Raw genomic sequence first — 119573 nt, 5'->3', positions numbered from 1 at the left:
AGTTTTCCCAGGACAATCACAGTTTCTATCTATTGGCCTAGTGTAATTATTAATAACCCCTCCACCTCTCATTCTAATGTCACAATTTGGATGGTAAATTATATATAGTTACCCGACTTATGGGGCCCTACTCTATGTGCCTCCACCCTTTAGTTCTCTGACTTTGTCTCCTCTTACTCTCTCTATTGCTTTCTTCATTCAGGCTACCCAGACTTTGTTCTTCTTTGAACATACTAGACATGCTTCTGCATGTTCCCTCTTCCAGGGAATGCTCTTCCCAGGTATCTGCATGCCTTGCTCCCTTACTTACTTTTTCTTTGCTCAACTGTCACCTGCTTAATAAATCCTTACCTGACCACACTATCTTAAATTTCATCCTGTTCTCTCTCTGTCCTAACTTACCTGTCCTTGCTTCATTTTTCTCCATAGTCCTTATCACACTCTGACATCCTAACTAATTTACCTCTTAATTTTCTTTATTGTCCTCCTTCCTCATAGGGCTTACATTCCATGAGGAGTGCTTCTGTATCCCCAGCAGTTAGAACAGTGCTTGGCACATAGTAGTGCTCAATAAATATTTGTTGAAAAAATGAATGAATGCATTATTATTATCGTTATTATAGTTAAATGGGAAAAAGTAATTATTAGTTTTCAAATAAGAAAACATTGGCTACCAACCCAATTAAAAAATGGGCAAAAGACCTGAACAGACATTTCTCCAAAGAAGATATACAGATGGCCAACAGACACATGAAAAGATGTTCAAAATCACTAACTATCAGGGAAATGCAAATCAAAACTACAATGAGATATCACCTCACGCCCGTCAGAATGGCTATAATTAACAAGACAGGAAACAACATGTGTTGGAGAGGTTGTGGAGAGAAGGGAACTCTCATACACTGCTGGTGGGAGTGCAAACTGGTGCAGCCACTATGGAAAACAGTATGGAGATTCCTCAAAAAATCAACGATAGAACTACCATATGATCCAGCTATTCCACTGTTGGGTATTTATCCAAAGAACTTGAAAACACCAATTTGCAAAGGTACATGCACCCCTGTGTTCATTGCAGCCTTATTCACGATAGCCAAGACTTGGAAGCAACCTAAGTGCCCATCAAGGGACGAATGGATAAAAAAGCTGTGGTATATATACACAATGGAATACTACTCAGCCATAAGAAACGATGAAATCCAGCCATTTGTGACAACATGGATGGACATTGAGGGCATGATGCAAAGTGAAATAAGTCAGAGGGAGAAGGTCAAATACCGTATGATTTCCTTCATTAAGTAGTAGTTAATAACAACAATAAACAAACACATAGGGACAGAGATTGGATTGGTGGTTACCAGAGGGGAAGGGGGGAGGGAGGAGGGTGAAAGGGATAATTGGGTACATGTGTGTGGTGATGGGTTGTAATTAGTATTTTGGTGGTGAACATGATGTAATCTATGCAGAAATAGAAGTACAATGATGTACACCTGAAATTTTTACAATGTTATAAACCAATGTTACTGCAATAAACAAAAAATTAAAAAAAAAAAAAAAAGAAAAAAAAAAAAAAGAAAACATTGGCCAATAAACATACAAAAAAAGTGTTCTGCTTCACAAGTAATCAAAAGAATACTAATTGAAGTGACAATGTGACCCCACTTTCCAACTAACATTAGCAAAGATTACAAAATGACAGTATTCAATATTGATGAGAGTATGATGAGATGCAGCCTCATATTCTTCTGGTGGGAATGTATATTGGTTTATTTTTTCTGGAAAACAACTTGGCAAAATGTTTCCAGAGTCTTAAAATGCTTGGATTTTTTTTTTAATGTATTAACTCCACAGCTAGGAAATAATCAGTTATATGAAATAATTATGCACATAGATGTTTATCACAGCATTATTTGCGATCTTAAAAAACTAAATATTAGCTAACAAAAGAGGTGAAAGACTTTTACATTGAAAATACAAAACATTGCTAAAAGAAATCAAATAAGACACAAATAAATGGAAAGACATCCCATGCTCATGGATTGAAAGACTCAAATATCATTAAAATGTCCATATTAACCAAAGCGATCTACAGATTCAATGCAATTCCTATTAAAATCCCAATGGCATTTTTGCAGAACTAGGAAAAAAATCATCCTAAAATTTATATGGAATCTCAAGGGACCCTGAATAACCAAAACAATCTTGAAAAAGAAGAACAGAGTTGAAGGCCTCACACTTCTAGTTTCAAAAAATACTACAGAGCAACAGTAATCACAAAAGTGTGGAACTGGCATAAAGACAGATATACAGACCAATGGAACAAAATAGAGAGCCCAGAAATAAACCCTTACATATATGGTCAAATGATTTTCCACAAGAGTGCTAAGACTAAACAATGGGGAAAGGACAGTCTCTTCAACAAATGGTTCTGTTAAAACTGAATATTCACATGCACAAGAATGAAGCTGGACCTATACTTTACACCATATACAAAAATTAACCCAAAATATGGGCCAGCCCCGTGGCTTAGCGGTTAAGTGCGCGCGCTCCGCTGCTGGCGGCCTGGGTTCGGATCCCGGGTGCGCGCCAACGCACCACTTCTCCGGCCATGCTGAGGCCGTGTCCCACATACAGCAACTAGAAGGAAATGCAGCTATGACATACAACTATCTACTGGGGCTTTGGGGGAAAAAAATAAATAAATAAAATTTAAAAAAAAAATTAACCCAAAATAGATTAAAGATCTAAATGTAAGACCTACAACTATAAAACTCCTAGAAGAAAAGCTTCAGGACATTGAATTTGGCAATGATTTCTTGGATATGACACCAAAAGCATTGGCAACAAAAGCAAAAATAGACAAATGGGACTACATCAAACTTAAAAACTTCTGAGTGTCAAATGAAAAAAAAGAGTAAAAAGGTAACCTATGGAATGAGAGAAAATATTTGCAAATCATATATCTGATAAAGGGTTAATATCCAGAATGTACAAGGAACTTCTACAACTCAACAACAAAAAAATAATCTGGTTAAAAAATGGGCAAAGGATTTGAATAGACATTTCTCCAAAGAAGATATACAAATAGCCAGCAAGCATATGAAACCATGTTCAACATCACTAATCATTAGGGAAATGCAAATCAAAACCAAGTGAGATACCACCTCACACCCATTAGGATGGCTGCTATCAAAAGAACAGAACACAGGCCGACCTTGGTGGTCCAGTGGTTAAGTTTGGCGCACTCTGCTTTGGCAGCCTGGGTTCAGTTCCCAGGAGCAGACCTACACCACTCATCTATCAGTGGCCATGCTGTGATGGCAGCTCACATACAAAATAGAGGAAGATTGGCAACAGATGTTAGCTCAGGGTGAATCTTCCAACAACTACAAAAAACAAAATAGAAAACAATTGTTGGCAAGGATGTGGAGAAATTGGAATCCTTGTGCACTATTGGTGGGAATGTAAAATGGTGCAGCCACTATGGAAAACAGTATGGAGGTTCCTCAAAAAACTGAAAATAGAATTACTATATGATCCAGCCATCCCACTTCTGGGAATATGTCCAAAATAATTCACAGTAGGATCTCAAAGAGCTATTTGCATACCCATGTTCATCACAGCATTATTCACAATAGCCAAAGCTAGAAGTGAGCCAAGTGTCTATCAACAGATGAACTGATAAAGAAAATGTAGTATATACATACGATGGAATATTATTCAGCCTTAAAAAAAAAAGAAGGAAATCCTACCACATGTTATAACATGGATGAACCTCAAGGACATCATGCTAAGCTAAATAAGCTGGTCAGAAAAGGACAAATACTGTATGATTCCATTCATATGAAGTATCTAAAATAGTCAAAATCATAGAAACAGAAAGTAGACAGATGATTACCAAAGGTGGGGGGTGGGAGGAAGAGGAGGGGGAATTAGTGTTTAGTGGATTTCAGTTTTGCAAGATGAAAAAGTTCTGGAGATCTGTGTACAACAATGTAAATATACTTAATACTACTGAACTGTACACTTAAAAATGGTTAAGATGGTGCGGCCGGCCTGGTGGCATAGTGATTAAGTTCATGCACTCTGCTTCCGCAGCCTGGGGTTTGTGGGTTTGGATCCTGGGCACGGACCTACGCACTGCTCATCAAGCTGTGCTGTGGCGGCATCCCACATACAAAAGGGAGGAAGATAGGCACAGATGTTAGCTCAGGGTTAATCTTCCTCTGCAAAAAGAGGAAGATTGGCAAAAGATGTTAGCTCTGGGCCAATCTTCCTCACCAAAAAAAAAAAAAAAAGGTTAAGATGGTAAAATTTAATGTTATGTGTTTTTTTACCACAATAAAAAAAAATACTAAGTACGGAAATAGTTAAATAAATAATGGTGTATCCTTATGAAAGAATATTATTTAGCCCTTAAAAACAGTGTTTAAGAATTATTTTTAGTAACATGATAAAATGCTTGTGATATAATGCTAATATTAGAAAACACTATACAATAGTATTAACCAAATAATGAATGCATACATGAATAACCTATGTTTAAAAGGCATGAAAAAAAACTAGAAGGAAGTATTTCAAGGTATTAACAGTAGGTGTGTTTAGATGGGGGATATAGATGACTTCTGTTTTAGTTTCTTTTCTGTAATTTTCCATACTTTATAAATGTTTCACAAATAACATATATGACTTTTATAAAGAAGTTAAAAAATAAAAACTTTTAAGAGTGTCAACTAAGTGCAAAGTTTTGGGAAGCAAAATTCTTGCTCTCAGTGGGCTCAATCTAGCCAGCTTATAAACCCCTACCTTTGTGGCCTCAGCAACTAGCCCAGTGCCCCGACCTGGCACTGACTCTATGGCACATCATTTTACATTCCCACCAATGGTGCACAAGGATTCCAATTTCTCCACATCCTTGCCAACAATTGTTTTCTGTTCTTTTTTTTTCTTTTTTTTTGTGCTGAGGAAGATTCGCCCTAAGCTAACATCTATTACAAACCCAGGACAAAGTCATTTTTTCCCATCCAGACCTGGGCATTTTCATCTCTCTCCTCTTACTCTGCTTGAGCAGCAGTCACCTCTACCCTGATTTAGACCAAGCTAAACTTGCTGTGCTGAGGCAAATTACCTTATCACCAAAGTTATATTTAACAGACGGCTGAATGGGTTGTAAAAATTATGAGGATTTGAACTATGACCCAGTGCCTCTGTGTTGGCACAGAAAAGTCTGAAACCTGATTTTGAGAACCTTGAGACCTCTTCCTCCAACACTGCAAATTTAATCCTTCTTGTCAAGTACTCTCATCCTAATTCCCCTCTGTGCTCCCTGTCCCTGCATAGCCTACCATCTCACCCTCCCACTGTTGCCTTCCGTGCTACTGTGTCCTCTGAAACCCCCATTCCATTGGGGACAAACAACTCTCCTCCTTCAAGTATGTCACTGGTCACTCTCTCCATGTCCTCACCTTGACATAGACCTGCCTTCCCCCTGTGCGCTCCACTTCCCTTGTGGTCCTGTCTCTCAAATGGAGGCTGTTCATTTTCCACTTCCTATGAACTTCAGAGCCACGTAAGATCTCAGCATTTTCCTCATTCCCCATTGCCGTTTCCAAACCGTAACTCCTTCACCTTCACATATATAAAATGCCTCCTTTGAGCTTTGTGCTGTGTATTTCTGGTTGCTGTTACCAACAATTTGTCCGGGTGCTTACCCACATTCTGTGAGCTCTCTGGAAAGGGAGTACCAGCCTGAGGCACTGATGACTTTTGTGGTTGGCCGGATGAGTAATCCTACACCTCAGCCTCACAGTACTGGACCTTTACCTGTACGTCAGTCCCTCCCTGCCAAGGACATGCCCTGGACCGCGTCATCAGACACAATAACTCCACCTCATTCCAGGACCTTTTGTTTTCCTCACAACCCTTCAGCTCTGACCTTGACATCATTTCCTTTCTCTTCCAGTTTATACCTCATGATCCCCTAATTCACTCATGCCACTACCGTCTTTCTTTTCTTATCTTGCAAGACCTAAGCCCAAGTTTTGTCAAACCATTTTACTCTTCACTCTCTCTCCAAGCTGCTGAATTAAGATACAAGAGAGAAGGGGGATCATTGATTGGTTGGAGGAACATGTGGATTGGGAGAGTGACAAGTGAGTCCAGCTGGGATTGGAAATGTAAATTTGTAGAGACAATTCACATGGTTGTGTAATCTTCTCCAGTGTGCCAAGGTAGGAGTGAAATGCACAAATGGTTGGATTTGGGGCTTTGCAGTACAGGTGAGCAGAATGACAAGACAATGGAGGAACTGAGATTGACCGAAGCAAAGGACTGTAGTATCTAGACTGAAGAGGAAAGGGAATAAAAACAATAACAACAACTTCTGTTGGTCCTAGTATGCTATGTCCATCTACCTTCTTTTTCTTTATTTGGGGTGTATAAGAACCTAGCACAGTGTTAAGATCCAGAGCGTTCAAAAGAAGAGACTGCAGGTCAGCCTAACTAAGGTGGCAGGATCAGCACCATCTCTCTTGGACCGTTCACCACCACAAAGACGTGACTGTGGTGATATGAAACCTAAGGAGACTGAATGCAGTCAATTGGTAAGGGCTGAGGGCTAGATTTCATTTTTCAGGATAATGAGAGGTAGCATTAATAATTAAGAATGTAAGCTTGGAGGCAGATCCACCAGTGTTCTAATTTGGACCTGCCACATACTAACTTTAACAACTGGGTAAATTACTTAACTTCTCTTCAGTTTCTCTGTAAAGTGAGGACAATAAAAATACCTATCTCATAGAGCTGTTGTGAGGACTAAATGATGTCATGAGTTATTGTTAGTATTATTATTGAGAGAGGTTGAAACTTGGCCAGGACTTTCTAATTTCCACCCTAACCTGGCATCTAGCTCAGAAAATTAAGATCGTCAATAACTTATATTATCCAAATTTAGTTCAGTCAAAGCCTCCTGATATCTTCCTATGGAATCTTGTTCCAATATGACTGTATCTCATAAGGAGATCTGTGTGTTTCTATGTATCTTCTCTCTTGCATGATCTTGTCCAGACCTGTAGCTTTAAATACCATCCATATGTGGACAGCTCCCTGATTTATATGTCATTCTGACCTCTCCTATGACCTTCAGACTCACATATCCAACTGTCTCCAAACTTATATTTAAATAGTTTAAAATATTAATATATTTAAGTATAAGTTTAATTTTTATGTTTAACATAAAACTCTCATACAGGCAAAAAAAAAAGAAAAATAGATATATTGGACTACATCAAAACTTAAAACCTGGGTCCGGGCCCGTGGCTTAGCGGTTAAGTGCCCACGTTCCGCTACTGGCAGCCTGGGTTCAGATCCCAGGCGCACACCAACTCACCGCTTCTCCGGCCATGCTGAGGCCGTGTCCCACATACAGCAACTAGAAGGATGTGCAACTATGACATACAACTATCTACTGGGGCTTTGTGGCGGGGGGGGTGGGAAGGAGGAGGATTGGCAATCGAGGTTAGCTCAGAGCCGGTCTTCCGCAGCAAAAAGAGGAGGATTAGCATGGATATTAGCTCAGGGATGATCTTCCTCACAAAAAAAAAAAAAAAAAAAAACTTCTGTGCATAAAAGGACACGATCAACAGAGTAAAAAGGTAACCAATGGAATGGGAGAAAATATTTCAAAATTATTTATCTGATAAGAGGTTAATATCTAGAATATATAAAGAACTCCTACAACTCAACAACAACAAAAAACAAACAATTTAAAAATGGACAAAGGACTTGAATAGATGTCTCTCCAAAGAAAATATACAAATGGCCAATAAGCACATGAAATGATGCTCAACATTGCTAATCATCAGGGAAATACAAATCAAAACCACAATGAGATATCACCTCACACCCATTAGGATGGCTACTATAAAAAAAAACAAATAGAAAATAACAAGTGTTGAAGATGCAGAGAAATTGGAACCCTTGGGCACTGTTGGTGGGAATGTAAATTGGTGTAGTCTCTATGGAAAAACAGTATGGTGGTTCCTCAAAAAATTAAAAATAGAATTACCATATGATCCAGCAGTCCCACTTCTGGGTATATGCCCAAGAGAATTGAAAGCAGGGACTTGAAGAGATATTTATACACCCATGTTCATAGCAACATTATTCACAATAGCCAAAAGATGGAAGCAACCCAAGTGTCCATTGACAGATGAATGGGAAAACAAACTGTAGTATATACTGGTGATGCAAATAAACAATAACAAATCTGTAGATTAGAAAGATAGGTGAGATTTATCTGAGCCAAACTAAGGAGTAGCCCAGAAGTGCAAAGAACAAAGAACATACATAAAGCATGACAGGAATACAATTTTTTTTCCTCAAAGTCACAAGGAGATGTTTTGCTGCAGTTTAGCACGTTCACAGCAGGTACTTGACCCTGGAAGAAAAGCTTATCTTCAAAAAGTACTGATATTAGCATCAGAGAAAGGGAGACATGCATCGCTATCTTTAAAGAGTGCATTCTTTGCTTTGGGATAATGTTCAAAGCAGATGTACAATGCATGTGTGGTGGGCCATAAGTCAGACTGCTCTGGGAAAAAATGTTTTAGGCCGAATCAAGTTTAAACCAGAATGGCTTCTACGTATACCTCAATATGTGAAAACGTTTTATTATTCTTATTATTTTCATCAATATATACAGTGGAATATTATTCAGCCTTAAAAAGGAAGAAGAGGGGCCGGCCCCATGGCTTAGCGGTTAAGTGCGCGCTCCGCTGCTGGTGGCCCGGGTTCGGATCCCGGGCGCGCACCGACGCACCGCTTGTCCGGCCATGCTGAGGCCGCGTCCCACATGCAGCGACTGGAAGGATGTGCAGCTATGACACACAACTATCTACTGGGGCTTTGGGGGAAAAAATAAATTTAAAAAAAAAAAAAAAAAGGAAGAAGAACCTGACACATGCTATACAGATGAACCTTGAGGACTTTATGGTTAGTGAAATAAGCCAGTCACAAAAGGACAAATACTGTATGATTCCAATGATATGAGGAAGCTAGAGTGGTCAAATTCATAGAGAAAGAAAGTAGAAGGGTGGTTGCTGGGGCCTGGGAGGAGGAGGGAATGGGGAGTTATTGTTTAATGGGTACAGAGTTTCAGTTTTGCGAGATGAAAAGAGTTCTAGGGATGGATGTGGTGCTGGTTGTACAACGAGAATGTACTTAATGCCACTGAACTGTACACTTAAACAATGGTTAAGATGATAAATTTTGTGTTATGTGTATTTTACCACAATAAAATTTTTTAAAAGTAAAACTCTTAAGTTCCCAAACTCCCACCCCACCCAATTTCCCCATTCCAAAAACTGGCACCAAGTTGCTTAGGCCAAAAATCCAGGAGTCATCCTTAATTTCCCTCATGCTCATATCCAGTAGGAAGTCATATTACCTTTTGCTTCTCTTGGGGCCCAGGGCAGGCCACCCTAAAATATCCTACAATAGCATATTGATTACTTGAAATTACAGTTACTTGAGAAGCAAAGAGGGCTTTCTGACCTTTCTGTCTCTGTTCCCCGTGAAAGCAGGAAATAAATCTCCCACATGAAAGGTGCTCTCCCTGCAGCCTTATCACCAGAGAGCTAGGGGATTCAGGGCTGAGGAGCCTGCATAAACAAACCGTGCTAATTTACTACCTCAAGGCTAAACTCTGCTTAAATTCCTCACTAATTAGGTACCTTAAATCTAAGTGTCTTTGTCCTGTCATTCCTCACAAATTTATTGTTTCTTTGCATAAAAGATATATATACTGCCTGCTTTGTTCACTCTCTGAGCATCGTTACTCTATGATCTCCGATACATATGTATTAAACTGGGTTTTTCTCCCATTGATCTGGTCTTATGTGAATTTTATTATTAGTCCAGCCATAAGAACACAAAAAGGATAGAAAGGGGATTTTCCTCACCGACACTTCCAAAATATATTCTGAATTCACCCATTCCTTTTATCTCTTCCACAGATACTAGTCTACTTCAGGCCATCATATGCTCTTACCTGTGATGCTACAAAAGCTTCCTAATCAGTCGCCCTGTTTTCATTCTTGTCTTCTACGGTCAGTTCTCCACAGAGCAGCCAGAGTGCTCTTTTTATGATAGAACTCACACCTTACCCTTTCTCTGCTTAAAAATACTCGTAGTTTCTCATTGTACCTAGAATAAAATTCAAACTCCTTGCCACTGTCTACAAGGCTCTAGATGATCTGGTTTCCATATATAAACAGACCTCCTGCCAACATCTCGGAGCTTATGTCCCACGACTATCCTCTTTGATCACTACGTTCCAGTTACGCTGATCTTCCCTCTGTTGCTCAAACACGCCAAGCACATGCTCCTACCTCACAACCTTTGCACTTGCTGCTCCTCTGCTTGGCACACTCCCTCCTCAGATCTTCACATGACAGGTTCCTTCTCATTCCTTGCATGTCAGCTGAGATATCACCTTCTCAGAAAAGTATTCACTCACCATTCAATCTAGAGAAACCACTCACTGACTGTCACTCTTTATACCATCATCCTCTTTTATCTCTTCTTGGCACTTACCACTATTTGAAATTCATATTTATTTTCACAAGGTTATGGTCAGCTTCACCATCCCCCAACTAAAAGGTGAGCTCAGTGAGAACAAGTATCTTGTTTCTTTCCTCAATTTGCAGAACCCAGAACACTTTTGGGCACATAACGGCCATTTCAAATATTTGTTGAATGAATGAAGAAATAATATTAATGACCCAATTTTCCTTCTATGTCACATATATACAAAAAAAAAGCCTTTTGGGAAAACTTGTATTTCTAACATTAGCCATCACCAATGTCTTTTCCACCTATTCCAGAATGTGATAACTAGTTTTTAAAAAGCAAGCAGTGTATTTCACATCTCATTTTATGTAGGAATACCCTGAAGGGAATGAGTTTACATTCCTACTGCCACTCAAGTTTGTGGCAGTGCATAATTATTTATTGGAATTTTAAAACTGTCCTATATCTCTGGAAGCCAAATTGTGGGTTTTCACATTAGAAATTACACTCATTCAGAGTATGGACATCTAAGTCATTAAAAAAATTGTTCAAAGGATTTGATTATATAATTTTTCTAGTCTGCGGAATGTTTCAAGGCCTGTTCTCTTCATGGTTAGTTACCTATCTGTCCAGACCAAAATAGACTGGGGTTAAAATGCGGGATCATATAACAGTACAATGTGATTTCTCTGGCCCTACTATTTGTGCAGCCCCAATCTCCTTCAAAGTTAAAACTCCAACCACAGCTGGGCTCATGAGTATAGACTTCTCTGTCATTTTTTTTGAGATGTGTCTGCAGTGGACACCTGGAGAACAGCATAAAAGTGCTGCATACCCACTGACAACTGAAGTCCTGCTATGCCAAGCTCAGCTGCAGCTCTTCCACTGGGCCCGAAATGCTGATACACGTGGGTGATGACATGGCACTTGGGATGTTGTCTGATGAGGTAGATAGACTCCTGTTCCTCCGCTCTTGCGTCATGCTCTGATGTTCTGAGGCCAAGGCAAATATTGTCTCACAGAGATCTTGGCAAAACTAGCTATTTCAGATTTTACTCAAAGTGCCTTTCCATAAAATCTGTACACAATCTGTGGGAATCAACAGTAGAGGCTGGACAGACCCTCTGAATCATCCCCCACTCTGACACTGAAGCTATCATATTGGACTCAGCCTGGACCCTCTACTCTCTTTTTCCAAAGGAGGAGTTCTTTCTTTGGAGGTTTCCCCTTCCTCAGGCAAGGAAGTGCTGACTGCTCCAGCCCACATAACCTACAGACATGTCCAAATCTATGGAGAACACAGTTCTTCAGATGCTTCCTTTGCATCAATAATCAAAATACAACTAATAATTATAGCTAATATTTATTTTACACTTAATGTGTGCTAGGCACTGAGCTAAGCATGACCATCTGGGAAATTGAGGCTTGAAAAGCTTTAAAAAACTTGCGCAGGGGCCGGCCCGGTGGCGCAAGCGGTTAAGTGTGTGCGCTCCGCTGCGGTGGCCTGGGGTTTGCTGGTTCGGATCCCAGGCGCACACCGACACACCGCTTTGCAAGCCATGCTGTGGCAACATCCCATATAAAGTGGAGGAAGGTGGGCATGGATGTTAGCCCAGGGCCAGTCTTCCTCAGCAAAAAAAAAGAGGAGGATTGGCAGATGTTAGCACAGGGCTGATCTTCCTCGCCAAAAAAAAAAAAAAAACTTGCCCAAGCTCACAAGCTAGGACTTGAAGGAGTCAGCAGTTGAATAGCAGTCTTTCTACTATATCCAGAGGCTATGCCCTTAACCAATACACTATACTGTCTCTTAGGATGGAAGTAACTGTAAAGAGTATCTGTAAAATTCTATTCTGTTGAGTAGAGGTAAAATAAATCAAGGAGTTATAGATGTTTATTCTTCTATATTTTAATTCAACATGTTTAGTAATATATGTATTAGTTATTTATTGCTGCATAACAAATTACTCCAATTTTTAGCAGCTTAAAACGATAAACATTTACACTTTCACAATTTCTGAGGGTCAGGAATCTGGGAGCCACTTAGCTGGGTGGTTCTGTCTTAAGGTCTTAAGGTCTGTCTGCAGTTAAGCTGTTGGCTGGGGCTGCAGTCATTTAAACACTCCACTGATGCTAAGTTGCCGCTAACAAGTTCACTCATGTGATGGTCAGAGGGCCTCAGTTTCTCATTGGCTGTTGGCAGGAGTCTTCATTCCTTGCCACCTGGGCCTCTCAAAGGGCTGCTTTCAACATGGCAGCTTGCTTCCCCCAAAGAAAGAGAGAGAGAGGGAGAATATCCAAGATGGAAATCTTTTAAAATGTAATCATTGAGGTGATGAAACTTCACTTCTGCTATATGCTATTGGTCACATAGACCAATCTCTGTACAGAGCGAGAGGGGCCTGCACAAGGATGTGAATACCGGAGGCGGGGATCATTGGGCACTATCTTGGATACCAGCTACCACATCTGCTAGCATTTTAACCCATTTAATCTAGGATTCTAACCCTGAATCTGCTATCTGCCATATAAATCAGTTTTATTTTCTCTTATTTATAAAATAAGAACATCCTAATTCAGAATCTTGAGGGTTAAAGGGCCTCAGGTAACTGATTCTCCCAGATTCCGAGTTCAAGCACTCTTTTTTTTTTTAAAGATTTTATTTATTTATTTTTCCCCCCAAAGCCCCAGTAGATAGTTGTATGTCATAGCTGCACATCCTTCTAGTTGCTGTATGTGGGACTCGGCCTCAGGATGGACGGAGAAGTGGTGCCTCGGTGCGCACCCGGGATCCGAACCCCTGGCCACCAGCATCGCAACACCACGCACTTCACCGCCAAGCCACAGGGCCGGCCCTAAGCACTCTTTTAAATGGTGCAATTTAAATAACATTCAGATAGTAAACAATGCCTCACCTACAACTGGAAGGCACTGCCCCAGGTTGCTCTTTGCCTTGTGCACATGGACAAGCCATCTATGACAAATGGTTTGTTTTCTTCTTAAGATCTACAACTTCTATAGAAGTATAATGATGTACACCTGAAATTTATACATTATAAACCAATGTTACCGCAATAAAACTTAAAAAAATTAAAAAGATTTGCAACTTCTTTAGTAGTCTATTCAAACCCTTTCAGGAGTGTTATCTGATGCCCAACTGATATTTCTTAAAATAAGACTTTTTCACCTTGTTTGGTCTGGACACAGGTCAGCATTCTTCTCAAAGAAGCTTTCATTTATTTTGAAATATTAAAACAATTTTTTCAATACAAGAAAGAATCAATACGAGAAACAAGTTTATTTTCAAGAAGCTTGATTTTCCTTTTCAGCTAGTTCCAGAAAAGGACTGTTACTTGAGATACAATGTTAGAAAGGATTAAGTACCTTTCTGAAGGCATAGCCAGCCATCTTCAGGGAGCAGGAATATTAAACAGTAAGTATAAACAAAATGAATAATACCTGTATTAACATTTTTATCCTAATTTTTTAAAAATTTACTATGCTTTATGGAAATGTTTATATTTCCTTGTGTAAAACATGCTGGCAAGGTTAGCTTCCCCTTCTCTATTTTTATTTCCAATTTAGAATATAATCACCCTCAAATAGTGTTTATCCAACAGATTACATTTAAAAATGTCAATTTAGTTCTCTTTCTATCACTAAGCCACTATTATTATAAAAAGGAATATGCAATGTTAAATTTAGCAGCCCTAATTCTTAAAGGCCTTAGAACAGCGCTGTCCAATAACATAGCCACCAGCTACATGTGGCTACTGTGTGCTCAAAGTGTGGCTAATCTGAATTGAAATGTGCTATAAAATACACACCGATTCTTAAGATTTAGTATGAAAATTTTAAAAATGTAAGATCAATGATTCTTTATATAATAATTAAAATATCTCAATAATTTCTATATTGATTACATGATGAAATGATGATTTGGATATATGGGATTAACTAAGTATATTATTAAAATTAATTTCACCCATTTCTTTTTTCTTTTTTAATATGTAGTCTTGCCAGATAAAATACAGGACGCCCAGTTATATTTGAATTTCATATGTCCCTGCATATATTTTAATACTATAAAATTATTCATTGTTTATCTGAAATTCACATTTTAACTGGGTGTCCTATATTTTTGTTTGCTGTATTTTTATTTTAAAATAGAAAATTTTAAATTACAAATGTAGCTACTTATTCTATTGGACAGTGAAGCTTTAGAATCACCTAGTTGCTTTTTTTTTTTTTTAACCCAGTCAACTCTTGAGCTAACTCTGAGCAGAAATAACTAATCTGAGGGGAATATTTAATCCTAGGCTGGGATCGTCAATAATCTTGAAGTTAAATTTTTACATTTGTTTGAACAAGTTAAACGACAACAAAAGGGCTTGTTAGAGACCAAAATATGGAAAGGGCATTTGGACTAGAATCAAAAATCATTGCTTTCTTGGGCCGGCCCAGTGGCTTAGCGGTTAAGTGCGCGCGCTCGGCTGCTGGCGGCCCAGGTTGGGATCCTGGGCGCCCACCTAGGCACTGCTTCTCTGGCCATGCTGAGGCCGTGTCCCACATACAGCAACTAGAAGGATGTACAGCTACGACATACAACTATCTACTGGGGCTTTGGGGGGGGGGAAATAAATAAATAAAATCTTTAAAAAAAAAAATCATTGCTTTCAGCCTCTCCATTAGGGTAGTTAACGGGTTCCGGTTACAAAATAATCCCTGCCACTCTTATAAGGATGGGCTTGTCAAGGGCATCTAACTAGCAGTGAGACCCTGGGCCAGTCCCTGTCCACCTGCAGGCCTCCGCAAAAAGTTAGGCGGCGGTATTTTTAATACTTGAGCCTCGCTTCCCGCTTGCCCACCAGTCCTGTCCCCTCCCCCGGCTCCGCGCTGGGGCAGCGAGCTCGGTCTCAGACGCCGGGGCCACGAGTCTCGCCGCCTTCCCAAGCCACGCCAGGGCTACCTCGGCTGCAACCTCCGCGCTGGGCCCGGCAAGGCCGGGTCCCGGGGTAAGCGGCCCCGCCGTGGCCCCAGGTGCGCCCAGCGGCCCGAGCCCGCCATGACGCGCGGCCCCAGCTCCGCCCCCGTCCGCGCCGCACAGCAGGCCGGCGGGGCGGGCCTTGCGGCTCGGCCAGAGCCCGCCCCGGCCTCGCGCCCTATGTAACGCCGGTTGAGCGGCAGCAGGAGGTCGCGAGCCTGCTCGGTCGGCGGGCGTCCTCCAGTCCTTCCCTCGCTGGGTCACTCGGCAGGGGCCCGCGCGCACGCGCACACGCCCTTCGCGCGCCGCCCCCGCGCGCCGCCGCGTCCTCTGACCCCCGGCCACGAGCCTCTGACAGCTGAGGGCGGCATGCGGGACTACGACGAGGTGACCGCCTTCCTGGGCGAGTGGGGGCCCTTCCAGCGCCTCATCTTCTTCCTGCTCAGCGCCAGCATCATCCCCAACGGCTTCAACGGCCTGTCGGCCGTGTTCCTGACGGCGGCCCCGGAGCACCGCTGCCGGGTGCCGGACACCGCGAACCTGAGCAGCGCGTGGCGCAACCACAGTATCCCGCTGCGGCTGCAGGACGGCCTCGAGGTGCCGCACAGCTGCCGCCGCTACCGGCTCGAGACGATCGCCAACTTCTCGGCGCTCGGGCTGGAGCCGGGGCGCGACGTGGACCTGGAGCAGCTGGAGCAGGAGAGCTGCCTGGATGGCTGGGAGTTCAGCCAGGACATCTACCTGTCCACCATCGTGACCGAGGTGGGTACCAGCCCCGCGCCGGGGCCGAGGACCGGGTCATGGAGAGGACCTTTGCAGTCTTGGAGCTCGGGCGCTAACTCCATCCTGCCCCAAGGTGCGCGCTGGATGTTGTCACTCCCTCTCCCCCATCACACTACACACTGGTGATGGGCATCCTCCAGCCAGGTGGCTCGGGAACAGTTTGCGACGTGACTTCCAGCCTGATCATGCCCCTCACAGCAGGGGTGTCAGGCTGGCCACCTATCCTGTGGCCACCTTGGAGAGGGAGCCAAGAAGGCCCTAGTGGCCTCTGGTAGATGCTCTAAGGGCCTGAGTGGTCAAAGACTTCCACTAGATGAGGGTGGGAGTGTTGAGGAGCAGAGCAAGAGCTTGGGGCAAGGAGCTGTCATCCTTTTTTCCTGTAGCCTCTTGTCTGTTCAGAGAGAGAGGAAACACTCCTCTTCTTTCCTGAATTTTTAAAGTTAAAGGAATCATGTGTGTAAAACCGTCTCTTGCTCCTTCCTCCAGTTACTCCTTCCCCACCCACCCATGACAGTCTGGTCATGCCCTACAGGGAATCATTTACCTTTGCTCATGGTCAGTTGTCAGCCTTTTAGGATCGGTGCAGCTGAAGATCTGTTCAGGGTGACTTGTTGACCTGGAATGTTTTAGAGTAATCTGAGGCAATGTCGTTGGCCAGATTTAGTTAAAGCATACAACTTTAGTTCATGGGGAGTAGAGGGAAACCTTTCTCATTCCCCAGGCGCTTGGATTTTCCTTTTGGGTAGCTTTGTCTGTCCCCTGGTGACTCCGCAGTCTGGTTGTGTGACTTGATGTTAACGGATCCCTGCGGATGTGCTTTGCATCTTACTCAGACGCTAGCACTCTTAATACCCTGGAGTCGTAGCAGAACTGAGCAAGCAGTGCGGTGAAAAGAGCCCTCCTTGATAGGCACTAGTGCACCCAGGTTTACCGAGTGTCAGGATCAGGGATTCGAAGATTAGGGAAGGCTTCCTGGAGGAGAAGGCCTCTCAGTGAGTCTGGGGTGTTCAGCTCAGCAGAATAGTGAGCTGAAGGCCCAGATACAAAGTTGGAAGAGCAAGAATCAACGTGGCAGGAGGCCAGAGTTCACAGGGAGGGGGCTGAAAGGGAGGGTGCACAGGTCCAGGTGTGGCATCAAACCCAGCTGAAGCCTAAAAGGGACTTCCAGGGGGTCTTGAGGCCCCTGTGAAGGTTGTCACCCTTCAGGGGAGTCTGAGAGCTGCCCCGAGAGACTCACGTGTGTGTGTGTCCTTGTATGTTTGTACATTTGATGTCCCCAACATCTGTGCCTGTGCTCCGCATTTATGTACGAGTGTGACCTGAGCCCCACCAGCGTCTCTCAGCTAGTGACATCATTCCAGTGTCCTGAGGCGTTGTTACTTGACAAAAGAGGCCCTCAATGGAGGTAGCTGACTGTGCTTTGTCGCCCAAGAGTCCATGGAGAACCAAAACTTTTAGTCATCACAAATCCTCGGTCCTAGCCTCACAAGCAAGTCTGCCACCCTCCTGGAAGCCAGCGAGAGCTGTGAAAACAGAGGCTGCCCTCAGGTTGCAGTCAAAGGCCACAGAGGGGAAGTCATACTCCATGACACAGGAGTCCCTGCAAATTCTGCTTCTGGCTGCCCACAGAAGGGGGAAGCAGTGAAGGCAGAAGAAGCTCATGGCATCTCTTTGGATTTTACCTTGACCCCTAGGGTCCCTCGGCTTACTGTACTCTTTCGCTCGTGCTTCACTGCCCCCATCCTGCCTTCGGCTGAGAGTGGTGGCAGCACTGATGAGCTGCCAAAGGCCGGCAGTGCCAGAAGGGTCCTTGAGCTTCGTTGCTGCCAGTGTCAGCCTTTACTTTTTTATAGTTAGCCTATTTATTGAGCTGGTTCAGCAGTTTTGTAAGAGCTGTGTGCCCTTTCACCTACTTACAGGTTGTCAGTCTTTGCCAGGAGGCAAGATTAATAGGTACTTAGCCCTTTGTTTTGGGATGTTGGAATGCTTGACTTTAAACATTCAAGGCTGCTTATTCCTCTCAGACGAACAGTCTCTGTTGGAAGCTGTTGCATTAACATTCTGATGGCCCCATTATTCTAAGGCCCGTTTTCTTTCAACCTAGACTTGGCCTGCTGACTACTGCAGCTAGTCCTATGCCTGCTAAATGTCTCCAAGCCTGCCTTGTGTCCCAAATCTTACATAGAGGTGTTTGTAAGTACACTGGTATTGAATTCTTATTCATGTTTTTCAACAGAAGATGAAAACCTCAGGTCTCCTGTTTGATTTTTTCTTCGATGAAGTTAGAGTATGTACATGCAGTACTAAACTTTGTGGTGGATTTACATCTTTGCATCTCCCTCAAGTCCTGACATGATGCTGGATATAGAGAGGGTGCTCAGGAAAACTTTTGTTGAATGGATTAACGGATAATGTAAGAAATCTTCCCTAAAGTTTGAGAACTAAAGAAGAAAAGGACAGTTTAATTCATAGAAGGGAAACTTGGAAGTGGTCAAAAAGCATTGACTGAAATATTTTAAAGGAAATGTAATCCCCCACCCCATGGACTGGGGCTTCCCCTTGTAGATCTGCAACAAGGCATTGGGGTTGGCAGAAAGAAGGGGACACTACAAGGTGAAAGAGGTTGTTTTCCCATGTTTCAGCAACAGTTGGTGGTCCATGTGCTTCTAGGCGGCCCCTTCTTTGGAAACCTGGGTGATTTCTCAGGCTTCTGGGGCCACCTGCTTTTTAGTGTCTCCATAGCCCAGCCTGCAGCCAGAAAGTTTCCTTTAGAAATTCCTGGCTCTTCTGACACCCATGAGTTGGGGTCTCTTCAGCTAAGACCTGGCAGTCCTCTGCGTCCCTTTGTTCCCTGCCTGTTTCTGCTTCCCAGAAGCTTCTTGCCTCAGCCCTTGGCAGTTCTAACTCACTCCCTATTGTTCTGGAAAGCTTCTCTCTCTGGACTAGCTTTTCTATCAGCCTTATCTCACACATAGATAGTCTTGGAAGATAGGAGAGCCCCCACTGTTATCCATGAGGCCGCCTGAAGGACAAGCCACATCAACCTGGGAGATGGGGCCCAGGCTGACTCTGGAGTGGAGAGACCAGACGGACCTGGAGCTTGTGCCTCACTGCTATGCCTTTATTGACTTCTCGCACTAAAGGGAAGCTCAGACCCTCATCCCTGCCTTTGCAGCTCACGGCAAGCCAGAGAAGCCACTTGCTGGGTCTCTGAGGGCCCCTGTGCATGCGTAGTCATAGCAGACCCATCTGGCTATGAGTGGTCAGGTTAAGCCTCTCTCTAGCTAGCTGAGAACCAACACCTTGGGTCAAAGTTCTGACAGTTGACACAGGGAAGGGGGTGAGAAAGCGAAGAAAATTGTCTGTTCTAGAGATTGAAGTTCAGGGTTCATCTGGGCTTTGGGCAGCCAGGCCTGGGGACCAAGCCCCTAGGATACTGTGGTGTTCAAGGTGAACAGCCCTTTCATTCATCTACTCACTCACTCACCTGTGTACCCAACAGCTGCTGAGCCTCTCTTCTGCAAGGCACTGCCATGCATCTTAGAGGATATGGCAGCAAATACTTCTTCTCCTCCTTGCCCTGACAGCCTTGGGGCAAAGATCTGCCAGTAATTGCAGCAGGAGACAGGATGAACCGTGTGTAGGAATACATGGCATTCAGTAACAGGTTGTGCTTACCTGTCTGTTTGACCGTTGATGTGCTCAGGCTAGGTACATCTCGGGGAAGAGCTCCTGCCCTAAGGGCACAGACCCTATCTCTTTTCCTTTCCAGCCAACTGGCAGGTAAGAACATTTAGTGCCACATCATCTTTCTACTTCCTGTGATTGAGAAGCAGCACCAATTACGTACTACATACAAAAGACACAATTCTCTCTCTTTAAAAATTTTTAACAGCTTTATTGGGTATAAATGACACAAAATAAACTGCACGTAACTAAAGTGTGCAATTTGAAAAGCTTTGATGGATACGTGTGTGTGTGTATATATATATCTCCATGAAACCATCACCACTAGAGAGGCACCCTTCTGACCAGGAAGGATGGCAAGTCTAGGCCCCTTGCCAGAGTTGCTCCCAGAGTTTTTCAGGTTGTACCTGCTTTCATAGCTCACCTAGCTGAGGGATAATGATGCTAGACTCATGACCTGAATCTTAAACCCACATATTTAGTTCTAACATTGATACCTGTTATCGTCAGCCAGTATAGCCCATCCCACGTACCAAGTGGAGGCATCAGTGAGCTGGTCTGTAGCTGCTTTAGTCATGGCTGGGGAGCCAGGAGCTCAGTATAGGAACACTAGATTGCTTTGTAAACACAACAAGCCTGGGGTACATAGCCTGGACTCTGTGGGCTTCTCATCCCTCTCTTCCTAAGGAGGATTCAGGCCAAGTCCTGGAGCCCACTGCCATCCATCTGGTGGTTGACAGGAAAGTGGATGGGTTGGGTGAGTGAGATCTAGTCCATGGCTGCCCTTGTCTTCATTTTTTGAGACCTATTACCTTTCCTGACCATACTCACAGGGCCCTGTGGCCAGTAGGAAGGAAGTGTTAACCCATATTTGCTTTTGGAGGACCCAGAGCCAGGCCCTGAGAATTGTTAAGAACTGTCAGTGGTGGATAGAGAGCCTAATTACGCAGGGGAGATATACACTTGCCCAGAATAAGGACAGGCTGGACCAAGTGGAGGAGTGAGGCAGTGGGAGCCAGAGAGATGCTCTGGGGACCCAAGATGAGTATTACAGTTGCAGAGCATACTCTGACCTGGTTTCAAGTAGCACCCAGCCTTGCCAGCCTAGAATTCTCTAGAGGCTTATATTAGGAGAACTAATAGGGGGCAGGGGAGCTACATTCCCAGAACTCACTGTAGACCCCCCATGGATTTCTGGTCTAGCCCAGCTATGTCAGTGCCCAACCCTCATGAGAGACCTGTTGAGATATAGCTGCTAACTCTTTATTCATTTTTTCATCTCTGTTGTTACGAAAGTAATGCATGCTAGCTGGGAATAGATCCCATCGTATTCAAGAGCAGCAATAGCCATAGTCTGGCCCCTGAAGCTCTGCCTAACACCCTACCCTAACGCCCAGAAGCCAGAATGCCATCACTGAGTCCCTCAGCTCTGACTCCCCTGCTGCTCCCATGCTGACTTTAGGAGCCATGAGGGCTACCCTAGGAGCACTCACCCTCCTAAAAGAGAGATGGTATCTGGGAGCTGGCACCACTGAAGCTGTGAAGGTAGGAAGGCTGCTGTAGCCTAAGCTCAGTTTCTCCCATATTCTTGCCTCCTGCTAATCTGGACTTCTTCTAGACTTAGGAGTTAGAGACCCCCAACTCTTCCTTGGAGTGGGGATCACCACCCTGTTCTCAGCCCATCCAAGGTGCGGGCTTATTCCAGAGTGGAGAACCACCTGTGCGGCTGAGTGATCCTTATCAGCTGCGGGGGCAGGAGGACAGGGGTGTTCTTCATGTCCACCCTGAGGGCTGCCCTCTGACCCCTCTGAGGTGCCTGGAGGCTGTGTGCACACACTGCCCAGAAGGGCAGAGAGGCAGACTTGTTTTTCCCTGTGTCACTGGCCTGGAAGAGATGCTTTGTTCATGCCCCCCCTGCCTCTGTTTGTTACTGGGGAGCCAGCAGGGCAGGCCAGCAGCCTCATGCCATGGAGGGCAGCCCAGCAGCCTGGTGCCATGGAGGGCAGACCAGCAGCCTGGTACCAGGCAAGCAAGGGTCTAAATTCCCTGGAGGGTGGCCTTCTTGGTTACTACTGAGCACCATCTCTCTGTTCTGGGAAACGTTTTTCTGGGAACCATCAAACTTCCTGTTTTGGCTTTTCTTCCTTCTTTTGGCTCCTTGTTAGGCTGGGGCAACCTCATGTCTGAGTGTTCAGCTGCTTCCCCATGCCCGCAGACCTCTTTTCACGGTAACTGTAGATGGAACTACACACTGGGTGTTGGGAAACTCAAGCAGTGCAGCCTGTTCCCTACCCAAACCACTGTTTTACAAATGGGGAAATTAAGGCATAATGACAGGGAAAAATCTTGTCTGAGGTTGGATAACCAGTTAACAGTAGAGTTAGAAGCTAAAATACAGTTTCTTGACTCCCAGATCAGAGCTCTTATCTATAATTGGGCCTAGTATTGTTGGCACAGCATCAGGGATCCCAGCTGTAAATGTCACCAGAGGGGCCCAAGGGTCATTGCCCCAGGGTGGGGGCTTGAGCAGAGCTGAAGGAACAGATCCAGATGGTGCATCCCAGGCCCTCTAGCCACAGTCCCTTGCTGGATGCCTTAACCCTTAGAGCCCCAGAGCTCTGCTTCAGAACCACTCCTCTGCCATTCCTGCCAGTGGCCTGAACCCCACTGAAAGGGCGCCCTGCCCGTCCACAGCCCTGGGCTCTGCCCAAATTCTCAGAAGCGTCCACGAGAGGCCTCGCCTTCTGGGTTGGCACATGGGCAGAGTACTTGCTACCTGCCTGTCTCCCCTTCTCAAATTGGTAGCAAAACAATAGAGCTGAGATCTATGAAAAACAGGATGGGGAAGGAGCCCACTCTCCTTGTGAGGGGAACCTGCTCTCTGCCTTGCTGCCCAGATGAGCTGGTGTCTACCTAAATGAGCTCACACACCCATGCAGTAAGGTAACAGCTTGCAGGGTTGCAGGATGTTCTGATTTCATTTTCCAAGAAGCCTAAATATAAAACATTTAAAAAAAGAAGTGAGTGATACATCCCTTTGTTTCTCTTACAGTGGAACCTGGTGTGTGAGGATGACTGGAAGGCCCCACTCACGATCTCCTTGTTTTTCGTGGGTGTGCTGGTGGGCTCCTTCATTTCAGGACAGCTTTCAGACAGGTAAGGTGGGTGTTTATCTCCTGCAGCTTCAGGGCACCCCAGCACTGAGCTAGGAGCATGTACGTTCCTGGTCTTTGACTTCAGATGGCAGTGTTCTCTCAGCCCAGGGTCTTGTGTTTTAAAAGAAGGGGAAGCCACATCTATAATATAGACTCCATACCAAGTAAAGAGAGCCAACAACCTCCTCTCCCTAATTCTTGCTGAGCACAACACCCTGAGCTGAGTATATCCATGATCCAGTTGACCAGGAAATAGCCAGGATTCACTCCTGCATCAGCCTGGCTGGCTTTCCCGGGTGAGTGTGACTCTTTCATGTCCCTGAGTGTGGAAGAGGTAGACACCACACACGTACGTAAACTGTATACGTACATAGCACACTACATCTTTAGGCGGTACCATGGATGGCTGCCACTCTATTACCAAAACCATCGCCCTCTTGGCAAGGTGAGGAGATCTCACTAGCCAGTAGTGGCATGATGGACAGAACTCCTGTATCCACAGGGCTGATAACCCTTAGCTAAGAAGTCTATGGTTATGGTGCTTACTTCACAACAAGCAGGAAGTTTGTTGTTTTGACCCATAAGCAGGTTATTTGTGTAATTCCAAGGCTTTTGACTCAAGTCATCTCGAGTTCGTCTACTCTTGATGGAAATTATATGCAAAGTTTTACAGATTGTATGTGAGCATTTTTCTAGAGAAAGGTCCATAGTTCCGTGATGTTCTCAGAGCAGTCCATTATATTGTATCTCTTTGAGCTTCAGGGTCTATGGAGAAGCACATGGGGAGAAGAGTGGCCTTGGCCACACTGGGTCACCCAGTGGAGAGAAGGCCCACCATCCTCCCAGCTGGTTGGGATCTCTAAGAGAGAATTTCAGGATGAGAATGTCATCCTACGTTAAGAACAAAGCCATTTCATCCTGTGGCACAAACTCAGGGTGATATTTTGGCATGTTTACATCTATGGATTATTGTCTTTACCTAACAAGTCTTTCCTCATGAGAAATACATGCATTTCTCACTAGATTTCTCTTTTCCTGAGCGTCATCTAGTGATTTAAAAAAAGGATAAATTCCTACACAGTCACCAGTGAGCATTAGAGAGTTAAGTAGGCCATGACCACTGATTGACGATGCTACATGAGCCTAAGACACTTGCCCCTTGGGGAAAAGGCCTTTGCTTCCCCAGATCCTTAATCTAGCTGAAGGCATCAGTTGACTACTTGTATTTATTTAACAAACACATAGAACCTAATATGTGCCAGACACTCTTATAAGCACTGTACAAATTTTTAAAAATAATAATAATAATAACAATTTAATCTTCATAACCCTGTGAAGTAGTAAGTATTATTCTCATTTTACAGATGGGGAAAATGAAACCTGGAGGAGTTAAATGACTTGCCCAGAGTCACACAGCTGGCAAGTGGCAGAGCTAGGAATTGGGCCCAGAGAGTCTTGACCCTCTGTTTTGTGTGGACTATTGTTCTAGGGCCCCGCTCTTCTAGAACTTCCCTTCTAACAAGGCAGATGTATTAAACAACTAATTGAGGGAAGTACTTGTTATCTTTTATGGTGATATGTGATACAGAGGAGAAGTACAGGATGCTGAGAGAGAGTTTGACAGAGGGGGCCAGGCAAGGCTGCCCTGAGAAGTTGAAAGATGAGTAAAAATTAGCCAGCTAATGGAGTGGAGAGAGGAAAGAGCATTCTGGGCAGAGAGAGCAGCATGTACTTAAGCCTAGACTCAAGAAGAGGCATAGCACACTTCAGGAACTGGAAAAAAGGCCTCTGTGGTGGAGGTGCGGAGAGTGGTATAGAGATGAAGTGGTGAGGCAGGCAGAGGCCCGAGCAGAAGAGCAGGCCGGGCTTAGCAGATGACAGTTAGGCGTTTGGGCTTTAGTCACAGAGCAGTGGGGAGCTATTGTGAGCTTTTTAAAGCAAGAGTGTGACATAATCAGATTTGCATTTTTTAAGAGATTATTTGATAACTTTGTAGAGAAAGGATTGAAAGGAAGCAAGAGGGGCTGCGGAGAGACCAATTTAGAGGTTATCACAAATGATGGTGGCTTGGACTAGGCTGAGGATGGTAGAAATGGGGGGGAGTAGTAGGAGGTAAAACCAACAAGTCTTGGCTGTGGGTTTGAAGTTGGAAGTAAGGCGGGGAAGATTTCTGGCCTCCACAACCAGGTAGAGGACAACACCCTTCTCTAAGACAAAGAACTCTGGAAGAGGACCGTGTTTGTAGGAGAAGATGTTGAGTTCAATTTGAACATTCTGAATTTGGGGAGACTATGAGATTCCTAAGTGGAGAAATTGAGTATGGAGTTGGATATATGGATATGGTGCTCCATGAGAGATTTGGGTTGGAGAAACACGTTTGGAAATTGTCAGCTCATAGAACCCTTATGAAAGCCCCGAATGTGGATGAGACTGCCTAGGGAGAGTGTAGAGTAAGAAGAAGCAGTGCCCAGGACTGAGCTTAGAGGCCCTGCAGGTGGTATGGTGGGAAATCTCCTCTCACAGGGTTGAGTGGCAGCTGAGACTCAGAGCAGTTACCTTGATGTGAAGAACAAGGCGGAGGTACACCAAGTTTAGAGTTGAAACTCAATGCATTTTTCTGGGTCAACTGTGTCATGGGTTACGTAGATCTTTGTGGGCTAGCCTAAGAACCTGATTACCATGTAACTCCATGATTACCTGAGGAAAGTGTTTAAGTTCCAAAAGATCTGCTTGTAAGGAAGCAGAAAAAACAAAATTAATGCATATGTTGAGGACTACCTGAGTCTTCAGAAGGGCACGTACAGTGTTTTTCAAACTTTTGAAAAAAATGTTGTCAGCAGATTTCTTTTAAGTAGGATCGTTTAAGTCCAGTAAATGAAATAGCTCAAAGTGTGGCTGTTCTGACTGTAGCCCCTGCCTTCAGCTCCCAACGCCACCCCTCAAGCTTGTCTGCACCCCCATGGGAGGCCCAGGGCTCTGTGGGATGGAGTTTCTGATCTCATTACTACTTCCAAGTAAGCCAGTTCAAAAACCTAAGCCAAACAAATGACCTAAGAGCAATAAATTCATGCCCTCAACTTGTCTAGGATATTAACAGTCATTTTTTATATAGAACAGAGGTTTATTAGCCTTCTTTCTGGCGTATGAATAAGCCTGAAATTCAAGAGCAATTAATATAATCCTGGATTGTCAAAGCATTTTATCTGTCATTATTGAGTTACTTTTATGTGCGTGAATTACAAGAGAGGCACAACCCTGGGAAGAAGTAGACTGATATTTCCTGTTTTTGTAGGCATGTGTGTGTTTGATGTTTTGTTGACAAAAGTGAGTGTTGAAAAGTGAGCGTTTCTGGCCCCCGACCCCGGACTGCCAAGGACTGGTGCTATGTAAGAGTTTCTGGGTTTTTCTCTTCCCTGCCATCCCAGGGAGCCCTTGAGAAGGGAAAGCTGGGGTAGAGGTCACACCTGTCTGCCTGTAGTAAGGGACTGGCCGTTGCTTGGCATGTAGGGTGCTCTTGTTACAGAACAATGCAGGGGGCGTCAGAGTCTCCTTCTAGACCAGGGTTTCTCAACCTTGCCACTATTGACATTTTGAGCCAGAGAATTATTTGTTGTAGGGGCCTATCTTGGGTATTTTAGGATGCTTAGAACATCTCTGGCCTCTACCAACTAGATGCCAGTAGCACCAAAAAACAAAGCCTGTGGCAGTGAGGAGAAGCACCAGACTCTAATATGGCTGCAAGGACTTGTGAGTTTGGCTCCAGCCCACCTCTGCAGTCTTCTATTGAACAGCTGATGCCAGCCACCTGGCCCCTCATGTTCATCATGCCCCCTACAGCCACAGTTGTGTGTGCTCTTCTCACAGTCTGGAGCATTCTTCACCCCACCCCACCCCACCCCCGTGGCCTTCCTTGACCATACAGGGTAAGTCAGAGTCCCTGGTTTATATTACCTGGTTCCTTGTCCCTTTCCTTGATAGCACCAATCAGAAATTGTTAAATAAGAGGTGTTATCATATGATTAAAGTTGGTCTCCTATCCCTTCCTCCCCCTTGTCAACAACTACTTTTCCTTTGGGTCTCATCTCAGTGTCCCATCATTAGGGAGTCCTTCCCTGAATGCCCACGTCCCTAATCCCTACCCGCAGCCCAGCGTATGTTCCTTTGTTGTGTCCCTTGTGGACCTGGGTGCTGATCCCTCAGTGATTGTTGCAGTGTGTAACTATACATTCAGTAGTGTGGTTATTTGATTAAATGTGTTTGCCGTCTGTCTCACCAACTATAGACCATAAGCTCCTTAAGGGCAGAAACAGCATCTTTTCTTATTCAGATATATCCCTGATGCATAGTATATAATAGATGTTCAAATAAACATTCATTGAATGAAAACAGGGGTTAGCCAGCCCTGACTCAAGCTGAATCTGTTAGGTCGAATGAACTAGGTTGACTTGTTCCTCCCTGTTTGTGGCACTGTCTTTAAAACCAAAAAAAAAAACCAACATTTAAAAAAATTTTTAAATGAACACAGATACACAAAACATGGAACAAATGTGTGGCTTTATGAATTATTCCAGGGAAATAACCTTGTGACTACCACCAAGTAAAAAAATAGAACTTTGCTGGCCACCAGGAAGCCCCATCCGTGTGTCCCATCCCAAGCCTCTCTCCCCCGTAAGTGACCACTAGCCTGACTTTTATAATACTCACTTCTTTGTGGGTTTTTTGTAGTTTTATCATTGAAATATGCATCCTTAAACAAAACTTTAGTCTTGCCCACTTAAAAATTGGAGATGTCTTTTAGTCCACTTTAATGTAAGGGATTCTCCCTCCATCCCTTTCTTTGCCTTACAGTTTATCTTTTGAAGAACCCTGGGCTGTTCCACCTGTAGAATTTCCCAGTCTGGACTTTGCTGATTGCACACTCAGGGTGCAGTTCAGCACATTCCTCTTTTCTCTGCATTCTTGCAGATTGGCAGCTGGATCTAGAGACGTGATCAGATTCAGGTTCAGACCCTTTGTCAAGACTGCAGCAGTCACGCAACGTTCAATTGTCTCTTCTTGTGACGTTAGCAGTCATTGAAACATAATGCCCATATCTGTTCATTCACTAGCAGTTGTAAAATGGTGATGTTCCAATTTTATCATTTCTTTTCCACTTAATAATTGGAATACTTTTATAAAATGATAACTTCCCCTCATCTATTATTGGTTACTGTTCACATAGTTTACATAGGAAAGTCAAGATAAATGTTTCTTACCCTTATTTACCAGTTTTCATTTATAATGAATTATTTCTCCATCATCCTCCAAAGTAAACTGTTTCTTTTTAAAGATACTTTATGAATGTATAGATTTAAGCATAATGAATGTGTTTCAATCCCTTGCAATTATTATCATAATTTTGGTACTGCCTTTTGGGCAACCCTGGTGCCCAGGCTGCATATTGCTCTTGGGTAGTGGGAAGGGGGAGTAACCACATAGGGACTGGGAGACTGGGACTGTCCCTGCCCCGGGTGCCTTGGCAGCACGATCCCCGACCCCTCCCTAAATGGCTGTGGGAAGTCCCTCTTGGTGGAGCCCATTCCTGCCGCCTTCTCCCAGCTGGTTCTCTGTCACTCTCCTTTCCTTCCCAGGTTTGGTCGGAAGAACGTGCTATTTGTGACCATGGGCATGCAGACAGGCTTCAGCTTCCTGCAGGTCTTCTCAAAGAACTTCGAGATGTTTACCGTGCTGTTTGTCCTTGTAGGCATGGGCCAGATCTCCAACTATGTGGCAGCATTTGTCCTGGGTATGGCCTTCAAGTTGGAGTTGAGTACTTGATCCTGTGTTTCACCACCATCCCACCACCCACCTTCTGGAAACAGCTGTGATGTCCCTCAGGAGGACGTGGTCTCTAGCAACACCTACCAGGGCTCCTCAGTGAACTCAATTTGCAGGCAGGGAAACTGAGCCCGCCAAGTACCTGGCCTTGGATCCCCAGCAGCACAATAGCCTGATTGCTGAATTCCAGTTCTTTTCTGGCCTCTGAGGTGTGGCACCGTGGTCTCATTAGTACTTGATGGCCATTTTACTAGAACTCACCGAAGATTATCCATTAAAAAAAGGGCCTGCCACTGCCCAGGGCTGAGGTAGCTAAGGAGAAATAGAGGCATGACGTGAAGAGCTGGGGCCATGATTGGCAGGCTCACCAAGGAAGAAAACTGCTGCTTCTGCAAAACACTGTGGCTAATGAAATTGACTGGCAGGAATGAATTGAGAGGAATGGGCTTTAGTCACGTGACCTTCAGGGTTTTAATTCAAAGTACACACTGCAGGGGTTTGGCCTGTTCTCACTGAAAAGTTGCCAGTCTCACTGTTTGGAGGAATCTAAATTTAGCTTATTGGTGTTTGGGTTCCTTGGGTTGTATTGTTGAAAGAATTATTTCTTTCTTTTTACTTCTAATAGAATATTTTTTCCTTAAAGGATAATAGCATGTGTGGCCTCAGTAATGGCTTCCCCTTTAATGAATTCTTCCTCACATGAGGATTAAATTTGGGGGCCTAATGTGGCATCTTTGGCTTGTGATCAGGAAGTGATGAAATTTTCATGAGAGAACTGTCGCTGAGGGGCCTGAGAGGCCACCATGAGGCACCCCCAGCAGATGGTCAGACTGGACTGGGTTCAGAATCCTGTCCCTCCCTTGGGTTTGGAAACTTAAAGATAATCCTGGTTGTTTTCTTGTCTGGGTATTGAAAATCATACAATAGAAGATTAACAAGCAACGAACCTAAATTAAAATGCTAACATGAATCCTCCCTTGTTTTGAACAGGAACAGAAATTCTTGGCAAGTCAGTTCGTATTATATTCTCCACGTTAGGAGTGTGCATATTTTATGCATTTGGCTACATGGTGCTGCCACTGTTTGCTTACTTCATCAGAGACTGGCGGATGCTGCTGCTGGCGCTGACGGTGCCGGGGGTGCTGTGCGCCATACTCTGGTGGTGAGTGTGGCCCTGTGCCCAGTGGAGCCCACTGGCAGGATGTCTTCTGTCTGGCATTCACTAGGGGGAAGCAGCAACCCACAAATCCCTATTTGGGCTCCCAGAGACAGAAAGTATAAATTATTTACAAGTTGTTTCAGAATCTTTTCTCCACACTCAGAAAATCCAAAAACAAAACAAAACATAACAGAATCCCAAGACATCAACAGACTTGTTCTCAGCCCTGTGCTGGGTTGATTGGAGAGTAGGAAGAAGCAGTAGCTGTGGGATGATGGTATCTAGCATGACCTCCAGGAAGTCATCAGACCGCAGGACAAGACAGCTTAGCCCCTGGTTCTGGCTCTGTGTTGCCTAGGCCTTGTGCTGCGGTCACTGGGAGAAGAGGGAGAGCACTGGAAGTAAGAGTCCTCAGGGTGGCTGCATGGAGGAAGCCAGGATCCATCTGAGCCTCCAAGATAGAGGAGTTGGAAGGCACAGAGGAGGCCATTCCATACCAAGAGAGGGAACACAGCAGAGGGGCTGAGGCGGGGAATCGCTTCTTGCAGGTGGGAATGGTGAGATCACTGGCCCACGTGGAGCTGAGGGCATTTCAGAGCATAGTTGGAGAGCATACAGAGCACATCATGGGTCCTGGTCATGACTGAAGGGCGGGGGCTACCTGGTAAGGTAGAAAGTAAGATCCACAAAGTCTGAAAGTACCTAGGTGCCTTGATAAACACAGGTAGAGAGTCTGACAAGTCACTTGGATGAATCAGGGGTGGAGGAGTTAGGAAAAAGTAGAGGCCAAGAGGCCAGTGCAGAAGCTTCTATGGATGTCAAGGACAAGCAGAAGAGTACAGCAGGGCCAGGGTCTGGGCTGGGCGGAGCCCACCGCCGAAGCCAGGCTTCAGGAGCCCATCTTGTGCCTGTCTCCTTGGCGTCCAGCAGGTGGCACTACCGCTCTTGCTCTTCAGAATTGGAGGCGGCCAGCCAGTGGATGAATCCCATTGTGGTGGGCAGGCCCTTCCAAATTTTGTATACTTCATTGTACTCAAAAGCTCACACTTCAGATGATTACTGGGTGTGCTATGGACCATCTCTTTGCTTCTGGCTTAGAAACACCAAACATTCCCCAAACCTAGCTCTTGTCTGAAACCCCATAATCCATATCCACCTTTGCTACATGTGGTCTGCTGGGCAGCTATTGGGCAGGAAAGCCTCAGTGAGATTGCTCCTTGTACTTCCAGGTTCATCCCTGAGTCCCCCCGATGGCTTATCTCTCAGGGACGATTTGAAGAGGCAGAGGTGATCATCCGCAGGGCTGCCAAAATCAATGGGATTGTTGCACCGTCGACCATCTTTGACCCAAGTGAGGTAAACACTATGTGGAAGCTGGTGGGAGGGTCTTGGTGACCATGATTTTAGGGCAGTACCACACAGCCCTGAAGCCCTCCCTTCGCACAGGGGCCCGGCCCTCTCGCTGCCTGAGCTGCAGCTGCCCCCAAGGCAGGCTCTGTTGTAATGCAGAAGTTCAGGGGCCAGCGGCCCTATGATGTAGCGGTTAAGTGCAGTGCGTGCACTCCACTGCTGGCCCCTGGGTTCGGATCCTGGGCGCGCACCGACGCAACGCTTGTCAGGCCATGATGTGGCGGCGTCCCACATAAAGTGGAGGAAGATGGGCCTGGATGTTAGCCCAGGGCCAGTCTTCCTCAGCAAACAGAGGAAGATTGACATGGATGTTAGCTCAGGGCTGATCTTCCTCTCAATAAAAAAAATTCTAAAATTCAGAAGTTGAGGAGAAGGTGCCAGCTGCCTAAATCTCTTCACCTTTCCCATGGATTTTAGGTTTTCATACTTCATATACTTCTTTTCTAGGCAATTATGTAGTTTAACCATTACTTTTAATAATAAACACTCTTTGTGAGTAACAGGCCTTTTATGAAGTTGGCATTTTGGAGCATCACTGTTTCTTATATCTTAGGTAGTTTCTCAAAAAAATAATGCATTACATAAAATATGAAGCAAAAATAGATTTGGAGTTAGAAATGTTCATTCTCCTTCTGCCCACGGATGGTTAGTTGTTGCACATTATCTTGGAGCCAGGTCCTTTTGGATATCTGCCCTTCCCCCTAGCCCACCACTCCCTTCAAACCCTGTTCTCACAGCCATGAGTAATTTCTTGGCTCTGCCTGATTCCTAGGTCTTGTTTCTCCTTCCTGTTCCCTCTCCTTCCACCCTCTGCAGCAGGCAGTTTTCCTCAGTCTCATGACTACGAGAAGAGGGTAAAAGTTGTAATTGCTGGCTGTTGGGGTTCTGGACTGTGTCTCTGATCTGACAGGAAGACAAGGGACTGGCTGTGAGAACAGCCACCAGCAGTCCTGCTGAAGTATTTGCAGAGGGCATGTTAGAGAGGCTCGGGACTCAAGATGCAGACTTGGGCTTGGGAAAGAGAGACTACCCACTCTAGGCAAAGAAGCCGCTGGCCACTGCCGGCCCTGCCGGCCTCACAGTTAAGTGGTGGCCCAGCAACAACTCCCATCCAGCACGTACTGGAAGGGGTCAGGGCAGGAGTAGATGGCTGGGAGGGCTTTTAAGTGAGGTAGCTTTGGTGGCTTTTCAGGGAGGGGTCAATCTGAGGGAACCCATAAGCCCTACTGGCACCTTTGAGGAAATGAGGCTATTTCAGGGGATCCATTAAGTCAAAAGTTGACCTTTTGTTGAACCATTAACTCAGGAAAAACAAACTCCAAAGCTGGGTCTGCTTAAGAAAGCAACATCAGTGTGTTTAGACATGTGGTTTATTAATGTCCTTGGCTGTGCTGAATTTCATGGGAAGTTACTCTGGGTGAAGTTGAGGTCAATTTTCCTGTTTTTCTATCTGAAATTTTTTTCCTTGGAAGTAGACCAGTAACTACATGGTATGAGGACTCAAAACATTAATTCTTTTAAAATATCACATCAGTAAATTACATAGCCAGTTTCTCTCTCTGACCCAGAGGGCAGGGAGCCAGCCTTGGGAAGGGATGCTCAGAGGCCTCCCTGGAATGTGGCCACTGACAATGGCTGAGAGTGGTGCCGTGAGGGAGCTGACAGCTTGCACCTCTGCCTTGGCTGCACCCCCTGAGGGACTGGTCACCTACTTTTCCTCCTCATTCTTGTTCAGTAATTTATTATGGACAAGGCCTGGGGAAGCCTTCTGCAGCCCAAGATACAGTCACTGTACTTACTTTTCTTTTCAAGAAACAAACACAAAGCACTCCCCAACTGGGAAATGCAGAAAGTGAAGATGCTAGGGTTTCGGGTATGTTCTTGGATCTCTGACTCTCTGATCTTCTCTCCCTCCCATACCCTTGTCATATCGTTCCTGCAGCTAGAAGACCTGAGTGCCAAGAAGCAGCAGTCCCACAGCATTCTGGATCTGCTCCGAACCCGGAATATCCGAATAGTCACCGTCATGTCTATAATTCTGTGGTGCGTAAGCAAGACCTACCTGAGGCTTCCAGAAAAAGCTTCTGGCAGTGGCTGTCAGCCCTCTCGTTTGCAGACATGTCTCAGACCAAAAGTGAAAGCCTATGTCATCCGAAAGTGCAAAGTATGTGCCTTGTAATGAAAGAAATGGGAACATCACAATTCTTTTTTTTTTTTTTTGGTGAGGAAGATCGACCCTGAGCTAACATCTGCCAATCCTCCTCTTTTTGCTGAGGAAGACTGGCCCTGGGCTAATATCCAGGCCCATCTTCCTCCACTTTATATGGGACGCCGCCACAGCATGGCTTGCCAAGTGGTGCGTGGGTGCACACCTGGGATCCGGGCCAGCAAACCCTGGACCGCTGCAGCAGAGTGCGTGCACTTAACCACTTGCGCCACTGGGCCGGCCCCATATCACAATTCTTAACTTAATGGAATCTTAGAAAAGGAGAATGAAAATTGTCATGGGGGCTTTTTTAAGACATATGGGATCTTTGGGGATCCCTCCAGGTCCTGAGGCCAATCCTTGCTCACTTTGGGTCCTAGGTTAGTTGTTCCTGTCCCCTGTGCCTCAGCCAGTGACTGAGGAGGACAGGTGAGGCCTTTAAGAAGAATCTAAGTGAAGATACCATGTCCTTTCGGTTACAGAGTCTGCTAAGTACTTTCTGGAAATGTGAAGCAGGACCTTCTCCCTCTGGGATGTTCAGAGACTGTCCTGGAAGCAGGGCCGTGACCTAGTTGTTCTCATCAGGTTCCTTCTAACGAGGCATGTCAGCAGGTGTATCAGGAAGGGATTTGTGAGTTACCAGAGAGGGAACACATCTGAATGCCTGGATAGTGTTTGCTCAGTTGCCAGAGCCTTGGGATTAAGGTGACTGCTTGAGGCTGCTGGGTGAGGAAGGCAGACTTCATCCTGGAGTACTTACTACTAGAGTCAACCAGCCTTGGGGCAGACAACCATTTTGCTGGCGGGGGGGGGGGGGGCGGGGGGGGGTACTATGAATCACCCATTTCCAAGGAATGGCCCAGGATCCCTCAGGGCAGTGCACTGTCCCTGAGTCGGCCTCACACAGGACCAGTGTGCAGCCTGCACCACAGACTTGCCAACCTGCGATGAGTCGCCCATTCTGTGGTTCACCCAGGTGCACCTCCTGCTCTGGATTTCCCAGGGACTCCTGCACATGCCTTTTCCCCTGATTGTACCAGCCTGGGTTTCCCCCACAGATGAGTCAAAAACAGTCTAATCCATAAAGGTCCATTTTGCCAAAGAGAGTTGATCATCAACAGAGAGAATGCCTGCTGGTGACAGGGTCCAGGCCAGGGACACTGGGGGGCATGCAGATGAGAGGCGATGTGTCCCCGCCATTAGGAGCTCCCTCTCCTCTCCCTGAGCACAGTGGGGTTGGGGTCAGCTGCCTCTGGCCAGCCTTTTCCTGGCTGGTTGCCACAGGGGGTCTGCTAGGGGGCTTTCTCCAAATGCTTGACCTAATGATTGTTCCTTATTTTATCTTATCCCTCCAATCCTATCACAGCCCACTTGATACCTGCTTCCTTACACATTTCCCAGCTCCTTTTGCAATTGCTGGATTTGGGGAGGTTCAGAGAGGAGGGAAGTAGGCTTTTGTGAGTGCTTCAGCTTAGGATTTTTAAAGCTGAAAGGCAGGTTGGAGTCTCCCCCACCCCCCAACAAAGTGAATCTATCTGAATTATATAAGCCTTTTTGCTGAGACTCTTTATGTCTGGAATGCTTTGAAAGTGCTCCAGCCCACAGTTCACCGTGGGCTGGGGGAGGTTATCTTTTGTTCTGAGAAGTAAGACTCAGGGTTCAATCTGCTGCCCTCCTGGTGAGGATGGTTCTGGATTTCCTGCAATAATTGTATTGTAAAAGTTGTCCAGGTTGGGAGGCACGTGGATGCTGCTTCTCCAGCTTTCCCCTGCACTCTCTTTCAGGCTGACCATATCCGTGGGCTATTTCGGGCTTTCCCTTGATACTCCTAACTTGCATGGGGACGTCTATGTGAACTGCTTCCTTTCGGCAGTGGTTGAAGTCCCAGCATACGTGTTGGCCTGGGTGCTGCTGCGGTATCTGCCCCGGCGCTATTCCATGGCCACTGCCCTCTTCCTGGGCGGCGGCGTTCTTCTCTTCGTGCAGCTGGTGCCCCCAGGTAGGGACCATGTGCATCTGCGGCCTGGGGTCTTCGTTGAGTCACTCAGTCTCTACCAGGCTCTCTCCCCCAGTTAAGAAAGAGAATACTATCACAGCATCACAGCTCACCTGCATATCTGCATTCTTGGCCAAAAAAATCAAAAGCAACTGTCTCCTGGGACCAGATCATGGCCTTGGGCTTTGGGGGAGTGGGGAGAACATCTATAAGGGGGAGGAAAGAGAGCCAGCCCTATTACTTTTTAATCTGGCCCTGTCTTAGTCATTTATTTATTCAACAAGTAGCTATGGAGTGCCTGCTGTGGGCTCGGCACTGTGCTTGGGGCTAATGATGCAGAAGTAAACGAATCGGGCAGACCCAGGCCCTCCTGGAGCTCACACGCTAATTGAGAAGACAGACGACAAACGAGTAAATAAGATGCTTAATATAGTACAGATGGTGTTACCTTTTATAATGACGATAAAGGACAGTGGAGAGCTAGTTTATAGATAGTGGTCATGGACAGTGTCCCTGAAGAGGGGGCAGTTGAGCAGAAATGTAGATGAAATGATAGAGAAGGCCATGAAAAAGTCTAGGAGAAGAGCATTTCAGGCCAAAGAAACAGCAAAGGCAAAGACCCTAAGGAGGGAATGAGCCTGGCATGTTTGAGGAGAAAGAGAGAGCTGGTAAGAGATGAAGAGAGGGAGAAGGGAGGGGCCAGGTCACAGAGTGGGTCTCACAGGCCGTTAACAGGATTTTATCTTTAAAATTGTCTTGGTATCACACATGGGTAGAAGGCAGCCCTTTTGGACAATTCATAGAACAGTTTATGGATCTTCATATGACCATCATGGTACCCAGAGTTGTCCGTGTACCCATGGATTTGGGGGCCTCTGGTGATCATTTGTGGGCCCCTGAGGCTGGCCACACTCTGCACAGGAACAGCCCCCACTGTAGCCAGGCAGAGGAGCCCAGGAATGTATGCAGAAGTTCACACCAGTGCACAGGATAACCCACAGGTCACTCACAGCGTCTCCTCACGGGCACAGCAGCAGAACAGATCAGAGGATAGTTCTGAGGGTCTGCTGTCTGTGAATTGTGGAGGTCTGAGTAGAATGAAGGCATGAATGAGTTAGAATTGAACTCCCCATTCATCCATGAGTCATTAGTCAATTCCATAGTGCCTACAACATGAGGTTCTAGGGTGCCAGCTGACCCCTTGACAGACATGTCATTAACGACTTCTAGACTTGAAAGCAGGTTTATTTGGGCTATTGAGGGGCTCACTCTGGTGGTCTTTAGGCTGAGGAGAAGAGCATGTCCTCACACAGCTGCAGGTCCCCGGCTCTTCTCAGTAATCAACTTGGAGGGACATCTTGGCTATAGCCCCTTATCTCACAGCAGAAAGTTATAGAAACTGACTCCCCCCCGCCCCCCCAAAAAGGGGAGAGAGTATATTTGTTTCAGGCAAAAAAGAAACGGAACTCTCATTAGCAGTGTACTTTGGGTTGGTGCCTTCTCCTAGTTTCTTCCCTTTGCCTCTCCAGACTTGTATTATTTGGCTACAATCCTGGTGATGGTGGGCAAGTTTGGAGTCACTGCTGCCTTTTCCATGGTCTACGTCTACACAGCTGAGCTGTACCCCACAGTGGTCAGAAACATGGGCGTGGGAGTCAGCTCCACAGCCTCTCGCCTGGGCAGCATCCTGTCTCCCTACTTCGTTTACCTCGGTAAGTCCCATGGGCCGAGGGCACGCAGGAGAGATGGGTGGAGGCACTAACTGGCTTTAATGTGTGCTGGGGATGGCTTGTTAACAGGAAAACAAGCACACATAGCAAATGGGATCATCCAGTACTGGATCTATGCCTGGAGAAGGTTCTGGTCCAGGTGCACTGTTGGGGAGGCACTCACTTGTAAATGGAAAATGACCTATACGCTAGCTAGAAGTTGATGAGAAGAGTAGACAGATTTCTGTTTTAGCCATCCCAGGCTTTCCATTAGAGAAATCAATTCCCTTATCCTGATAAACTGCAGAGTGGTTTAGGGAGCCAATGTACTTAATTGGGGAAGTTTCTCCTTGGAATCCGAGTTTAAAAGAAACATGAAGGGAAAGATGTTCATTCAAGAGGTCTGAGGAACTAAGAATGATTGTAACTTGGAGACCTTTACACAGTAGTTTTGTACTGTGTAAGGATCTGCCTTGTGCCCTTTTATATAACAGGGCACAAATTTTCTCTTCCCAAAATTATTTCCTCATGGCAGCTGCTGTTCCCCTGCACATTTCTGGCCAGCACATCTTTGGGGAGGGGTGGCACCCACCTTGAGAGTACCCAGAGTGCTTGTGAACATGCTACATACATCTGACAAGCAGAAACAACTTTTTATCTGGCCTTCAAGCAGGCAAATCGAGCGGATTGTGACACATCTGGAGAGGCAGAGGAGTTATTCCTGTCCCTGGAGGACTACCTCAAGTTCCTTGGAAATCCAACATTGGGAAATAGGAAGAGTAATCATGGCTTGGCCCCTCCTCCCCGTCAGTACCCCTCCCCTGCACCGGGAGGCACTGCTGGACCTCTGGGCATGTCTGTGCCAATTCTGGGTTCTGAGACCTGTCTAGGTGCCAGATTCCAATCTGACAGCTCAGTCTGTGGGAGATGCTGAGGCTGAGAAGGCAGGTGATCCCATTTAGAGTCCTGGAGCACAAAGGGAGGAAGGGAGACCAAGTCTAACTGCACCCCTGGCTTGGGACTCTGTGTGCTTTGCCCTAGGTGCCTACGACCGCTTCCTGCCCTACATTCTCATGGGAAGTCTGACCATCCTGACAGCCATTCTCACCTTGTTCCTCCCAGAGAGCTTTGGCACCCCCCTCCCAGACACCATTGACCAGATGCTAAGGGTCAAAGGGTAAGGAGGCCTCCTGCTCCACAAGGTTGACGCACTGGGTCTGGGCCTGGCAGAGAGTTACCCACAAAGTCTCAAACACCATGGACTAGTTTATCCATCAGAGGGTTAGAAATGGCAAGGTGCTTACCGTTGATCCTCTCTGGTCTGACCCAGACCACCATGTCACCATACACATCTCCATAGCAACAGCAGCTCTAGGATAGTGCAGAGACTAGGAGAAATCTTGCAGAATCTGCCCTATTTTTTTTCCCCTTAGTGAAATATCCTTAGTTCTGGGTTTTGTTTGTCTGTTTTGAGACTGGTAGACATCTTTTTTATGATTTGTTACTAACATTTGTTTTTCTTGTTTTTATAGAATGAAATATAGGCAAACCCCAAGCCACACAAGGATGTTAAAAGATGACGAAGAAAGCCCCGCAATCCTTAAAAGCACAGCCTTCTAATAGAACCTCCAGTAAGTGAGAAAGTGAAGAGGAAAGACTGTCTTGTCGGAAATGGCTCGGGCAGACACCGAGTCCTGCAGGAGCAAAGGTCTTTACTGTTCATTCTTTTGACCCTTTGACTTGCTCGTGGATGGACACCCAGACTCAGAGGCTGCATATCGTCCTAGAACACCACCTTCCCTCCAGGGACACTGTGGCTACCGACAGACAACTTTGTATAAGTCCTAACTATTACAGTGATGGACTTGGCACTTCCTAAGAAGTTAACTATTCACTAGATTCTATTCACTAGAATCCCTAGTGGTTCACTAGAACCACTGGGATTTGGAAGAATATGAGAGGCATCTGCTAAATTTACATTTTAATTTCAGACTGCCCGAAGAGTCCCCTGATAAAACTAGATTTAATCCCCTCCTCCCTAAATCTTTTCCCGGTTTCCCTCTAATGGTGCACTTTAGAGGAAAAGAAATAATTTCACAGGGAGTACGATTTCTCACACTTTCTCAGTTACAGAGGATATTAGCTGGGATTGTTGCTTCCCCAGGGCAGGAGAGCATAGGTCCGGGGAAACCTCTCAAGGTCATTAATAGGGAGGAGACTGAGCAGATACAGAACACTGGCAAGTGCATTGATATGTGAGCTCTTAGACACTCAGTATGACTACTGGGTTGACTTGTTTACATCTATTCAAAGCATTGGGCTTGTCCAGGCCCATAAGAGAGGCATCATGGAATCTACTATTCTTGTTTTCCACTGCTGTGTAAATCAAACCTCCTAGCTACTATGGTTTCTGCTGTATGGTTTGAAGGAAGTATATCAGTGAGAAAGAGAGACAAAAAAACTTGTCTCTTCTCTTAAAATTATAATATAGATTTTGTTTGTTTGTTTTGTCTTTTTCTCCTTAATTTATTTGCCCTTCAGAATACACTTAGGAAAGACCGGTTCCTTAGCCTCCTAGTTTGTGTCTTTTTTTTTTCCCCCAACCCAGAATCACTCTGGCAATGGTCTGCAGTTGCCACTTGTGCAAGGCCTTACTGGCCTTAGCCACTAGCACTTCTCTGGGTGCCAAAAATGATGTCATTGTGTGTGTTCCTTTGTGATACCTAATCATGGTAAAAAATTACAAAGAAGAAAGTTACATTGTGTTCACAGTCTTTCAGAGTTGCTCACTTCAGTCGTGTAATGTTGGGAGATAATTTGTGTTCAGTGTAATTGTCTTCTCTTTTCTGATTATGTTACCACGGTACTTCTAAAGCATTTGTTTCACCTGGTTAAAAAAACATATTTTTGTGAAAGCTACTGAAGTGCCTTGGGAAATGAAGATGTTTTAATAAATAAAATGATTTTTTTAAATAATAGCAACTGCCCACAACCTTTATTTCTACAATTTGGTTAGCCATGCCACACCATCACCGACTTTTCACTGTCAACTTGGGCTAATGCTAGCAGTGGTTTGTGATTAGTCTCTAAGGCTAAGATCTAATCCATGTGTGCTAGAAACTTCACTATTAATTGACTGTGGACTGAGCCAGCCTTCTTGCACAAGTATCATAGCCTGGGTTCCCTTGAAAGCAGAGCCTGAGACCAGCGCTTCTGTGCAGTTAGGTAGTTTCTTTGGGAAAAACATTCCAGAGAGCAGGAGTAAAGGATAGAAGAAGGAAATAGGGAAGGAGGGATACCCAATACAAGGATGCATTATCAGGTTGGCTAGTGCCAAGGGCACTGCTCCATTCAGCCAGAACTTCTGAGGAGCGTTATGAAATGTATCTCAAAACTATCTGCACCATGGAGAAAAGGGGGAGACATTTATCTATTGGCTACCATTCCCCATTCATCAAAGGCAGCCCCCCAATTGTCAGCTCCCCACATTTCCAGGTTGCACATGCACGTGTTTGTTATGAGAGGTTCGGGGATTTGATCGGAGACGTAAAAGACACTTTCCACTCCAAACAAATGGACTGAAGGTATATTTTATTATATAGAGGATAGTAAAGGTGACAGTCTGCAAACAGATCTAAATAGGTCAAATATTAAGAGGGAAAAAACATCAGCCCGACTGGAAAGGAAAACACCCACATCGGCTGAAGAGAAATGACACAAATCAACCGGAAAGAGAAACACCGGGTTGACCGAAAAGAGAACACATCAAATCAATTACTTCATATCAAATCAATTACTTCACATCAAATCAGTTACTCACAACATCCACGCCCCACTGCCGGGAGAGCCCTGTCAATCGACGCGGCTGGGCAAGGATCACACATCCTGGGCAAGGTGTCCCTTCCACAGGTGGAACTCTCACCGGGTCTCAGTTTCCAGCAGTTTTTATACCATCAGTGATTTTTAGAGTAAGCAATTACAGAGTTTGCAGAGCAAGCATTTAGTGTTTCCATGTACAAAATGGTTATCAGTGGCGTATGTGCACTGAGCCCCCTGGCTAACGTCCCAGCCCAGTAGTTGTGTACGTGCATTGTTCTCTTTGGTTATCGTCCTAGCCCGGCATAGATGGCCAGTCCATCCCGTGCTACGACGCTCCAAGAGCCTTGAAATGTTACAACTTGCAACTCTCTCTGTGGGGGAAGGGCCAGTTCCCACCACACAGAAAGCAGCTTGGTATTTCTGTTTGTGCTGGTGGCTGTAGGTCAATGGAGCAGCCAAACATGGCTGTACTCATGTCAAGACATATTTGGCCGTGGCCGTCTCCATTAACCATAAGACACCATACGCACAGACAATGAACTTTGTACACAAGTACATAAGGCACATCCAAGAATCTAAAATCCAATGACTACAATAATTATAAAACTATCTCACAATAAAGGACCCAAACCCCAAGGTAACCAATCAAATAACCCCTTAGAATATGAAATGTTATTAACTTGATCTTGCAAATCATGTACAGCATCAAAGATAACATTAGATAAGGTAACACTTAGGCATAACAAACCAGCTTGTAGAAGTCCAGATCAGCCCCCATCACGGAGGGTAACAGAAGGCAGGGTAATAGAGAAATTATAACTAGTTTTGCGTGACTAATCAGATACAGGCTTATACCGAGAGATTGCTTGATGTTTCTGAGACCAAATTTTTTGGCCATTCATAGTCCAGGTTATAGGTCCCACTGGTGTAGAGCAGTTGGTCTAACAGTAGAGGGTCAAAGGTTGTCCTACAGAGGCATTAGTTGGTGTGTAGGTCAGCAGCAGACATGGAGGTGTAGCACAGCATAGCGAACACAGCAGGAGTATCTATTCACGCAAAGAAACAGAATTTTTAGGAACATGATATAACTGTTCATTTCCTGGATACATAACTATGAGTGTTGCAGTGGGCCCTTGGGCCACTACTTCTGCGGCACGGGGAGCCGCATTGGGTGGATGTGTCACTCACACCTTTGCTCTAGGTTTCCATCCATCTGTAGACCCAAATCTTTGCATTCCTCTTTTAGTTAATTTACTTGGAGGTTGTCTTTGTGACACATTTGGAGTCAGGAGGGGAAGCACCAATAATTGTCCCACTCGTTCCCCAGACTCTACCGTTAGTACTGTGTCACTACCATTATATAATATAAATTTTATTTCTCTTTGGTAATCTGGATCAATGACTCCTCCCAGTACATCAATACCTTTTGTTGCCAGTCCAGAGCGTCCTTTTAACAAACCAAAGGTATTTTTGGGAAATTGTACCCCTATCCCAGTAGGGACTATAGACTGCTTCTTAGGGGGCAATTGAATAGAATGAACAGTAGATAAATCCAATCTAGCCGCTTCGGCCGTGGCACGAAAAGGCGGTTTAGCAGACTGAGTCAGGGGCCAATAGGTTAAGGTCATAAGCTCATGGGTGGCGGCTGCCACTTTTGTAATCTTTGCTGGTAACAACCTTGACAGAGGAGTCTCATTAGGGCCTAGTGGCCTATTATTTAACACATTTAGAGCAGTACTTAGATGGTTGTGCCACCCCTTTAGTGAGCCATGACTAAGTTTTCTTAATTGTTGTTTAAGCAATCCATTTATTCGTTCTATGAGGCCTGCAGCTTGGGGGTAATAAGGTATATGATAAATCTATTTTATATAATTTTCTTTGGTATAAGTTTGAATCAACTTACCTGTAAAGTGGGAACCATTGTCACTCTGAATTTGCCTTGGTGTCCCATAATATAACTTAATTGTATCTAATAATTTTATGGCACTCTGTTGGGTGGCCACTTTAGCTGGTATAGCCAATAAATAACCAGAATATGTATCAACAGCAGTGCAGGCATAAGTATATCTACAAGAATTTGGCAATGGTCCAATAAAATCTATTTGCCAGGTACGGGCGGGAAATAATCCCTTTTGGATATGACCTTGGTAGGGGTGTGGAACTCCCCGTTTATTTAACTGTTGGCATAACTGACACTGTTGTACTGCAGTGGCAATATCATCATGGGTGACAAGGATTCCCCTTTGTTGTGCCCACCTGTATGAAGCTTGTTCTCCCAAGTGTCCACTCTTTTCGTGGACCCATTGTGCTAAGCCTGGGTTGTGCGTTGTACGAATCTGTACCAGCTGATTAGCATGAGAATTATGCTTTCGTTCTGCAGAAATTAAAGAACTGTGAGCATCAACATGAAATACAGTAACAATCGTGTTTTGACACCATAACCATATGTCTTCCCATAATTTATTTCCCCATATTACTGGATCATTGGACAAAATTACAAATTTAAAAGCATCTCTTGCATCCAGATTAATTCCTGTAGCGCCCACATCATATAGGCGAACAAGCCAGGTTATAATGGCTTCTCCAGGCTTTTGTGTAGCCCAGGCTAAAATATCAGAAATTTCTTGTTGGTTAAAATCTTCAATCACATCTTTCCTTACAGGATGATTACCATCCATTTCCATCCGCCGACGGCGAAGAGGACGTGCCTCTGTGCGTTTGGGCGGTTTTTCGTCTTCCTCATAATCAGTTTCAGAATCATCATCTCAGATATCACCATCCCATGTGTCCGGGTCCCACTTAGGACCGGCCGATGTTATGGCCATATGAACTTTTCGTTCATTTACCTTTCCTCTCCTCTTTCTATATTTATATTTGGCAACTCTTACAGCAGCCTTTTCTGCTATAGCTTGGTAGTTACGAGCCTGATCTCCCAGTGCAAGATATTGACATTGAATCATAGCCAAGCGAGACTGCAAATCTAAATTTTTTTTTTCCGAGAGTGCCTTCTCTTTTTGTATCTTATCCCTATCTTCTATAGCCCGGTGATAAGCAGTCAACAAACACCAACCTCGCCGTGCCAAAAAAGAAACATCATCTTTCTCTTTCTTTTCCACCGTCTGCAAAGCTTTGGTCACATCCAACGGTTCAAATCGTCGCAGATGAGCATCCCCAGCTTCACATAGCCCTGACCTACAAGCCCACTCCCCAGCCAGAGTGCAAAAGGGAGGGTCCTCCCATCCTGGAATTTCTTCCACCTTGACTTCAGGCAACTGTAAATCTGAATATTCTTTTTCTAAGAGTGCCTTCTCTATCTGTATCTTATCCCTATCTTCTATAGCCCGACGATATTCTGTTTCCAAGAGTGCCTTCTCTGTCTGTATCTTATCCCTATCTTCTATAGCCCGGCGATATTCCGTTTCCAAGAGTGCCTTCTCTGTCTGTATCTTATCCCTATCTTCTATAGCCCGGCGATAAGCAGTCAACAAACACCAACCTCTCCGTGCCAAAAAAGAAACATCATATTTCGCTTTCCTTTCCACCATCTGCAAAGCTTTGGTCACATCCAACGGTTCAAATCGTCGCAGACGAGCATCCCAAGCTTCACATAACCCTGACCTATGAGCCCACTCCCCAGCCAGAGTGCAAAAGGGAGGGTCCTCCCATCCTGGAATCCCTTCCACCTTGGCTTCAGTTACCTTTCATTTGAATAGGAAAGACATCTCCTTAATCGAATCCTGCTCACAGCGCCAATTATGTTATGAGAGGTTCGGGGATTTGATCGGAGACGTAAAAGACACTTTCCACTCCAAACAAATGGACTGAAGGTATATTTTATTATATAGAGGATAGTAAAGGTGACAGTCTGCAAACAGATCTAAATAGGTCAAATATTAAGAGGGAAAAAACATCAGCCCGACTGGAAAGGAAAACACCCACATCGGCTGAAGAGAAATGACACAAATCAACCGGAAAGAGAAACACCGGGTTGACCGAAAAGAGAACACATCAAATCAATTACTTCATATCAAATCAATTACTTCACATCAAATCAGTTACTCACAACATCCACGCCCCACTGCCGGGAGAGCCCTGTCAATCGACGCGGCTGGGCAAGGATCACACATCCTGGGCAAGGTGTCCCTTCCACAGGTGGAACTCTCACCGGGTCTCAGTTTCCAGCAGTTTTTATACCATCAGTGATTTTTAGAGTAAGCAATTACAGAGTTTGCAGAGCAAGCATTTAGTGTTTCCATGCACAAAATGGTTATCAGTGGCGTATGTGCACTGAGCCCCCTGGCTAACGTCCCAGCCCAGTAGTTGTGTACGTGCATTGTTCTCTTTGGTTATCGTCCTAGCCCGGCATAGATGGCCAGTCCATCCCGTGCTACGACGCTCCAAGAGCCTTGAAATGTTACAACTTGCAACTCTCTCTGTGGGGGAAGGGCCAGTTCCCACCACACAGAAAGCAGCTTGGTATTTCTGTTTGTGCTGGTGGCTGTAGGTCAATGGAGCGGCCAAACATGGCTGTACTCATGTCAAGACAGTGTTCCAAACAGGTTCTGTTCCTTGGGTGGGAAGCAAGAGGTAATACATTGTAGGACCGAGCTGAAGCACTGTCAGCCTGCACTTCAGTGAAGCTGGTCAAAGCCTGTGTGAACTGGTCACAGCAGCAGTGGCTGGAGTAAGTGGTGGGGTTGAGTGGATTGGGCATTGGACATGGTACACAAGACATATGTATACATATATATATCTATCTATATCTGTCTATATCTATATATATATGAAATGTATCACAAGGCAGTTTGAGCTAGGACGTATGGCTAGACCTAGGTAAAAAGCTCCAGTGGTGGATAGATAACTCAAAAGGCATGTTGCATAACAATACAAGCAGCATCAAACTCGGGTGGGAAGGAAGGAAACTCATCTTCTTTAACACCGTTGGCTTCTCCACTCTCCTCAAACCTGGTTCTGTGGTGGGTTCCTGATTAACTGACTTCACAGTGTTTCCAGAATATGAATTACGGTCCTACCTGCCCTTTTTCTCTTGTTGCATGAATGAACAGTTTCTGCGTTTTCTCTCTTATTCTCAATGCCACTGATTCCAGTCATTTGTGGCCTTCTGGAAGCAAAAATTATAATTACCTGAATGCCTAGAGCTCTTCCTGTGGTGGGGCAATAGCCCAAGTCAATGCTCCTGGGGCTGAGCCAAGTATCTGAAACTCCAAGCCCTCTGCCCTGCTAGACTTATATGGCTTGTTTCCATCAGAGCCATGACTTTGGAAAGACTGACCAAGTTATCCTGACCAGGGATTTCCTCTTAGGGAGAAAAGTGTGCATAACCTGTAGTCATACCAGTGTGCATAACACGGACATTTGGTGAGTGATGAAGTACTCAGTTAATACCCATAAGAATTAGAAACCAGGAGACCCAAAGAAATATGAAGGACAAAGCAAAGGAGGTGGAGGGACAATTCTGATTAAGGAAAAAGACTTCTCTGCTGCTGCTCAAGAAGAAATAGAAAATCTGAACAGACTTATAACTCATAAAGAGATTACATTAATAATCAAAAACCTCCCAACGAAAAGAAACCCAAAAGGTGAATTCTACCAGAAATTTAAAGAATTAACAATCCTTCTCAAATTCTTCCCCAAAAAGGAGAAAATACTTCCTAACTCATTCTATGAGTTAGCCAGCATTACCCTATGTCAGCATAAGCCAGACACAGACATCAAAAAAAAAGGAAACTATAGATCAATATCCCTTATGAATATAGATGCAAAATACTCAACAAAATAGTAGCAAACCAAATCCAGCAGCATACTAAAAGGATTATATATCATGACCAAGTAAGATTTATCCTAAGAATACAAGGGTAGCTCAATGTACATACATTAATCAATGTAATGCAGCACATTAATGGAATGAAGGTTTTAAAAAATGATCATATCAATTGTTGCAGAAAATTGTTTGACAATATCCAACACTCTTTCATGATAAAACACTCAACGAACTAGAAATAGAACTTCCTCAACATGATAAATGGCCCCTATGAAACCCCACAGCTAGCATTATACTCAGTGATGAAACTAAGAGCTCACCCCCTAAGATCAGTAACAGACCAAGGATATTCATCTCACCACTTCTATTCAACATTGTACTGGAAGTTCTAGCCGTAGCAATTAGGCAAGAAAAAGAAATAAACAGTATCCAAGTTGATAAGGAAGAAGTAAAGCTACAGTAATCAAAACAGGTGGTACTGGCAGAAAGACAGACATACACAACAATGAAATGGAATAGAGAGCCCAGAAATAAACCTTCACACATATGGTCAAATGATTTCAAAAAAGGTGCCAAGACCATTCAAGGGGGAAAGAATAGTCTTTTCATCAATGGTGCTTGGAAAACTGGATATCTGCATGCAAAAGAATGAAGTTGGACCCTTACCTTAGACCATATGCAAAAATTAACTCAAAATATATCAAAGATCTAAACATAAGAGCTAAAACCCTAAGAATTTTTAGAAGAAAACATAGGAGGAAAGCTTCATGACATTGGATTTAGCAATGATTTCTTGGATATGACACCAAAAACACAGGCAACAAAAGGAAAAAAAACAGATAAATTGGTCTTCATCAAGATGTAAAACTTTTGTTATCTGCCAATTATATCTCAATAAAACTGGAGGGAAAATTACAACTTTTGTGCATCAAAGGACACTATCCTTTGTGAAAAGGCAACCTACAGAATGGAAGAAAATATTTGCAAATCATATATCTAATAAGGGGTTAATATCCAAACTATATAAAGAACTCCTACAGCTCAACAACTAAAAAGAAATTTTTTTAATGGGCAAAGGACTTGAGTAGACATTTTTCCAAAGGAGATATACAAATGGCCAATAAGCACATGAAAAGATGCTTAACATCACTAATCATTAGGGAAATGCAAATCAAAACCACAATAAGATACCACTTCACACCAATTAGAATGGCTGTTATTAAAAATAAAAACAGAATATAACCGGTATTGGCAAAGATCTGAAGAAACTAGAACTCTTGTGCATTGCTAGTGGGAATGTAATGATGCAGCTGCTGTGGAAAACAGTGTAGTCGTTCTTCAAAAAATTCTAAACATAGAATTACCATATGATTCAGCAATTCCACTTCTAGGTATATATTCAAATGAATTGAAAGCAGGAACTAGAACAGATATTTGTACACCTATGTTCACAGCAACATTATTTACAATAGTCAAAAGGTGGAAACAACCCAACTGTCCATCAATGGATGAGTGGATAAACAAACTGTGGCATATACACACAATGGAATACTACTAGGCCTTAAAAAGGAATGAAACTGATACATGCCACAACATGGATGAAAACATTATTAACCTTGAAAACATTATGCTAAGTGAAATAAGACAGACATAAAAGTACAAATATTGTGTGATTTCATTTATATGAGGTACCTAGAATAGTAAAATTAATAGAGACAGAAAGCAGAATAATGATTACCACAGGCTGGGGGGAAGAGGTAATGGGAGTTATTGTTTAATGGGTACAGAGTTTCAGTTTGAGATGATGAAAAAGTTTTGTATAGACGGATGGTGGTGTTGACTGCACAACAATTTGAATGTACTTAATGGCTCTGAATTGTACACCTAGAAATGGTTAAAATGGTAAATTTTGTTATGTATATTTTACCACAATAATTAATTTTTAAAAAGAATTGTTCAAGTATAATGGCAATAAACATTCTTAAATATTAAAGTCAAGCAATAAGGTACCTATGAATCCTTTTTGAAAGAAACTATTTAAAATTAAAATCCAGCCAATTAATAAATCAATTTGCAACTCATATAACGAAGAGCTAATTTACCTAATAGAAAAAGATCTACAAATAAATAAGAAAAAGTCAACAACCTCAATAGAAAATTGAGCAAGAGATATAAACAATACACAGAAATTGAAGTACAGATGACTTTTAAACATATGAGAAGATTCTGTACCTCACTCCTAATAAGAGAGATACAGGGGCCAGCCAGGTGGCGCAAGCGGTTAAGTGCACGCGCACCACTGCAGCGGCCCAGGGTTCGCTGGTTCAGATCCCAGGCGTGCACTGACGCACCACTTGTCAAGCCATGCTGTGGTAGCCTCCCATATAAAGTAGAGGAAGATAGGCGTGGATGTTAGCCCAGGGCCAGTCTTCCTCAGCAAAAAAAGAGGAGTATTGGCAGATGTTGGCTCAGGGCCAATCTTCCTCACAAAGAGTAGAAGAGAGAGAGATACAAATGAAAACTACATCAAGATATCATTTTTCACCTATTTATCCATCCTTCTTTCTTTATAAATGCAAGGAGAAAAATGTATCTAATAATATTTTCCTTGTATTAATAGTAATAATTTTTGGATGGTAAGATTTGGGGGAACTTTTAAAGCATTCATTGTTGTGCTTTTTATACTGCTCGTATTCCATATAATGAGCATGTATAGATTTTGAAGTGGTTTTTAGTTAAAAAATAAAACTGAACGTAAATACGCAAGATGAGAACAAGGATGAAATACTTTCTTCTGTGTACTTTGCAGTATTTTTTAAACTCCTTCAACCCCCTCCCATACTTTCACATATTTTTAATGCATTTCAACTCCCGATATGACATACTTCCAGTTTTATATTTCTCCTTGACACTCCTGCCTCCATCCATACATTGTCCTCCTTCATCAAGATTATCCCAATGATCACCCCTCTGATTATCCCAATTCTACCCATGTTCAAGGTTCGCCTCAAGCACATCCTCTTCCTGGGAGGCACTACAGCTTATTGGCTAAGTGCCCAGACCCAGAACAGATAGATTATGTAGTCCAAAAGTAGGCTTCTCCACTTACCGGCTCTATAACTTTGAGCAAATCACTCAACCTTTCTAAGACTCAGTTTCCTCATCTGTAAAACAGATGAACTATCTCTCTGGGTTCTTATAAGGATTAAATTAGATCATGCATATAAAGTGCTTAGCAGTACCAAATTTGTGTTGAGAATAATAATATTGGTATTCCTCCTGACTTCCCTAATGTCATTATTGACTCTACAAATAATTAGTCCTTATCGCATTCCAGTTGGTTCCATGAGGGAAATTATGACTACCTTTGGGGGAAAAGACAGGTCTTCTCTCCCTAAGGTACTTAAGTAGTACATTTGATAGGTTTTTTTTTTAATTTAACAAATAGTTTTACTCATTCATTTCTTAATGAGAGACAGAGCCCCAAGGAAGACACACTTCATGATGCCCACACCTACTTCTTTCTCTTTCAGTCCAAGCACACTAATGGTATCTGGGCTTTCTGAAGACCTGGTAACAAAGCATGTGAACTTCCCTGCTGTCAGCCTCCATACTTGACTGTGAGATGGGTACGGGCTGTCTGGGATCTGCGATTAGTGAAGGAAATGTTCAACCTAGAAGAGAGCTCAGTGTTCAAATACTCACGTAGGAGTCATGATGTGTCTTCAAGCCTGCTGCAGTAGGGTGAACCAGTGTTGGACCTGAACAGCTCTGCCATCTCACGGGTGATTCACTCAGGCTGCTGGTGACTGCAGTCTCCGTGACGGGGTCATCCCATGCCACCCAGCTGTCCAAGGGCACCTTGCTCAGGGAGACAGACGTCAGAGCGAGAGTGCCTTTTGGAGCGCTAGCTTCTTTTTCCCACAGAGATTTCCATTTGTGTTGCCAAATATGTAAGTCTTTTCCTTCAGGAACACTTTAAAAGACTACTCCCTTTTCCCAGAGAACCAGGGCCCCCAACAGCAAAATTATTTACCTTTGATTGTTCAAGAACAATTGCTCACTCTCTTTCCATTTTTTGACTTTGCTTCCTCCTCAAGAAAGTTAAAGGATATTTTTGCTATTGGTAGGTCATATTTTTCTAGAGGCAAACAGTTCTAGTATTGAGTTCTAAACTGAGGTTAGGAGATTATCCACGCAACGAGCACCTTTTTACAAAGAAGACCAGAACCAGACACTAGGTCACACAGAGGACACAGCTGACAGTTTAGTAGCAAAGCACAGACATATCTTATGAGTGGGAAAGTGGATATGGAGGTTTCCTGCCCACCTGACACCTCACCCAACATGTGCAGAATGGAAGCCCTCCAAAATTTTGTCCTTTCCCAAGATTCCCCAGCTCAGTGAAGGGCATCATTATGTCAGTGTGGTCCTCCTAGAGCCGACGCCAAGACGGAATTAAACGTGTGAGAGTTTACTGCGGAAAATGCCCATGAAGGGTAAAGAGGAGAGAGAGCAGGAGTGGGCAGAGAGAGACTCAGACCACGATGCAGGTCTGTCCCCTGTGAAAGGGGAAAGGGAATGAAGGAGGATTAGGTAGGAAGAGCCTCAGACTTCAGAGCAGTCTGAGAAAGTGTTGGCCACACCTGGGAAGCCCTATTAGAGGAGTCCCGCCTTGGGCAGAAATGGCCTGGCTCTGGTATCCCCACTGTGCTCATTCTTTAGCTGGGAGCAGCCAGAGAGCGCGTGGCCTTGTGTGAACACTGCAGCGGATCTGAAGGTGCAGTGGCTGGAGGCTGTCAGCTAACTATGTTCTTTGTAGAAGATTCTCTTGAAGAGAGATCTGAGTACCTGCCTGGCTGCCACAATCATTTATTCAGTTATGCAGCCTTGGAGTCATGCTTGATATCTCCTTCTCCCTTATCTCTAAGACCCAATCTACTGCCAAGTTCCTGACCATTTTACCTCCTAAATATCTCTCACTTCTGTCCATTTCTCTACATCTCTCCACCACTACCACCATCATCTTGCTCCCAACTGGTGACATCTTTCAATCTATTTGCCACATAGCACACAGAGCAGTCTTTTCAAAACACAAGTCAGATGATATAACCTCCTGCTTAAACAATGTCAGTGCTCATAGGATAAAGACCTAAGTCCTTAGCATGACCTTCAAAGCCCTACCTGTTACGGCTTTTGCCTTACTCTCCAGCCCCTTGTGAACTTGGGTCCTCCTTACTCTCTGCTCCACTGACCCTTTCTTTGGTCATCAGATAGATAATGGTTCAAATCCAGCCTGCTTCCAGTTCCCCAAATGCTCCAAGTTCTTTCCTACCTCAGGACTTTTGCACATACTGTTCCCTCCACCAATTATCTCTTCTCCAACCCCATGCCCATTTACCCAGTTAACTAATCCTCATTCGTTAGCACCCAATTCAAACATCACTTCTTCAGGGAAGCCTTCTCTGACTCCCAGTCAAGTTCAAATCCTTTGCTATTCCCTCTCATAGAATCAAATGCTCCTTGTAGCATTTAGGATGGTATTCTGTTTTTGACTGATTATCTGATTTTCTGACTATCTCACTAATGTGTGTTTCCTGAGGGCAGAGACCATGTCTATTTTTCTCATTATTGATTCCCCAGCATTAGCAGAGTGGCTGCATTTTGCAGTTGCCACAAAACATCTGTTGAATGAATGAAGTATCTAAAGGGGTTACTTTTTTTTTTTTTCCTTTTTATTTGACTCACACAGCAGGTGTCTCTAACCAGTGACTTCTATCTTTCTTTCCATTTATATTGTTCTCCAGCTGTGCTGCATGATCTCCCCCACCCCATTCCACCCTCCGGTGGTCAAGTCTTTGAGGCCTGGCCTAGGACTTGGATTTTGAGGTCTTCATTGATGAGCACTGCAGGCCTGGAAAAACCGCTTGTTGTAGAACTTGCTATTGCACAAGATTTTATTCTCAAGTTAGAGGTCAGGGAGGGTAGGAAGGAAAAGGAAATGAGTTTCCCTCAACGAGTTGGGATACAAAGTTACTCTTTGAAAGCTAAATTATAAATCAAGCCAATGAGAGCAAAGATATACGAAATGCCTCCATAAGGAAAAATAAGGACTCCAGGACCTAGAAGGCCTAACAGTACTCTTACTCAGTTAGGCCTTGCTCTATCTAAGAAAGAAATGTGTCCATCTGAGGAGGGGCAGCCCAGGTAGCATAATAAAGAGAGCCTCAGCGTCAGAGATGGAGTGTCCACCAGCCACCATCCCAAGGAGAAAGGCCAGCCAGGACAGCAGGAAGGAGCGACCAGTCCTCCCATTGGCTGACACCACTAAACATTTCAGTCAGATAATTCACTCTTCTGATTCTGATTTCAAGCTCACCAAGCCACCTTCTGACAATTAGGCTCCAAACTGCACAGTTACAAGAAGAGAGTTCACTCACCAGGCAACCTCAAGAGTCTGGTGTTCCCGACAGTTCTGCTTCCAACAGGAATGGTTAAGCTCCAGGTTTTGGAATCAGACGGCCTTTATTTGAACCCTGACTCTACCCCTTACATACATACTAACTGTGTGACCTTGAGGATTAGCCTTCATCTTTTTTCCCCCAACTGAAAAAAGATTACAAGACACTACGTGATTAGAGGGAGAATTAAATGAAGCAATGTATATAATGCACTTAGCATAGAGCCTAGCAAATAGCTAATGAAATAAATAAGTTGGCATTCTGATTTTATACAACACTGATTTTTAATCAATGCTGAAACATTGAAAAGATTATTTATTTATTTTTTGCTGAGGAAGATTCACCCTGAGCTAACATTTGTGCCAATCTTCCTGTATTTTTTACTATGTGGGCTGCCAGCACAGCATGGCTGCTAACGAAGTGGTGTAGGTCCATGCCCAGGCACCAGGCCCAGGCCGCCAAAGTGGAGCACATGAATTTACCTACTACACCAACTGGCTGGCCCCTGAAAAGATGAAATTTTTCATCCCACAGGTCGAGGACCAAATGCAGACCTTGGGAAACCACCAAGATGATAGACTCCAGGCTAGCCTTCACGTGCTGGCACTTCTCTGCTCACATGTGTGACATCGATAGAAGGTTACCAGGATTTGGCTTTACCTTCTTGTGTCTCTACCTCTCTCTTCCTGACCCTTATCTTCCAGACATACTTTTTATGTAGAAGCAGATTTAGCTCTACTTTGCTCTCATGGAGTCAAGAATTATTGTCCTATAACAAGGAAGAGGCTCCAAGGCTTGCCTTGATTTTTTTTTTTTTTTTTCTTTTTCCTTCATATTACAGACCAAAAGCATCATCTTCTGGAGGGGAAGCATGGGCTGTTGTTTTTCTAAGGTCATCACTGGGCCCACCCCACTTCCCCACCTGCTCTTGAGGGAAATACTGCAAAGACACATAGAAAGCCACAACATGAGTCAGAGATCAAGGCCTCCACTATGCAGGGAGTGTCCCCGAATTACAAACAGGCAAACCAAAGTGACTCTGGCAGATTAAGCAGTTTATCTTGTTTTTCTGTTCCAGTTATCAGACTGCTCTATGACGAAAACGAACAAACCCGTGGCAAATTGGGTTTGGGGTATGGAGCTTTGCCAATGTTTTTCAGGTAGAAATGTTTACAAATTCAGATCTCAGTGGTGGATGCTGGACATAGCTGTAAGACCTTCCATCAAACTTTGTCTCAGTGCTCTACTCTAACAACAACTTTGTCCAGTGGCATAATTATAGAGGCTAACTGTCAGGCTAAGTGTGAAGTGCCTTCCAAAAAACCTGCAGTGTCCCCTCAGTCCTTCCACGTCCAAATTTTGGACGACTAGCCTATTATCACCCAGACCTCCAATTTTATCAGCTGACCATTACAGAATGTCTATCATGCACCCAGAAAAAGAATGACTTGGTCCCTGCCCTCAAAGAACCTACCTAGAGCCTAACAGAAAATACCAAATATTTTGTCCCTTCTATTGTTTCATTTAATTCCTACAACTCTGAGGTAGGTGTGGTTATTATCCCTGTCCTACAGGGGAAGAAACTAAGGCTAACGGAGGAAATATTTGCCGCAAATCACACAGCCAATAGGTAACAGAGCCAGAGCTTGAACCTTGGAATCTCCAAATCCTTGGGTAGTGATGGGCACAATTTGGACCAGGGAGTCCAAACCTTAAGCTTGCTGTTCCAGTTTTTCTTATCAAATGAAGGGTCCCCCATTTCACCGACTTCACTGACTTTCGATTTCTCCGCTGACCCAGGATGAAGGGCCTGGTACTTCATGGTCAGGACCAGGCTGTTAGAAGTGACGGTGCCGCCAGCTGGGCTTGGGAGACAGGCTGACCCTTGTGGTCTGCGAGCGAAACGTGCCCCAGTGCGCTCACCGCCTCCACCCGGGACCCCTCAGAGGCTTGTTCCCCGCAGAGGCTGCCGCGGCCAGCACCGGCCTCCTCCGCCCGGCAACCCACGAAGCGCCGCCAGCAGTCGGGTCCGGGGCCGCCGCCAGCGATGAGGCCCAAGCAGGCGCTGGATGAAGGGCAGATGGGCGAGGCAGGCCCGATGGACCGAGGCGCCGAGGGCCGCGGGGCCGGCCAGACTGCGCTGCGGGCCTCTCCACTTGCTGCCGGGCTGCCCGACCCCAACCCCGACCCCGCCGAGCGCCGCCGGGCGGCCGCGCGCACACCGAGGCCCCCGCCTCTGGCCGCCCGCCCGCGCCCCGCGTTCACCGCGCGCCCGGCCCGGGCCCGCCTCTCGGCGGTTTTCGCTTTCGCTTTCCTGCCGATATCGTCGAGGAAAATGAAAGTGGCCGTGGCCAGGGCCGGCGGAGCTGCCGTCGGGGCGAGGGGCGCAGAGTGCGGCGGCGGCCGGCCGGGAGCCGGGGAGCTGGGGCCGCAGCCCGCGCCGGGCGAGGTAAGCGCAGCCCCTCCGCGGCCGCCTCGCGGGCTCCTCCTTGCGGACCGGGCGGGCGGGACGCCAGGCGGCCGTTTGACGCGGGCCGGCCCGGCCGGGGTTCCTGCCGCGGGGCTGGGAGGGCCTGAGGCGCGACACCGCTGGGGCTTTCGTGGCTCTGATCCTCCAGGCCCGGTTGAAGACCTGGGGGAGTTCGGACAAAAGCGCCAAGGATCTGGCAGCCTGGGGTCGAGGTGGGACCGTGGCAAGTCAGGCCACCGCTGCCAGCACACGTTTCCCTTTCGTAGAACGTCGACCCTCCCTCTCCCCCCACCCCGGGTTTCGGTAAACAAGTGGGAGGATGTATGTAAAATGCCTAGCAGAGTGTGCTTCACCTGAGCTCAGCAAGGAGGAGCTCACCATTTACCCCTTCTTACCTGTCAGACTGCTCTTCTTCCCCACTTGGCCGCATCCCTCATGTAGTTTGATTTTCTAGTTTTCAGATCTGGGGCACTGGGGCGCACCTGCCGTGCCTTCCAAGCGTCTGGCAGCTCTCCTCTCTTGGTCGTAGGTGAGGAGAGCAGCTAGGCCAGGATGCCGCTCCCTCCCCAAGGCCCTGCCCCTGTGAAGACGGGCTCACGCTGCAAGGGCTGGCACAAATGGTCAGGGATGGGTGCACTCAGGGATTAAGTCCTTCCCAGACCAGGAAACTTTCTGTCCACTGCGTCCTACAGCAGAAGGGTGAGAGGCCCTGGTATTTGCCCGTGGTCAAGTATGCACAGCTCATTCGTGGTATGTGAGAATTGGGCTCCACCTCAAGGATGTGGAGACAGCCCCTGCCCTTGGGGTGTTTACTATCCCCGGGGAAGAGAAAATATATATGCAAGTTGCCCACAAGGCCAGTTGTGTGAGACCAGCAGAGATGAGAGAAGCCACTAAGTGTTGGAAAGTAAAGTGGCTGAATCGGCAGGCACTTGACTCACATCTGAGTAATGACAGTTTTCGTAGCCAGTACCAAGAACCCCCTTTTACCCAACTTTTGTCTCAATAAAAATAAATTCAGCCTAATCACATGGATCTGATCATAAGGCCCATTACTGAAACAAAACTTAAATGAGCTTACCTTTGAAAATAGCCATCTGAATTTGACAAAAAATGACCCAAAGTCCTAATTGTTAAAACATAGGGTCCCCCCACTGCCTTGTCCCAGGGTAGTGTTGAGTATTCATTGCTTTTAGAAAATACTGCCTTTGGGCCGGCCCCGTGGCTTGGTGGTTAAGTGAGCGCGCTCCACTGCTGGCGACCCGGGTTCAGATCCCAGGCTTGCACCGACGCGCTGCTTCTCTGGCCATGCTGAGGCCACGTCCCACATACAGCAACTAGAAGGATGTGCAGCTGTGACACACAACTATCTACTGGGGCTTTGGGGGGAAAAATAAATAAATAAAATCTTTAAAAAAAAAAAAAAGAAAATACTGCCTTTATCCTGAGCCAGAAAGTCAGATTCTTTGACTTTGTGACTTACCTTCAATGAGCTATTCCTTTTTTTTCTGAATTCCCTAATGTCCCTCTCTTCTCTCTTCCCTCCTATTAACTAAATTTAAATTGTACTGGATGGTTCTCTCCCTTTCCTCTCATCTTCCGTCTGCGGGTAGGAGGGAGAGGTGGTGTGGTAGACACCATCCAGGGCATTTTTGCCACCCCAGGTTCTTGCTTCCATGTTCCTGAAAACTGAATGACTCAGCTAAAGACCAAGCAAGTCCCTGTCTTTCCCACTACCTTCTTTTCTCCTTAGCTTTATCATTCGTTGGTTTAGCCACCAGCATGTGATGCACTTTGTTATTACATTTTTTGCTAGAAAGTAATGCGTGGGATTTTGTTTATTTTTCTTAGGATCTCAGGCCTACAGAATTGAATTGCTCATACTTCTCAGTTCATGACGCACTATAATCCTTGGTCCATTTACAGTCTCTCTTTCATTTTATTTTATTTCCTCCTTTTATCCTCCATTTCTCTCTCAACACCTCCCCCCCTACCCACACGCAAACTTAAGCAGCCATGCTGGCATTTTTATTTGTTCTTCCAAACTACCTTTCACTATATCTTCCTAGAAAATGTGTATCTTTAAAAGATATCTCATGCTTTGCTTTTGTTGTACTTACCTAAATAAATACCATTGTGCCATACATCTCATACTTTTTCTTTTTTTCCCTCAGCATTATGTTTTGGAGTCAAACCATATTGCTGTATGTGAGTCTAGTTCAAACTCTTGGCTGTTGCATAGTTTTCTATCAAAAGTGTATACCACAAGTACTTAACTAGTCTCCTGGGAATGGACATTGGGTGGCCTCTAACTCCTTCCACAAACAGTGCTGCACCAAACATCCTTTGTGTTGTCTCCAGGTGATCTTGTGCAAGAATTTCTCTGAGATAGATGATAAATAGATATGAGATTGCTGGTTCTAGGAAATTTACACGATGTCTTTTGCTAAAAATGCTACTTTGTGCTGCAGAATGGCTTCATCAGTTTCCTCCCACCAGGAGTGCATGAAATCCCTTTTCTGACATCTGTCAGCACTTAGTATTATCTAATTTGCTATTTTTCGTTGAACTGGTAGGTTAAAGCAATACTCCAGTTCTGTTTTAATCGAGCATCTCATCTTATTGTTTTGCCATTTGTGAACTGCCTATGTCTCATTTGACCTTCTTTTCTTTGAGTTTCTGATATTTTTCTATTTGGTTTGCATTTTGTTCCTTATATACTGATATCCTTCCATATTAAGATGTTGATCCTTTGTCAAATGTAGATGTTGTAACTCTTCCCCTTGCCTTGTCACCCATCTGTTAACCTCATTTATGGTCTCCTTTTTATTATTAACAGCTTTATTGAGATATAATTTACATACCATAAAATTCACTTGTTTAAAGTATAAAATTCAGTGGTTTATAGTGTATTTAGAGTGTGTAACTATCACCATAATCTAATTTTAGAACATTTTTATTACTCCATTAGCAGTCCCTCTCCAATATTCCTTAATGTGCCCCTCCCCAGCCATAGGCAAGCCCTAATTTTACTTTCTATCTCTCTGTATTTGCCTTTTTGTGGACATTTCATGTGAATGGGATTATACAATTTGTGGTTTGTGGCTTCTTTCACTTAGCATAATGTTCTGGAGGTTTATCCACATTATAGCATGTATCAGTAGTTCATTCCTTTTTATGGCCCAATAATATTCTGTTATATGGATATACTGCATTTTGTTTATCCATTCATTAGTTGATGGGCATTTAGGTTATTTCTACTTTTTGGCTATTATGAATAATGCTTCTATGAACATGCACATACAAATTTTTGTGTGAACATATATTTTCATTTCTCTTGGGCATACACGCAGAAGTGGAATTGCTGGAGCATATGGTATCTCTGTGTTTAAACTTTTGAGGAACTTCCAGACTGTTTTCCAAAGCAGCTGCAACATTTTACAATCCTACCAGCAGTGCATGAGGGTTCCAGTGTCCCCACATCCTCACCAACACTTGTTGTCTATCTTTTTGATTATAGCCATCCTAGCTATAGGATGACCTAGCTATAGGAGACTCTGTGAAGTTATAGCTCATTGTGGTTTTTCCCTGATGATTAATGATGCTGAGGATCTTTTCATGCACCTATTAAGCATTTGTATATCTTCTTTGGAGAAATGTCTATTCAGATCTATTTTTTAAATTGGATTGTCTTTCGTTATTCAGTTGTAAGAGTTCTTTATATATTCTGGATACATGTCCTTTGTCAGATATATGAGTTGCCAATAGTTTCCTCTGTTCTGTGAGTTGTGTTTTCACTTTTTTGATAGTGTTTTTTGAAGCAAAAAAATTTTCAGTTTTGTTGAGGTCCAACTGATCAATCTTCTCTTTTATTTCTTGTGCTTTTGGTGTCATATCTAAGAAATGCTTGCTTAACCCAAGGTCATGAAGAGTCACTCCTGTGTTTTCATCTGAGAGCTTTATAGTTTTAACTCTTACATTTAGGGCTATGGTCTACTTTTTTTTTTTAACATAAATTGTTAAACTTTATGTAGTCATCTCCATCATTTTCCCCTTTTAGTTTGTGCTATTTGTGTCTCATTTAAGAAATCCTTGCCTACCTGAAGATCATAAAAATTTTTTTCTATGTTTTCTCCTACTAACTTTATTGTTTCTTCTTCTACATTTACATCTTTAATCCAGTTGGATTTTGTTTTTATTACTATGGCTTTGTAATATGTCTCAGTATCTACCTTTTTGTTCTTCTTTTTCAAACTCTTATTAGCTTGTCATGGACTTGTTCTTCCATAAACGCTTTAAAATCTGTTTGGAAAGTTCACAAAAAGTCCTCCTGAAATTTTGCTTGGAATTTAGTTGAAATCATAGATTGATCTGGGAAGAATCAATACTTTTCAATGTTAAGTCATCTCATCTATGAATGTGATCTATCATTTATTCATGCTTTTTTAATGTACTTTAATAGAGTTTTAAAATTTTCTCCACAAAGCTCTTATGAATTCTTTTTTTTTTTTACTTCTTTTTTTTTTCAATTTTATTTTTATTTTTTTCCCCCAAAGCCTCAGTAGATAGTTGTAGGTCATAGCTGCACATCCTTCTAGTTGCTGTATGTGGGACGTGGCCTCAGCATGGCCGGAGAAGCGGTGCGTGGGTGCGCGCCCGGGATCCGAACCCCGGGCCGCCAGCAGCGGAGCGCACGCACTGAACCGCTAAGCCATGGGGCCGGCCCTCTTATGAATTCTTTATTAAGATAATTCCTAGATTCAATAATATTACTATTATAAGTGGTATCTTATTTTGTTACATTGTTGCCTGTTACACTGTTACATATGTTCTGTTTTTTTGGGGGGGAGGGGGGTTGGTTACTAGTGGTGTGGAGAAATGCAATTGATTGTTTTTAAGTTGGTCTCCTATCCAGCTACCTTTCTGAATTCCTGTTCCTTCCAATAGTTTTTCTGTGAATTCTCTTGAGAGTTCTATGTAAAAAAATATACCAGTTGCAAACACTGACAACTTTTGTCTCTTTCCTTCCAATTTTATACTTTATTTTCTTTTTTATTATCTCCTCATAGTGGCTACTGCCTCTATAATTCTATTACATGGTGGTGGTGATAGCAGGCATCTTTGTCTTGTTCCATTCCTTAAAGAAAGTATAGTTTCTCTATTAAGTGTGATGTTAGCTGTAGGTTTGTAGACGATAGCCTTTAACAAGTAAGGGAAGTCCCATTCCTTGGGATCTGAGATACCAAGGAAAATAAATAAAATCTCATGCTTTACTTTCTAATGAAAAATTTAATAAAATGTATCATATGTAGTGGCTAAACCAATGAATAATCAAGCTGTGAAGAAAAGAAGGTGATGGGAAAGACAGGGGCTTGGTCTCCTACTTCTACTTCTCTAAGAGTTTTTTTAGAAAATCATTAATTAGTGTTGAACTTTGTCAAATGCTCTTTCTGTATCTGGTGAAATGATCGTCTGGTTCCCTCACCACCCCTATTTGCATGTATTATTATGGTAAATAATGTTAGCTATTGTAACTACTCCAACATTTCAATGGCTTAAACCAATAAAGCTATTTATTTATCACTCATGATACAGTCCAAGGGTGCCGGCAAGGTAGTGTTCTTCTTCACTTAGTTGTTCGGAAACTCAGGCTCTCTCTAGCCAGTTGCTTCCCCATCGGCTAGGACGTGAGTCCTTCAATGGATCCTCTATGTTGGCCGGAGATGACAAATCTCACTTCTACTCACATTCCATTGGCAAGGACTAGTCACGTGGTCCCACCTGGTTGTAAGGTGGTTGGGAACTGTAATGGTGTTCCCAGGAGGAATTGGAGAACAGAGAGATGGTGAGCAGTAGTAACCTCTTCCACAAACCATTAATGTAGTGAATAACATTGAAAGCTTTTCTGACTTCGAACCATTTTGTTATTACTTTATCATGATATACTCTTAATACACTTTTGGATTTGATTAGATAATATTTTATTTAGGTGTTTAGCATCCATGTTTATAAGCGAAACTGGCCTGTGTTTTTTTTGCACAGTCCCTATTCCAAATTTCAAACTTACAGTAACCTTAAGTTGAGCAGTGTTTCTTCTTTTTTCTGTTTTCTGAAGCAATGCATTTAAAATAGAGATTGTTTTTTCCTTGGAAGTTGGTAGACTGTACTTATAAATCTTCTGGGCCTGAGACTTTATAGGGAAGAGGTTTTTAAAATTATTTCAGTTTCTTAAATGGCTATTCACATTTTCTATCATTTTTATGCCAACTTTGGCAATTTTTCTAGAAATTTATTCATTTATGCTTTCAAAATGTATTATCATGTAGTTATTTATATTATTCTATTATAAGTTTTTAAATGTCTGCTATATTTGTCATTTCCTCTTTTTTTCTCCATGTTCTGTCAGTTATTCTTGATCACTCTCCCTAAAGGTTTGTCTGTTTTCAAAGAAATATTTTTGAGTTTTGTTAATCACCTTTATTTTTTGTCCTCTATGTCCTCTATTTCATTGATTCTGCCCTTATACTTATTATTTCATTTATTCTTGTTTCTCTGGTTACATGCTATTTGTAATAGATTCAGACAATGTAGACACTCATAAAGTGAGCTAGGAAAGTCCACTCCTGTCTCCTGTCATCCCACTGTTTATAGACAGCCACAGTTACCAAATTGGTGTATTTTTTTCTGGACCCTTTTCTTTGCTTATACCTTTTTCTACAACTTTCTAAACTATGTAAGTCATGGGCCTCTTTCTGTGGTGTACACACACACACTCACACACACATCCATTAAAATGGAATATCATTATTTATCCATTTTCCATTAATGAGCATTTACGTTGAAAGTATTGGTGGAATATAATTCATTCATATTTATTTTGATCACTGAGAAGTGTGACCTTGTTTCTGCCATCTTGTTTTGCCGTATAGTTATCATGAGTTCTTCCTTTTTTTTTTTTTAATCACTTCTTCTGGATTCATCAAGGTATCTTTGTCCCCATTCCTTCCTTCTTTTTGATTAGTGACTTGGAATTCTGTATCTTACTAGGAGACTTCATTAAGTTCTTAAGCATAGATAAACTTATATTTTCCTATAAATGTCAAAAATTAATCAGAATCTCTAATCTCCTTCCAAACATAAGAAACTTTTTAGCATATTTTTAATTCTTTTCTTCACCCCCACCTTTCCCCCACAGGCACATACACAAATGGGTATCTGCCCAGGAATTATTGAAATAATCTGGAAGCTTCCTATTTTTATTAACTTTTCACGCTTCAAGATACACTTTTTTCTCTTTTAGAAATCTTTTCTTAACAGTTGCATTAATGTATAACCTATTTGTGCAATTGCCTATTACACTAGAATAAGAAGGCTTAAACATGTGTGTCTTTTAGTTTTCATTGACTTAATGAAATTGGTAGTGATTTGTGTCTCACGAGTAATGCTTCTCTGGGTCTCTTATTTCTCAAAGTGTACTTTGGAATCCATGCTATTCTGATCCTCATTTGACCTTTGCTGGCACAAAAACATTCTGAAATACTTGCAAATGCTCGAGTCACTTCCTCATGTTTTACTGAGTTTACTTTAGCTTCGTTAAACCAAGTGCAATATCAGTTTGTGTAAACTTACCACTAACTGAAGGTTCATATAATGGCCCTGCCCCAGGGTTGAGACTGGCAAGAGGAGTATGAAAGTAGCTTTGAAATTCAGTTGCTGGATAGCTTACACTAAACAGCTTAACATTTTAACATTTTTGTTTATAAGTCTTAGTATTTGAGGGTGAAGTAAAATGGGCACTCTGGTAGTAAAACTATGGGAAAACTAACTTGGATGGTGTTTATCAAAAGCTTTTTGTAATGTCAATACCTTGTATCCCCATAATTATACTTCCAGGGCCATGTCCTAAGACACGTTTCCCACATGAGGTTATTTCAGGTGGTGCAGGGTAACTCTAGGTGGAGCACGTTTGCGGCATTGTCTAACACTGACTCACATAGTGAGCAAGTTCTTCCCCTGCTCAATTCCTTTTCAGTCTTCTGGTCGCAGAAAGAAGAAAAATCTCAGCTTGGTGCTAGTATGTCTTGAACACCTCTCTAAGCCTTTCTAATCTCCTTTTGGATATAAAAGAATGAGCAAAGGGATGGCAGTATCTTAACTATATTTTCACCATGCTGTTTTGTTCTCCATTGTGTTTGTTTTTACGATTGCTTTCATTTATCACATATGATGCTGGCTTCCCATTTACGATAGTGAATAAGGTTAGTTTTTAAAATACACTTATTTAAGGGCAGAAATGAGTTGATTTAAAGAGAAATGTTAAACACGGTACAGATGATATTTAATTATGGCAAAATAGTAATGGTGATGTATGGATGACTGAAATGTACGAAACATGACCCCAACGAATAATCAGAGCTTCAGACACAGATTTTAAATGGGAGTGTTCTTATATATGGGGCCATTCCTTCCAGTGTGACTTCTGTTATCATAAAGCTAGAAACCACTCAGTTGTCCAGCAGTAAGGGCTTGGTTAAGTGATTTTGATACCTTCCTAAGACGGAATGCTGCCAACTATTAAAAAAGTATATTTAATGACGTGGAAAATTATATGCTATTAGATAAAACAAAACTGGTTGCAAAAGAAAAATATACACAGTATCCTAATATTGTTAAAAGGAAAGTGTATATATCTATATAGCTACATATTTATACACTGTATATACTAAAATTATTGGCAAACAGATTAGAAGAAAATATTTCCAAATAAGTTATCTCTGGATGGTTGGGACCACAGGAGATTTTTGTGTTTTCTAATAGTAAACATATGTCACTTTTGTCACCAGAAAAACAATACATACATATATCTATTTTTTAATTAACCTGTTCCAACCCTAACAGGACTGCCTGGTATTTTGCATCTGCAGGGACTTCTGGGTCCATACATGCTCCTAGAATCCAGTTAGGTGCCTGTGGCCTGCTGCAAAGCCACAGGGGAATGGTGTCCTTAAGAATTCCTTGTTACCCCTCAGTACACTCCAAGGTACTTGGTCTTGGTGGGTGTATATTTATACTTTTGGAGTAAAATGGGGAGAATATATCTAAAATTCTTTGAAATAATTTTTATTGCCTTTTCTTCTCAGCAGCCTTATTAGGCAGGACCAAATTAGGATCCCATTTTTTCAGTAGGTCTAATCATTAAATAGGAATGGAGTAGATGCTAAGAGAGGGTCTCCTAGTTTCTCGTTTGTTCTCTTTCTTTAATTTCTGCAGTATTCTACTGAACATGAAATTTCATGTTGCATATAATCGTGGTTCTGCATCACCTGGGCTGGAGATATGTATAGTTAAATTTGGACGCCTCCTTTACAGGATTACAAAGTCTCTCTTTTAGAAAGAAAAAAGTGTTCACTGCAAGGCCTAATGCTTGGCAGAAACAATTGCTACCTTTTGCCTACTAGAAATTCCCAAGCTGTTACTTCTTAGAGCTTGTTCCTGGAAACCCCTGGACTCCTTTGTGGGAATGGGGTTGGCAGGTCCTTGGTAAGTGAGTAAATGGTGTCTCTATCTGGGAGTGGTCTTACAGCCCCGGTATGAGCTTCCTCCTTCTATAAAGGGTGCTGAGCTCTGCCCAGGGTAAGCCAGCCAGGTCCTGAGTCTGAGAGAGTCCTGCTGTGGCATTCCAGTAATATCTGCCAGGTTGCAGCAAGCCGTTTGACTGGCTGACTCCTTCCCTCCTGGGGTCCTTCAACTCCTCTCCACCCCTACTGCCACCGTTGTGCTTCAAGCTCTCACATCTCTTGCTGGATAACACAGTGACCTCCGACTGGTCCCTGCCTACCCTTCCCCTTACCTCTAGTCTGTTTTTTCACAGAAGCCTGTATGTATTAGTCTCCTGTTACTGTTGTAACAAATTACCACAAAATTAGTGGCTTGAAACCATACAAATTTATTATTTTGCAGTTCTAAAGGTCAGAAGTCCTAAAATCAAGATTTCAGCAGGGCTGTGTTTCTTCTGGAGGCTCTGGAGGAAAATCATTTCATTGCCTTTTCCAGCTTCTAGAGGCTTCCTGCATTTCTGGGCACATGGCCCCTTCCTCCATCTTTAAAACCAACAAGTCTTTCTCATGCTGCATCACTCTGACACTCCTCTTCTGTAGTCAGATCTCTCTCTGCCTCCCTCTTATAAGGACACTTGTGATTACATTGGGCCCACCTGGATAATCCAGGATACTCTCCCCATCTCAAGATTCTTAACTTAATCACATCTACAATATCCCTTTTTCCACGTAAGGAAACATATTCACAGCTTCTGGGGATTCAGACATCAACATCTTTAGCAGGGCCATTATTCAGCCTACCACATAGTGTAATCTTTTAAAAACACACACATCCAACTACATTACTCCTCTGCCTAAGACCCTTGTGTGGTGCTCCAGTTCCCAGAGGATAAGGACTTCTTGTGGCTAGAAATTCTGTGAAACGGCTGCCTCCTCTCTCCCCACTCCACTTCTGGCTTGCAGCCTTTGCACATGGTGTGCTTTTTACTACGGATGCTTCTCCTCCCTACACTTCATCCTAAACCTTCCTGAGGCTCCAGACAAGGTCAGGGACCTGTGCCATTCTGCTGTCACGCTTACCACAGGTTAACGTCTTTGCATTTATTCAGGTGATCATTTGATTAATGTATGCTTCTCCTGTGTGAGTAAGTACTCCATAAAGGCAGGGACCATGTCTGGTTTGTGCCGATCATTGCATCCCAGCACAGTGTCTGGCTTGTGGTAGATGGTTAGTAAGTACTTGGGAACGAATGAACAAATGAGTGAACGAATGAATATTAACAGCATTGTCATCACTGTTTATCCCATTTACCCTCCTTTTCTTCTGCACAGCGTTTATCACCTCTTCTCTTATCACCTCCCTCCAACAGAGCGGAAGCTCCACAAGAGAGGCTTTGTTTTTGGGTTCACGCCTCTATTCTTAGGTCCTAGAGCAGAGTCTGGTGCATAACAGGCCCTTGATAAATATTTGGGGAATGAATGATCTACAGGATGCTCAGAATCTCTCAGTTTTCATATCTGACCGCTCTTTGAAATCAAGTATTATCAAGTTCTTCATTTTACTTATTCAGCCTAACTCAATAAGCAGGCAGATTGGCAGAGACTTTCTAAAATATTCACCTGTTTTTGTGAGAATTAATGAGTTAATAAATGTAAATCATTTAGAGCAGTGTCTGGCACATGGTAAGCCCTGTGTAAGAGTTTGCTGCTGTTGTTAAAAAACACTTGAGCCCTTGATAGTTTAGAATTTTTACTGACTATGTCTGTCGCAGCTCTGTGGTGAGATCCCAAACACAGAACTGAGTGAGTTCTCCTGGCTCTTGCACCAGGATGGGACCCAGGTGTCCCGGCTGCCTGAGGACAGGCCCAGGCGCCGGGTGAGTGATTTGGGCCATAACTTGTACTTTTTCTTGTTTTGCCTGCAGATGGCAGCACACCCTGGACTTCTTTGCACTGCAGGCAGTCCTGAGGCTGGACTGCAGAGAAACACGAAAATGGTCTCCCCTCTCCTGGAGACGTGCATCAGCCACCCAGCCACAGGTGAGTTTAGAGCTTGACCAGAGTTTTCCTCTTATTTGTTCTACATTATTTGTTTTTTTAGTATAGGAATCGGTATAACTCATGTGTTCAATTTTGAGGTAGTTTGTTGATTTTCACAGTTTGTTTACAAAAATAAAACAATAGCAGTGAAACCAGAAATATTACTAGAATGTTGCAGACAGGATGAGGGGCAAGGGGGTACTCTCTGCACTGTGAGTGTGGTGTCCCTTCCCATATGCACTTGGGGCCCATCCCCTTTGTCATCCAGAGAGGCGGTACCCACCCAGAACAGTTCCCTTTAATTCAACAAGTGTGTGGTAAGCTGGAGGTGTGAGGTGTTCTTTGCAGGGGCCTTGTGGTCTTGTTTCCAATTGCTCACAGGGTGGACTATTCATGTATTGCTGGAGAGCCATCCCTGGCCCAGCAGAACCCAGGGTTGCTGTCTGCTCGCCCAGACCTCACAGCCCCCTTGGTGGGCTTCTGCCTCTGACCCTCCCCTCCTCCCACAGCTGGTAATTTCACAGCTCTAGCTTATTGATCTTAAAGCCCTATTTGTGGGCCGACCCCGTGGCTTAGTGGTTAAGTGCGCACACTCCGCTACTGGCGGCCTGGGTTCGGATCCCGGGCGCACACCGATGCACCACTTCTCCGGCCATGCTGAGGCCGCGTCCCACATACAGCAACTAGAAGGATGTGCAACTATGACATACAACTATCTGCTGGGGCTTTGGGGAAAAAAAGGAGGAGGATTGGCAGTGGATGTTAGCTCAGAGCTGATCTTCCTCAAAAAAAAAAAAAAAAACCTATTTGTGCTGAAATCTGAGCAGCTGAGTGGGGATTGTTTATGTTCTATTTCGACCCCATTTGTTAGCTTTGCCCTCAACAGAAAATAATTCTAAGCTTCATATTGGGAATAAGGGTACTTTCTGTCCTCAATGCCAAGGGAAACAACACAACTTCTTGGCGTTCTAATGAGAGGTCTTGCAAAGACCCTCCCTGATTTTCAGCACCTGCTGGGTTTGGCAATGTCCTTCCCTTAGCTGCAACCCCTTTAGGATTCTGTGACATCTTCCCTCAGTGTCACAAGTCTTTCTACGCAGGGAACTTGATGATCCCTTGTCCTTCACCCCAACCTGTGCCAGCTTTGCCCCAAGCCTCTGTGTGTCAGGCACTACGCTACACAGTTTACATTCATTCAATCTGCATGAAAACCTGGTCAAATAGGTGATATTATTCCTATGTTACAAATATGGAAACCAAGGCCCAGAGATTAAATTACTTACAGAGCTAAGATGTAGCAAGCCAGGGTGGCAGCCCAAGGTCTCTGTAGCTCTTGCCTCTTTTCAGAAAGTGAGGCTGGCCACCTATGGGTAGAAGATGAATCACATTTGTTCTTGTAGACCTGAAAAAGAAACAAAGTGAGATTAAAGGGAAACAAAATTAAAGATTTTTATTTATTTATTTTTTCCCCCCAAAGCCCCAGTAGATAGTTGTATGTCATAGCTGCACATCCTTCTAGTTGCTGTATGTGGGACGCGTCCTCAGCATGGCCGGAGAAGCGGTGCGTCGGTGCGCGCCCGGGATCCGAACCCGGGCTGCTAGCAGCGGAGCGCGCGCACTTAACCACTAAGCCACGGGGCCGGCCCGGGAAACAAAATTATAATCCCCAAACAACCCCTATCTCTAAATTTACTATCCTAACTTTACAGAGTGGTAAAATGTTCCTTTATTACTGTTTGCCTTATGTGCATCATTATGTGTACCAGTTAATACAAGGTAGTTTTGTTGTTCATTTGAAGGACCTGTAACCTCCATAAATTAGAAAAGTTTGATTTGAAAAGTTTGAAAAGTCTTCCTCTGTGCCCAGGAGGTTCGGTGACCTGTTTGAGGACGCACACACCGACGAACTCGAAGCTCCCTGAGCGTGACTCTGTCTCACCCTAGTTCTGATAACTGATGCAATCTAAGTCTAAAGTGTTGTCAAAGTCCATTATTTTATAAACCAGGTCACTCCTGAGTGCCTGCTGATATCTGAATGTTTTAAAATATGACACTTAAAACTGTGGTCAATGAAAGAAAAGCTGTCCTGTGTCCTGGGGACACCTTCCTGAGCGCTGCTTTGGGGTACTTCCTCTCTAGCCACTCAGGACAAATAGCCTGAAGGACACATTAACTGTGGATGTTTCAAACTGATAGACTTACACAGTAGTCACTGTCACCAACAAGTCACTAACTTGTGATTGTAAGGTATTATTTTCTTATCCTTTTTTTTAACTTTATCAAGATATAATTCTCATACCATACAATTCATTCATTTAAAATGAACGATTCAGTGGTTTTTGTGCTTCCATCACCAGAGTCAATTTTAGAACATTTTTATTACCTCCAAAAGAAACTCCTAAATTATCCTCCCCCACCCCCAATCTTCCCATTTCCCCCAATCCCCTAATCTATTTTCTGTCTCTATAGATTTGCCTATCCTGGATATCATATAAATAGAAGCATACAGTATGTGGTCTTTTGTATCTGGCTTCTTTCACTTAGCAGGATGTTTTCAAGGTTCGTCCATGTTGTAGCACATGTCAGTACTCCATTCCTTTTCATTGCTTTATAATATTCCATTGTATGGGCATACCACATTTTGTTTATTCATTCATCATTTGATGGACATTTGGGTTGTTTCCATGTTTTGACTATTGTGAATAATGCTGCTATGAACATTTTTGTGTACAGGTTTTTGTGTGGACTGTGATTGTGTTTTGTGACTCTGCAAGCTGTAACGAGCAAGTCCTGTTTTTAAAAATCCAAAAGAGGAAGAGGACTAAGTTGATGGTGTTTGAAATTTAAAGGGAAAATTTGTGTAGACATAGAATTGCATTTGAAAAGATTAACTATCTAATCTGAGGTTAAAATCAAAAAGTATTAGATCTAATTCTTCTCCATATCACTTGAGTTTTATGAGTTCTGTCTTTTAATATTCTTGTTTGAAAAACATAAGAAAGAGGGGCCTGCCTGGTGGTGTAGCTGTTAAGTTCGAGCTTTCCACTTCAGGGCCGGGGTTTGCAGGGTCAGATCCTGGATGTGGACCTACACACTGCTTATTAAGCCATGCTGTGGCGGCGTCCCATATAAAGTAGAGAAAGATGGGCATGGATGTTAGCCTGGGGCCAATCTTCCTCCGCAAAAAAGAAGACGATTGGCAACAGATGTTAGCTCAGGGCTAATCCTCCTCAAAAAAAAAAAAACATAAGAAAGAAATATGTGTTGGTCCTGAGGTCTCACTTGAAATAACGGGGAATTAGTTTGGGTAAAGGGTTGTGCAAGACTTTTTTCCAGATGTATTTAGCATGTGGGTGGGGGAAGCAGAGGCAGGGACTGGAGAGAGGAATAAAGCATGAGGAAAATCTGGGGTGATATGGACCCCCATCTGCTGTTGGTTCAGCTTCCCTGTGGCCCACCCTCGTGGCCACAGGGCACTGGCCAGTAATCCTTAGTGTGGCTATTGCTTGCTATCTGGGTGATGTTCGTCACAGTTTGTCACACTCTGTGTCCAGTTTCACTCTGCATCTGACTCATAAAGCTCTGGTGTTAGGCTGTTGGTTTTTAGTAAAAGCAGGTGTTAGGAAGAATGTGTTGAAGGACGAATCAGCCCCTAAGGGACTTTGATAGACACAGTCCTAAAAACATTTCCGGGCTGTTTGTTGTGTTTTTTTTTAAACACCAGTTAACAGTTTTCAGTTGAACTGTGTTTTCCTTCCTGAAATTTTTAAGTGAGGCTAGTCCTTGTGATTTATTCTATGTATTGTTTTTAGAGAATTCCTCTACTTGTCAAGTCTGGGTTGGAGATAGGGGTGATTCTTTTTTTTTTCCCCACACAGACCAAGCACACAGAAATAGGAGTGATTTGAGTTCGCCTCCAATTTAATTTAGCTCTATATCTTTATTTTCCTTCCCTTGGGAAATATAGGGAGTATTTGGGAGCATTTTAACTGAATTCTAACTTCAGGTGAGTCAGCAGGAATTTTTATGTGTTATTTAATGCTTGGTGGGGGGAGACATCATAAGAAAAGAAACAGTTGCCCTCAAGGATCCCATGTTCTGGTTTGTTCCTGCCTGTTAACATGCACCACTTACACCACCAAGTGCCCAGTGTGCATGCCCAGAAAAGCCCAGGTCAGGGAGGACTGCATGAGGCCTGCCCGGGGCTTTAATCAACTCAGATGGAGGAGAAGGCGGCGGTGATGGTTCCAGGCACAGAGATTGTCAGAAGGAACAGGAGTGTCGGGACGAGTCCGGGGGGGTCATACTGGGTAGGTTGGGTTGACCAGATTTGGGTGGTGGTGGGATTTGACTATCAAGTCAAGGAGTTTGACTTTAATACCGTAAAGATTAGGACATAAAGACTTTTGAACAGGGGGACAAGCTTACTGTTTAAAGTAGGGACTTTTATTTCCATTTTATACCTGAGAAAAGCAGTGCTTTTCAAATATTATCTTTTGAAGTAATTCTCCAAGGTCACGTGGCTGGTGGAGGTTGGCTCTGCCAGACCGCAGAGTCCACACACATGCTCGCGCCTGCACTGGCCCGCGTTATCTGCAGAGCACAGGTTGGTCTTCGGATCACCGAGGCTTCACCCAGCTCTGACCTTGTGTGACCCTGTGAGTCTCTCCATGACTGTGCGTTTGTTTGTCAGCGTCACTCCCTGGGCTGAAGCGGTTAGGGGGAGGAAGGGGACTTTGGCTAAGTCACTTCTTAACCTATCTGATGCCCAGGGAAACCAGGGGCAGGACCCTAACCAGGCCTCCATAGTCTGCACAGCAACGGTCCAGACAAATTCTAAGAGCTACAGGTCCCGGGACAAGTCTTCCTTCCAAAGTGGGTGCTGCAGGGCTGATCGCGATCCAGGCAGGGTTGACAGCACAGCTGCAGCCACGGCACAAGTTGACTCTTGTTCCTGCCCTAATCCTCCAGCACAGGTGGAGAATGTGAGGTCTTGGTGTGTACTGAAGTTTTCCATTCGTTCCTTCGTTCATTCCTTCATAGTGTATTCAGCAAATAGTTAAGCACCTAAAATGTACCAGGCCCTGCTCTGGGCCTGGGGCTTACAGCAACAAATAAAACAACCCAAGTCCCTGCCCTCATGGAGCTTAGGGTCTGGTCTGGGAGATACAAAATGCTCAATACAATGTCAGGGAGCAGTAGGTGATGTGAGGAAGAGTGAAGCAGGGAGAGGGCATAGAGTGGCAGGGCAGTCCAGGAAGACTTCTCTAAGGAGGGGGATTAGAGCAGAAACATGGGTGAAGCCAGGGAGTAAGCAGTGTGAATGTGTTCCAGGCAGAGGGAACAGCAAGTTCATAGTCCCGAGATGGGATTGTTTGGGGAGTGGCAAGGAGGCCACTATATCAGGGAGCCAGGACGAGAGTGGGAGGACCAGAGGCTGCAGAGGGAGGAGGAGTTGGCCACGCAGCCTTGCAGGCCACCATGGAAAGATAGGATTTTGTTCTGGGCCCAGCTCTAAGGTGTGTTTGAGGCATTGTTCCTGGCTGATTGGCCTCTAAATCTGCAGCCCTCCCAAGAGCCTTTTTTTTTTTTTTGGTGAGGAAGATCAGCCCTGAGCTAACATCCATGCTAATCCTCCTCTTTTTTTGCTGAGGAAGACTGGCTCTGAGCTAACATCTATTGCCAGTCCTCCTCCTGTTTTTCCCCAACGCCCCAGTAGATAGTTGTATGTCATAGTTGCACATCCTTCTAGTTGCTGTGTGTGGGACACGGCCTCAGCGTGGCCGGAGAAGCGGTGCGTCGGTGCGCGCCTGGGATCCGAACCCCGGGCCGCCGGTAGCGGAGTGCGCGCACTTAACACTAATCCACGGGGCCAGCCCTCCCAAGAGCCTTTTGACTGACTCAGTATCCATCTATATAGTCCCTTTTCTGGCAGTGTTAACCACCATTAGTTCTGTTGTTGAGCCCTGTCCGATACAGAGATTTGCAGGGAGAAGGAGAGGACCAACTGCATTTAGAACTGAATATTGCCTAGCTTTGTAGTTAAATAAAATTTGTTTTTAAAGTTAAAAAAGATGTACTTGGATATTGTGTAAAAATGTTCAAATTTTGGTTGGAGGGGCTCCACCTTGACACAAGTGGGTCTTTTATCATCACTGCCCCCTCCCCTAGGAGCCAGGAGGCCAGTTCTGTCTCCCTACTCACCTGCCAGCTGAGGGCCTATGCTGGTCACCCTTGCTTGACCTCTCTGGTCTTACCTGTAGTATTTGGCTAATCATAGCATTCCTGCCTAAAGGGAGGGAGAAAGGAAAAAAATGACTTATAGAGGGTCTTTCCCATCTTAGAGGTCTCTGAGTCTGTGGACAGATTCCACAGAATGTTCTTAAAGGGATTAGGAATGTTCCTTAAGTCATGTCCAGGGGGTCATGATTTATATTTGTATTATGCAACTCTCCCCCCCACCTTTTTTTGGCTTTCAAAACACTTTTACATCTGTCCTTGATCTTTATAAAATAGCTCTGTATGTCACAGCAGTTAAAAGCTTGGAAAAACAGACATGGTACTGAGAGCCAGGTCCACCTTTATTAGCTCTGTGGCTGTGGGCATGTCCCCTAACTTCCCTGTTCCTTCAGTTTCCTCATCTGAAAATAGGAATGCAAATGGTACCTACCTCAAAGGGCACTCTGAGGATAAATGCCATGATACATCCAGCATAGGGCCTGGCTCAGAGTAAAACCTCAGTGAATATCAGCTGCGGTGGTGAGTATGTATAATTATTCCCACTTAACAGGAAGGAAAGCCTCGACAGGGAGGTTTAGTGACTTGCTTAAGGTCATGTGGAGAGTTAAGAGGCACAGCCAGAAATAGGAGCCTGGGCTCATGGAGTCCCAGGCCAGTGCTCTCTCCTCAGGATTCATTTTGGTCTCCAGGAGAAAATGTTAATATACACAGACAGTTCTGAGTCTAACCTTTTGGCAGCTGGATCTGGCTTTTGTAGGGAGTTGGGGGACAGGGCTTCCGCAGCACACAGGACCCTCAATCCTAGGCATTAAGAGCCCCTCAGGGAGGGAGATCCGTGGGAGCAGAGGACAGAGAGCCTCCCTCTTTGTTTCCTGAGAGGCAGGGGGCTGGGGGTGGCGTGCTTCCAGTGCTCCTCTCCCCAGCCCTTGTCTGGTGCTGGCCAGACCCTGCCGTCCACCCCTGGGGCATTGCAGAGACCTAGCCTGGAATGGAGAAGGGGCTGGGACAAGCATGCAGGTGGCAGGTGGGTACTCCAGAACTCCATCCTGAGCAAAGCTGGGCTCTCATTCCTGTGGCAGGATTCTGTGGCTCAGGCCTGGGAACTGGGTGTGGGTGGAGTCTCCCTAAGGCCCTTTAAAAAAAGAAACCTGACTTTTGCCCTCTGGGGCAGGGGTGGCAGATGCCCTTTCCAGCTGCCCTGATCACCCTGTCACCTGAGGACTGTTGCCACTGGTCTTAGATACACAGTGGTGGCCCTTGCTCCTGACAGGTAGATTTAGAGACTTCCCACGTGAGTTTTCCCAGGAAATGGACAGCACGTGGAATTTTGCTTCAGGCAATATAGCACAGGAGAGAAGTCCACGGTCAGTTAAGCCTGGGTTTGAATCCCAGCTCTGCTTCTTTGTGTGTGTGTAGGTGGGGGGAGTGTGCTTGTGAAATTATTCAGCCTCGTCAACTCTCAGTTTCTACATCTGTAAAATGGGAACAAGAATACCTACCTCACAGATTTGCAGTATGAATTAAACAAAATAACCTGTATGAACTGCTTAGCATGTGCATGGCCCGTGGTAGCTATTTTTATCGTCCTTGTCACTATTATTGAGCATATCAATGGGCTCCACCAGTCTGTGGGTGGAAACAGTTTTCATGTATGGCTCAGCCTCATGAGCATCTGCTGTGACTCGGGAGCCTAGAACGACTGAGCCCAAGAGCTCAAACCTCTCTTTGTCATATTGTTATTTGCAGTCGTTTCTGTCATCCAGGATGGATAATTAAGTTTCTGCTGATGTGTAATGCCATGCCATTTATTACCATTTCTTTTCTGTTTAGCTCAGTGTTCTTGAAAGAAAAAATAGCTAAACAGATAAAATGTATTGAGGGTTTACTATACCAAAAGTTTTACATATATTATCTACTTTAATTCACATAACAACCAAATGAAGAAACAGAGAGCTTAAATGATGCCGAAGGCTACGCTGCTTTCCTGCGGCAGACCTGGGCTTCACAGGTCCAGTCCAGACCCCACACTCAGCCCCCGTACTGCCTTAAACAGGGCAGTGATTGACTTTGGTGGCCCTGAGAGATCAGGTAGTCTAGTTTATCCCCCAACCCTCTTTCTGGACTGAGCTGTGTGTCACAGAGGGGAGAATCTGTCCTACTTTAGAAACTTGCCTGAGAACTCTAGGGATCAGTCTTTTGGTAACCATTTCAGAGTCTTCAGGGACAGTGACTTCCTCCTTAGTCTCCTTGCAGTGTCCCCTTGAGGCCAGCCGTCCATCCTCTAGAGTGGTTCGGCACCCGGTTTGAGAGTGTGCTCAGTCCTCAGGTAGACACGCGGACAGTGAGGGTGACGTTCCACCAGCACGTGGGTAGTGGGGCCTTCTGCCATTCTGACTGTGGTGTGTGGTGTCAAGTGCCAGTGTAGCAAAACAGCGTCCCCGCCTGCTCTCCAGCTGACTTGCCTGACCACAGCTGGCTCCTTCCTCACAGATCTGCATCTGCCTGGCTCTGGGAGCAGGGGAAGTGGTCTGTGGGCCAGCTGGATAACTTGAGGAGCTGAGTGGCCCTGTTCAGCCTGGCCTACAGTCCCAGGGGTGACTGGGGTGGTGGGTAGGGGATAGATCTGCTCCAGCCATAAGCAGCCACTAAGGGGTTATCTAGGGACCTTGAAGCCTGAGAACTAACAGGCCCCCTGGGGGTGCCTTCATTCAACAAGCTTTTATTTGGCACCTACTGTGTGACTCAAGAGGTCATGTGAGGGACCTCAGACATGAGTTGGTGTAGGGCTGCCTCCAGCCCAGCAGGCAGGGCCACCAGTGGCCACCAGAGAGCTCCACTGCTCTCAGAAGGATTAGAGGCTGGCAGAGGGGCCAGGTTGGCTGAGTTGCTGTTTATCTGGGCAGCTTCCTTGACAACCAGGAGATAAATACCTGAGGTCAAGCAAAGCTTGGAGCAAGATTAGGTGTCTGGATCGGGTGGGGCCTATACGGTGATTTGGAGAACCTTAAGTGACCAGAATCTTCTGGGTGGCCTATTCAATATGCTTAATTAGTTTGTTAGTTAATTAATTGTCCCATTCTGTTCCAGAAAGGATTCAAAGTGGCTTCATTCAGCGGGTGTCTTAGAGGGAAGAAAGTGTCCTAAGCTTGCTCTGAGTGAAATGTTGGGGTTTAGGCCCTACGTGGGTCATTTACCAGCTGCCAGCTCAGCTTCCTGTTCCCAGGGCTGGTTCCCTGGAAAGCACAGCGTTTGCTGCCAAAGCTGGTTTGCAGCGTTTCTGTGATCACCTCCTGGTCCCTTTGCAACAAGTGGCCCCCGACCTTCCTGCCTTGAGGCAAATCATGTGACTTAGGAGAAGCAAATCTGACCTCAATTACCAGGTGCAAATATCAGTCACTGGGAGTAACCAGGAGGCCAGCGTCCCTGGTCGTTTCAGCCTCTGGCGTTAAATATTAAGAGTGCGCTGTTCAGGGCGTGATAAAGGCTGTCTCTCACAGTTTTATGATTTCCAGTAAACCAGAGGGCTTCAAGGAAGGGCCGGGGCGGGTGATAGACTTCAGGCCTGGTCCTCTGCTGAGCTGGCAGAGCAATTTCTACAGGACCGGGAGGGGCAGAAGCAAGGCCCCACCTCCTCAAGGCTAGCCCTGTTCTACAGCAGAGCCAGAGAGCCGTGCTGCCCAGTTGCGTGAGGCAGGGCCAGTTTCTGCTCCTAGCCAGGCAGCTACGTGCACTCTCAGGGTGGCGATATGGAGAAAGGAAGACGTCTGTCCTTAATGTGCTGGCCACTGTGCCTGCTTCCCGCTGGGTGTCAGGCCAGCTAGGAGCCCTGGGCACTTTCCTCTGTCAATCTGGGCAATGGGCAGCTACAGCTGCTCTCACAGAAAGCTGGAGGAGCATTTCCAGTATCTGGGGCCTGCAGACACATGGGCTGAGATTCCTCAGTGTCTGGCCACAAGGAAGCTGTAGGCAGGCAACGTACCCCACCTTGGCCTAGGAAGGGAACTGAGGTCCCCCTCCCACTTTCCCATGTCATGAGGGAGACCCTTCTGAGTTTCTCTGTCTCACCTAATCCAACAGCAAAGACAGAAGACATACATCAAATTAAATCAGAATGCAGTAAAAGTAGCATGCGTTCATTTAACAAATATTTAATAAACACTTTGCTATGTGGCAGACTCTATGCTAGATGCTAGACATACAACTGTGGACAGACAAGGGCCCTGCTCAAATGGAGCTTACAGTCTAGTGGCGGAGATAGAAAATAATTAAACAAACACATAGATAAAATGTTAACACTAGCAATAAGTGCTGTGTAGCAAATTAAAACACACTGAAGTGTAATCAAGTGACTGAGTGACTACTTTGGATTGAGCAGTCAGGGACAGCCTCTGAGGAAGTGGCGTTTAAGAAGATACCTGAGAAAAAAGATTAAGGAAAGAGCAGGTGAACAGTCATAAGGTTACCTGTCCTGACTGCTGTTGGGGGAGGAGAGCCAGGGTGACAGGAGGAGAGGAAGAATGTTCTAGAACATAGAGCTTGGTTAACTTGATGCCTTGGGATTTCTGACACTTCTTTTCTTAATATCTGAATCATGCCCTAAACATTCAGTAAACCTTTATTGAGTGTCCTCTGTGTGCCAGGCACTCTGCTGGACGGTGGTGAAACCAAGATGAATACGTCAGGGTCCCTTCTCAAAAGGTGTTCAGTCTTTTGGGAGAGTTAGGCCAGGAAACCAAGACAGGGTAAGTCCTGTGGGTGAGAGAATCAAAGAGGGCTAATAAGAGGATGCAGAAGGGCTTCCCAACCCCTGTGGACATGGTGGGGAGGAGACACTGTCCAATAAGGCTCCCTGGAGGACATGACACCTGAGGGGTCTTGGAGAATGAGGTGAGGTTAGCCAGGTGAAAAAGAGAGAGTGTATGTTCCAGGCAGAGAGAGTGGCCTGTGCAAAGGCCTGGAGGGGAAGGTGAGCGAATGCAAGAAGGATGCTGGAGGAAGAACAGGTAGCCGAGAACGCTCTGCTTTAGAGCCTGTACCAGACACTCAAGAATAGCTGGTGGAGTTAAGACAGATTCCTAAGGGGCCAAATTAGCAGCAGGAAAAGACTTGAGGAAAGGACGCTGAGGTTCACGAGCTCAGACCACTCTCTGGGCCTCCCGTCTCACTGGGACTCATCCCATGGGAGGACCAACTCACTCCAAGCAGCCATTTCTCAAATCAGAATAGAAGATTCACCTGAACCAGGCACCCAGATGGTGGGTATTTGAACATCCATGTGGGTTTTGGAGGGGAGGGGGCACTGAGCTAAAACCTGTTAATCTGGGAGTAAGAACAAAGTTTTGCATTTAGGGCAGGAAGACCTTCTTTGCAAGTCTCACTAGGATCTCTGGCAAGTCTCACTAGGCTATAAAATTGCAAAGACACTGTAATTACATGCCAGTAAATGCATGATTTGATCATAAAGTAAGATAATCCTGTGTTCGTTCCAACTTGAGAGGGAACATACAGCTTTCTCCCATCCTTTCCTCTTACTTTCTCCCCTTCTTTTGTTTCCCTCTCTCGTCCCCAGCCCTCAGAGTCTCTGGTTAACTTTTTTACACACTCATTAGTCCCTCAAAACCCTCCAATATAGCTAACAACACTTGATTACTTGGAAGTCACCTCAACCATTTGTGACCTCTTGAAAACCAGGAAGTAAGCAGTAAGCAAAAAAGGCAGCCAGAAAGAGAGCGAGAGAAAAGGAAAGAGAAGACCAAAGTCCAAAATTAATGAACATTTATTGAGGACTTGTGGACTATGTTCAAGGCACTGTGCTAAACTCATCACATTCTCTCTTTTGTTTAATCTTCCCAAAAGCTCTTTCATTTGCCCCTGCAGATGTGCTCTCCACCCTCTCCACCTGCTCTGTGCCCTGGGAGGCTGAACTGTATGCACTGCATCACCATCTATCTTGCCTCTGGTAGAGGTTTGGCCGATGGGGAGTATAGGCAGGGGATCAGTGAACACAGGAAAATTAGGTCAAGAATTTATTCCCCTGGGTCCCCATCGGTCACTGCAGGCCAGCTGCATCCTCTACTAGAGTCCACAGCTTCTGCCAGACACCCATTCCAACAGCTGCCTTCTCTGGGTTCCCGTTCCTCTTCCCTTCCTTCACACCTTCAGGCTAGAGGTGGTAACAGCTGCCCGCTGTCGCTAGCCCTAAAGTGCTCCACTATCCCTTGCTGATTTCCTTAAACCCTTCTAGTCTGAGTATGCATCTGTTTCCTACAGGACCCTCACAGTACAATAAACTTTATGAGGTAAGCACTATAGTATCCCCATTGTAGGACAAGGAACCTGGGGCTCAGAGAAGTTTAATAACTTGTCCAAGGGCACACAGCTGGTCAATGGTAGAACTAGGACTCAAAGCCGGGTGCACCTGATACATGTGACTAAGCCTGTGTATGTTTAGTCATTATATTACATTGTTTCCCACGCACTAAAAACCTCCTCCGCCAGACTCCACTAAATATCTTTTTGCTCTTGTATTTTGTTTCCCAATCCACAGGTATTTAAAAAGAACAAAAATTAGAAATGAGTGCTAAAGGCAGGCTTTCAAGTAAATCATGAGAAGTGACTGGTGACAGTCTAAGATGGAGAAAAGACATAGTACAAATTAAAAATAGGCCTAAGAACTTCAGAAGCTTTCAGGGGCCACACTTGCCGTGTCTTCTGCGCATTGTGAGGGACGGCAGCATTGACATTACAGTCCTCTGGAGCCTGAAGTCAAGTTCTGAATTTGCCAAAAGAGTTAACTTGGGGTTGCCTAATTCTCCCCAACCCTGGTCCTTATTTCAGTGGCCAGTTTTCATGCTCAGTTTGTGACACCCTGAGCAGAGGGCGGAGGTTCTTTTTAGTTCTGAAACTGCTGATTCAGTTTGCATGAGGATATTACTTTTTAAGGAACTTTCAAAAAAACACCTAAAATTTAACCGTAGCCATAGTTTAGTTAGAGAATCCCTGGGTGCAGAATTTTCTCCACTTCCCAGCATTTACAGAATCTGATGTCACTTGGGGTTGGAGGGAGACTCTGGAAGGAAGGGCCAGAAGCCACTCAGCAGGTGTAGGGGCCTTCACCCTGGGACTCTATCCGTGGGCAGCTGTGTAGAGGGTATTATTAAGACAATCAGTGCCTGACTGTCCTCTTGATGGCTTGTCTGGCTAGCCTTTCAAGATCTTAACTGGACGACACCATAAGAAGGCTGCTTTATAGTTATTTATTATTAGTCAGGTTGACCCTTTTAAAATCTTTTACATTTGTATTATTTTGATAATCCTGTTCACGTATATGTTGGAAACTGCTAGCTGCTTTCCAATATCCATTCCCCCTTTCTTTCTTAGTAACAAAACCAATTTTTTAGCTGAGCCCTTTGCTGCCCAACTAAAAGACTATGTTTTCCAGGCTCGCTTGCAGCTAGGTATGGCCATGTGACTGAGTTCTGACCAATGAGATGTAAGTGCAAGTATCATGTGGGACTTCCAAGAAGTCTCCTTAAAAGGAGTGGGGTGTGCCCTTCTACCCACCCTCCTTTTCTCCATCCTACTTCCTTAAATGGGGGCAAGATGACTAGAGTTCTAGCAGCCGACATGGACCATGAGAGCTGTACCCTAGGGCTGGGGCAGAATGAGGTGGAAGAAGCCTAGGTCCCTGATGACTCCTGGAGCCTCCGTACCAGCCCTGGACTGACAGACAACCTCTGTACGTTTTTTTTTTTTAATGTGACAGAGAAATAAACTTCCATCTTGCTTAAGCCACTGTTGTTTTCTGTTATATGTAACTGAACCAAATTCTAACCAATACAAAATGCTCTGTTTTTCTTCTGAAGTATTTTTTTTCCCTTTTCAATCTTTTTTTTTACATATGAGGGATATTTCCTCTATGTAAATGTTGTGAATATTCTCCCCATTTTTACTTGCTTTTTGATTTTATGATTTTTTTTAAACAATAGGTGTTTATTCTTAATGTTGTTAAGATTTTCAGACTTTTAAATGCTATTTGCTCTTGTATTTAAAGTCTTTCTCCATTCAGATCAGATAAATATTCAATATTTTTTCTAGGTTTTTTTTCCCATGATTTTACTGTTTATATTTAGCATTTTAGTCCATTGGTGAGTGCTGTTGGTGGGTTTTGAAGCTTTTGTAGGTCATGAGTTTCTAGCCCCAGTTACTCTCCTGAGCTGTGGGACAGGAGCCAGCATCATCTCTTAACACCACCTGTCCTGGCCTGAGCCTCCTGAAGGCCAGCAGACCCAGCATATACCTGCTCCTGCTCCTTCCCCCACCCTTTCCTCCTCTGTGGGTCATCTGCTGGCTACCCAGGATAGCACTCTGGGCTTCTTCTGGAACTTCTGTCTTCACTACCCTGTGTTCAGCTCTATTCCATCTTATCTTTAATTCCTGTTTACCTAGGCCAGGCCATTGATAGACTTCTTAACTATCCCAGGAGATTTTTGTTATTTTTCTCTGGAAATGCAGTATGAAGAATTTTTAAATTTTTTTCAAGTAGACATGGAGCTTTTTTGGGGGGTGAGGAAGATTGGCCCTGAGCTAACATCCATTGCCAATCTTCCCCTTTTTGCTGAAGAAAATTAGCCCTGAGCTAACATCTGTGCCCATCGTCCTCTATTTTGTACGTGGGACACCACCACAGCACGGCTTGATGAGTGGTGCATAGGTCCATGACCAAGATCCGAACCTGTGAACCCCAGGCCACCAAAGCAGAGCACACGAACTTAACCACCACACCACTGGGCCGGCCCCAACATGGAGCTTTTTAAATTAAAGTTTTGTTTTCTGAGAAGAGAAATGAACCATGTTCATCATCTAAAAAATTGGAAAATACAGAAAAGCACTAAACAAAATAAAAACAAAAGCCAGAATCTCTCTATTACTACTACTTTGTAAAAACGCATAAAGAAAAAGTGAAAGCCCTACCACCCCAAGAAGTAACCTCTATCAACAGTTGATGTATGTCCTTCCAGACTTATTTATATAAACAAATGTAAAAGATATACATATGCACAATTTTGTTCATGAAAATTGGATCATGCTGTATACTTTGTTCAACAACTGGCTTTTTACAAATAGCGATATGTTGTGTCCCTCTTTTTAAGACAGTACCAAGAGACCTACTGCATTCTTTTTAAAGGCTGCATGGTATGATTCCACTGTGTGGATGTACCATTACTTCATCTTTCTTCCTACAGATGAACGTGGAGTTTTCCAATGTCATGCTAATATATATGAGGCTACTACAAACATCCTATCCTTATACTTTTATGCATTTGTGCTAGTGTTTCTATACAATTTCTAAAATTGGGATCGTTAAGTTAAAGAGTACATGCATAGTAAATTATACATGCTGCCAGTTGCCTCTTGTCAAAACCTTGTACCAATAAATGCAGTGTCCTTTTATTTATTTTTTTTGCTGAGGAAGACTGGCTCTGAGCTAATATCTATTGCCAATCCTCCTCCTTTTTTTTCCCCAAAGCCCCAGTAGATAGTTGTATGTCATAGTTGCACATCCTTCTAGCTGCCGTATGTGGGACGCGGCCTCAGAATGGCCGGAGAAGCGGTGCGTCGGTGTGCACCCGGGATCCGAACCCGGGCTGCCAGTAGCGGAGCACATGCACTTAACCGCTAAGCCACGGGGCTGGCCCTGCAGTGTCCTTTTAAATGGTCCTTTCACCACCCCTTTCCCTCCCCACTGCTTCATTCCTTACTCTGCTGCTGGATTACTTTTATAAAATTCAGATCCAATCATGGCTTCCCCTGTTTAAAAGGCCTCAGTGGCTCTTCACTGCCAACAAGACAGAGTCTAGACACTGAGCATTCATCCAGGATCCTTCTCAGTCAGTTTGGGTCCTCTGGGAAGCAGACACCAAGACAGAATTCCACCTGCAGGAGATTTATTGGCAGGTAATGCCTGTGAAAGATAAAGGGAAGGGAGCAGGAGTAGGCAGGGAGAAGGCAGCCTTCAGACTGCAACTGAGGTCTAACCCCTGGGAAAGGAGAAGAGGGAGGAAGGAGGATTGGGTAGGAAGATCCTCTGACTGTGATGGAGATTTAAGAACGTCTCAACCAGCCCAATGGGGAGCTGCAGCACAAAGATTGCCCATTAGAGGAGTCCCACTTTGGGCAGAAGTGGACAGGCCTTAGGAACCCTGCCATAATCTGCCATTGGCTGGGAGCTTCCCAGGAGGCAATGTGGCCTTGACTTGAATGGTACAGCAGATCCTGAAGCTGCAGGTTGTCACTCCGTGCAGCAGCTTCTCTGAATAGCACTTGTCCATAGATATTGTAAACTGCAGCCTGCCTTTTATTTCCCCTTTCGCTGCTCCCAGACACCATGCTCTGTTGCCACTGGCCTGGCTACATACCACACCCCACATGACGAACTGTCCATACCACCCTCCCAACCCTGACCTTTGCTCACCCAGTTCTTTCTGCCCAGATGCCACTCCTTCCCAGCTATACCCATCAAAATCCTAATATATTTTCGAAGTCCATCTTAAATTCACCTCTCTGGGTCACCTGCCCTGATCCCACCATGCAGAATTAATCGCTCCTTGCACCTGTGGTGCTATTTGTAGATTAGTAGTTCCCAGGTTGGAGTATTCTTAGCTGCTCTTTTCCCAGATTCTTGTCCCCTCAAACCTCAAAACCTAGCAAAATGTAGGTATAGTAGTCCCCCTTATCTGCGGGAGATACGTTCCAAGACTCTCAGTGGATGCCTGAACTGTGGATAGTACTGAACCCTATATATGCTATGTTTTTTCCTATACGTACATACCTATGATAAAGTTTTATAAATTAGACACAGTAAGAGATTGACAACAATAACTAATAATAAAATAGAACAATTATAACAATATACTATAATAAAAGTTACCATGGATCTTAGGAACCCCAGCATACGATTTTTTTCCTTTCCTTATTAAATTGAGAACTTTCACCTTTTCACTTAAAGGAAGCACTTTACGGGTTCTCTTTGGTGTATCCGAATTGCCGGCATCACTACTCTTACACTTTGGGGTCATTATTAAGTAAAATAAAGGTTACTTGAACACAAGCACTGCGATACCCACAGTCATCTGATAACCGAGAAGGCTACCACGTGACTAACCCACAGGTAGTGGATATAGAGATACAGTGTGGATACACTGAACAAAGGGGGGATTCACGCCCCCTGTGGGACAGAGCAGGACAGCGCGAGATTTCATCACACTATTCAGAATGGCGCGCAATTTAAAACTCATGAATTGTTTATTTATGGAGTTTTCCATTTAATATTTTCGGGCCGAGGTGACTGTAGATAACTGAAACTTTGGAAAGAGAAACCTCAGATAAGGAGGGACTACTGTACACAGTAAACTTTGACTGAACTGTTTCCCTGCTCCTCTAAAAGCACCTTGAAGTTGCAGAACTCCAACTCCTGGAATGGTTGGATACTCACAGTCAGTGGTCAATAAAAGTTCATTAAGTTGTCCGGGACCTCATATGGGCAGGGCAAGGTGGGCAGAGGGTGCTGGGGAGAAGGTGTTTACTGTTGTTGGGAATCTCCTAGTTTGGTACCAAGTCAGAGTTTTAAGATTAGAGCATGTCTTCCTCTGTTTATATTTTCCTCCATGATTTGGAAAGACCCTAAAGGTTTTTTTAAGTCATTATTTTATAGCCTCTGGTCAGCAGATGGGAACTTTTGGGGAGCTTCCCTTTTTCAACCACATTTTTGTGAGTTGGGATTTTGCATTTCTTGATCACTCATTCTCCTTGTGGGTGTAAGAAGAGCCATTATGATACCTGGGATGACATCTCCAGGGCAGTTGAGTAATCATTTTCTGATTGGGTGTTCATGGAGTGGAGGGAGTTGGGAGGGATGGAAATATTTTTCCGCTTCCTCTTTCCCACACCCCCCAGTTAAAGAACTTCCCTGGGAGGGGACCTGTGGGAAGTCACCAAGGGTTTCCGGTGCGGGGGGGCGTGCGTAGTAGAGCTAACATTAGGGCTTGGTGGGGATGAGGGTGGGTGGAGAGAAAAGAGAGGAAGAGTGGCTGGCCCAGACTCTCCACCCTCCTTTAGATGTCCCTTGGCTGCTGTCCCTCAGCTGAAAGAGGCTAGGGCTGGGGTGGCCACACCCTCCCCTCTTCCCTCAACCCCTCAAGGCTATTGAGCCCTAGAGTTTAGAGCCCTAGAGGAAACCCTAGAGTTTACTCATCAAGGTGTGAGGGCCATGTGCCTCTGTCTTATCTGTTAGGGTGTTCAGTGCAAGTGGAAGCAGGGAGGTTCTAGGCTGAGGCCTTGGCTGTTGGTGCTGGTTTGGCAGTGGTTAGGAATTCTTAAAAGCTTTGTAGTGTCAGGAAGCCCTTCATAGGCCCGAGGTTCTTATCTCTGGGTCCACAGGTTCATCTTCAGGGGCTGTGAATTCACTCTCCCCCCTCAAGTGGTATCAAATTGTGCATTTGGTGGAGGCATAGCTCTCATCAGATTCTTTTTTACTAGAAAAGTCTCTGATCGAAACTACTGTTTTAACCCAAAGAAGAATAGCCTTTCTAATAAAAAAGAGGATGTTTTCCTATGAGAGCTGGATTCTAGTTGGACTGCCGGCACTGAGTAATGGAGACCCCGGGGTGATTCTAGAAAGAAACCCAGATCATCGCCTTCACACTATGATTGTCCCCCAGGATCTTTGCATTCCCCTGCAATCAGAATTTGTGGTTTGGGACCATATGGATTCAGTTGGCACAGATCCAGAGAGCTGAACCCCTGAGAGTTGGACCAAGTGGTCTGATGCCCACCTCCAAGGAGGACAACCCAGAGAAAGAACAGACCCCGCAGGTATGTGGAGGGGGAGAAGGGAGCCGTGTTGACCCTGTAAGCATGGAATATCTATGAGAATAGAATATTCGTAGGCTTTTAAATGAATTCCAGCATAGTCATTCTAAAAACCTGAGTTCTGGGCAGATTCTCGTCTCCATTTCAGGGAGACAGTTCTGATATTCCCAGAAAACATCAAGAGTATATGGTGCATAGCAGTGGACAACAAAGGAAAAGCAAACTAGAAAAGGGGGAAAGTGCATAAGAAGAAACTTCTCAAATTAGAGTAAAATATTGAACTCGGTTACGAAAGCACAGAACTTCAACATGACAGCCTCCCCAGTTTTGACAACCCCTCTACTTTTTTAAGTCCTGGCCACACTTATAAATAGGGAACCATATCTGTTGAGACTTCCCAAGGATTACATAAACAGTTTGGATGGTTATATTTTTTTTAAACAACAGTTTCTGAAAACACTGAAAAAAATCCCACTTATTTAACAATTTGATGCCTGAGCCAGCCTGGGAGTCCCTGGAAGGCCTTGCAGAATCACTTCCTCCTGACTGCAGCGGGGGCAGGGCCCTGGCTTGGTCAGGAAGCTGGGAAAGAGCAGAGGAGGAAGAGCCTGGTGAAGTGGAAGGGAAAAGGAGGCCTCAGATTGCCCCTCATAAGGGCAGCTGTGTGTCACCAGCAGAGAGTAGGGACCCAGTGTGCAGCAGACATAGGTCTGGGGGCTTGGCCCTTTGAGGAGGGAGCATGTGCTCCAGTCACTGTCTTCCCGTTTGAGATCTGATATAATGATAGAAACAAGGTTCCTGGGCCCCTGAGTCATGGTGGAAGTCTTTCCTTCTTTCTTAAGGTCTTAGAGGCCTCAGTGGCATTGAGGGTTACTTAAACCTGAGGGGCTGGGCTTCATCTGAGAAGTGCCTATGTCTCTTTTGACACATGCTAGTCACCAACTCCCGTCCTCACTCCAGTAGCCTCTAAAAAGCCATCTATGTTACTGCAATAAACAAAAAATTAAAAAAAAAAAAAGAAAAAAAAACAAAACAAAACAAAAAATAAATAAAAAAAAATAAAAGTAAAAAAAAAAAAAAGCCATCTAGACAGAAAATTGGTCTTATGCACCAGTGGGAGGAGCTTAAATGATAGCAAGAAGGCCTTTCTGCGTCAGTGTCATGTCATCCTCTCCCCTCAGGTTTTAACTGATCTCAATTTTGCCATTAGAAATATATTTTTAATTAAGTATTCTCCTTCCCCAGATGTTATTTTAGAAGTGCAGTTAGCTAAAGGTGCATAACTCATTAGTGTAAATTAACTTTATCAAACTGATGCACTCTATTTAAAGAGCGCCTGGTCCAGTGGTTCTTAGCATTTTTGAGGTCACACACCCCTTCCAGAATCCAAGGAAACAGGTGGACCCTTTCCCCAGGAAAATGTTCAAACGTCTAGAATTTCTCATACCATTTGTGGATTTCAAATATCCCTTGGACCCTACCCTGAAGTTCTGAGTGCTTATGAGAGGGGATAAATGGGAAAAGGTGGTGGTGAGGGGTGGGCAACAGGGACAAACAAGGAACGTGGGTGCTGCTAGAGATCACTTTCTGGTTTTCCCCAAGACCGGTAATGTGAACATATCAGAAATGAATGTCTCAGGCCGGCCCTGTGGCTTGGTGGTTAAGTGCGCGCGCTGCAATGCTGGTGGCCCGGGTTCGGATCCCGGGTGCGCATCGAGGCACCACTTCTCCGTCCATCCTGAGGCCGAGTCCCACATACAGCAACTAGAAGGATGTGCAGCTATGACATACAACTATCTACTGGGGCTTTGGGGGGAAAAATAAAATAAATAAAAAAAATAAAAAAAATAAAAAGAAATGAATGTCTGTCACCCGGTTGTGGTCACTGCTCTGCCCTGGAGAGAAGGTGTGCTTCTGTTAGCAGTGATGCTGGGGACTTGTACACCACATCTCTGAGCTCCCAAGACCGTGTGTGGTATATCTCCATGAAGCTGGATGGGGAGAAAACTGCCCCAGGGATGCTGGAGCTGGCTTTCTGCTGGAGGAGGCAGAAGGTGGCTTGTGTCCCTCTGGTGGGTTGGGGTCCTCTTGGCAAAGTGACAGTGGCCACCAGCCTGCTACTCCCCACCCCCAGCAGAAGAGGTGGGGGCTTGGTCACTCCAGACTACATACTCATAACCTTGAGTCTGAGATCTCTTTTATTTTCTTTGGGGAAGTCAATTTTGTAAGGCAGCTTGTGATTCCCTGGGTATTGTTCCGTTCACGCTGGGGGAAACATGGGGAAAGTTTTTGGATCTAGGCTTCATCTGAAAGCATCACAGGGGATTTTGGAAGTGATGCAGCACAGTGAAACAAGCAAAGTGATTATCTGTAGTCCCGTGCTTGTTATGCGAAGCTCCTCCTGTCTGTGGTGACTCAAGGAGGGGAGAATTTCCCCTTCTTGAGCCAGCTGGACAAGTGTCAACACTGCTGTCTTTGCAGGCTCTGGCACAGAGGAGGAGGAGCAGGGCCTGGACTAGGGGGAGTCTGCAGGGTTTGCAGAGCTGGACCCAGTTTAACACACATGAAAAGGGGTGGTCCTTCTCTTGCCAGCCAGCCAGGATCCCCCTGCCCCCACAGAGCCATCCCTAGCACCTGGCACAGAACCTCATCCAAACTGGGCACCAGTACACGCTTAATGAACTGATCAGAGGCTCACCTCTCACCCACATAATGTCGTAGAACCAAGCCCAGGCTTTGCACGGCCTCATCAAGCAGGCACACCCTCACGATCAGAGACAGTCCTCTCACACGCACCATCAAACTTTCTCCTCCACTTCTTTGTGTCTTTTAATATTGGTGATTTTTGTTGTTATTTCTGTGTTCACTGGATTTCTTGATATTAAAATAAAGATTTCTTAAACAGGATACAAAAAGCACTAGTCATAGATGAAAAGATAGATACATTGAACTTTCCTGAACTTTTGTTCATCAAAAGTTACCATTAAAAGAGTGAAAAGGCAAGCCACAAACTGAGATCTTCGGTAACATACCTGCCAGAGGACTTGTATCCAGAATGTACAAAGAACTCCTGCAAGTCAATAGGAAAAAGAGACAAAATAGTCAAAGTCTTGAACAGGAACATCTTAAAAGTAGATATGTAAATAGCCAATAAGCAAACTAAAACTAATAAGATACCACTATACACTCACTCAAAGGACTAAAATTTAAAAGTTTGATAATACCAAGTATTGGCAAACCCTCATACATTGCTGGTAGGAGTGTAAATTAGTATAATCACTTTGGAAACTGTTTAGCAGTATCTACTAAAGCCAAGACTATACCCATTCCATAAATCATCAATTCCACTTCTGGGTATATACTCAAGAGGAACGAGTACATATGTCCACCAATGTTTGTAGTATTTCTATTCATAGAAGTCCCAAACTGGAAACAGCCCAAATGTCTATCAACAATAGAATAGATAAATAAATTGTGTCATATCCATACAATGGAAAACACCACAGCAATTTAAAAAAGGAACAAACTATGGTGACACATAACAACATGGATGAATCTCACAGAGATGTGGAGCAACAGAAGCCAGACACCAAAAAAGTACATATTATATGATTCTGTGCTCCTGGAGGATAGAACCACACCTTTTATCTCTGAAACCCCCGTGCCTAGCACAGTTCCTACCACATATAGCAGCCTTCAGTAGATGTTTGTTGACAGAGTGAGTGAAGTAAAACATGGCCTTTACTCCCCAGGGTGTTTCCAGAGTAACGTTTGTATGTGTGTTAGAGTGGAATCAGTCTGGGAGGCAGTTAACAAATGCTCACAGTTCTCTATAAAATGAAGCAGAAAATACGCTCTGTAAAGAGAAGCAGAAATGAAGCCCTGTCACCAGAATGGGGAGGGGGATGGCAGAGGGGCTGTGAGTTCCAGGAAGAGGCATTCCCAGGTGCTCAGGGGACTACGACAGTTTCCTGAAATGACTGGTATTGAGCTGAACTTTGAAAGGTGGTTTGAGATGACAACAGGCAGAAAAGGCCTGACAAGGGCAGCCCAGGCTCAGCGAATGGCATAGCCAGGTGGTTCTCAAGCTTTATTGCATGTCAGCCTTACCTGGAGGACTTGTGAAAACACGATGTCTGGCCCCCAGCCCAGAGGTCCTGATTCAGTAGGTCTGGGGCAGGGCCTGAGAATCTGCATTTCTAACAAGAACCAGGTGCTACTGATGCTGCTGGTCTGGGAACCACACTTTGAGAACCACTGGCTTAAGCCAAAGCCAGCTGGTCCAGGCAATTGCATCGCCCTTGAACCACGGTGTTAGGTAAGCGAAATGCAAGATGGGAGGGGAGTGTGGACAGGTAGAATGGGCCTGGAGGCCTTTGGCTGCTGTTTGAGAAGTTTAGATGTAATTCTATAGATTTAATTTGGGGCCATATGGATGGACATGTGTAATAACTGGTCTCCAGGCTGTCCTACTGCAGAGTCTGGGTACCCTCAGCCTGAAGCTTAAAGCTATACAGATGTGCAGGTGATAAATGCACACTGAGTTTGGCCTTGTAGAGACAAGCCCTGCACACAGCACACCTGCAGAGGGAAGCACAGTTTACACTGACAGACAAACAAGAAGAAGGCATTATTTTAAATATGTTACATCAGGAGTATTTGTAGCCATGCAGTACTTGCTTGCTGTGAGGATGGCAGGTGGAAAAAGAATCTGCTGATCTGACCTTTCAGGCAAAAGCAGCAGATTTACTCTTAATAGAGAGAGAATTTTTATAGATAGAATAGATATAGATAGATAGAATTTTATATCTTAATAGAGCTCTGAATTTTTCTTCTTGGCCTACAGCCCTCCCAGATTCCCAAAGAAAAGGATGTTACACCCCACACTCTGTCCGTTTCTGTCGCCGGGGAGACACCTAGATCTAGGTTTCCCCCAGATGGTCTCTCTTTGGCTAAGGAAGGGAGAGTTAGTCGCCTGGGTGGGGTTTGGGGAGGACGGCACACTCTGTGAATGCCCCAGGTGAAGAGTCCCTGCTCCTTCCCAGGGCCATCCTAGTCAGGACACTGGACCAGCAGGACGAGCCCTTTCCCAGATGACCCAGGCATGAAAAGCAGAGGCCATCTGTCATCCTATGCACTGGCTTCCCGTTACACCTCCAATAAACTAAACTTACACTATTAATTTTCTGCAGAGTAATCTACTGGGTGTGGTAGAGACACAGATGAATCAGCCACAGACCTGCCCTCTAGAAACATAAAATTTAATGGGGGTAGAGGAGACAGAGGCCATTCTTGGTCATTAAAAACCCTCCCACCTGGTCCCCTTGTTTCCTCCCTCCGCATCCCTGCTTAGGTCTAGTTGCCTTCTCTTCCTCACTCCCCAGTGCTGGAGCCTGGGGGCTCTCACTCATTTGGCGGGATACTGGGGTCACAGAGATGAGTAAATCAAGATGCTTGTGATCTGGTGGGGAGCCCTTCCTGCCCCATAGCTGGAGATAGGCCAGCCCTGAGCAAGTGCCCTATAGCCACTACTCCTGCTGCTGGGGCCGTGCCCATCAACTCTGGGCTGAGGAAACCTGAGTCCCCTTGCTAGCTGGGATCCACATTGATAGAGGGATCCTGGGGACCCCCACCTTTGCATCAGCCTGTCCCAGACCAGCCAAACCACAGGCCTCTGGGGGTCACAGCTGCTACATGGATGATGATCCACAGGAAGATGAGGTGGGGCTCAGGTGACTGCCAGTGCCCCACCGACTCCCCGAGGACCTCCTTCTTCTTGGAGTTCTGCTTGCCTTTTCCTCAGGGACATGGGAACTGGCTTGCTTCCTCCTTACTCCCCACTCCCATTTGCAAGAGAATCACCCAGAAGAGAGCAGGGGCCCAGAAATCAGAACCAGGTTTAGATCTTGCTCTGCCACTCCTCAGCTGTGTGACTAGGGCAAGGCGCCTAACCATTCTGAGCCTTCGTTTCCTCATCTGTAGGATGGAGATAACGACCTTGCTTACTTCATCGTGTTGTTCAGAGGCACAGAGGATACAGAGGCAAAATTCTTGTCCTTAAACTGCCCTGAAGCCTAACAGAGGAGTTGGGCAAGCACACACGGTGTGATGTGCACCACACCAAAGGCGTGTTTGGGGTGCAATAGTAAGCAGAGTGGAGGCAAACTAATTCTGTTTAACAAAGGGAAACTGCAGAGCTTCCTGTCCCCACCGTGGGGCACGGGGCATGGTGGAAGCAACTCTCCAGGGCTTTGGAGTCTAGTGTTTGTTGAACACCAGACACCGTGTTAAGTGTTTTACCCATGTTTTATTTAGTCCTCACAACAAGCCTGTGAGATAGGTGTTATTATCCCCATTTTACAGACGAGCAAATGGAGGCTCAGAAAGGATCATGCGTTGACCTGGCATAATATTTTTTTTTTTTTGCATTAAAATAACTCCGTTATTTAAAAATATATTTCCTTCAAGTTTTTATATGCATTTTTTACATAGTTGTAATTATCATATACTATACAATTTTAATCCCGTATTTAACCTAACATTTTATTGTAAGCACTTTATATATCCCTCCATTTAAAATAATCATGTAATATTTATTATGTAGATGTAGCACAATTTGGCATAGTATTTATTGAGCACCTACTACGTGCGTGCTAAGTGTTGCAGATACAACACTAAACGAAATGGACCCAAGTCCCTCCCTCATGGAGCTTGCATTCCACAGGTGAAGGGATTTGCCCTAGATGAGGCTGGAATGTGCCAGAGCTGGGATTCAAACCCAGGGGCCCTCCTAGACTTGTGCTTTTCTCACCTTACCCCAGAACTCGCTGCCCCCGGGGACACTCCTCTCATGGGGAGCATAGACGGTCCCTGCCAGCCCCTCTGGGGAATTCAAGGACTCAGCGGCAAGGCTGGGTCAGGGATAGGAGAGGAGCTGCTATTTCTGCAGAACCCTCTGCTTCCTGAACCACCCGCAGCAGCCTTGCGCCAAAGAAAGGCTGAATGCCTGACCACTAGGGAAGGGTGGAGAGAGGAACTTCCCAAGGGGGATTTCAAGGCAGGATGGGGGTGCTCTCTGTGCTTGGGTCAGAGAGTGACACCCTCTTCCTGGCTGAGGGGGGAATCCCTTTGGATTTCACTGGGTTTATGGGAGGAGCCTATTGGCCTATTGTTTTCCTACTGCTCATGCCCTCAAGGGAGGAAAGCTCAAGACCAGGGTGTGTCAGAGGATTAAATCAGCCTCTGGCACCTGAGTGAACTGGGGCTCCTTGGGTTCATGGCTCAGCTCCCCCCTTCCACTGCCCTCAGCCTCAGGCTGCCTCTTGATGCCCTGAGACCTGCAGCACTCCCACTGGGCAGTGACATTTTGTTTTAACACAAGGAAACAATCGGCCTCCCTCACTAAGAAAAAAAGATACAAGATTGTTCATTATAGCCTTTACTCACAGTAGCAGTCACGTGGAAACAATCTAAATGGCCAATGTTTAGGGATTAAATAAAATAAAATGAAAGTTTGCATTCAATGGAATACTATGCAGCCATTAAAAATCATCATATAGAAGAAAATTAAATGACATGAGAAGTGCTTATAATAGATTTAGTCAAAATTCATGACTAAAACGTACACAAAACAGAATATACAACATGATCTCATTTTTTAAAAATACGTCTCTATATGCATAGAAAAATGTCTAGAAGGATGCATACCAAGTGTGAACAGTAGTTATCTCTGGGTAATGGAATTGTAAATGACTTTTGTTTTCTTCTGTTTTCAATATTTTCCAATTCCTTCAGTGAAAATGCATGTCTTTTGTAATCATGGAGAAAAAAAATCCTCACAATATATATATTAGAGAGAGAAGAGAAAGAGAATGTCTCCTTTTGGCCTGTACTTAGATGGCCACAGGCCCCACCCAGCCTTGGGAGACGCCAAAGCCTGAGAGTAGCGGGGTAGGGGCCAGCTTGAGGAGAATTAGCCAGGTATCATTGTCCAGGTCGCATCTTAAATGTCATCTCCGGAGAGGTCAGCTGACCACACGGCCTGGCTGAAGAAGGCCCCTCCTACATTTTCTCTCCCTCTTTCACCCCATTTTTTCCGTCTTCGTTGCACTTGTCCGCATCTGAAGTGATCTGCCTGCTCATCTGTTTCCTTGGTGATTGTCTCCTCCGCCAGAAGACAAGCTCCCTGAAAGCAGGGCCCCTGCCTGCCTGCTCCCTCTGACTTCTCCTCAGCAGAAGGGGCCCAAGTGGGGTCTTGGTTTGTAAGGAATGGAAGACTTGCTCAGCAGCCCCAAGCTTTGGGCATGGATCCTAAGGCTACATGTGACAGTGAGAAAATAAGAATAATTTCACAGGAGTCTAGAAACAGGCAGATAGCCAGCTCATGGGGCCAGAATTGGACGAAGCCCAATTCAACCTGGAGAACCTGGTCCAGCTTGGTAACAACGGCTGCCGTTTACAGGTGTTGTGCAAGTGCCAGCTTTGTGCTTTACATTTTATAAATGAGTGAAGGCAGAAGCAATTTATCTTTGCCTACCCCTTACCCCTTACCCCTTTGCTTCCAGCACTCCTGCTGCTGCCAGCCCCTCTGTCCTCCAGCTGACGACTTCAGCTCTTCTCTTTTGAACCTGTTCCAGTCAGTTTCTCATCCCAACCATTCCGCTGAATCTGCCCTTGACCAAGATCACCCGTGACTCCAAGATGCTAAATCCAGTTATTAATTCTCTGTCCTCATTTGACTTGACCTATCACAGTGGATTGCTCCATCCTCCTTGAAACCCTTTTTCGGGTTTCCCTCTTATTGTACTTGGTACTCCTTTTCAGTCTCCTTTGCTGAGCGATTGAATGGGGCTCAGTCCTTGGACAGCTTCTCAACTGACAGCCACCCCCTTGGTGATCTCATCCTATGTCGTGGCTTTAAAGAGCTACATGCTGAGCACTCACTAATCTTCATTTCCAGCCTAGACCTCTCCCCTGAACTCCAGACTCATATATCCACCTGTCTATAGGCCTCTACACTTGAATGTCTAAAATGCATCTCATACTTAACATGTCCAAAACTGAGTTCCTTATCTTCCCCCAGACATGCTCCATCAGCAGGCTTCTGCAATCTGATAAAGGCAATGCCATCCTCCCGTTTGCTCCCACTTCCAATCCATCAGCAAATCCTGTTGGCTCTACTTTCTAGAATCTGACCGTATCTCAAAACCTCCATGCTACCTCTCTAGTCCAAGCCATCATTGTCTCTCGCCAGGATTTCTGCAATAGCCTCCTAACTGGTTCTATCTATGCTCCCCAGTTTATTCTCAACACAGCATCCAGAGTGATCTTGTTAAAATTTGAGTCACATCATGTCACTTCTCTGTGTAGAACTCTCCGGTGGCTCCCATTTGAGTCAAAGCTCAAGTTCATACAAGGACTTTCCTTTAATGCTCTGCACACTCTGGAGCCTCTCACTACCTCTCTGATCCTCTCTCTTACTTCCCCTTTGCTCACACTACACTTGCCACACCACCCTCTCCACTGATCTTTACCATGTCAGGCAGGCTCTCACCTCTGGGCCTTTGCACATACTGTTCTCTCCACCTGGAAAGCTTCTTCCTCATTAATTCTCAGGGTTCGTGTCTTCATTTCTTTCAGATCTTTGTTCATGATTCACCTTCTCAGATGTCTGTGCTTCCCTGGCCACACTATTTAAAATTTCAGCATGCCTTCCTGCCTCCTCCTCCAACACTCCCTTTCTCCCCTCCTGCTTTAATTTTCCTCCAGAGCACTTACCTCTTCTGACTGCTATATATTTTCTTTCTTTCTTTCTTTGGTTGTTGATCTCCCCCAGTGGACTGCAAGCTCCATGAGGGCAGGGTTTTTGTCTGCTTTGTCTACTGCTGTATCCCCAGAGCCTGAGGACAATGCCTGGCATATACTAGCTGCTCGATAAGTATCCATGAATAGTTATCTGAATAAAAATGTATGAAAGGACCACTTACTGTCTATATAAGGCCTTGAGGCAAGGTGGAAAGAGCACTGGAGTTTCTGCCAGGGTAGGAGCATCAACAGGCCAAGTGAGAAAGAAATGACCCAAGTGGAGAGTGCCCCTGTGTAGAGGTCACGGTGCCTGTGTCTGCCCTGGACCGGCATGCAGCCAACTCTCACCTCTTTGGCTTCTGAAGAACTCGCCACAGATGAGCACTCATTGCTCAACCTCCGTCCAGGCTTGCTTTGCCCGAAGGCCCACCTTCAGCACTCTGGCTCAGTCATTTACTTTCCTTTTTTTCTCCAGGTGCCAGAGTTTGTAGCCTGTTGGAGGAAAACAACATCAAGGTAAGAGAACAATAAGACTGTGTCTAGTTTAGGACTTCCCAACTTAAAAGGCCTTGGAAGGTATTCAAGAAAGACCAGAGTGCTGAAAACGTTGGCAACTGGATAAAGTGAAGGTCCAGGAGACTCGTGTTGACTTCCTGGATAGAGGGTGGGCACTGGGGACAGTGAGCACAGCTCAGTCTCAAGGAATGGATCATCAGAGATGGCTGTGAGGTCTTTAGACCCAGGGAGACAGTGCTTCCCTTAGGAAAACATGGCAACCTCCCCAAAGCCAGGCAGTCATGGGCCCACAGCCTGGCCCTCTTGCTCTGATTCTTTGCCTCCCTCCGGACCTCTCCCCTTCCTCAGTCTCTCTGGAGATTCTACACAGCCTGCTGAAGTCAGACCAGGCCTCAGCAGAGTGTCTAGGGCTTTTTTTTAAGCAACGATGGTTTAGTTCTAGATCTAGGAGGATAGACTAGATCTTCCAGCGTAAGGGCTCTCTGATTCTATGTTAAATCTCAGTCCAAATTTTAAAAAGTGAAAACACTCATTAAGTAATGGATGTGAGGGAATATGCACCCAGATGTACTGCTGATGTGATGGGAAAAGGGGCAGCTTTTAAAATGTGTCTAGCAAACACCATATGATCTTACTCATATGTGGAATATAAACCAACACATGGACAGAGAAAATTGTATTATGGTTACCAGGGGCAATGGGGGTAGGGGGTGGGCACAAGGGGTGAAGGGAGACATGTATATGGTGATCGACAAACAAAAATGTACAACCAAAAATTTCACAATGTTATAAACTATTAAGACATCAATAAAAAGAAAATTTACCATCTTAACTAAAAAAAAAAAAAAAAAAAAAATGTGTCTAGCTTTTGACCAAGCAATTCCACTTTCCAGAATTTATCCTAGGAAAATAATCACATTTGTGCAAACGTGTATGTACAAACATATTTATAACTGTATTGTTTATAATAGGAAAAAAAGGAAATATCAGAAAGCCCAACAAAAAAGGAATTGGTCATTTAAAACCTGGCCCATCCACGCAAGGGCATGTCATGTACCACAATGACCTAGATGTATATTTATTGACAAGAATAATGTTTGCATATATTGCTAAGTAAAAAAAAGGAAAGAAAAATGTGGGAAAAGCGTACAAAACATGCAAGGAAAGCAGCTTTGGACTCAGCCTGGAGGGTTGAAATCCAAATCAGTCTCTTAACCAATATGGGAACTCAGGCAAGTGATGTAGTCTCCCTCAGCCTCTGCTTCCTGCCTGTAAAATGGGTGTAATAACACCTGCCTCACAGAGTGGTGAGGATTTGGGGGAATTAACACATCTAAAGGCTCCAGCACAGGGTATGGCATGTGGTGAGTGCTTAGCAGATGGGTACCCAGATGAGATGAAGACTAATAGTATTTTTGCCTGTGTATAAGCCTGGAAACATTCTGGTTGGTAGAATTATGGGTGATTTTCAATATTTTTTTATTTTTCTACAGGGAATACATATTACATATACAAGGATGATGTAATAAAAAAAAAAGGGGGGGGGAATAACAATTGAAAAGGTTAAAAAAAAATTGTACTACATTTGGTAGGCAAGCCAGCTGAGCATCCCCCAGCCCCTGGGGGCAGAGCTCTGGAGGACTGAGGTAGGGGCAGGGAGGAGGGGAAATTGGAAGGGCAGTTGGGGAAGGAAAAGAAAGAAAAGGATGGTAAGGGCTGGTCCCCAAGGAGATGTACCTCAGAAGTACAGCTCAAGCCCCTGCTGGCATGCTCCACACTTTGGCCCCTCCCAGGGGAGTCCCTGGTAGGAGATATGGTGACTCAAGGCCCATCTGTCCCATCAGATGATGATGAGTGCGTACAGCCAGCTTCAGCTGCTGAGGAAACCTGACTCCGGCACATCTGACGAGGCTCCCTGTGGCTCCAGCCCTCAGCCAGCTCCTCACTCACCTTCAGAAACCCAGCATCTTGTCCATGTCCAGAGGAGGAAAAGCAGGGAATCCTAGTCAATTCCCAGAAGTCATCCTAAAGGATGACTAGCTCCTCTCCTCTTTGGCAGCCTTGTGGGATTCATCCTCAAGAGCAGGGTCTCCCAAGCAAATACAACCTTCTGCGAAAGAGAGCTGGTGACCACCCAAGGGCTGCCGTTCCAGCTCCCATCCCCACCCCAACCCCACCAACTGCCTTCCTAGCCAGTGAGTCAGGAAAAGCTCTTCCACATTAATAAGGTTTATGCCCACCCGTGCCAATTCATTGAGCATTCTTGGGGCGTGGCTCATCCACATAAGTGAATTTTCCATAACGTCTGGTCTCCCCCAGGTCTGAGCTCCAGGGTTCTGGGGGTGAAGTGGCTTGCCTCCTGTCCATATCCCCCTCTGCAGGCCCTTAAGTAACTAGCTTCCTCCATGTCAGCCATCGTTCTTCCATCTGCTTTCCAGTTTCCCAGAGTTTGCTGAAATCTCTCATCCACTGATGTCTCCTTTACCATTCTTTTTGCTCTTGAGAGTTTATATCATTTTATTTCTTGAAGGGCTTTTTAGTGGCACTTCAGGAGAGAGAGGAGATTGGGACATGTGAGTAACCTGACATGTTTAACTGGAGGCCCTGTTGTACTTCTTTTGGATGGATGTATCTCTAAATTGTGTTATAATCTTCCTGCCCTGTTAAGCCTCTGTTAAGTAGCACAATGACCGCATTTAACCTTTTATTGATAATTCAGAGTCATCTTTATGAACATACATGTTTACCTTGGAATTACTAAGCTAAGTAGAGCTGTCTCTCCGTGATGGGCACCAGGACCACTGTGCTAAAATTCCCTAAACGTTTTTTCATGGCCATCTCTGTCTCTGGCTGCCTCTTGTCACATTTATTTGTGGTAAGGGTGCCACATTACAGCACGTTAACTTCTGATTTCCTCCTTTTAAATGGCTAAACCGGACGACTGTGCAGGGCATCCCCCCGACCCCACCCTGCCCCTACCCATTTGCCACCCTTCCCCACACCTCCCACCATTTGACCTTTGTGATTTGCATCAACCAGCCTCCTTGTCCTCATGCTTCCAGTTGGGTTTGGCCAACCGAAGACCCCTGCAGGAGATTAGAGAGTAATGTTGCGGTGCTTTGGGATGCTTCATCTCCCCAGCTCTCTCCTTTGCCAGGCCTTAGGTCAGCAGGGTGTGTGTTCTTCACCCTAAAGCTACAATTCGTACAGCTCTCTCTTGCTCTATAACCACTCCCTTTTCCTTCTACCTTCAGCCCGTGGTGACAGCTCCCACTGTTGCTGGCTCCAGGATGCTTCTCCTGCCCTTATTGTTTCCCTTCATCCTGCTCACCCCCTTGTGAACAGTCCTTCCTTAAGCTCTCCTCTGTTACCTGTGGAGTGTGCATGTGTTTCCTACTGGGACTCTGACCATTCAGAAACTTCTTCTGGTTTGCATCTAAAACAAGAATAGTCCCTGAGGGAGCCCTGAGAGATCCTCCTAGGAGTCCTGTGTATGAGCTTTGGGACATCTCTGGGCTACTCAGTGGCTTTTTAAAATTCACTTCCTTACTTTTAACTGTATACATACCAGAAGGTATTGGATTAATGACTTCTCCATACAGGGAAATATTACTTATTGGAGTGTTTTGAGAAGGAAAATAAGCATGTAAATAAAAGGAAATCAGGATAGGGAATTTATTATGACTTTCAGAAATTATGTAACAGACTGGAAAATATCAACAGTTTCAGAAAAGGATTAAATACTTTCCGGGATAGCAGATCCTTCCTGGGTCTTAAGGTAAAGTGGATGGTTGGGGGACATCAAGGCCATGTCTGGATTCCCCCAGATGTGACGTTAGGAGTCCCTCAGGTAGACCTGCCAGGTCTCTGTGCTTCCAGATCAGCAGCTTCTTTGATGCTTTTGCTCTGAGGAGTACCATGTGCTCTTCTGTCCACTGGGATGAGAATATACTGGAGCCCAGAGAGGCCACAGCCTTGCCCCCAGTCACACCTCACACCCTAAGGAGTGCTCGGAGCCCAGTTGTCCTGCAGCCACCTCGAGATCAGCTTGCACTGCAGACTCTCCTGCTGGAGCACTCCCTGGATTCTCTTGCCTCCTCACCCTACCTCCCAGTCAGCCCTCAGTTTTGTTTAATTTGTGCACCACTTGAAGCACGTGTACCTCAGGGAAAAAGTAGAATCAAGAACTCTTCCTGACCACCCATTTCCTGAAGCATAAAAGGGAAACATTTCATAAATGCCTCTTAAAGAAGACAACAGGAGCGCCAGCCCCGTGGCTTAGTGGTTAAGTGCGCGCGTTCCGCTACTGGTGGCCCGGGTTCAGATCCCGGGCACGCACCGACCACCACTTCTCTGGCCATGCTGAGGCCACGTCCCACATGCAGCAACTAGAAGGATGTGCAACTATGACATACAACTATCTCCTGGGGCTTTGGGGAAAAAAAAAAGGAGACAACAGGAAAGGGTAGTGCCACTCTGGCTGGCAGGGGTCACCACTGTAGTATTTCACAGACAGGGACGTGAGGTGGCACATGGGGGCTGAGGTCCCAGCCAGGGCAGCAGAGGCACAGCCCTCAGGGCCTAGGCCTCCCGTGGCCCGCTCTGGCAGAGCTGTGGAACCTCAGCCCTCCTGGGCAAGAAGAAAAGGCCTGGGGGCGTCACCCCCATCTCACAGGGAGGAGACTGAAGCCAGGGTAGTGGAGAGGTGCCGCTTCTGTGGAGAGACACTCTTACACCCTGGCTTTCTTATTAATGATTCTTTTACCTCTAGAGATTTTTTTTTAATTTAGGGAGTGGGGATGGGGCAGTTGGAGACAGGTTTGTTTCTTTGATGTGGCTACCCTTGAGTGATGTAGCGTTTATCAGTTTAGCTTGTCCTCTTCCGGCCCACGCCACTCTGTTGTCCCTGGGCCAAGTGAGCCCAGCAGGGCCCCTCAGCGTCCCACCCAGCAGAGGTGCAAGCGGCCCCAGGCCCCTGCCTGTTCACTCTTGCTCTGTAGATGCAACGCTGGGAGGCAGACATGCAGGGACACCGCCAGAAGAGCCAGCCTGGGGCTCCATGGTGGAGGGCCCTGGAGGGCTGGGGGAAGCTTCTGAGGCCTCTCTGCACAGCTCCTCCCACAGCACAAGGTTCATGGTCCATGAACTTCTGGGACTGTGGATGGGGCCCAGGTGGGCAGAACACCTGCGTAGTGTGGAAGCCCGAGTCCTTTGTTGTCCTGTCTAAGCTGCCTGTAGTTTGATCAGAGTATGCTGGAGGTAGGCCATTGCTAGGGTGGCTGCCACTAACCACATGGAGAGGAAGGAAAATTCTCAGCTCAGGCACTTAAGGAGCCAAGCCCGATGCGGTCCTCAGCAAGATGTTGCAAGTTCCTAATCTGGACCCAGAGGCCAGAGAGTTTGGGTATTATCTGGAACCCAGAGTTGGCTGTTACCCACAAACATAGACACCCTGAATGGGACCTACACCCACACACACACAGGGTGTCAGAGCCTCAACAGTGCGTCTGGCCTGGGTAGCAGTCCCTGGGAAGTCCAGCTGCCACCTCTCGATAGATGGCCCTGTAGCAGCTGTGCTGAGTGAGCCACTTCCTTGGGGCGGGGTTAGGGCCCACCTTGTTTCCATTACAAACTGATGCAACCAACTTTCAACAGACACTGCCAGGGAAGAAACACATTACAACAGCATGCTGCAATACTTCCTCTGCAGGAGGCTTGCTCACATCAGCAAAGATGGACCTCTTCCCACCCCAGTATCTCACTCTACCGAGCTGCAAGTGCCTTTTATCAGACCATTTGAGGCCTTTGAGTGGATCTGCTTTTCCCAAGGAATTAAACCAGTGGCTCTCAATCCTGGCTGCACATTACAATCATCTAGGATGTTAAAAAATACTGATGCCTGGACCTTACTCTCACCCCAGAGATACTGACTGAATTGATCTGAGTTGAAAAAAAAATTTAAATCTTTATTGAAGGATAACATACATGCAAAAAACAAACAAACAAACAAAAAGTGCAAACCATAAGTATAAAGCTCAGTGAATTTTAACAAAGTGAACTTACCCCAGGTGACCAGCCTTCCAGGTCAAGAAACGACACGAGCATCTCTTGGTGCCCCAAAAGGTAACCACCATTCTCACTTCTAATGGTATAAATTAGTTTTGCCTGTTTTCAAGCTTTATATTATATAAATGGAATCATACAGGATATATTTCTTTTGTGTCTGGCTTCTTCCACACTATATTGTGTTTGTGAGATTCATCCAAGCTGTTGCTTGTAGTTGTTTTAGTTCATTCATTCTCATTGCTGTGGAGTATTCTACCATATGGATATTCCTCAATTTATCTATCCATTCTACTGCTGATGGATACTTGGGTACTTGGATTGTTGTTTGCAGTCTGGGGTTATTATGACTACTACTGCTATGAGCTTTCTAGTGGTGTCTCTTGGAGCACATTTGTATGCATTTCTGTTGCGTATGTACTTAGAAGTGGAATTGCTGGGCAAGTATGGATATGAGTATGTTCAGCTGTGGTACCTTATGCCAAATAGTTTTCCAAAGTGGCTGTACCAATTTACACTCCCTCTAGCAATGTGTGAGAGTTCTGGTCACTTCACATCTTTGCCAACAATTGGTATTGTCTGTCATTTTCATGTTAACCATTCTGGTGGGTGTGTAATGGTATCACAATGTGGTTTTAATTTGCATTTCCCTGATGACTAATACAGTTGAGCACTTTTTCGTGTGTTTATTAGCCATTTAGATCCCCTCTTTGCAAAGTGCCTGTTGAAGAATTTGGACATGAGTATTTTTAAGAAGCTCCTCAGGTGGTTCTAATGTGCAGCCAAGGTTGAAAACCATTGAACTAAACCACAAGTTAGCATCTCCTGCTCTGTTTCTCGATGTCCTGCCCTTGAACTTAGAGTATTTGGGATCTGAGGGGGCCTCATGGACGTGGGGAAAGATAACCTTCACCTCTCACACCAAAATGAGCCTACTAGGAAGAAGCAAGAGAATGGAACTGGAGTTGAGGCAGTTGAGAATCTTTGGGAATGTGGCCTCCACTTCAGAAGGGTCTAGGGAGGGCCTTTGGTGTCCACAGCTGCCACAGACATTTCCTGACCACAAAAATGACCCCTTGCTGGTTCCCCCAGAGCCCCAGGCAATCATGTGGAGAAAGTGGAGGGGCCCCATGCCAGGTACTTCCCAGTTTCTGGGCCAGCATGAATGGGACACAGCTCGTGTGGGGGTTGTGGTCAGGTTGAGGACAGTGGAGCATGTGTTCTGGGGACCTGTGTGGGGCTGAGGGAGGCCTGCTGTCTGTGGCCTTTCTCCTGGGTGAAAGAGCAGCCGGTGGGCCCTCCCACATGGGTCCAGGCCTGGCCAGCTCTTGAATTCTGTGGGTTTGCATATAGGTGCCAGTTGTTGTTTCCCTCACCTGTAATGATCTCCTCTATCTTCTGCTCCCCACCTTGGGGGCCCTGCTTCAGCACCTTCCCTGGCCACCCGACCCCTGCTTGACCCCCTCACTCTTCTGAGCCCCTGCAGCACTTAGAGTGAGAACAAACAATATGGCTCCTGATTACAGACTGCCTCGTAGTGAGTCCCCATTGTGTCATCTCATCCTCACCTCTGGACTGCAACCTCATCCCAGGGACTGCTGGGCACTTCTCTGTGCTCCCTGACAGTGAGGAAAGTGGCATTTGGTAACTCAGTGACAACATCCTCCAACTTGAGAGGGAAGATGCAGTAAAAATACAGACCACACACAGAGTCAGCATTTTCCTTCCCTCAGACTTGAGCTGTGCCGGTGTCAAGCAGAGCTGCCCTGTGTGGGCGCTGTATTGGCACATGTGCCGCATGTCTGGTAGGCGAGCAGTTCTGTGCAGTGAGTCTGGAGTTGGACCACCGACAGGGGGCTAGGATGCTTGTGCCTGACTGGGTATGCATAAAGGCCCCTGAGGCACAGGGGCTGTGAACACCCTGATGGAGTTCACCGCAGTGCCCAGAGCTCAGTGGGGGGACACCTCGTCAGTGCCTGTCCCATGTGTTCTTTGAAAAGAGCAGGGTCCACCTTCTGTTGACTGAAGTCCTGCCAACTCTGTGACGTGAGATGAGGGGCAAGGGAGCATGCGGGCAAAGTTGACATTTTGGAAGCTGGTGAGCACAGAGCCAAATCTGGGCTCTTGGTTGTGCCATATCCTGTGGATTCAGGCCCATCTTGGAAATCGCCCTGGACATAGAGCATTTCATGTTTGATAGTCCAAGTGCGGATGCTGGGGTTCCCTTGATTGGCCAAAATGGTAGCCTGAACCAGCAACCAGAGTGCTGTCTGAAGTCTGGAATAATAACAGGAAGAACACTCTCTCTGGCAGTATATGCGAGTTCCAGTTGCTTCACATTTTTGCCAACGACTGGTATTTTCTGTCCTTTTCATATTGGCTACCAGAGTCTCATAAAAAGAGAGACCCCTTTCCTTCTACTGAGTCTGCATCCCAGCCTCTCCCCTTTCTCCAGGGCCCCCACCCAGCAATCATGCCCTTCAGTTCTCTCTTTCTGTGGTGCAGCATTTGGCATACTCCTGCCTCAATTTTCTGTGTAATGCTTCCCTCCACCCCCTTCCCCGTGGAGAACAGTCATGCTGTCTGCCTCTCCCGGCCAAGATTCTGGAAGGAGATGTGTCCTCTCTCCTCCTCCTCCTCAACCACTCATTTATTCAGCAAGTGTTTATTTTACACCTGCCTGTGCCAGGCACGATGGGGTTCAGTGGTGAACAAGACCCCGGCCCTGCTCTCATGAGGCTTATAATCGAGTAGGGAAGACAGACATAAATTATTAACACATGCTTATGTAATGGCAGTTGTGATATGTGCTACCGCAGCCCGACAGCACAGGCCAGTGCCCTTGTGCACTGTACACCTGCAAACTTCTGCTCGTCCCTCGAGGCTCAGCTCACATGCCACCTCATCGGTGCTTCTCAATGCTGCACCCACATGAGAAGGTGGCACTCTGGGCCCACAACAGCTTTGGGTATAACTGCTCCCCACAGAGGTTGAAACCTGAAGGCAGAGACCAGACCACTCTCACCTCAGAGCTCCCTGCCCGGCACAGAGCCCACCGCGTTGGAGGTGCTCAGTAGACGAATGCAAGTCCCTGCCAAGACTGAGCCAAAGTGTGTGAACATCTCCAGGGACTGAGAATCCACTGCTTCCCTTTCTTTTTTAAATAGCCTTTTGTTTCTTTTTATCATTATAAAATTAATTTGGGTTAGGTCACAACAACGCGAATTAACAATACTGAATTATACCATTACAAATGGTTAAGATGATAACTGATGTGTTATGTGTATTTTACCATCATTTAAAAAATACATAGTGTAAAGAATAAGTACAAAAAAGGAGAGAAAAGGAGAAAGGTCCATATTATCAAGAAATAAAGGACAAAGGATTTGATTCAGGCAGAATTGGATTAAAAAATAAGATGTTTGGATTAGGGAAATGCAAATCAAAACCACAATGAGATACCACTTCACACCCTTTCAGATGGCTATTATAAAAAAATAGAAAATAACAAGCGTGGGCAAGAATGTGGAGAAATTAGAACCCTCGTGCTTTGCTGAAGGAATGTAAAATGGTGTCATCGCTGTGGAAAATGGTGTGGAGTTTCCTCAAAAAATTAAACATAGAATTACCATATGATCCAGTAATTTCCATTCTGGGTATATACCCACAAGAATTGAAAACAAGGACTCAAAGAGATATTTATACACCCATGTTCATATCAGCATTATTCACAATAGCCAAAAGGTAACAATCCAAGTAAATGTCCATTGACAGATGAATGGATAAACAAAATGTAATATATACTCACAATGAAATATTATTCAGCTTAAAAGGGAATGAAATTCTGCCACATGCTGCAACATGGATGAACCTCGAAAACATTATGCTAAGAAGTGAAACAAGGCAGACACAAAAGGACAAATATTGTATGACTCCACTTATATAAGGTACCTGGAGTAGTCAAATTCATAGAGACAGAAAGTAGAGTGGTGGGCCGGCCCCATGGCTTAGCGGTTAAGTGCGCGCGCTTCCGCTACTGGCAGCCCGGGTTCGGATCCCGGGCGTGCACCGACGCACCGCTTCTCCGGCCATGCTGAGGCTGTATCCCACATACAGCAACTAGAAGGATGTGCAGCTATGACGTACAACTATCTACTGGGGCTTTGGGGAAAAAATAAATAAATAAAATTATAAAAAAGAAAAGAAAGTAGAGTGGTGATTGCCAGTGGCTGGCAGTAGAGGGTAATGGGGAATTAGTTTAATGGACTTGGAGTTTATGTTGAGGGTGATGAAAATTTCTGGAGCTGGATGGTAGTGATGGCTGCACAACAATGTGACTGTACTTAATGCCATTGAATTGCACACTTAAAAATGGTTAAAATGGTAAATTTTATGTTATGTATATTTTACTGTGATAAAAAAAAGTAATTTGGGGGGCTGGCCCAGTGGCGTAGCGGTTAAGTTCGCATGCTCAGCTTCGGCGGCCTGGGATTCGCAGATTCGGATCCCAGGCTTGGAGAGACGCACCGTTTGTCAAGCCATGCTGTGGTGGCATCCCATATAAAGTAGAGGAAGATGGGCATAGATGTTAGCCCAGGGCCAATCTTCCTCAGCAAAAAGAAGAGAATTGGCAACGGACGTTAGCTCAGGGCTAATCTTTCTCACAAAAAAAAAAAGTAGTTTGGGTATATTATGGACATTTTAGAAACTAGTGATAAGCACTAGGGGAGAAAATTTAAATCATTCATAATCTTACCAGCTGGAGATAGCCTCTGTTAAACTTTCAGTGTGTATCTTTCCATTCCTTTCTTGTTCTTGCTCTTAAAAAAAATTATATATACACACACACACACATATGTGTGTGTATATATATATCTATCTTTAGAGACCACACTGGACCTATAGGAAGTCTCCTCCTCACGTCTGTCTCTCCACTGTTCCCATTGATGCTGCTTCCTCCCTTTGAGCCATCCAGAATAAGTCTGTCCCTGTTCTGGACATCAGTCCTTTGAACAATTTCTCACACCTGATTTCAGTCCCCTGCACCTCCAGGGTTTCACTTCTCTGAAAATGCCCATTTCTTCCATGTGTCCAAAAACATGGTACCAGAGCAGGCCCAGTAATATGTCAGAAGGAGTTGGAGAGAAGAATGAGTGCCTCTCCCACCTTCTCAGATACTGCACATCTTAGATATGTCCACATGAGCATGTTGGCTTTTGGATGATGCAGTCGTTGTTGTGGCTCCTGCAAAGGTTACTGACCATTAAACCCCTAAGTCTGTTGGTCCAGGCTGTGTTTTGCCGAGGTTCCCGTGTCCTGCCTTGGTGTCCTTGCTTCCTGGACCTGGTGCTGGAGCTTGCATTATCCCTGTTGATTCTAGCTCCTAGATCTGGCTTCTGTAGCCTGTCAGGAACCTGTGACCTCCTGCCCCAAAGAGCAGATCCACCATCTCCACTGTGAGGGAGCTTGGAAAGGAGTGAGGGTCCGACAGCCTCTGATCCCTGCTAGGTCTTGGGGAGGAGCAGCTGCTTCCTCTCTTCCTCCCATGAGAAGTGGGCCTCCTCCTTCATCCCAGGCACCAGCCTGCCCTGCACAGCAGTAGGTCAGCAGGAATGAGCTAAGCTATCAGAGAGAGGGGCTCCCTCTGCTATGTGGGCTCTGTGGGCCCTGGGGGCTGCCCTGTCTCCACTGCCATCAGGCCAGGCCCCAGAGCCACGCCACAGCTGTCATACTTCTGGAGGTGCCCCCATGCCTCCACATTTGGGCCCAACTACAGCCTCCTTCCCCAGCTTTGCCACCAGGTCGAGGAGCCAGAGCATGGCCAGCTTCATCAGCAGCCAGCGGTAAAGCAAGAGGTCACAGCCACTCAGGTGACTGAAGTTCATGTCTGTGCCCACTGATTAGAGATGAATGGTGCCTTCATTTGGCTCCAAATCCAGCCACAGACACAAGACCTTTCTCTCTTGGCTTTGAGGTCTCCACAGAAGTGTTTATTTAAGGTTTCAGCAAGGACCTTTACAGCCCAGTCCTGAAAAGATTATGTTTTTATTGCAACTTTGATTAATGATTGATCAAAAACTGATATTAGAAACACTGAAGAACAAATTTGCCCTAGAGATTAAGAAAGGTCTACATCTGCCAGGCTTGGGGACCTGCCCACCTGCCCCCTCCAAGGTCAAACCAGGGCAAGGGTACATTGGAAGACCCCTCCCACGCACAGTCTCACACACACACACACACACACACACACACACAGAAAAAAAAACAGATATAAATGCCCTTAAATCCTTTTTGGAGTTAGGCTATAAATTACAAATAAATGGAGCAAAGGACAGAGCAAAGGGACCTAAGGGCTCAATAGAATTTTTCTTTCTTGTTTTTTTTCTATTAATGCCTATTACAAATTAGCATCTTAAAGGGAAATTTGGAGTGTGGGGAAGAGAGGAGCTTGTGTGAAGACCGTAGCCTGGGCTTCCTACAGGTCTTAAAGAACTGACGTTTGAAATGCATCCAACACCAGGCGGGGAAGGGGCAGGGGATGCTGAACAAAATTTCACAAGCGCTTGTAGGAAGAGCCTTGGTGAGGGCTCGTGCTGTGCCTCAGCTGTTCTCTGGCTGTTTGATGGTCTCTGAGGTGTGACTGCTGTAGTGGGCTCCACAGGCTGCATCAGAATCACTGAAGGGCCCAAACCTACTGCCTCAGAGACTGGGGAACCAGGAATCTGCATTTTAACAACCTCCCCGATAAGGAGGGTTCGGCCAGTCCCCACCCTCTGAGTGCCCCAGGGAGCAGGGTGCTGGCTGCAACACTTTTCTCATGCCCCTCAGCTCCGTGCCCTGCGGCACGGGGAGTGGAGAGCTGACACAGATGCTTCTAAATGGAAACTGGAAAATGAAACTGGAAATCACAGCCTCGCAACCCCAAGTGCTGGGGTTTCTTTTCCTCAGGGAGAGTCCCCAAGGGAGAAAGAAGCGAAGGAGTGGGGAGAAGCGTGTTTAGTGAGGGTAATGAGGGCGTTCCAAAAGCAGCCTGGCCTGCACCAATGCAGGGCTACACGGGCAGCCTGCAGGCTGGGGAGGCGCCTGCGTGGAGGGCCGCAGTGCTGCACCAGCTTCCTCTAAGGCCGGCCAGCCTCCTGTCAGCCCTGGAAGGGTTTCCTCTCTAGGAAAAGCTAACTTCACGCTTTATGTTGAAAAACTCTTTTCAAAGGTATTTTAGAAAGGGCCCTGGCTCTCAGTCAATCTGAAAATGTTTACTTCTGAAAATGTTTCTCAGAAGTAAGCATTTCGTACCAGCGGCTTCTTGCCCCACCAGCTGCCTTCACCCCCTTGGCCTTCCAGGGCTCTCCCACATGCCCACTCGGGACTTTGATGAAGAATGGAGCTGCTCGAGTTTAGCTGAGGATCAAAGATCAAAAACCCTAGTCGCCCCTCCCCTCTGGTCTCCGCCACACACACACAGGAGTTTGTGCTCACCCAGGCACAAACACTAAAAGCAGCTGCCAGCAAAGGCACTGCTTGGGGGCAACTTGGACAAAACCAGCAGAGCAGCTTTCATGGAAGCAGATTTCCTGAAGGGACTGGAATGTGGGAGAGAGGAGGGCAGTGGGATAGAGGCCAAGAACTGTCCCCCCTAACTCCACACCATCCCTCCATTCCTCCACATGCCTCAAATGTCTCTTCCTCGGGAAAGGGCTGCCCTAACCCCTAATCCCACACTCTCCTTCTTAGATTAGGACCCTGAAGTTGCACCCTCTCATAGCACCCCGTGTTTTTCAGGTATCTGTATGATTATTTGCCTCATGTCTGTCTCCCTCACTGGAACTAAACTCTGCAGGGCCCAGAACCTGGTCACTGTTGTGTCCTCGGTGCTTGGAATAGTGCCTGACATATGATAGGTGCACAAAAGAGTATGTATTCAGTGAGTGAGGGCGGCCTGAAGAGCCCAAGAGAAGGACAGCATTCCAGCAAGGGATCTGCACCGGCATTCCTCAGTGTCCAGACCCCACCCCAGCCCCTCACAGCGCCTTTGGTTGAGGATGCTGTGGACAGACGCCCAGCTCTGCTGCCTGCAGTCCCAGGACCCCAGCCCGTGGAATGCTCTGACTGTCCCAGGGTGTGCAGGTGGTATGTGAGGACGGCAGGCTTAGCAAGGGGAAGCGGGTTGTGTGTGTGGGGTCTCCTGTGGCACATGCTCCATGGCTCTGGCTTTGCCCCCCCTTACCTGACAGATGGGCTCACATAGCCTTTTCCAGACAGGCAGGGACACTTGGCTCCCTGGGCTACCCGGGCTACCCAGAAAAGGAAGGCCACTTTTAGCCTGTGAGTCAGGAGGAGACAAACTGGGGTTGGCAGGGGCATGACAGTGATAAACGTGGGGCGGGGTGCAGATGAAGGATGCCAGTAGACGGTGCTGTGGGAGGAGATGTGGACAGGGGAAGCAGCCCTGACTTCAGGCCCACCCCCCACCCATTTAGTCTTCTCAGCCTCCCTTTCTCATCTGTAAATGGGATTTCTTCTCGTGCATGTGTCTTGAAAGGCAATGTAACAGGAGGTAATAGGGCAGACTTTGGAAATGGGCTGTCTGGGATAAAATCCCAACCTTGCCATTCCTGGGCTATGTGACCGTGAGCCAATTACTGAATCTCTCTTTGCCTCCATTTTTCTCTTCTGTAAAATGGAAACAATTAGAGTGGATTCTGTGAGTTAATTCACGTTCCTGACACATGGTGAGGGCTCAGTCATCACTGGCTATTATTACTTTAGCTGGGCTTGTGAGGATGCAAAAGATGGCAAAGGTGAGCACAGTCCCCAGCCTCGAAGGTGCTGTATGAATATGAGGAAAGTGTGATTATTATGAAATATTGACGGCACAACTTCCCTCCCACGTTTGTCTGGGGTGGGGCAACAGTTTTACTTATTTAATGTTAAGCTAGAAGATGCACCAAAAGGAGGTGAAAAACTGAAACCACCGACCGTTTGAGCTGTAGGCTGCACTGAAGCAGCGTGGCCAGTGCAGATGGTGAGGGCCCGGCAGGCGCACTTCCTCCCTGCATGCCACGGGTCTTCCTCATACCAGCCACTTCCCAAAGCTGCAGGAAGTGGGCCAGGAACACTTCAGGGTGTGTGCGGGGAGGCCTGGGCAGGGGTTGGCAGCTGCCAGGGTGAGAATAGAAGCCTTGAGGTCCTTGCTGGGTCCTGGGGCCACCTGTGCAGTAGCCCCTGCCCTCTCCCTGCCCAGGCCTGCCCAGGACGGGTTGGTAGCAGACTCCCCCGCCCAGGCTCTTCTCTCTTGAGGTTGCAAGCTATTGTACAAAAGGCGTCCAGCCCAAGAGAGGCAGGCTGGAGAGGAGAGCCAAATCTTTTCTCAAAGGAAATGCAGTTGTGGTTTTGAGACGTTCATTTCACATCTGTGGTTGGCGTTTCCCAGGGTTCTCAGAGGTGAATGCAGGGTCAGCCTGATGTCGCCAAATAAGGTTCACCAGTGACCTTAGCAACAGGCTTCGCTGCCCATTGGCTGCCACTGCCGCCGCCTGCCAACGCGGTTTCCGGAGGCCAGCACTGAAGCTGGGCTGAAGCTTCCACATGTGCAGGGATCTAGCTGCTCCCTGTCAGAAATCACTGCCCTTTGAAGCAGCCACAGATAGGTAGAGAGCTCTGGGCAAAGGTGCTGGGGGGAAGGACTGCCTGGATGCCCACGTTTCATCGTCCACCAGGTCAGCACTCCACTGACCAAGTCCTCACACAGCACTGGATCAGCTCCCTCAGCTTGATGGCCTGGTCCCAGCTTGCCAAGATGAGCTGCCTGACCCCCATCCCCCAAGTCTTGCCTGTCTACCTTGGAACTCCATAGTTCCCATTTCATAGTTCTGCTCATTCCTTCTTTGTGCCAGGTGCTCTGCCAAGCTCCTCTACACGTTATCTCTTTTAACTCTCTCAACAAGCCTGTGAGTCAGTTAGCTCTATTTTACAGATGAGGAAACTGAGGCTAAAGGAAGTCAGGTAACTGGCCCAAGGTTGTACCAGTAAGTAGGGAAGCCACATTTTAAACCCAATTTAAACAGCTCCAGAGCCCACACTATTAACTGTTGTATTGTATTGCCAGTCACTCAATGTCTCTGTGCCTCAGTGTCTTCATCTGTGACATGGGGATGACAACACCTACCTCACAAGGTGGAGTGAGGATTGCATGGAGTGACTTATGCACAGGAGCCCAGTGCAAAGTGGCTGCTTGTCCGGTAGCACACCTTCACACCAGTGGGCTTGGTGCCTGCTAGGCCTGCTCCACAGGCAGCTTGCACGTTCCTCTCCCACTGAGTGTGCTGCTGAAAAATTGAGGTTTGTGCACCGGACTTCTCTGTGGCCCTCGTATTTGGTTTCCACTTCCTCATTCTCAGCCTCCTCCCACCTCAACCCAACTGCATCACTGAGGTGGGGAGGCCAGAGAGGAGTCTGCTGCCAAGGAGCCCCAGCCTATGGGTGCCAGAGGGAACAGGGTGCTGGACTGGAGGGGACGAGGTTCTGAGGACAGAAGGTGGGCCAAACTGCAAGAGCAGGCATACCTCATTTCCTCTACCCCAAGTAATGCTACGGTGTTAAAGCACTGTTCCCCTGAGAAACATTTTCAGAATTAAAAAGTACATAAGTGGTCTGGTAAAGATGAAAATATACACACCCTGTAACCCAGCAGCCCCACTCCTCAGAATCTGCTCTAACCAGACTTTTACCTATGTCCACACAGCACCAGGAAGAGTCCAAGTGCCCATCAACACTAGAGAATACAAATAAATTGTGCAACATTCCTGCAGTGGAAATGAATGAACTACAGTGACTTGTTATAACTGTAATATTGGATAATAATACTGTAATAGTGGATGACTCGCATGAACATAATGTTGAGTGAAAGACACAAAAGAATACGTACAGTATAATTTCTTTTGTGAAAAGTTTAACAACTGGCAAAACTGGACTGTTTAAGCACACATGCAGAAGAGGTACAGCTATGAAAGGCATAGAAATTGTCATAAAAGTCAATTTCATTATGACCACAGGGGAGGGTTGGGGTTGTGATTAGGCGGGGCACACAGGGGTCTTTGAGGGTGTTTGACATTCTTTTATCTCTTGACCTGGTGATGGTTATACAAATATTTGCTTTATATTTTATACTTATTACACTGAACATGTGTTTTGTGCATTTTTCTGCATAATTATTGTTTCACAATAAAAAATAATAGTGTATGTATGTCAATTCCAGCACTGAACAGTGCAGTGAATGGATAGGGCAGCAGATGAGCTCTACTCGGCGTGAGCGTCTTTTGGAACAGCACTCAAGAGCGCCACACTGGTTGCTGAACCACAACTGTTACTGAAGATTGAGGAGCCTTGGAGGGAATGGAAGATAAAAACCAGTATGCAATTTAGGAGTGGAGGACATTCTTTGACATGTCACTATAGCCGGGGAAGATCAACCAGTGGTCATGGAAACACGGGCTGAAAGACACATAGTCAAGGCCTGTCTGGACTTGAGGAGATCTGAAGGGGCAGAAGGATACATGCAAATGACCATGCATGGGACCCAGCCCCTCTTTGCCCCCATAGAGCACTGATTCAGCTGGGGCTCCCATCCCAGGATCCCCTCTTCAGAGATGCCTGTACTTGTTGATTATCTGCCATATGCCTGGCCCCTTCAGAATACACGGAAGAAAATGGCCTTCAGCAGTGGCTGAGACAGGACCCTATGGGATGCACAATAAGGAGTCTAAGGCCACAGGATGAGGTTTTCCTGACTGTCCCCTAGCAGGCTAGCATTTTCTAAGGTTGCAAGCTTGTTTTATTCATCCTTATTTCCCTAGCCTGGAATAGGCCGTGGATGACGGTTAATAAACGTTTGTTGTGTGAGCAAGTGTGTAGAGTGTATGCTGTAGAGAGTAAGGCCTCATCAGGTCCCAGAGAGGCAGCCCACCAGGCTCCCTTCTTCTCTGGTCCATCTCCACACAGCCCAGCCAGCTAGAGTGGGCTCCCTCAGGGGGTGCCAGGGCTGTTGTCCACGGGCAGCCCATCAGGTGTTAAAGATGACCTTCTTTTTTCTTCTCCAAGCAAATGTCACTGGTTTCCACAACTCTTTATCTTATAGCCCTCAACATTCTGGTTATCCAGTCTGGAGAGGCAACAGAAGTATCCAGATGCAGTCTAAACAGGCAGAACCATGGATGCAGATGGAAAATCCGGGTTTGTGTGCTTTGGCAGTCTGTGTATTCAAACTGTGATTATGACAGCTGCTGGCATGGCCTCTGACATGGTAGGAAGGTTTAGGTTTGCTGCTGATCGTCTTTCTTTGGTGTTCTCATTAGCCTTTATTAGACGCTTTTTTGATGTAAAACTCCACGCTGTAGCCCTTGTAGACAGTATTATATTTCTCCTCAACTCTCCTGGAGACTCTCTGCGAGCTGGCTTGTGGTAGGCACTCCACAGATGTTAGCTCAATTATTTACTTAATTGTTTTATTATTTGAATGAATCATGAATTCAGTTTCATTTATTGAGCAGGTACTATGTGTCAGGCACTGCTAGATGCCGGAATTTAGTGGTGAACAGAATCGGCCTGTCCCTGCCTCCAGAGCTCCCAGACACTCTGGGAAAACTTGTTGATTGAATAATAAACCCTGGTTGAACTCATTGTGATCAACACCACCACCACCAGACATTTACTGGGTGCTCTCTGTGGGTTCAACTCAAAACACCCCCTCCCTGCCCTCCAGTGCTGGAACGTGGGAGTTGTTGAGGAAGACACCACTGTGAGAATGATAAAACAATGGATGTGGAGTGAACTGAGTAGAGATCTAGTCCTAGCTCTGCCACAAACCTATGTGTGACCGTGGGTGAGTTCACTTGACCTCTCTGAGCCTCAGTTATCTTATGAGTGAAATGGGGATATCAATACATCCTTCAGAGGCCAGAGAGGATCAAATAGGGTGACCACACCACACAACTCCATGGGGTGGTGTCCACACGTTGGTTTATGCAGCTGCTGGTGACATGGGATTAAATGAGAGCACTTTTGCTTTGTGACCTGAAGTTAACAGTCACTAAATGGTAGCTATTGTTATGCACAAATTAGAGGGAAGCAGAGGTTACTGCAGGCCAGCAGGCTGCACAGGATTTGGCAAGGCTTTGTTCTTCAAGGAAGGGCAGGGCTCTGAGAAGTGCAAATTGTGATGCAGGCAAATACCAGGAGGCAGGGGCTCCTAGGGCAGGTCTGGGAGAATCAAGGCTGGTGAGGGAGGTGGTCTCAACCTCAAGGCCTGAGTAAGGAGTTCTCTAGAAACAGAGAAGCCACTGGAAGCTGGACATGGAGCAAGGATGAGTGAGACTAAGGTGAATATTTTAATTATAGAGCTGCAAAGGATCCTAGAGTGCCTCGTCTCACCAGGCCAACAGAGGCCAGGGAGGGAAAGTAGTGAGTCTCCAAAGTCCCACAGTAAGGGTCCGGGCCAATCCTCCTACCTGTGCAGAACCCCACTCAGATGATTGATTCCTCAAGCCCAGCTTGTGGCTCCACAAAAGGAAGTCCCCAGGGCTTTTCATATATACATATATATAATTTTTTTTCTGACTGTAAAAGTAATTATAGATCATTGTAGAGCATTTTTAAGTTATAGAACTATAAAGAAGAAAATATCACCTATAGTCCCACGACCCAAAGATACTCACCATCAGTATTCTGATGCATTTCTTCCAGTGGGTATTCCACATAAAGTTATACATTATATATTCATTAGATTGGAATTGTATTGTGTGTAGTTCCATGTTCCACCTTTTTCCTGTAAAATTGTGTTTTATGAGAAGGAGGGACTGTTTTTAACGCAAAAGAAACTCTAGAAAACTTTTTTAGGGAAAAATAAAAAGCACAAAGCCCCGGTCTGTGGTGATTGAGAGGACATCCTGCGGGCTGCAGGGTGGCTCCATCTCACATCCGGTGTGAGCTCCCAGGCTGTGGCTTGGAGAAAGACAAGCCTTTCTTGCCTCTCCTGGCCAGGCTGCAGCCTCCTGCCTGTGGGCAAGACAGAGTTGCTGAGTCTGCACTCACCCTTCCTTCCTCGACACAGGATGTGTGATCATCCACTCCATCCAAAGGCAGATGGGGTTGTGATCATTCTTGTTTATTAATAACAACAGCATCTCAGTCTGTGCAGCACAGTGGTTTCTCATGTGTTGTCTCAACCGAGACACACACTGTGAGGCAGATAAGACAAAAGCTGTTATACCCATTGTCCAGATGCAGAAACCGAGGCTACAAGAGGTCTAGTGGCTTATGTGAGACCACACAGCTAGTAAGTGGCAGAGCAGGGACTTTACGCGTATCTGGCTGACATCCAATTTAGTGATTTTTCCTCTAAACTTTACCCCCCCCCAGTCCTAGCTTTTTCTGAGCCAAACTGCATCCCTTAGTGAGACCAAGGACTGAGAGTGTTGTGAATATTGTGGGTGTGTGGAAAGGACACAGAACCTCACCCTGGGAGTCTTAAGCCAAGGCTGCAGGTTCTGACTGGATGTGCTGGGTGGCCTGACCTCAGGGCAGCTGCTCCAGGACAGCTCAGATCCAGCACCGTCAGAGGTTTGGGGAGTGGGTTCAAGGAGACATTCCTGTCGACGTGTCCAGCACAGGCGCTATTCTTCAGGCATCCTTCTTGACCCATCCAGGCCATGGAGGCGCATCCCCTGGGCAGGGAATGGGCTCAGAACAGGATAGGGTCTTTCACAGAGGGACTGTGGGGCTCTGTGAGACTGACCCTAACCAAAGGATTTTTGGCAGCTGCATCCCCCAGGTGGTTTCCCAGTATTGCTGCTGTAACAAATTAGTATAAGCTAAGTGGCTTAAAACAACATAAATTTATTATCTTACAGTTTTGTAGGTCAGAAGTCCAAAATGAGTCTTATCGGACTAAACTCAAGTTGTCAGCAGGTCTGCATTCCTTCCTGGGGGCTCTAGTAGAGAATCTGTTTCCTTGCCCTTTCCAGCTTTTAGAGGCCACCTGCATTCCTTGGCTTGTGGCCCCTTCCTCCACCTTCAAAGCCAGCAATGCTGGTCAAGTCTTTTATATAATACCATCTCTCTGGTTCTGACTCTTCTGCCTCCTTCTTCCCCATTTAAGGACCCTTGCGATTACATTGGACCCATCCAGATATTTTAGGGTGTGCTAATTAGCAACCTTAATTCCATCTCCAACCTTAATTCCCCATTTCCATGTAACATAACATATTCACAGATTCCATGCATTAGAATGTGGACATCTTTATTCCACCGTGGACCATTATTCTGCCTACTCCTCTGGGTTCTTCAAGGGCCCCATCCTCAGGCATGGACAGCGGGCCTGGCCAGAGCACAATCAGGATGTGCTGGCCACTGTCAGAGAGGTCCTTTCAGCCCAGGTCCCCTCCCATCTGCCTGGTCCTCACTCAGCTCAACCAGTCCTGGACTCCTCTTCTGCCATCCTCTGCTCCCAGTCTTAGGTGGAGAGGAGCTGGGCAGGAAGTGCCAGGGAGCATGGACACAGAAGAGGGAGCTGCAAGGTTGGATTCACCAGGGCTGTGGGAGGCCCCAGGGGCCTGCACAGAGACCCTGAACTTTCCAAGGACTGGGGCCAGAGCCTAGCCTCTGAGGACTCAGACACTGAGGTCTAAGGGTAGCTCCAGGGCTGGAGGGGCATGCTGCCAAGTGTTGGAGCCCCTCCACCTCTGCATCCCTGGCTGCTCTTGACAGCCAGAGTTCACCTGGCACCTTTTCTCCGGTGATGACTGCCTGTCTGCCTTTACTCATTCCCTTTCCCCTCTCCTTCCCTGGGCCTCAGGCTGGAACCTTGGTGGGACCAGAGGGAACTGGAGGCCCCTGTGGAGCCTCTGTCCCTGGGCTGCTTGATGAGGGCCTGGGGATCTAAGACCCAGCAGGAGAGCCTGTGGGCTGTGTAGGAAGGCAGCGGCTGGACAAGGCCTTTGTCCCTCCAAGTACGGTGACCAACTCGCCTGAGTTTGCCCAGGCCTTTCTCAGTTTTAGCACTGAAAGTCTCACATCCCAGGAAACGCCTTAGTCCTGAGCAAACTGGGACAATTGGTCACTCTACCTCTAAGGCCCTTTGTACCTCCTAATGTATTCTAGATTACCTCTGCAGTCTGGACAGCTGGCCCTTTGGACTCTGGGCTCTTGGATGCCAACCTCTGCACGTTATCTGGGCGCAGAGAGACCTGGGGGCTGAGGAAGGGCCCCAGGCCAGTGTGGGGAAGTATAGACTCCTGCTTGCAGCGTTCCCAGTAGAGGCATCACTCGTGGAGACCATGCCTGTGTCTGCATGGGACAGAGCTCCTACATATATGCCCCGGGGAGTGAGAATTGTGTTTGCACCTGAGTTTCTAAAAATTTAACAGCCTGATTACTTCTGGGTGGTATACTGCAGGTGGCTTTAATTAATGTTTCTATTTACTCATCTGT

General features: G+C 45.5%; 2 protein-coding genes and 1 long non-coding RNA gene across 5 annotated transcripts; 2 read left to right on the top strand and 1 right to left on the bottom strand.

The window, feature by feature from the left end:
* The first annotated feature begins 15762 nt into the window (after positions 1–15762).
* SLC22A5 (solute carrier family 22 member 5) lies at positions 15763–40447 on the top strand. 3 transcript variants are annotated; one of them, XM_087429830.1, is made up of 10 exons: positions 15763–16309; positions 23070–23173; positions 28803–28981; positions 29980–30151; positions 31378–31504; positions 33501–33601; positions 35549–35763; positions 37290–37472; positions 38511–38646; positions 39002–40447. In XM_087429830.1, exons 1-10 carry the CDS (start codon positions 15917–15919, stop codon positions 39087–39089), a joined length of 1698 nt encoding a protein of 565 aa, XP_087285956.1. In that variant the 5' UTR covers positions 15763–15916; the 3' UTR covers positions 39090–40447. The 3 variants fall into 3 exon arrangements, with proteins under 3 accessions (XP_087285956.1, XP_004420274.1, XP_087285955.1); XM_004420217.3 differs by having other exon boundaries at positions 15764–16309; positions 28803–28957; XM_087429829.1 differs by lacking the exon at positions 38511–38646 and having other exon boundaries at positions 15764–16309; positions 28803–28957; positions 39002–39074.
* Positions 40448–41043: 596 nt separating this feature from the next.
* LOC147917272 (uncharacterized) lies at positions 41044–47901 on the bottom strand. Its single transcript, XR_015551967.1, has 2 exons — positions 43545–47901; positions 41044–42334 (listed from the first exon to the last, which is right to left on the bottom strand). It is a non-coding gene; the product is annotated as an uncharacterized LOC147917272 (long non-coding RNA).
* A 7584-nt stretch (positions 47902–55485) lies between these two features.
* On the top strand, positions 55486–115703 carry LOC147917271 (uncharacterized). The gene is made up of 4 exons (XM_087429828.1): positions 55486–55980; positions 67484–67598; positions 96988–97028; positions 114346–115703. The coding sequence occupies exons 1-4, from the start codon at positions 55579–55581 to the stop codon at positions 114349–114351; spliced, it is 564 nt and encodes a 187-aa protein (XP_087285954.1). The 5' UTR covers positions 55486–55578; the 3' UTR covers positions 114352–115703.
* Positions 115704–119573: the final 3870 nt, after the last annotated feature.

Source organism: Ceratotherium simum, chromosome 4, assembly GCF_057802395.1.
Source record: "Ceratotherium simum simum isolate JZ-2026a chromosome 4, ASM5780239v1, whole genome shotgun sequence".
Taxonomy (NCBI): Eukaryota; Metazoa; Chordata; class Mammalia; order Perissodactyla; family Rhinocerotidae; genus Ceratotherium; species Ceratotherium simum.
Note: the sequence above shows the minus strand (reverse complement) of the source record. Positions and strands in the feature narration are given on the sequence as shown.

Coding starts and splice junctions, on each gene's coding strand:
- LOC147917271 (XM_087429828.1), top strand. CDS start 55,579: ATGAGGCCCAAGCAGGCGCTGGATGAAGGGCAGATGGGCGAGGCAGGC. Junction 55,981..67,483: donor CGCAGCCCGCGCCGGGCGAG/GTAAGCGCAGCC, acceptor TTTTGCCTGCAG/ATGGCAGCACACCCTGGACT. Junction 67,599..96,987: donor CATCAGCCACCCAGCCACAG/GTGAGTTTAGAG, acceptor TTTTTTCTCCAG/GTGCCAGAGTTTGTAGCCTG.
- SLC22A5 (XM_087429830.1), top strand. CDS start 15,917: ATGCGGGACTACGACGAGGTGACCGCCTTCCTGGGCGAGTGGGGGCCC. Junction 16,310..23,069: donor TGTCCACCATCGTGACCGAG/GTGGGTACCAGC, acceptor TTTCTCTTACAG/TGGAACCTGGTGTGTGAGGA. Junction 33,602..35,548: donor GTCATGTCTATAATTCTGTG/GTGCGTAAGCAA, acceptor ACTCTCTTTCAG/GCTGACCATATCCGTGGGCT.